The 144,179-nt window shown below is 43.1% G+C and overlaps 1 protein-coding gene across 2 annotated transcripts; it reads right to left on the bottom strand.

Annotated features, from left to right (window-relative positions):
* Positions 1 to 27,755: 27,755 nt before the first annotated feature.
* STAC (SH3 and cysteine rich domain) lies at positions 27,756 to 115,017 on the bottom strand. Of its 2 annotated transcripts, XM_063116192.1 has the most exons (11): positions 114,772 to 115,017; positions 77,004 to 77,280; positions 59,119 to 59,219; positions 56,628 to 56,709; positions 54,772 to 54,887; positions 48,527 to 48,608; positions 44,363 to 44,433; positions 42,624 to 42,712; positions 39,022 to 39,073; positions 36,871 to 37,005; positions 27,756 to 28,839 (listed from the first exon to the last, which is right to left on the bottom strand). In XM_063116192.1, the coding sequence occupies exons 1-11, from the start codon at positions 114,886 to 114,888 to the stop codon at positions 28,741 to 28,743; spliced, it is 1,221 nt and encodes a 406-aa protein (XP_062972262.1). In that variant the 5' UTR covers positions 114,889 to 115,017; the 3' UTR covers positions 27,756 to 28,740. The 2 variants fall into 2 exon arrangements, with proteins under 2 accessions (XP_062972262.1, XP_062972271.1); XM_063116201.1 differs by lacking the exon at positions 36,871 to 37,005.
* Positions 115,018 to 144,179: the final 29,162 nt, after the last annotated feature.

The following is a 144,179-nucleotide window of genomic DNA, read 5'->3' on the forward strand; positions in this document are numbered from 1 at the left end:
AGGCAAGAGAGATGGTACCAGTCCTGACATGCTCCCTCGCACAGAACCATGGTGTCCCTCTTGGGTTTCTTGCACTGATCACCCATTAAGCACAAAGACCAAGATGAAGTGTAATACTGTTGTATTGCTGAAGACAAGAACTGGATTGTAGAGAATGCTCCTTTTGGTGATTTTCTAGAAACAGGACTATTGAATTGCTGTCCACCTATTAATGTGCGTATGGTGAGTTTGGTTGACTTACCTCATTGGGAAGCTGCCGTTACGGCCGTTTTTGCGCAATACGCGTTTTTGCCCGGAACGGGTATCTGAACGTGGTTTTGAGGCAACTTTTGGAGCTTTCTATATTTGTCCCACCTTGTCATGTGCATCTGGTGAGTTTGGTTGACTTACCTCATTGGGAAGCTGCCGTTACGGCCGTTTTTGCGCAATACGCGTTTTTGCCCGGAACGGGTATCTGAATGTGGTTTCGGGGCAACTTTTGGACCTTTCTATATTTGTCCCACCTTGTCATGTGCATCTGGTGAGTTTGGTTGACTTTCCTCATTGGGAAGCTGCCGTTACGGCCCATTTTGCGCAATACGCGTTTTTGCCCGGAACGGGTATCTGAACGTGGTTTTGGGGCACCTTTTGGAGCTTTCTATATTTGTCTCACCTTGTCATGTGCATCTGGTGAGTTTGGTTGACTTACCTCATTGGGAAGCTGCCGTTACGGCCGTTTTTGCGCAATACGCGTTTTTGCCCGGAACGGGTATCTGAATGTGGTTTCGGGGCAACTTTTGGAGCTTTCTATATTTGTCCCACCTTGTCATGTGCATCTGGTGAGTTTGGTTGACTTTCCTCATTGGGAAGCTGCCGTTACGGCCCATTTTGCGCAATACGCGTTTTTGCCCGGAACGGGTATCTGAACGTGGTTTCGGGGCAACTTTTGGAGCTTTCTATATTTGCCCCACCTTGTCAAGTGCGTCTGGTGAGTTTGGTTCACTTACCTCATTGGGAAGCTGCCGTTACGGCCGTTTTTGTGCAATACGCGTTTTTGCCCGGAACAGGTATCTGAAAGTGGTTTTGAGGCAACTTTTGGAGTTTTCTTTATTTGTCCCACCTTGTCATGTGCATCTGGTGAGTTTGGCTCACTTATCTCATTGGGAAGCTGCCGTTACGGCCGTTTTTGCGCAATACGCGTTTTTGCCCGGAACGGGTATCTGAATGTGGTTTCGGGGCAACTTTTGGAGCTTTCTATATTTGTCCCACCTAGTTATGTGCATCTGGTGAGTTTGGTTGACTTACCTCATTGGGAAGCTGCCGTTACGGCCGTTTTTGCGCAATACGCGTTTTTGCCCGGAACGGGTATCTGAATGTGGTTTCGGGGCAACTTTTGGAGCTTTCTATATTTGTCCCACCTTGTCATGTGCATCTGGTGAGTTTGGTTGACTTTCCTCATTGGGAAGCTGCCGTTACGGCCCATTTTGCGCAATACGCGTTTTTGCCCGGAACGGGTATCTGAACGTGGTTTTGGGGCACCTTTTGGAGCTTTCTATATTTGTCTCACCTTGTCATGTGCATCTGGTGAGTTTGGTTCACTTACCTCATTGGGAAGCTGCCGTTACGGCCCGTTTTGCGCAATACGCGTTTTTGCCCGGAACGGGTATCTGAACGTGGTTTCGGGGCAACTTTTGGAGCTTTCTATATTTGCCCCACCTAGTTATGTGAATCTGGTGAGTTTGGTTCACTTACTTCAGTGGGAAGCTGCCGTTACGGCCCATTTTGCGCAATACGCGTTTTTGCCCGGAACGGGTATCTGAACGTGGTTTCGGGGCAACTTTTGGAGCTTTCTATATTTGCCCCACCTTGTCAAGTGCATCTGGTGAGTTTGGTTGACTTTCCTCATTGGGAAGCTGCCGTTACGGCCCATTTTGCGCAATACGCGTTTTTGCCCGGAACGGGTTTCTGAACGTGGTTTTGGGGCACCTTTTGGAGCTTTCTATATTTGTCTCACCTTGTCATGTGCATCTGGTGAGTTTGGTTCACTTACCTCATTGGGAAGCTGCCGTTACGGCCCATTTTGCGCAATACGCGTTTTTGCCCGGAACGGGTATCTGAACGTGGTTTCGGGGCAACTTTTGGAGCTTTCTATATTTGCCCCACCTTGTCAAGTGCATCTGGTGAGTTTGGTTGACTTTCCTCATTGGGAAGCTGCCGTTACGGCCCATTTTGCGCAATACGCGTTTTTGCCCGGAACGGGTATCTGAACGTGGTTTTGGGGCACCTTTTGGAGCTTTCTATATTTGTCTCACCTTGTCATGTGCATCTGGTGAGTTTGGTTGACTTACCTCATTGGGAAGCTGCCGTTACGGCCGTTTTTGCGCAATACGCGTTTTTGCCCGGAACGGGTATCTGAATGTGGTTTCGGGGCAACTTTTGGAGCTTTCTATATTTGTCCCACCTTGTCATGTGCATCTGGTGAGTTTGGTTGACTTTCCTCATTGGGAAGCTGCCGTTACGGCCCATTTTGCGCAATACGCGTTTTTGCCCGGAACGGGTATCTGAACGTGGTTTCGGGGCAACTTTTGGAGCTTTCTATATTTGCCCCACCTTGTCAAGTGCGTCTGGTGAGTTTGGTTCACTTACCTCATTGGGAAGCTGCCGTTACGGCCGTTTTTGTGCAATACGCGTTTTTGCCCGGAACAGGTATCTGAAAGTGGTTTTGAGGCAACTTTTGGAGTTTTCTTTATTTGTCCCACCTTGTCATGTGCATCTGGTGAGTTTGGCTCACTTATCTCATTGGGAAGCTGCCGTTACGGCCGTTTTTGCGCAATACGCGTTTTTGCCCGGAACGGGTATCTGAATGTGGTTTCGGGGCAACTTTTGGAGCTTTCTATATTTGTCCCACCTAGTTATGTGCATCTGGTGAGTTTGGTTGACTTACCTCATTGGGAAGCTGCCGTTACGGCCGTTTTTGCGCAATACGCGTTTTTGCCCGGAACGGGTATCTGAATGTGGTTTCGGGGCAACTTTTGGAGCTTTCTATATTTGTCCCACCTTGTCATGTGCATCTGGTGAGTTTGGTTGACTTTCCTCATTGGGAAGCTGCCGTTACGGCCCATTTTGCGCAATACGCGTTTTTGCCCGGAACGGGTATCTGAACGTGGTTTTGGGGCACCTTTTGGAGCTTTCTATATTTGTCTCACCTTGTCATGTGCATCTGGTGAGTTTGGTTCACTTACCTCATTGGGAAGCTGCCGTTACGGCCCGTTTTGCGCAATACGCGTTTTTGCCCGGAACGGGTATCTGAACGTGGTTTCGGGGCAACTTTTGGAGCTTTCTATATTTGCCCCACCTAGTTATGTGAATCTGGTGAGTTTGGTTCACTTACTTCAGTGGGAAGCTGCCGTTACGGCCCATTTTGCGCAATACACGTTTTTGCCCGGAACGGGTATCTGAACGTGGTTTCGGGGCAACTTTTGGAGCTTTCTATATTTGCCCCACCTTGTCAAGTGCATCTGGTGAGTTTGGTTGACTTTCCTCATTGGGAAGCTGCCGTTACGGCCCATTTTGCGCAATACGCGTTTTTGCCCGGAACGGGTTTCTGAACGTGGTTTTGGGGCACCTTTTGGAGCTTTCTATATTTGTCTCACCTTGTCATGTGCATCTGGTGAGTTTGGTTCACTTACCTCATTGGGAAGCTGCCGTTACGGCCCATTTTGCGCAATACGCGTTTTTGCCCGGAACGGGTATCTGAACGTGGTTTCGGGGCAACTTTTGGAGCTTTCTATATTTGCCCCACCTTGTCAAGTGCATCTGGTGAGTTTGGTTCACTTACCTCATTGGGAAGCTGCCGTTACGGCCCATTTTGCGCAATACGCGTTTTTGCCCGGAACGGGTATCTGAACGTGGTTTCGGGGCAACTTTTGGAGCTTTCTATATTTGCCCCACCTTGTCAAGTGCATCTGGTGAGTTTGGTTCACTTACCTCATTGGGAAGCTGCCGTTACGGCCCATTTTGCGCAATACACTTTTTTGCCCGGAACGGGTATCTGAACGTGGTTTTGGGGCAACTTTTGGAGCTTTCTATATTTGTCCCACCTAGTTATGTGCATCTGGTGAGTTTGGTTGACTTTCCTCATTGGGAAGCTGCCGTTACGGCCCGTTTTGCGCAATATGCGTTTTTGCCCGGAACGGGTATCTGAACGTGGTTTCGGGGCAACTTTTGTGTCTTATTGCGTCCCTGCCATGGAGGTATGCATGACTGGTGAGTTTGGTTGATATCGCTTGTTCAGTAGTGGCCGTTCCGGCCATCCCATTCTGTTCCGGACGTCGTTTTGGGAGTTTTGGGGTTAATAGTGATATAATATTGGTATGGTTTTAGTCCTAAAATATTGTTCTCAAGTGTTGCTAACACATGCCACTGTTTTTGGTATGGTTTTTTAATATAATGGGGCTGTTCCGGCCTGTTCCGTTCCGTTCCGGCTTTTACACCGTCCCGCTTTTTGAAGTGGTCGATTAAACCAGACGTGGCTTTCAGGTTGAGTGACTGGCTTTGAACTTTGCGAGACATTCGCTTGTCGCACCACGCTATTTTAGCGACATCCAATTTTCTTTTCTCCGTGGTCTTTGCTTTTCTAGACCTTTTGCGCAACACAAGTCATTAAGAGAGCCAGCCTCATATTTTTTCCATGAGACTTGAATGCTAATGCAGCTCTGAAAGGGGTGCTAATTGATGGCTTCTTTGGGGACCTGGTGAAAATTAGAAAAGAGAACAAGAGGCCATGTCCTTTTTAGTCTGATACACCTGATTTGCTATGAGAGGCTCTTGTCACGCCTGTGTGGTTACCATGAGTGTGAACCATGATACCTGGAAGATCATGTTGCAAGCAAACCTATCCCTTTAGAACAGATGGGCACTGCACTGTGAGCATGCTGACAGATGAAAATTCACTCTCTACACACACAAAGAAAGCTTGCACTCTAGGTGACCTTACCTCTTTACAGGATGAAGTCTGGAATCCAATATGCTGCAGTAGAAGTTGCCAGGATTCTTAAGCATTCAGTGATGTGGCTGATGAAAAGAGCATTGTGTGCTTTAGAGACCTTAAGTTACAAAGCACAATGTCACCTGCTCAGAAATTGAGGTTCTGTTCTGTTTGTAGAGCACTCTTAGAAGGAAAAGTAGTATCCAAGCCAAGGGATATTTCCCCCCATGATGGACTTATGCTCACTCCTAGAAGTCAAGGGTTGATAAGGTTTTGGGCTGTCAGTGTTGTGAGGTGGACAGCAGGGGAACCGAGCATGTGTGCATGCACGCACATGTGATGTTGGGATACATCACATGTGCATGCCTTCCCCAACCTGGCACCTTCTAAATATGTTGGACTATAAATCCCAGCATCCCCCAGTCAGCCATGGAAGGCTGAGATATTATGATAGCATCCCTGAAATTAGAGCCATCTTGATGTGCTATTACTCAGACTATGGGAAAGGATCCTTGGGTGGGAGATAATGAGAGATTTGATGTAGTGGACGGGATGGCTTTGGTTTTAAATTCCTGCTCATCATAAAGCTTACTTTGGCAAGCTACTATACCTCAAACTAACCTACTTCAAAGGCTAAAATGCTGCTCTGATCTCCTTGAAGGAAAGTGTAGTGAACACGGTAAGACAGTTGGAGTATGACTGTTGTTGCATTATGGAAATTAGAGTCCAATCCTATGCATGTTTTGTCAGAAAAAAAAGTCCTACAACTCCCAGCATGCCCCTGATAGCATGGCTGGCTAGATGGATGTTGGGAGTTGTAGGACTTTTTTCGGCCTAAAGATGCATGGGATTGTAGTCTTAGTGAATTTAGACCCAACTTTGGACATTACATAGCTGTTGCAATTTGGAAAGGACGTATCTGAGATGCTTTCTGCTGATTTGAACCAGTGGTCTTTCTTCTAGCCAAGGGGTGCTTATACTACCTTTAAGCTGTTCTCTAGGGTCTTTCTCAAGTTTTGCTACATGCCATTCTCCAATTCAAAGTATCATGGATTTAATCTGGAACTGCATATGTGCAAAGCTTGTGGTCTGTTAATGAGCTGCCATGTGCCAGATAAATTAAACCAAATAGTTAATGAAACTGTTTTTCTTTTGAAAGGTAGTTTCATTTTTTTTTTTTAAAAAAAGATTCTTAAGTGTTGTTGTATTGAGCATTACTATTCAAGTTCGTTGTACTTTAAGAACATAAGAAGAGCCCCGCTGGATCAGATCAAGGGTCCATCTAGTCCAGGAGTCTTTTCGCATAGTGGCCAGCATATGACTGCAACAGCATCCTCTGCCCATGTTCCCCAGCAACTGGTGTACATAGGCATACTGCCTTTTATAATGGAAGTAGCAGGACTACTGGCCATTGACAACCTTCTCTTCCATGAATTTGTCCAATCCCCCTTTGTTGTTGGCCAGTAGCAAAGTCCATAGTGCTGCATGAAGAAGTCCTTCTTTTTATCGATGACCCCGATTTCTAGTGTTATGAGAGAGGGACAAAAATGTCTCTTTGTCCACATTCTCTACACTGTGTGTATTTTCTTTACCATACACCTGCTACTTGGGGAAGGTCTTTTAAAGGCTTACAAACACAACTTCTTCTGCACTCTAGTGTACCTGTCCTGCAATCAAAAGAATGAAGAAAAGACGAAGGAAAAAGGTAAGGGCTGTTAAATAGGTTGGAGCTAGGTCCGAATATGCCTTTGTGACTGAGATGTTTACTGTGGATTCAGTCACATAGTCCCCCTCCTTTTTTTTTTTAAAAAAAAGGTCCAACTTGAGTTTTAACTGCAGAATGGCCTTCACTTGCTGAAAGTCATAATACTTCTCTAACTCAAAAATATATATTGTTCCTCAGCTTTCTAAGAATTTTTCAGACTAGTAGCAGCCTTCAAGAATAGAATTGACTTCATTTAGAAAAGCGAAAACTCCAATTCTGCTAGCATCTGTCTTTTTAAAGTGCCAATAGAAAACATTTCCGCTCTTGGTTCCTGGATAATAAAATGGTTTGCTATTGGTTTTGCATTGAAATACATTTAGAAAATCAGTAAGTAGAGAGTTACTTCTAACAAGAGATTCCTTGAGAGTCTGCAGGGATTCATTTTTTCTTTCTTTCTTCAATAACAATGCAATCTGGAGAGAAAAAATGTCTCAGATTTGGCTATTCTTGTATCTTTTGTATGATAGTAACCGGAGGGATTGGATCCACATTAAGTTAGTGGCACTTCACTCCCATTGAAATCGATGGCACTTACACTGTGACTAACTGGTTCCACAGGTTCCAATGGGACTGACGTTCAACTGGCTCAGTCTGCATCTAACCCACTAAACACAAGGCTATGAATTATCTGAGGTGAAATTAGCTTTGACATAGACCTGGGAATCTTCACACATTTTTCATGTCCCGCTCAATAACTTCAGTTTGACCTTGTAGAGCTAAGCTTCATAGCTGAAACAGGGTCTTCCCTGAGCAACTCATGGAAACCTAAAGACGTGGAGTAATCCAGCCTCCCACAATCTGGCACCTTCCAATGGCATTGGACTACAATGGCCATCATCCCCAAACACTATGTCCATTGGTCATGTCTTCCGGGGATGATTGGAATTGCAGTCCAACACTTTTCTCAGGCATTTACCAGCATATTTACCAGAGGTGGTATCTAAAAGTAAATTTTTAATAATAATAATAATAATTCTCAAGGGCATCAGGTTTGGGAAGGCTGTAGTAGTATGTCTTTACTTAATGTTACAATACAGTATGGAGGTGGTCTATTCATTCTCAGATGACTTTTGAACTCCAGAGGGGTAGCTTTGCTAGATTAGTGCATCAAAACCAACAGCATCATGTGGCACCTTAAAGGATAAGACTTTTATTCTGACATAAGCTTTCATGGGTCAGAGTGTCTACTTTGACTGGTGCAAGTTGGTCAGCTAAACTGTAGGTTAGGGGTGGGCAATGTGTGGTCCTCCAGATGCGTTGAACTTCTATGCTCCTCATTGGCTATGCTGGCTAGGTCTTATGGGTCTTGTGGGCCAAAATATACGAAGGGCTGCAAGTTGCCCACCCCTGTGATAAGTTTAGAGAGGAGGATGAAAAGGAGATAATAATCATTTTACAAGGTAAGGACAAAGGTAAAGCAATATAAGAAGTAGTTGTAAGTGTGTCACAGTATTACATAGAGCTAGGGATGTCTGTCCTTTGAAAATCCAGCCCTTTTTGAGCTTTTCCCCAAATCTGGTAACTTTTACCATCTCTCTCTCTCTCTCTCTCTCTCTCTCTCTCTCTCTCTCTCTCTCTCTCTCTCTCTCTCTCTCATATCAATAGAAAGTTGCTCAAATTGTAGCCACAACTTGTGCAAATTAGGGCTGGTATCTGTGCGAATTAAACAAATTACAGCTAGATTGGGTTCAAATTATGCAAATTGCACCTGCAATTTGCACAACTTTCTATCCCCAAGAAAATAACAACCTCAACAACTTGGAAAATCTGCAAGCTGGCCTGAACCGATGTAGATCTCGTGGGGAAGCGAGCCAAAGTCCGGGGGTGGGGGGCTGAGCTGCTGAAAGCTCAGTGAACTCCACCCCCTGGACGCATTCCTCTGACATCCCCATGTGGAGTACACACAAATACAGCATTTATATTACAGGTATAACAACTTTGAAAGAACCTCTGAAGGGTTACTTTTAAAACTGGCTGCAACAACAGGTCGTGTGCCTTAAGCACTAAGTCTAACAGAGCAATCAGCAGCTAGCAGGACTGTAATTAGCTTAATGTCCCCTGAATGTCTGATCCCTAATCACAGCAACCCTGCTTGTTATTGGCCTTTCCGGGTTTGGACTGAGCCAAGTCATGCAGAAACAGCATTACTTAATTTTCAAGTGGAAACGCGACACAGACTTTGCTGTAACGCCTCTGCTTCTCCGGAGATTGATGCCGTGCAGCAGCCTAGGGCTGCATGCTCCGGTGAGCAGAAGTCGGATAATTTTGCAGTAAATGTCTTGTGCCAAATATTGAACTTTGATTAGAAGGTGAGATTGATTCAGAATGGCTGACTGCGATAAGGTGGTAAGGAAAGTGTAACTGAGTATCTCATGCTCTTTGGCTGGGAGTTACTTCTCAGACTGGTTTGTCAGTTTCCCTTCTGTGTTGTAAACACTGAATGGGGCTGGATTCACTAATTTGGAAACCAACTGCCTAATGCTTGACAATCTCAACCAAAAATGTACTAAAAAGCAGAACTTATAATTGAATCACGCCAAAATGCCTTTGAGCAGATGCTTGTTGAGGTTTTGGATGGAAAGTATTATACCTGTTGTAGGCCTTAAATCTGCACATCTGAATATCAAAGGTCAAATCAATACTTCCCCTGAGAACAGGGGGTTTGCTGGAGGTGGAGGAATCTGTCCATTTCTGCTTCTCTTGACTTCTCACTTTTCTGATCTTAAGCTGGTTTCATCCTGTTTCTGCATTAGTTCACAATTTTTAGCACACATAAAATTCATCAGTCTTTTTGTGCACAGAGGCTTTCTAGAATTGCTTAGCAGCTCAGAGCACCTATAAGGGTATTCTACCCTTTTGCTGAGAAAGGGTTAGAGAGTCACACTAGTTAAGCTGGGCTCTGTCCAGGGTACTGCAGTTTCTTGAACTAGCTCTGATACAGAAAGGCTTCTAAACTTGGTGTGGATGGCTGACAAATAGTCTCAGTTGGTTTTCCAGAAAGGTATGTAGACACTAGCATTGTTATCAAGAGAACTACCCTTTTATTCTCCGTCAAAGCACCGCAAAGCTTCCAGGTTGTCATTTTCAGTCATGGTGGGGTTTGCTCAAAATACACTCTGATAAATTGCATTGCATCACAGAATGGATTTATGTCATGCCCCCTCTGGAGGAATCCTCTTGGGAGGATGGCATGGAGATACAACCCCCCAAAGCAAATATCACAGAGAAGCAGTCTGTGTCACAGGTCCCTGATGCAGATCAGGGATCCCCGGGCCTTTAAGGGAGATGGCAGTCAGCTCTTCTCCTCATGGTATGGGTAGTTGCCTCTCTGCATTGGAGATGCCTGGTCACTTAGTTTTAGGGAGTGGAAGTGTCTACAATAGTGCAGCTCGGTCATTTTAGACCCTGTGGTCTTGCAGTGGGGAGCTTTAGATGCCCATGCCCAACCTGCTGTCCACTTCCTGGCAATCGACTATGCAGGCAGGGGCTGCCGGGGGTTGAAGTCCAAAACATCTAAAGAATACCAGGTTGAGGAAGGCTGCTCTAGGTTAGTTGACACTAACAGAAAACCAATGTGATGTTGTGGTTATGATATTGGCACAGGATTGGAGAGATCCAGCTTCAAATGCCTATTCAGCCATGACCCTCCTTGGGTTTCCTTGTGTCACTATCTCTCATTCTAGCCTACCTCATGGGGTTGTTGTTGTGAGGGTAAAATAGGAGTAGGGAATTGTGTGTGCCACTTGAATAACAGTGGGATATAAAATAAATTAATAACATTTGTGAGGTAACTTTGTCAGACAGTAGTGCACATGCTGGTAACTTTGAGGCTTGACTTCTGCAATGCGCTCTATATAGGGCTACCTTTGTGCCTAGTCTGGAAACTTCAACTAGTGCAAAATATGGCAGCCAGGTTGGTCACTGGTACATCTACGGGTGACCATATTACACCAACTTTAAAATCACTACATTGGCTGCCAATTAGTTTCCAGGCAAAGTATAAAGTGTTGGTTATTACCTTTAAAGCCCTACATGGTTTGGGTCCAGGTTACCTGTGGGATCGCCTTCTCTCATACAATCTACTCTGCACACTCAGGTCCTCTTGGAAGAATTTACTTCGGCCAGTAAAAAGTAGATTAACAACTGTTACCCAGAGGACCTTCTCTTCTGCCACTCCCAGACTGTAGAATGGCCTGCCAGGAGAGATCCGCCAACTCAATAGTCTTTCTGAATATAAAAAACAATAAAGACTGATCTCTTCCGACAGGCCTACCCAGTCGAATTTTAAGACGTCTGGCTATAATTTTAATAATGCATTAGTTTTATATGTTTTAATCATTTTTATGTATTTTATAATATTTTTCTATTCTATGTTGTTCCCTATCTCGATCCAGAGGGAGAGGCGGGTAAGAAATATTTATTATTATTATTATTATTATTATTATTATTATTATTATTATTAATCAGAACTCTGCTTCTTTTGAAAAATATTTATTATTGTCTGCTGTTCAGTGCTCTGCAATCTTTTGGATATGGAGCGGTATACAAACATTGCAAATAGAAAAAATAAAAAATATAAGCATTGCCCTGCTGAACACTTGAGGACAACAAGGAACCTGGGTTCATGAACAGAAGCCTCTTGACTCTCCTTTCACTCCATTTTATTATCCCTTTTCTCCTTTTACCTGGCAAGGAAATGACTTGCCTCAATTTTCTCCTTATCAGCCAAGATCTGTTACCCATCACTTGCTCCTTGGTTTTCAAAAAGGAGCCTGACATTGTCTTATTCGTTTCAGTTAATTGCTATGCTTTGATGATCCTTTTTTTAAATCCTTGGCAACTCTAATCTGCTGCCTTGATAGGTGATTAATGACTTTCCATTCCCTTGACCACCGTGACAGACAGGGAAAGTAATAAGTTGCCCCAACACATATTTTTTTTCATCTAACCTTCCATATCCCTCAATCATTCCAGGAAGAAAAGAAAGAGTAATGAATGTTTCTGTGTCATTCAAGAGAATTCAGGGGTGTTGTTACCACATGTTAATTAAATGAAATATTTAAATGAAAATGAACAACTGAAAAGACTTTATCCCCCCCCCTTCAACATCAGCTAGAGAGAAAAATAGATTTCCATAATGAATGGTTAAACAAGTCTTTGTGTGTGCGCACACGTGTGTGTGTGTGTGTGTGTGAAATTATAGCATAGTTTGTCAAATTCTGGCTGACTGCTTTACTACAACCATCACAACTGATAATTGCATAGATTCCGAGAAGCTCAGCACCAGACAAGTTTCTAGTGCCTCTGGTTGCAAGGATAAGTTTGAAGATACATTGTTCAAATGTCAATGAACAAGACACAAAGAGAGGAGATTATGAGCATTTCACAGAGATAGTTACTTGTCCACAGGCAGGCAGGATAGGTGTGCAATGGTTAGAGCTAAAAATCTATTAATTCCACTAATGTTAATGAATGGATTAGGACCAGGGAGTCCTGGGTTCAAATCTCCAGTCGATCATGAAGCTTACTGGGTGACCTTGAGCTGGTCATTCTCTCTCTTTTTCTCTCAGCCCAACCAACCTCACAAGGTTGTTGTGAGATTACATAGGGGCAGAGCTGAACAAATATCCGCACATGGTCCTTTGAACTCCTTGTAGGAAAAGGTGGAATATAAAATTAACACGTTTTGGGGCACCTGCTCTCAAAACTTAATTCATTGTGAAGTTCCGCCAGCCATGAACAGAATCTCAACATCCCTTTTTTTTTTTTTTTTTAATTTTTATTCATTTTCAACACTATATAAACATAGATAAACATTTCCAAAATATAACTGAAACTAACACAATAAGAAAAAAAAATACATCAAATATCTGCTGCATACATATTGAATAATTGTTGAGTACAAATATCAAAAACTATTACATATGCCTTATCACTCTACAACATCTTCATTCTTAACATAAATGTGCACCCCCCACCTCGGGATCATTCTTGAGTCCAAAATCTAATCATTTCTTCTGCTGGTGGTTTCCCACTTCCCTTAGTAAACACGAACACTAGGAACTGTTTCCAGATTCCTTCGAACTCATTTATTTTAGTTACGCCTTTTCTCCACTTAATATTACATGTCAGTTTATCATTAATGGCTATGTCCCATACTACTTTATACCATTCCTCAATAGAATATTCCCCTTGGATCTTCCAGTTCCTAGCTATCATCAATCGTGCTGCAACCAACAAACTCGATATCAGCTCTATAGTTCCTTTTCCACACTTTATATCTTCAAATAGTGACAGCAATGCTATTTTTGGTGTTTGTTCTATTTTCATTCCCACTATTTCTTCAATTTCTGAAAACACCATCTTCCATAATCTTTGTACATATTTGCATTGCCACCACATATGTAAATACGTTCCTTTTTCCCCACATCCTCTCCAACAATTTGCTGAATGTTGATCACTTATCTTATTCAATCTAACCGGGGTTAGGTACCACCTCCATAAAATTTTAAAATAATTCTCCTTTATTCTTACTGATAAACTTCTCAACACTCTTTGTTTCCATAGTCCCTCCCAGCTCTGTCGCCCTATTTGTATCTTCAAATCTGATTCCCAAATCATTTTCTCTGTATTCTCTCTAAACTCCTTTTCTAACAATATTTTATATATTTCACTCATTAATCCTTTTGAAACTATACTACTTCCTTTTCCTTTCTCCTTACTTACTACTAATTCTTCAAACCTCGTCATCTTTCTGCACATTCTATTATCTTTAATCCACTTTTTATTCCATTGCTCTAATTGACCATATTCTAGCCAAGATAGCTTCTTCTCCTTTAACAAATTTTCCATATCTTCTCTTGTTTTAATATCTCTTACCCAATCCTTTAATTTTATTTTATTTTTCTCTTTTAATATTTTACATAATCTACCCTTTAGATCCTCTGGGAAATTCTTTAACATTATTATCGGTGCTAAGGGAGAGTTGCTCGGAAGCAGCTTCCCTTTAAATTTACTCCAAATTTCCCATTGAGTCCTCAGGAGTGGATTATCTATACTTCCAACCCACTTTCTTCCTCCATCTTTAAAAAAAACATTCTCCAGATTCATCTCTACCTTACTTATAATTTTTTCTTCCATCCAATATAAATCTCCTACTCCCATAATTGCTTCTACAACATGTCTTAATCTATTTGCTACGTAGTATAATTTTATGTTTGGGAGACCCATTCCCCCCTTTTTTTGGCTTAGGTACCAATTATTTTTATTCACTCTTGCTCTCTTTTCTCCATTACAATATTTATTAATAATATTTTGCCAACTTTTTATCTCGGTTTCTGATATTTTTATAGGTAACATCCTAAATACAAAATTAATTTTAGCTAATATCTTCATTTTTATCAAAGCTATTCTCCCAAACCAAGATAAATTTAATCTTTTATATTTTTCCAATTTCTCTAGTACCTCCTTCTTTAACCTCGTTAAATTTTCCCTTTCTAAATTCTCTAGATTTTTTGTAATTTTAATTCCCAAATATTTAATCTCGTTCTTAACTTTCAATTCCATTCCCTTAACTTCCCAATCCTTTTCTTCCCTCTTAGTATAGTTAAACAACATCATCTCTGATTTAGACCAATTTATTTTTAACCCTGTAATTTCCTCAAATTCCCTCAACTGATATTTAATTCTTTCTAATTTTCTTAATGGATTCTTAATGGTCAATAAAGTATCATCCGCAAACATGTTTAGCTTTATTTCCCTTACCTCTCCAATTCCTTCTAATTCTTTATCCTCCCTTAGTGCCTTCGCCAAAACTTCCATAACCATTACAAAAAGGACCGGCGAGAGCGGACATCCTTGTCTTGTTCCTCTGGCTAGTCGTATCTTTTCAGTAAGTCCGTCATTTACCACCACTACCGCCGTATTTTGGGAATATAGCTGTTCTATTACATTTTTAAATTTATTTCCAAATCCCAATTTATCTATAATACTCTTTAGTGCCTGCCAGCTCACACAATCAAAAGCTTTAAAAATATCTAATGCCATAATACCTGCCTTAATATTTGCTTTTTTTATTACATTTATTACATTTAAAACTCTACCCACTAAATTATGCATATGTCTTCCTACCACAAACCCACATTGATCTGCTCCTATATATTCTGCCAAGAATTTATTTAATCGTTTGGCCATAATAGATGTAAAAATTTTAGCATCTTGATTTATTAAAGAAATAGGTCTATAAGAATCGGGATTAGTCAAATCTTTATCTGGTTTTGGGATCAGAATTATCACTGAATGTTCCCATGATTCAGGTATCTTCTCTCCTGATAATATCCTATTATAAAGTTCCATTAATTTTGGAACTAGACAATCTTTGAAGACCTTATAATATTCTGGACCCAAACCATCTGCTCCTGGTGATTTACCCACTTTTAACTTATCAATAACCTCTTCAACTTCTCTTTGAGTTATTACTGACTCCATTAACTCCTTATATTCTGATTTTATTTCCTTCTTTATAAACCTTCCAATATACTCCTCCACCTTTTCTTGTTGAATTTCTTTACCCTTGTACAATTCCTGATAAAATTCCTGAAAAATTTTTATTTTAGCTTTCATTGCATGACAATAATTCCCTCGGCTATCTTTCAACGTTTCTATCCCATTCCTCCCTTTTTCTTTTTGTGTGAGCTTGGCAAGCAACCTCGAGTTCTTATCACTATTTTCAAAATATTCCCTTTTCATATACATTAAATTCTTTTGAATCTCTTCTATATTTAAATTTTCTAATTGTTTCTTCTTAGCTTGTATTTCCACTAATTTATATTTATCTTTACTTCGCCAATATCTTTCCTCCAAGTTTTTAATTTCTATCTCTAACTTTTCCTGTTCTGCACGTTGTTGTCTTTTTAAACTACATGTTTCTCTAATACAGATTCCTCTTGCTACAGCCTTCATGGTGTCCCAAATGACTGACCCAGCTGTTCCTCCTTTTTCATTAATTTCCCATGACTCCGACAGTTCCTTCCGAATTTTATCTACTATTTTATTGTATTTCAATATCTTTGTGTTCAACTTCCATCTATATGCCTCTTTATAATCTTTCTTAACTGTAAATTCTAAACTTAACAAGGCATGATCAGTTACTTTTATTACCCCCATTTCCATTTTACAAATCCTCGTTGCAAAGTCTTTTGAAACAAATATATGATCTATCCTGGAGTATGTATGATGAACTGGGGAAAAATATGAGAATCCAGGCCTATTCCCGTTAAGTAAGCGCCACGAATCTAAATAATCATTTTCTTTTATTAATTTATTCAATATAGTCATATTGTTTCTCTTTTCAACATTAGTGGGATTTGACCTGTCTCTTTTATTATCCATAACCATATTAAAATCCCCCGCTAATATAACATACCCCTCCTTAAATTCTTCTATTTCTTTAAACAACTTTATAAAAAACTCTCTATGCCTCTCATTTGGGGCATAAACATTAATCAAAGTATAGACCTTTCCCTCAATTTTACCTTTTAACATAAGATATCTACCCTTATCATCCTTTTTTACCTCTTCTAATGTAAACCCACTTTTTTTTGAAATCAAAGTGGCCACTCCATTTTTTTTTGATGTCCCTAATGACTTTTCATAATAGGCTAGCCACTTTAATTTTATCATATTCGAATTCTCGGAGCCTTGGTGTGTCTCTTGGATCATTATAATATCTGATCCCTCTTTATTAAGCATTTGTTCTATTCTCTTCCTTTTCACGACTGCCCCTAAACCTTTAACATTGAGTGTTGATACCTTTATCTTTTTATCCATAATCACCCTTTTGAAATCTCTTCCGATCCCTTGTGCTCAGCAGTTCAAACTTGCTTACATAAAAACACAAACTTCATACATAAAACCCCCACCCTCCTACCCCAATCCCTCCTCCCCTACCTTCCCCCCCTCCCCACCCCCCCACTCTAATCCCCCCCCCATATCCCCGTGAGTCTAGTACTCCAGCCATCTACTTTAAAGGGGGAGGGGGGAGGCAGTGCTGTGCCTGGCCGGCAGGTTTCTATATTAGCATTTTTATTTGCAATTATCTCCAAACATAATTAACAATTCTCTTACTCTCCAGATGTCCCAGCCTCATTCCCTCCCCCACCCACTCCAGCCCCATCTGCTTCCCCATCCAGACCCAGCCTCTTCAGCAAATCTTTACCTTGATCCAATGAGGTTACTCTGTGTTCCCTCCTCCCATATGTAAATCTTAAAAAAAACCGGGTAACCCCATGCATAAGGAATTTCATTCTTCATTAATGTTTCCATTATTAGTTTAAGACTACTTCTCCAATTTAATGTACGTTGAGAAAGATCATTGTAAATTTACACTGGTTTGCCTTTATATTATATCTGATTCTTAAATCTCAATTCTTTCATAATTTGCTCTTTTTTATAATAATTACCAAATTTCACCAAAATGTCTCTTGCCCCTTTGTGGTTTTGCCCCCCCACACGATGGACTCGATCCGGATCCAATCCGTCTATTGATATATCGGCATCAGCTCCTTGAACCAGTTCACGATGATTTCTCTAAGATCTTCTCCCTGCGACTCCTTTAGCTGCTTTATTCAAAAAGTAGATCTACTAGATTAATCTTCCGAGGCAATCGATCACAGTACCCATTCTTTAAATTGTATATTAGTTGATTTCTCAAAAGCCTCTTATTCCTTCTGGTCCAAGTCCGCTTTAGCCTCTATCTTTTTGATCTTATCCGAATTTTCCACCTTTTTTATCCGCTAAATACACAATTAATGTCTAAATTCACTCATATGCTGATCCATTTTTTTAAAATATAACAATGTTATTTTCAGCTATAATGGGCCTGATCTCCATCAACGAGGGAGGGTTACTACCACTTTCTCCTCCTTCAGTCATATTTTTTCTTTATTTGGTATTGTATCCAAAGGGACTGGGTCTTTATCTTCCTCCTCTTGCTCAACTCCAGGGGCTGTCCTTTCCAGGAGGGAGAGGCATGCCAAATTATGATTTGAAAGTTCCTTTTTTTTTTTTTATAATTTGAAGGTTTCTTATTTTTTTTTCTTCTTTTTTTCTTTTTTCTTTTTTTTTTCTTTTTCTTTTTTTGTATATTAAGCTTTGCCCAACTTTTGATCTTTCTTTTAATGTTAGGCATGGGACTCTTCTGGGTAGGGCATAAATCTTAGAGTGTAACTCGCTTCCTTAGCAACTTATGCTGGCTTCTCTGTTATATATCAAACACTTCTTCTTTCTTCATGAGGGGGGGGAATATCCAGTTCACAACAGCATTCACTAGAGGGGATCAGTTTAATCATTCGCAGCCTCTCAGCTTCCCACATCTCCCTCACCGAATGCCGAATGCAGCTTCTTCCACCTTCTCTCCCCCCCTTCTCACCACGCCAATAAATCCAATCAACAACTTCCACCTTACAAAGCCAGCATTTCAATCTTTCCCATGTGAGATAAGAATGAAAGGTTATAACACAAATCAATGTCCAGCAAGCATAAATTCCTTCTTTTTAAACTGCGTCAGTGTTACTTTCGGTTTCGATAGTGTTGCCGTTTATACAGACATTGTATTAAATATCAATCATCTCACCTCCCTTCTTCAAATCTCTCAGCTTTTCCAGCTCCTGTGACTTTTATAATCATTTTCTGTCGTTTGCTCAAAGATTTATGCCCATTAGAAGAGAGATAATTGCTTTTTCCGGCAAACGCCGCTTAGAGCCTCAGAAGAAACCCGCCATTGCTCAGGCGGCCAGCTCCGCCCCCCAATCTCAACATCCCTGATTGTAAACTGAACTCTGTAGTATTTTATTGGCTGCCAGCCGTGGAAGTGCATCAGCTGTTAGGCAGATGTTATGCCCTGTTTCACTGGTGCCTCATGCTCAAAATCAGTCCAGTGCATTAGCGATGTTAATGGATTTTTAGTAGTGATGAGGTTTATTGCCCCTGGCCATTCATCTGGAGCACTCTCCCTGAGCTACATGGCTCTGCAAAGAGCAGGGAAAAGGCCCATTGTAATTATGATCTTCCTCTTTACAAATGGAATGTGATGGATTTACATGCCCTTTCTCCATCTCCTCCTCCTCCTCTCCCTTGAGGCAAAAATCAGGATTCGCCACTCTTTTCCCCGTCTAGTTGAGTAATGGTCTGTCAGGCTTTATTGCTCACACTTGACTACAAATTGACACATCACTTTGCCTTTTATGTGTCCCAGGCTGCCTCGTACATTTTCCACCACAATTGGAGGCCCAGCCATTCATCACAGATGCTCATATCTGTTTGATCGGGGAAATGCCAAGCTTCCTTCCTTGTAACATCCTCCAAGCTTCGAGGTCTATTAATTAAATTTGCACCCTGCCGACTACACATGGAGCCTGTTGGCTCTCCTGCTCAGTGTGAAGTTTGAATATTGCCCAGGTAGCTGGAGAATATACACCAGTAGTTTACAGCCTTTAAAACCTAGAGATGGGATCTTGAGGTATTGTTAGTACAAGAATTCGGATGTGAATGCAACTCTTAGCTGGCTCTAAGTGTGAGGCAGCCACCTCAGGCAATTTATTTTTGGGTATCATGGAAGGGAAGCAAATGGTTGGTTATTTACTTTATTATTCTTGTATTTTTACTGTCAGGGAGGTGAACAGACATTTGTGGGATTTTTCTGGACTGGCCCAAGACATTTTGCTACCCAAGGGAAAGGACAAGCGATCCTCCCACATTACACATAGAGAAGGCTGACTGACAGTTGAAACTTAGTTCAACACTGTACCTGTGGGCAGCAAGCTAGTTAAACACACGCCAAAACCCTAAACAAACAGTGGCCATTATTATTAACTGAACAACCAAAATTTTCTCTTTCCCTCATGAACCAAGTCATAGGGAAATGGCTCTCCTGAGTGAACAGTAATGTTGGTTTTAGTAGGATTTCCCCCTTATACCCCCTTGGCTCTGTCTTGGCACACTCATGTAACATGAGTGGAAAACACTGTTGCTATTCATCTTAGGGCAAAAAGCTTTTTGACTGTGCAGAGGGCCAGAACAAGAATTTTGTTTGGCTCAGGCTGAACAGTAAATGTGTCCCTGCCTCTGACTCCTCTCCAAGGTGCATAGTTCCCAAGGCTGGTGAAGTTGTTTTGACACCTGGGGTATAAAATATTAACACCAATTTTAAAATCACTTCACTGGCTGCCAATTAATTTCCAGGTGAAATACAAAGTGTTGGTTATCACCTTTAAAGCCCTACATGGTTTGGGTCCAGGTTACCTGCAGGATCGCCTTTCCCCATACAATCTGCCCCTGCACACTCAGGTCCTCTGGGAAGAATTTACTCCAGTTAGCCAAAACTAGGCTGACAACTGTTACCCAGGGGGCCTTTTCTTCTGTCACCCCCAGACTGCGGAATGGCCTGCCGGAGGAGATTCGTCAACTTAACACTCTTTCTGAGTTTAAGATAGCTATAAAGACTAATCTCTCCCAGCAAGCCTAACCAGATGGATTTCAAACCTAAGAATTTTCAGATGCCCGGATTGTTATTTTAATATTGTATTGGTTTTATATGTACTTTTAGTTAGTTTTATGCATTTGATTTATATTGTATTGTTGAATTGATGTTGTTCCCCACCTCAATCCAAAGGGAGAGGTGGGTAAGAACTACTACTATTATTATTATTATTATTATTATTATTATTATTATTATTATTATTATTACTTTATTTATTTATTTATTTATTTATGTATGTATGTATTTATTTCCCTCAAACACCTCTCCCTGACAGCAAAAAATACATAAAAAACTAATAATAACAAATTAAATAACAATTTGCCTCCTTTTCATGACTCCCCAAATAAGCTGCCTCACCACAGCTAATGGTAGGGCCAGCTGTAGAAAGGGGTTGAGGTGCAGAGGGGACAGCCTTGATATTCTCAAAGTTGGGCTAGATGGAGAGCCATGGGGGAATATATTATATACCTTCTAAGTGCCTATCCTATACAAGTGGGCACTAGTAGCAAAAGATTATGTTCCTTGACTCCCACTATGTCAGTCTTCCAGAAGCTTCAATGCAACCTATTGCCGCTATTGAAGCTTGAGTTTTGAACTTTTTTGAGTTTCAAAATTTTCTGTACCTCTAGATTGCTCAAGCTTCAATTTAAAAGAAAAATGAGCAAAATCAGTCTGGTAGATCTTGAGTAATAAGCCTAACATGATTGTATTCTTATATAAGATACCAGGTGTATGCAAACTGATGGCTTCCAGATGTTTCGGAGTATTTATTTATTTATTTTATTTTATTTTATTTTATTTATATACCGCCTCATAGCTGAAGCTCTCTACAAATCCAATAATCATCAGCAAACATGGTTCATGGTTAGGGATTCTGGGGGTTGTAGTCTGGACGGCATCAGGTTGCTTACCCCTATGACATGCTAATACAGAACTCATTCTCTGAGTGAGCCAAAATGGCACCACCCAGGCATAAGGTAGGATGATGTCAGCAGGCTTGGGAAAACTTGCTGAAGTGAAGTACAGAAAAATCTTTAGGGAAAACAAACTTAAGGAGCGGAATTTCCAAAATAGCCCAAAATAGACTGAGGTTGCCCATTAGTCGCAGAACATTGGCTGATTGTTTGAGAGGGAACATTCCCTGGAAACTGGGGTGCTGGAACAGCAGGAATAGGGTAACCCAGGAAAGGATATGGCTGGCATCCTGAATAGCAACACTCTACCATGCAACCTTTTGTTGTAGGTCCCTGCTGCCCCATAACTTCTCCAGATTTTGCTTGATGCACATGACCTTCAGTAGTGCCCCAGAAAGCCTTTTCTTTAATCATCATCATCATCATCATCATCATCATCATCATCATCATCATCATCATCATCATCTCCCCATTGCTCTGGGCATTTTATGTTTACCCAAGCTGCCTTGAAAGATCATTAGTAAGAACATTCTAGGAATCTTACAATTGAGTGAGGACATTCCAATGGCACACAAAACTCCATCAGCCTGGGGGAGGAAATACATAGAGGTATTCTGTGCCTTGTGACCTAGATAGGCATTCACAATAGGGATAGCCCTTGGAAGCCAGTTGGTGGCAAATGGGGACTCTTTCTACTGCCACGAGCAATTAAATACACAAAACTACGACATGGGAAGGTTTAGATTTGGCTTTCTTGAGTGGATACAAACACCAACATGGATTTGGCTTCATTGAATCCTTTTTATCTCTGTTCCTACTGGTTTGCTTTCAGCTTTTAGTCCTATTTTGTAGAAAGGCCCCCGGGGTAAGGGTCTTTTCAGTTTGTCTTGCTCTTCTTTTTCCGTTCCAGAACTTTAAAGTGCCGGTGCATTGCTATCCATCAATGTTACATTATTAAGAGAATAGCTGACATTCACAAGTGATGCACTTTCCATTGGGCAGTGCGTGATGCCCCTGCCCCACAAAATCAGCAGAAACCAGTTGGTACATTTAAGACATGCTATCCTTCCAATACTAAGGACACAATCCTATGCATACGTAGATGGGAAAAGTCCTGCAAATCCCAGCATTCCCAAGACACCATGAGGGATTTTGGGGCTATGGTTCAGCATACTGGATAGCTCCTTTCAAGTTCTGGCTGGTTCTGACTGAAAACCCAAATGGATTCATGGCCCTACCAAAAATGGAACCGCCAGCCTTCACTGTACTTGAGCAAAATCTGCTCAGACGCATGCTTTAACAGCTACTACTTATCAATGCTTTAAATGGCTTGAAGCTAACATCTTACTGGGTGATTTTTTTTTGCACTTTTTTGCTAAAAGAACATTCCACTCAGGAAAATGATTATTTGCCGAGTTGTTTTTTTAAAAAAAATATATTAAATACTTTGATGTATTTTAAAAGTTTATGATTGTAAACATCATTAATGTTAAATGTGCTATCTGGTTTGTGCTAACAATATTTTAGTACTGGGGTAGCATGAACATATGAAAGGGACTTTCATTTAAAGAATCCTACAAATGGGATTGTTTTCTAAAGTTTCACAGTTTCCTCCTTTTGTGGGCCATATAAATTAAGCATATGATATTTCTAAAATACCTGAATAGTCATAATAGCCCCAAAAGAATTTGTCCCTTACTTGTACAAATAGAGTGAATGAGCCAGTGTGGTGCAGCGGCTAGAGTGTTGGACTGGGACTCAGGAGATCCGGGTTCTAGTCCCCACTCGGCCATGGAAACCCACTGGGTGACTTTGGGCCAGTCACAGACTCTCAGCCCAACCTACCTCACAGGGTTGTTTTGTGAGGATAAAATGGAGAGGAGGAGGGTTATGTATGCTGCCATGGGTTCCTTGGAGGAAGAAAGGTGGGAGAAGAAGAAGAAGAAGTCATACTTCATGATTTATTGAGGTGTACAGAATTATGCATTTTGTGGAGAATATGGATAGGGAGACATTTTTTGCCCTCTCTCATAATATTAGAATCTGGGGTCATCCCATGAAGCTGATTGGTGGGAAATTCAGGACAGATAAAAGGAAGTACTTCTTCATGTAGCACATAGTTAAGCTATGGAATTTGTTACTACAAGATGTAGTGATGTCAAGTTTGGATATTGTTAAAAGGGGAGTAAACAAATTCCTGGAGGAGAAGGATATCAATGACTACTAGTCTTGATGGCTATTTGGTACCTCTAGTATAAGAGGCAGTGTGCCTATGTACACCAGTTCTTGGAGACCATGAATGGGAAGGTGTTATTGCACTTATGCCTTGCTTATCGATTTCTCATGGGCAGCTGGTTAGCCACCCTGTGAACAGAATGTTGGACTAGATGGACCCTTGGTCTGATGCAGTATGGCATGTTCTTATTTTTACTTGTTTGTATTTTCCTATGTCGGGGAAGGCCTACAGACCAATGTGGCCCACCAGGACAGCCTACCTGGCCTATGGGGCCTCAGGTGAGGTCCTTTCCACTCCCTGAAACCCTGGTCCTGAGGGCCAGTGGTGAGGGGAATCCCTGCTGTCATCTCCAACCAGCAAGATCCCCTGGGTTCTGCTCCCTGTCCCAACTGGGATTGTGTTATGGCCACAATCCAACTCCATGTTGAACATACTCATACCCATTGGGTTGAGAATACATTAGGTCCAATTCATATAGTACCTTTATTTTGAAGTTGCCACAGTGAAGCAAGGTGGCATCATGGGCCAGCATCCTCAGGCACCTGCCCTGTCTCCTGTCAATAGGCTAAGTTGCCCTCTCTGAATGGCTGGTGATTGCTCCTCCTCCTGGCAACCGCCAGCTCTTTCTTGGTGGGCTGCCACCTATCTCTATTTGAATGAGGAGGTTCTGCCTACTGCGTATGGCCACCCTAGGGCATGTTGCCTATGTCCCACCAAACCTAGAACTGGCCCTGTAGAAAAACTACTCTTGCTTTGCATGGGTAATGTATGGATATCATGTGGGTGTTTTCAATGCTAGTGCTGCTTTTCCATCAAGAGTGAAGATGCTGATTTAGGAAATACACCATGAAGTGGCCTTTGGATTATGTCAGTAAATATCATCAATTATGTCAGTAAATATCATTAATGTTCTTGTCTAAATTGTCTAAATTGTATGTTGGGTAATTCTTTGTAGTGGCTTTTATCTCAAATGCAGGGCTATTTGAGATCTCAGGGCCAATATAACTGAAGCAACTGAGCTTAAACATGTTATGAGTTAATGCCGAGTCTTGAATGTTTGTTGTGCATTTTCATGGCGTAAAACCCATTGGGAGCAAAAATGGGATTTTTTGCTCTGGAAGTGAAACAGCTACTGTATCTTCTTTGGAGATGGCTGCAGCTGCACTCTTCAGGATACGACCTGCCTGTCAGGAAGGCACGGGCAATGAAGAGAGCAAGATGCATGTTCTTCAACTCTCTTTCCAATGACTGCATGTTCTTTATTAAAGAGAATATTAAATTAGATGTGACCATCTAAGCTCCTAAAATTAAATTTCCCTGTGAGCTAGTGTCTGATAAAAGCGGGTCCATCCAAAGTTAATCAGTTTGTTAGTGCTTTATCCATTTGGAGCTGCACACATCAGAGCAGGTGGGGAAAAAGAGCTTTCTGAGGAACACTAATTTACCATGTTACAAAGGACCAATTTGTGCATAATGGCAGTCTATGTGCAATTGACTTGGGAGCACATGGGGTGTGTGGACTTTTTGCATCCCCATTTTCTTGTGGAGTTGCGAGTTCAGTGGAATGCATGGGGCTGCTGTTGGGTTTGTAACTAGATCTGTGTGCAAATGGTCTCTCTCTCAGTTCTCTACCCTATTTGTAGGCAGAGCAATTGGAGGGAGCCTTTCAATCAAATTTTTCCAGAGAAGGAAGAAATTCTCCACCAGTTTTTTAGGGGTAGGGCTCACATTAGCAGTGCCAGAAGCACTGCTATTCTTCTGCTTCAACAAGTGCGTTGGCAGCATGGGCGCCATTTTATTGTTTTAATATTCTATTGATTTTTAAAAAAATGTGTGCCACCATCCTGGAATCCATTTTTGGATGAAAGTATAGCTTAGAAAAACTGAAAATATATAATTTTTCTCTCTTTTATGTATTTTATATTTACTGTTGTTCCCTGCCTCGATCAGGATGGAGAGGTGGGTAAGAAATAAATTTATTATTATTATTATTATTATTCCGCAATGCCCTCTGTCTTGCATCGTTCTGGGGCATTGTGGGAAAAGTGATGACTGCCACCCCTCACCCCCCAACATTGGTAAGTATTCGGAGAAAATTCTGTGAAGAGGCCATCTCTTTCTGGGGTGGGGTGAGAAAGAAACAGCTCAGAAACTTTCTCAGAAAAAAAATATGTTTTCTGTAGTATTGGTTGCATAAAAAGGTACATCCAAAGAAGAGTTTTCACACAGCCGCCACAATTTTCGTAATGGCACCAAAAACTGCAATGCTATAGGAGACTTAGTGGAAGCCACGTGCACAGCTGCTTCTCCAAAAGTGCTGACCGGTTGTGGGGCTGAGGGCTCCTCCAGATTTATGAATATCTTTCCAAGCATTTTTATCCTGTTTTTCTGTCTGTGGATAAGCAGACAACACAATGGGGACTGCTATGATGTGTGTGTGAACAGGCTCTAAAGCCACCATAATTTAACAGGAGAAATAAAGATGTTGATTCAGGCATATTAAACATGAGGGCCAATACAAAGATCTGAATCGACATCAAAAGGCGGCAATGGAAAAGATAAAAGCGTTAGTCTATAGCAGCGACATGAATTGACTCATAAGTGTATGATGTAATTAAGTTAGGGAGTCTTTTAAAAATCACTTTATTGTTTATTGCTTAGTATCAAAAGAAATGAGACATTGATTAAAGGCCATTGTGAATTGAAATTAATATTCATCTTTATCCTATGAGGCAGGACTGAAAGAGAAATTGAAATAACAGAAGCAACTGAAGGAGACAAGAATCACAGTATGTTGCATTCAAGTAAACAGTAGCACGTATGGATGGATGGATCTAGTCTTTGTGGAACAAAAGACAGTAACCATAGTACTGATTTTGATTTTTCAACAGGCATTTCAGGATTCCCCACCTCAGATCAGTGAATGTCAAATAAAGTGATGACATAAAGCAGGCTGGTTTGATAATATCTCTGCTGTTCTCCCTCTTTTATCATAAAGACTGGTTGTTTTCCAACTCTAAATTGTCTGGATTCCCTTTGCAAAATGAGCTGAATTAGAAAATTGCTTTTTTAAAATGCTTTTATATTGAAAAAAGGCCATATAATAAAAGATTTCTAGCATTCCCACTGTATTAAGATATGAAATTTTTATCATTTTTCCTGGGGAGGCTTTATTTATAAGCACAGGAGTTAGAAAACTGATGGAATGGTTGTCAGCAGTATTCAGTTCCACTCCAGATAAGGAGAAGCAAAGTCCTTCAAGCTAACCAGGTCTACATGTAACCCCCCATATAGCCCCCATAGCTTGGATGCAGCATGCATGCATTCAGCATTTTCATGTCAGCAAATGTCATTGCAGGTTCGGGATGCAGATTCAAACCCCAAAGTGTATGCTAGATTACAGCAGCCCTTTGCGAAGTACAAAGTGTGGACTTGAACTTCCCAACTGCACCATCTCTGGTGGCAAATGTACAGTGGTACTCAGCCAGCCACAGATTGGAGTGCAAGGCAAGTGGTGAAGATTAAAGAGCTGTACTTGGCAGTATGCTATCTGCTAAGAGCTCTCAGCTCAAAGTTTCTCAAACTAGTAAATAGAGCAAAACTGTTGCATTTTCATTCTATGGTTTGCCAAAGAGCTGCAGTGCTCTAAGAGCCATGCTTGGTTTTCTATTGCACTAGTACATGTGGGGAGAAGGTCTATATGTTCATAGAAAAGGGGCATGGTTCACTTTGCTCCCCTTTCCCTGAAACTCCCAGCACCCTCTCTTCCTTCCTGTAATGTTATATTCTTCCTTATAGTAATATCTGTGTTTTAATCATGCTTGCAAAGTTTGTAAAAAAATAAAATAACTGCTGGTTTAACTGATTAATAAAAAAGGGGACTTACAGCTCTTTAAAATATCGAACATCTGGTGACAAAAGGATTCCTTGTAGGTATTTATGTCTTTGAATGGTGGTATTCCCAATGAGCTTTTTTAGGCCAATGGATTCTGAATGGCTTCAAGAGTGATCCACTGTTCCCTTTAGATAGAAAGAAGAAACAAGAGGCCGATCCTGAAGTCTGACTGGAATCAGGAGCTTGTTGCTTGGCTTGGGTGTCAAAACAGAATTTGAAAGAAATTCTGGCTGTATAGCTGTAGTTTCTATCAGTGGTCAAAATCCAAACTACGTAAGATTGCTGAACTCACTAGGCTTTAGCAAGCCTGACTCTGTGTTGGATTGGGGCCAGTACATGCTTCCTGGTGAATCACCTAAACTTTGCTCTCATGAACGTTGCTGCATTTGTTCACAAATATGCTAGCTCAATCTGTTTTTCTTCCAGTCAATGTTTTTTTTTTTTTAATCAACAAGAATCTCCTCTGTTTTAAACTGCGAAATGGAATTGGTTACCCATATAAACAGGTTCATGCTATATACATATGTATAAAATATGATCAAACAATATAAGAAAAATAGAAAATTTCTTTAGCATGTCTGCAACTCAGCTCCATGCTTCTAGCATTTTTCTTCTTTTGGTAAGGATCAGGTAGCTACTTCTGACTAGGCCTACACTGGAGAAACCGCGCTTGTTAATTAGCTGTTTTAACAGTGTTTACATCCAACGTGCACTGAAATCTTTGCTTGTATACAAGGAATCCAAAGGACATACAAGCTCACCACAGAAACATATACCGAAAATCACAGAGAAATTAGTCCAGGCTACAGTACCTTTCTCAAATGGATGTCTGCACGATTCACCCGAACTGCTTTGTTACAAATCTTTAAAAGTCCGAACCAAACATTACGCTGATTTCCTAATACCATGGACAACATTTTAGGACCAGACTCACACTATATATTTCAAGCATCAAACCATAGTAGCACAAGGAAAAAAGTCTGAACCCTTGCCCATTCAATCACACTTCGAAAAAGAAAAAAGTCCCAAACAATTTTCTTAAGACACATGAACAGAGTGCACATCTCATCTTTTTAGATTACTTGTCTGCTTCCATCAGGATAACGCTTAGCAGCCTTACTCAGAAAAATCAGCCAATTTAACTTTTCACCTGCCTTTTTAAAAAACAAACAACCAATCCACCCTTCTCCTAACACGCTTCCCACCCTTGTCAGGCTCCTTTCCTGATAGTACAGTTTGTTGTCGATCAACCATCTCTCGTTGCTCACGAGCAGCTTTGACGCCCGATATCAATGGATCATAGTGGCTGTCTCATGATTTCCCTGGTCGTCTGCAAGACAGCGTTGTTTGGGTTAACACAGTGCAAGATGACGCAGACGGGCCTGGCTGGCAAAGCTTCGCTACTGCAGTGGACGAGCAGGCAAAAATCAGATGTTTTCTAGGACATCAGTGGGGACAAAGCCCCTTTTCTTCCCACTGTATACTTTGATAAAGCCGTCGTGTTCCTTCTCTGAAGTCATACAGATCTGAATGCAAAGAATGGAGAGAAAAGTTTTAAATTTTACATACTCAAGAATCACTTTTATGGTAGAACCCCAATAGTAGTTGGGAGAGGCTTCTAGCAAGTAAATAAGGATGACCACTGAACTTCACAGCCCTCCTTTTTTTGTAGCCTGCGAAGATGAACCCCACTTTCCTTGATGCTTTAGTTGGGGGAAGCTACGAAGGCAGACAATATGGACATCCTTCCCTATCCTCCAGCATCAGTGTGGTAAGGGATGGAGTTGGCCAGTGGTCTAGCCAACAGATATGCTTCTTATCTTCCAGCTTGTAACATAGTACCAGAAGACAAGGTGTGTGTGGCTCAGAGGCCTAGGTAACTGGGTGACTCCCTATCTTTCAGTGCTATCCTGCAAACCACTAGAGCACAACACAAACTCAATGATGCATATGAACAGCTGAGAACCAGACCACTGTGGCTGTGAGGTTCACGAACAGCCACAGAAGAAATCAACTCAAGGTATATGGGGTGGTGGTAGTTGGGGGGGAAATCATGTCCCACAACCTCCTCTCAGTATGCCCAATTTTTTTCTGCGCACCTCAGTCTTAGCCGTAAATCTTCTAAATAGCTTAAAATGGAAGCTATTTTAAGAGCATTTTACTTTTTCTTGTTGATGTGCCAGTATAATCTTTCATTGATATCAGTGGTGCACTTCTCTTATATAGTCTCCACAGAAATTAAAATTGGTTGAGTAAACGTTCATCATTCGATTTGTCTGAGGTGTTCACTGGAACCTTCTTGGTGGGCTGGGCCCATTAATAACTTTCAGATTCAGGATGTCAACATCAGGGACAGTATCCAATGGTACTCCTACACAGCGTAGACCCACTGAAATGAATGGACCTAATCTGGGTAGGGACACTGCCCAGGTCTGATACCTTGTGAATTTGCCTTATATTGTTCTCCTATGACTCCAAACATCATGAGTGAACAATGTGGTCAGTTCTGGGACCCTAATCAGATAAACCCAATTTGTGTGACGAGGGACAGGGGTAAATGAAAATAAATGAAAGCTGAGATTCTCAGTACACTTCATACCAAAATCTGCAATTGTGCCTATGGATGGCATAAGTGGGAGAACAACCAAGACCCTGTTTCTTCATATATATGTAATGCTTTTGTGAGAGAGAAACTCATGTGCGCTTATGCTTTTCGACTCTGTCTCACAGTATTACTTTATTGACAACTTGTGCTATGTGCATGAAGGACAGAAAACGGCCTGAGAGGCGGCCGCTATCAAGTGCTTGCAGCTTGCTATATCAAACTGGACTCGGCTTACAAATAACAGTAGCTGCTTGGTGTGGTTGATTCATGCAAAAAAGATTTTGTGTAGGTGACAGGGGCTGGAAAGCAACCTCCTGTCCTCATTAATGACCCAGGATTAAAGAAATCAATAACTAGCACCGACTAGAGTTCAAGTGTCCAGAAATGGTTTAGAAGACGGTATAGTTCATAGGCTATTTTTGAACTAGTCTGTTGGTCTTGACAGACAGGAAACACCATCTAATATTAGCCACTTTTTTCTTGCTCCCCCCCCCCTTTTTAGTCTAAAAATAAAATTGTTTGGGTCCTGCCTGTTCCTTGAACTTTGGAATGTCTTCAGACCTGTTGTCCGTTTTTCTCAGAACTTCTGTTCATTGCTTCTCTCTTCAGGCTCCTCTGCACAATTTGTGACCCACTACACCAAAATGCCACTAGCCAACCATGCATGGCAGCCCAGCAGGGCGTTAATAAACATCCCCTTCTTTCTACCAGCTTGGGGGTGCAAAAATAATGGTGTTGTTAGGCACCTCCCAGGCCACAATACATGGCTGGAGGAGGAGGAAATTCAGCTTGGTGGCTCATACATTGTTCAGGTATGCCTTTAAGAGAAAGTTCAGAGAAGTTATTAGCAGATGACCAGTTAAGTTGCAAAATTATTCCTAGATCTACACCAAGCAGGATATAGCACTATGAAAGTGGTATGAAAGCAGTATATAAAAGGCAGGAGCCACACTACCGCTTTATAGCGGTATTGAAGTGCACTGACAACTGTTGGGGCCCATTGAGACATATCATATACTGCTTTCATAGTGCAATATCCTGCTTGGCGTAGATCTGGCCCTTGTCTCCATGAAAAATGAATGTCGTACAAAGGTTATCCAATATCCCCTTCTAAAGAGGCAGCTGGTATTTAAATACTGTGCCTTATTCTAAGAGCTTCATAGCTCCACCATACTTTCAATGCAAGAGGTAAGAGTCACATTCATAACCCCACCCATTTTTGACTCTGCTTCCACCCACTGCTGGAATGCAGACCCCGACAGGTTTTGACTGTGGACCTCAACAGGAGAACTGTTCATCACCCCCTGGGATAAACCAACTAATAATTAAATCCTATGCATGGTTACCTCAGAAGGGTAAGTCCCATTAAAATCATACAACTTACGTCTGAGTAAATACAGGATTGGGCTGTATGCGGTATATCCACCTGGTGTCATAACGTGGGCCACACACCAGAAAATTCTTTGCTATGTCTTAGTTCAGCCATGAACCTAATAGATGGCCTAGAGCAGGCCACTATTTCTCATCCTCAAGCTTCCTCTGGAATATGGGGGCTAATAATCAAGGCACACCTTATAGGATTATTGTAAATGCTAGCATATGTGAAGAACTTTGAACACTCCAAAGCACTATACAACCTGTTTTGCTGTGGTGATTAAAAATTTAAATCAGTCTGAAACTAGTTGATGCAGCATCCTCAAGTCTTGGTATGGCACCCTCCTACAGAATCATGGGAATTGTAGTTCTGAATCTCTAGGGGTGCTGAAAATTCTTTGTTAGAGATTCCTTGCCTCCCCATTAAAAGTCTCAAGTTTTCAGTCACCATTAAACAAGAACTACATCAGCTTAATCCTAGAGTGAGACTATCGCTTTTAAGAGTGTCGAAGGTGCTGTGGCAGAGGCATCATGGCCCAGTGTGAACACACACTCATTTCTTTTGTGCAGCTGTTATCTCTGGGTTTCAGAGACACATATATTTTAAAAGGAAGTGGACAGTGATATGACATGGGCAGCAGCGCACATGGCGTGTGCTCTAGCTCCACTGTTGCCTCCGGCAAACAGATTTTGCTGGTGTTTGTAATGCTTCGATTCTCAGACAAACCAGAGGTGACAATGTGACAAAAAAGACAGGTGTATGTACACCATCGGCAAAGCCACTGTTGTCATACCGCTTTCAACTTTAAAACACTATTGTTGTTTCCAGCCTTTGAAAACCTGTGTAAAGTTTCTGAACCGTCATGACAATAGGATGAGTGCCCTCAGCATGGGTAATGGTGATGATAGCATGGGACTTTAGCATTCCACCTGCAGGCAAATTTGTAAATTGGGCACTTGAATTCAACCCCTGGCAGGATTTGCTTCTTCTACACAGCTCCCTCTCATCACATAAGGCGGGGGACGGGACGGGACGGGACGGGACACACACACATCTTAATAGGGCTACTGCTGGCCTGAAACCTCTTCCGATTTACAAAGGCTTCCGTGCCTGGTTTCTTAGAAGCAATTTTTTAAGCTAGAGCTGGGTGAGCAGTCCTAGCCTTGAGGGAGCTTCCTATTCCATTTTTTAAAAAATCTGACCTGAATTTATCACCACGCACAGTGATTTTTAGCCATTACTGCACATTGATAACCTCAACAACATGACTGCATAAACGGAGCTGAGCTAGGTGGATCAATGATCTGGCCCTGTATGTGGCAGCTTCCTACTTTCTCTTCTTCCCACCATAGTGGCAGAGGGCTTCTCTTTTCCCTCCTCTGTGCTAGGGTGACCATATGGAAAGGAGGACAGGGCTCCTGTATCCTTAACAGTTGCACAGAAAAGGGAATTTCAGCAGGTGCAATTTGCATACATGCAGCACCTGGTGAAATCCCCTCTTCATCCCAACAGTTAAAGGTGCAGGAGCTATACTAGAATGACCAGATACAAAAGAGGGCAGGGCTCCTGCAGCTTTAACTGTTGTGATGAAGAGGGAATTTCACCAGGTGCTGCATAACAAATGACACCTGCTGAAATTCCCTTTTCTGTGCAACTGTTAAAGATACAGGAGCCCTGTCCTCCTTTTCATATGGTCAGCCTAGTTGACCAATAGATCCAATAATAATAGCATGATCCAATAGCATTCTTTTGACTTAACTGTATTTTTGTGTTGATGTATTAAAAATATGTCAATTACTTTCACTTGGTGTGTCAGAGAAGCAATGACTCTGAATTTATCTGAAACTGTGTGTGAATGGGCTTGCATCATTTCCCCAAGCCATTTTTTCACAAAGGCTCAGAAAAATCCTCCCTACCCCAGTCCTCAATATAACAGGCAGGAGCCACACCACTGCTTTATAGCAGTATTGAAGTGCACTGACAAGTGTTGGGGCCCATGACACATACCATATACCACTTCATAGTGGAATATTCTGCTTGGTGTAGATGAGCCCTTGGAGAAGTCTTCCAAGGCGTTAACTGCCTAGGCAGGCTTTTAAGAGCTCTTGGAGGTTCATTCCTGAGCTTGGCTTGGGTGAATGTTGCTAGCAGCCTGAATTTTTACTTGGTGCAGGAAAATGAGGCAACTAGGTAAGTATTTATTTATTTATTACATTTCTATACCGCCCAATAGCTGGAGCTCTCTGGGCGGTTCACAAAAGTTTACAAACCTGCAGGTATCTGGTAACCAGGGGTTAGGTCACAGTTGTTGTTTTTAATGTACAGTGTGCACATGACATGTGTGTGTGCGCGTGTGCGTGTATATACACTCACACACGTCCATCTATCTTCTGTCCTCTTTTAAGTATGGAATAATACACATATGACTACATAAAAGTGGAATGCCAAGGAGCAGGACGGACTTTCTCCAAGCCAATCAAGTTTTCTCTGCACCACTTTCTGGATCTTCCTGGTTCTGCTGCCCAGCGGTTTCTTTCTCCTTTCATCCCTCGTGCATAATATACTCAGCATTACGCCACAGGGATTCAACCCCAGAATTGGCCCCTATGGTGGCTGCAATGTTTGTGAAGATTAGAGAGCCATTTATTTGGAACCACCTTTTCAAGGAGAGCTTTGTACAATTGCTCCCTTGGTCCCTCCTAAAGAAGATGGCAAAACATGCTCTTTTCCACTCCTCCCAGGTCCCAGCTTTGTTACAAGGGCTTATATCAATGTGAAAGTAGAAGGGCAAGAAAGCCATATAAATACAAATTGCCTCACTGTCTGGGCAAAGTGACCCGGCATGCCTACGGGCACTTAAAACATCGCTGCCTGTCTGAATAATGTTATGCGTTGCTGCTGTTGATATAATGCTGTGCATAAAAACTTCCTCATTTCCTGCGACAAACACTTTACGGTTTGTATTCACGTCTTGCTGTGCACATGTAACTCCTGTTAATCAGCTGACGAGTTTGTGTAAGAACTAGCAGGATATATTCCTGTTTGAGATATCCAGCACCATTTCAAGGCACCAAGGAGTCAACCTCAGGCTTAGTGACTGAAACCTTTAAGAGAGTGTTTCTTTCCAGTAGAAAGTTTGGCCCACTGTTTTTTTTTTTTTAAAGATATCCGTATCAAAGAAAGACAGCACAGCTTCATACTGTGAATTTAAATGTGCACCAATGTGGATTTGTCAGTTTCAAGGTGCTGCAAGTATGTGTACCTTGAAACTGCATGTATGTGGTGACTGATGCAGGCAAAGATCTGTATTATATTGTATTTAATGTTGTTCCCCGCCTTGATCCAGAGGGAGAGGCAGGTAAGAAATAATAATAATAATATTAATTTCAACAGTTAAAGCTGCAGGAGACCTGCGCTCTTGACCAGATACAAAAGAGGGCTGGACTCCTGCAGCTTTAACCGTTGTGACACCTGCTGAAGTTCCCCTTTTTATGCAACTGTTAAAGATACAGGACCCCATGCTCCTTTTCATATGGTCACACTAATAAACCAGGAGTGGGCAACTGTGGGGTGTCCAGGGGCCATTTTTACCTCTCCTCATCCCCAGGCCACAGTCTGCTGGGGTGCCGTGCTGGAGGGGGGGATTGACGGTTTGCCACCACAATTCAGCAGCAAACCACAACAGAGGGCTTAAATGGTCAAATTTATCTTGTTTTGTAGCGAGATTTGACCCTCCTAGTGCTTCATAGGGGCTACGGAATGCTAAGAGGATCAAATTTTGCTTCTGAACAAGCTAAATGCAACTCTTTTAGTGCTCTGTAGTGCTGAAACCCTCCTTTCTTGTTTATTTAAAAGAAGGCTTTTTGGGGCACAAACAAATTCAGTGGCGAAGCAGGGGCCTCACCTGGTGCGGGGGCAGTGGGCTTTGCATGTGGCCCATTTGTCGCCCATTCCTGGTGTAACAATACTAAGCTAGATGGACCAACCATCTGTCCTGAGAGCTTCCTATTCCATTTTTAAAAAAATCTGACCTGAATTTATCACCATGCACAGTGATTTTTAGCCATTACTGCACATTGATAACCTCAACAGCATGACTGCATAAACGGAGCTGAGCTAGGTGGATCAATGATCTGACCCTGTATGTGGCAGCTTCCTACTTTCTCTTCTTCCCACCATAGTGGCAGAGGGCTTCTCTTTTCCCTCCTCTGTGCTAGGGTGACCATACGGAAAGGAGGACAGGGCTCTTGTATCCTTAACAGTTGCACAGAAAAGGGAATTTCAGCAGGTGCAATTTGCATGCATGCAGCACCTGGTGAAAACCCCTCTTCATCCCAACAGTTAAAGGTGCAGGAGCTATACTAGAATGATCAGATACAAAAGAGGGCAGGGCTCCTGCAGCTTTAACTGTTGTGATGAAGAGGGAATTTCACCAGGTGCTGCATAACTACAAATGACACCTGCTGAAATTCCCTTTTCTGTGCAACTGTTAAAGATCCAGGAGCCCTGTCCTCCTTTTCATATGGTCAGCCTGGTTGACCAATAGATCCAATAATAATAGCATGATCCAATAGCATTCTTTTGACTTAACTGTCTTTTTGTGTTGATGTATTAAAAAAATATGTCAATTACTTTCACTTGCTGTGTCAGAGAAGCAATGAAGGAAGTGGCAGAATGGACTCCAGCCTTCTTAGGGTTAACTGCCTGTCATCAGCTGGATTTCCATGGTCTGGTAGGAAACAAACCAGAACCAAAACCAGGCCCTTGTAATTAGTCATGGTGATCATTTTCATGTCAGTTATGCCTCAATCTAAGCCCATTCCTCTGCCTAATCACTCGATTACACAAAACTGTCCATAGTAGAAACTATTGTGCCTGAGATTATAATGAAACTCCCTCTGTGGTGCTTGATCTGTGACGGCCACTTCACAAATGATCCCTTCAAGCTGCCAACATCAAGGGAGGAACATGTCTGTGTGAACTTGCCCATTTATTCCACATATAAGAACACAAGAACAGCCTTAGATAATACATATCAAATCCAGCATTCTGTTCGTAGAGTGGCCAAGCTGATTCCAACAGGAAGTCCACTAGCACCTTCCCCAGTAACTGGTATACAAAGGCCTACTGCCTCTGATACTGGAGGTAAAGTATAGCCATCATGACTAACAGTCATTGAGGGTGCAATCCTATGCATGTTTAGAGAGAAAGAAGTCCTACAGCTCCTAGCATTCCTCAGCCAGCCACGATGGCTGGGGAATGCTGCGAGTTGTAGGGTTTTTTTCTCTCTAAACATGCATAGGGGATTGCACCCTGATAGCCTTATTGGCCGTGAATTTGTCTAACCCCCTTTTAAAGCCATTCAAGTTGTTGTTCACCACTACATCTTTGGGCAGCAAATTCCATAATTTAGCTAGGCACTGTGTGAAGAAGTATCTTCCATGTATGTGTGCCTTGAATCTCAAATCCTAGTACAGTTTTTTTGGAAGCTTGTGCCATGGGAACTAACTGCATAAGAAAAGCGGAGGCATGCCCTTAAAGTTGTAATGCCCAGGAAGTAATTCCAAGTTTACTCACTTGGTTCTCTTTCAGGGTTATCTGGCCCTGTTCCTTGCATCCAATAAACGTTCTGATACACCTGAAAACGTTTTCATCTTGTAATCTTTGAACAAAATTAGCAGGAAAAAAGCCAACCCGGTCTTCTATTTTTCCCTGCAAAGAGGACATGATGACAGAACAGTGACTTTAACATTAAGGACACAAATTTTGCTTTTCTATTTATTACATTTCTATCCTGTCATTCCTGCAAAGTGCTCAAGGTGGTGTACACAGTTTCCCCTCCCCCTATTTTATCCTTGCAACAACTCCGTGAGGTACCTAGAGTGACTGATCCAAAGTCATCCATTGAGCTTCAGGGCCGAGTGGGGATTTGAAACTGAATCACTTCAGTTTTAGGCTCTATTTCAGGGCCTGTGGGCATATTTCAAAATTTGAGCTATTGCTGTGGGCACTACTATTAAATGCTTAATCAGTGGACCATCGCTTTGGCATCTACCTGTTGCTTCTAAGGATCTGGTGTTGTATCAAATTCAGCAAAAATGTTTGATTCGTGTCTATTCAACACTGCAGGGGCTCTTTAAAAAAGGATTACTTAATTTGGCTAATTGCTGGCAGTGCAATACAGTTACTGCTTCTTTTAAACATATGTTTTGTCAATGTTTTTTTGGTGGGAGGAGGTTATTACACAGATAAATTTTGTACTGGAACAGTCTTTAATATTCATTGATGAACACCCTCTTGTAAATTGTTTACCTTCTTCATGGAAATTAACAAATGGTCAGCGTAAATGGATTCTCTGTGTGTTTTTTGACAGCTAAAAGACTGATATTATAGCACTGGAAGGATAAACACTCACCTCCTATAATGCAATGGAGTGACAGCCCTACAAAGCTTTCAATATTTGAATGGGTGGCACACAGATACCACCTACCAACACATACATATTTGGCTATTTGATCTGCTTTTGTGGTAGCCTATACAGAACGACTACCCTGTTTCCCCGAAAATAAGACAGTGTCTTATATTAATTTTTGCTCCCAAAGATGCGCTAGGTCTTATTTTCAGGGGATGTCTTATTTTTCCATGAAGAAGAATACGGTACACATTTATTGTTGAACAAAAAAAAAGGTCTTATTTTCGGAGGGATGCCTTATATTACAGCGAGAGGCAAAACTGGAAGTAGGTCTTATTTTCGGGGGATGTCTTACTTTCGGTGAAACAGGGTAGAAAAATGTATGCATTTCATAGGTATTCATAGCTATATATACAAATCCATGTACATATATTTTTTAAAAAATGGCAATACATAATTTTTTAAAAGGTGTGTTGGGGACCCCTGCTCTAGCTACCCTCACATTACTGTACTTATAAATGTATCCACCACTTGATGGCACTTTCCCGTGCTGCCCTGACGTGGCATCCTATCCTGAGCAGGGGTGTGGTAATGTAAGGGAGATGGGGCAGTTTCAAAAGTCTCTTAAACACCTCCTGAAGACACACCTTTTTACGCAGGCTTTCCCTGGTCTTTAAAGTAGCTGGCTGTATATTTCCTTTTAAACTTTTTAATGTTTTGAATTGATACTTGTTGTATTTTATGATTTTTAATTGTGCCCTGCCCAGAGAGCTTCAGCTGATGGGCAGTATAAAAATGTTATAAATAAATAGATAAATAAATAAAACAAAGTCTTCAGGAAGTGGTGCAAGGTGCTGCTGGCAATCCGCCCTGCCCCTAAATCCTCACGTTGTCTTCCGTCACACCCTGGGCCTTGCAAGGGCTTTCTTAGGCCCTTTTTACACCTAATGATTATCCCAGGCAAATGGAGGGGTCATCCCTGCCTGCTCCCGGGATCCCCTGTGTGTCATTTGCATGCACAGGGATGATCCCGGGACGATCCCTGGAAAAAAGGCAGGTGTAGTAACGGCCTTAGAATACCAGTGAAGTACTGTTGTAGAGCAGCTACCCAAATAATCAACTATGGCTTTACACCAGAGCCAAGAGCACAGCTCTCAAGCCTATGAACTGCTGCTCCAATGCAGTGAAGCATAGGGTCAGGCTGCAAATGAGTTTGCACTAATCCATCCACACCTAAGAAGTGTATACTATACTGTTCTCCACGCCCCCCCCCCCCAGCCCGGCCTTTTCTTTCTATGTTAATTAAATTATTATACCTTCCACCAGTCTTCATTCGAATCTTCCAGAAGTGTGATTCTATCTCCTGGCCTATAATGAGAAAACAGAAAGATCAGGAAGGTTGAGTTTAAATGTGCCTGCTCATGCGCAATGGTACCAGTGAATTTCACAATTTCTTCAGGCCACTGAAATGCCTTGTAGTGATACAAGGTTATTTGTTATGTTAGCCACTGCAGATTTCGCAGTGGACCAACTTTTCCTAAGTTGTATGGATTCTATGGACTGGTGTTGTAGGTTTTTACTTTCAGGAATTTTACACAAATTTCGTCATAGAAAAATACTTAATTTTTTTTTTTAAAAAAAACTGGCTAAAAATGTGTATTTTCTCCACTGGCTAAAGTGTAAAACTGAGCATTTAGGGGGGTATTTGCATATTTGGGGGGCAGATTTGTGAATTTTCACAAGTGTGAATTTGCACAAATTCAGGAAATTGGGAAAAATCAGATTCTGTCAGTGAGAGGACCCAACGAAAGGCAACTGACAACCCATGAAATGCAGACAGAACGGATTTCACAAAATCCGTACATCTGCAGTCATGACTAACTGAAGCCCCATTGCTTTCAATGGGACTTACTCGTGGCTAACTTGACTGGGATCATTGCTTCTTTTGCTGTTCTCATTAGGTTTTGTGAATGTATTTTCTCTATTTTTTGTGGTTGTTTCAGATGGTGTCCACATATCTATACGCAAAACCTTTAACTGGTTGCTAAAAAGAACTTCATGTAACATCTCAGAAGGAGGATGTTATAAAGTCAAAGTTGCTCATTTTGGATAAAAAAAAGAGGTATTTCATTTATTACATTTCTATACTACCCAATAGCTGAAGCTCTCTGAGTGATTCACAACAATTGGCAGTAATATACATAAAATTACCCTGGACTGATGGAAGTGGACTTTTCCATCCCTTCCTCCTCCATGCCAGCTCCTCCACCCTTAGCCTCCTGAAAGGGTTACACAGAGGGTCAGGGAGCCCTGCTGAATGGAGTGAGCTGTGGTGCTTTGGTGCAGGGTGTGTATCTCACAAAATTGAAGGAGTGGAGCCTTTCGGTCAATGGGAACCAGAATGTGGATCCAACCCTCTGTGTCCTTTTAAAAATGTCCTTCATTTATGTCTGGTTTTCTAGCCTTGCTCCTGACACAAAGTAATCACTATCAGTTGCCAGGTAAACAAGATGGCCAGAAAGTTCTGTCATTTATGTCCCACATAAACTGTTTATAGTCGGGGAAGGGTGCAGCTGGAAACTGGGAATTTTTAAAAAAAAGATTGCAGAGGGATGACAGGAGAATGTTAATGTCAGCTTCACACGTACATATTATGCTGATGAGTACAAAGGATCCTGATTTAGTCATACTTAAATCATGACTAACTTAAGTCCTTGATTACAGTGCTTCTACTCTTGTATGACTAAATCTGGACATAAAACTTGTATATCTATCATATGGGTGTCATTGGTACTGTTTTGACGCTGGCAGAAAAAAAAAAGAGGTGAATAATTGCCAAAATAGATGATACTGGCAGCAAGGTGAGGAAGTCCTCCATTAATGGAAACTGCAGGTCGGATCCAGATTTAGTCATATTTAAATTAGACCCAATGAAATCAATGGACCTTAAGTTAGTCATAATTAACTTCAGTTCCATTGATTTCCATGGGTCTCTTCTAAATATGACTAAATCTGGATCCAACCTTCTATCAATAACCAGGTGTTTGAAGCTCTACATTAGGGGTGGGAAGCTGCACCCCTCCAGATGCTGCTGTACTACAAGTCCCATCATACCCAACCACAGGTCATGTTAGCTGGGGCTGATGGGACTTGGAATCCACAGGTTCCCCCACCCTACTCTAAGTACAAGAGGTTCATGTGATCACGCCCCATTCAAGGAATCACCTTTAGTCCATTTCCTGCCACTTGCCCCTCATGACCAGCTAAGAGTAGGCTGACCATATGGAAAGGAGGAGAGAGCTCCTGTATCCTTAACAGTTTGATTGAAAAGGGAATTTCAGCAGGTGTCATTTGTATGCATGCAGCGCCTGGTGAAATTCCCTCTCCCTCACCACAGTTAAAGCTGCAGGAGCCCTGCCGTCTTGACCAGATACAAAAGAGGGCAGGGCACCTGCAGCTTTAACGGTTGTGATGAAGAGGGAATTCCATATATACAAATGACACCTGCGGAAATTCCCTTTTCTATGAACCTGTTAAAGATACAAGAGCCCTGTCCTCCTTTCCATATGGTCACTCTAGCTAAGAGTGAAGGTCATAGCTCTGACATGGGGTCGGTTTTATGGGGGGAGGCACTAAGGAAGGCCAGGAGGAAGCATGTATATGGTTACTAGGCAATGACAAGGTCTGTTTTTCTTCCAAGCCATATTTTCCTTCTCCAGCTGGTCAGGAGGTGGCAGCTGCAATGGCAGGGAGGCGATTAAGTGGCAGGACAAGGTGGGTGGTGGCAACTGTGGCTCAGCAGTGTGATGTTGCGTAGTTGCCAGGGTGTTTCACCAGCTGGTTCTAGCTCTGTAGAGGACTTTATCTAGCTCTGGGCCAGAGGATGCCTCTCGGGCAAACACATGTGACCAACAGCCAGGCGGCTCTTTGGGAGTGGGAAATGGTGATTGCCGAATGGGGGAGACGAATGCGGGAGAGGGAAAACAAATGGGCGAAACCTTGCTAGAGGAAATGCTGGGGGATTTGAAATGGGGAACGAGTGGGTGGGGAAGGGTTTAAGCACCCTTGTGCCTGCTGCTGCCTTTCTTATCACAACCATCTCCTAAAAGGCTTGTCCTAGTTTTGCTGTTGTTTAAGGGGCGGATGGGCTACAGATATGTAGGGTGACCATATGAAAAGGAGGGCAGGGCTCCTGTATCTTTAACAGTTGCAACGAAAAGGGAATTTCAGCAGATGTCATTTGTATGCACGCAGCACCTGGCGAAATTTCCTCTTCATCACAACAGTTAAAGCTGTAGGAGCTATACTAGAGTGACCAGATTTAAAAGAGGGCAGGGCACCTGCAGCTTTAACTGTTGTGATGAAGAGGGAATTTCACCAGGTTATCCATATATACAAATTACACCTGCTGACATTCCCTTTTAAATACAACTGTTAAAGATACAGGAGACCTGTTCTCCTTTTCATATGGTCACCTTACTGATATGCTTCTGTAAATAATGTGCAGTTTGGCCTTTTGTGCATGCAACCACTTCACAAAAGTGGTTCTCTTTGCCCTACTCATATAATTTTCATTTAATTTGGAAAGAGAAAGTGGGTGCCTGAGAGATCGAGATAGTTTATTCTGGATTCCCACAGAACTTTATGGGTTTTTTTTTAATACAACTTTTATTTTTATCTTAACCCTGACCAATCTATTCATGTCACAGAATACTGTGTTGTCCCCCAAGCTCTATTCTTACATTCTGTGAATTGTTTGACCAGTTTTGATGTGGTGGATCCTCTGCAGTTACAGAGAGGTAGAACCAATGCTATCCAGCCCTTGCTGGATGTGTATGAACCTATACGTGACGGACAGATCAGAGCTGTGCTATTCCCAACTCCTACAAATCACATATTCAAATATACAAAAAAATACCTCATTTCCAAATCTTCATTCTCTTGTGGTACAAATTTGTACAAGGCAACATAGGTATTCATCTGTACTGCGTCTTTATTAAGAGTTCCCTTCAGAATGGAGGGGGAAAAAGAAGAGGAGATATCAGCAGCTGTTTTGTTAAAGCTGTGCTGACTAGAACAGAGATGTAGGCTAGGGGAAGGCAATCTGGGACCCTACAGATGTGTTTGAGTCCATCTTGCATAATTGATAACTATTAGCCATACTGACTGGGGTTTCTAGGAATTGTAATCCAAAACATCTGGAGGGCCCCAGGTTGCCTACCTCTGAGTAGACAAATTTAAACACACGCACTCTGAAAACGATGTGCCGTTTTGAAATAGGATATGAATTCTTTGGTTTGTAGAGCAACCAAAAGTTCAAACAATAGCCATGTTTGAACTGAATATGCAGTAGCGTTTGCCCTGTTGAAATCAGCCCCTGGATGCAGAAATAGGGTGACCATATGAAAAGGAGGACAGGGCTCCTGTATCTTTAACAGTAATGTAGAAAAGGGAATTTCAGCAGCTGTCAATCGAAGAGGGTGAAATTCACTCTTCATCACAACAGTTAAAGCTGCAGAAGCCCTGCTTTCTTTTGTATCTGGCCACTCTACTACAGCTAGTGTAGTTTTAACTGTTGTGATGAGGAGGGAATTTCACCTTCTTTAATTGACACCTGCTGAAATTCCTTTTTCTACATTACTGTTAAAGATACAGGAGCCCTGCAGAAAGCCATTGGTAAAATGTATTAATTGATGGTGTCTGGATTGGTTTTGAAACAAAGTTCATGAGTCATCAGCTTGTGGGATTAAGGAAGTGCCACCATACTATAGAGTGACCTTCCCCAACCTGGCACCCTCCAGATTAGTTGAACTACATTTTCCATCATCCCCAACCAGTATGGACAATGTAGTACAACATATCCGGAGGGCACCAGGTTGGGGAAAGCTGCTCTAGAATTCATTGAACCACTTTATTATGGACATAAATAAAGTGTTATGCCCAAGCATCCACTGTTGAATGGGAGCTGTTTCCTCAATCTCAGGCTGCCCAGTGGTTTGGATGAATGAAGGAAAAGCATAAATGGGGCCAACAGCTTGAGTTTTTCCCACCTGATCTCTGCCAGCAATGGAGAAGGGTAGCAATCAGGTATGAAAGACCCACTTGGGCTTATCAAGCTGTCATCACCAAAGTAGAAGGTTTATGCCTTCTACTGTATACTCCATACGCATAGGAATCCTTTTCAAATGCACTCAGTTCCTTTCTAGCTGGAGCCATTTGAATTTTAAAAATGCCTTTGCCAATGTAGAAGAGCTCCATCAGTGTCACATCTTCCTGAAGGTCTCATTTATCAGACTGCATTTCCCATGTCCATCCAGTCCACAGATCAGGATAAACTTTTTGCTGTACATTTTGCACTTGAGATAATGTGTGCTTGAGTAAAAAAAATGCACATGTGCCACATCCATTATGAAGAGCACCTAACAAGCATATAGCGTCGGCCACCCCCGCATCTGTGTATTTGAAAGGGAAAAGCTGCCTGTGGAACACGCACCCAGATAAATTTACACGGTCCACGTGCATTTGCCAATGTATAGCAGAGTACAAAATGTCTCTGAAGAAGCACCCTTTATTGGTATACTGTCATGGAAAATCAACTCTGTTCAAAGGAATGTGAAACGTAATCGAACATTTGTTATAGTTACATTAAAAAGTCACCTGTAGGACTGAGTTTATTTTCTTCGGTTCATCTCCAAAGTCTGCGGTACCATTTACCGAGTATGTAAACACTATAACCAAAGAGAAAAGAGATATTACGATCAAGAATCCATCTGCCCAAACAAGCCAGTTTTGTGTATTTCTTTATCCTTATTCCATTATTTTCTCACTTTCATTTTGCCTTTCTTTCTTCGGAGAGATTTTGTAACTTTTGCTCATATTGAGCAATGCCTTCTGTGGATGAAATAGCCAAATTATCTATTGTTCACCACTGCAAGACTTTAAGGGACAATAGGTTGAGGACTATGAGGACTGATCTTATTACTGCTATCTTTCTCATAGCTGACCTACAAAATAATAATAATAAAAATAGTCTTTTTCTTTTTCAATTTTGATCAGGAAATATGTATTCCTGTAGTGAAAAATAGCACCGAATCACTCAATATGAAGGCACCTGCATTTACACCATGGATAGGGAACCTTCAGCGCACAGGCCTGATAAGGCCCACAGGGATCCCTCATTTGACCTATAAGCTTCTTCTCCTGGCTCTGGCCCCTTTCCTATGGAGGAAAAAACTCTTATCTCCTATTAGCAGCTGATCAGAGACATGTGCTTTCCCCCTGCTTAACACTGAAAAGAGTTCCCTGGTCAGGCCAGGGGAAGAAGCTGCTGATTCAGCCTTGCTTCCTTCTAAGCCTTGACCTGCTTCCTTCTGAGTAGACATGTAGAGGATTCTCTTGCATACTTGTGAGTAGACATGATGTTCATGCTTACTTCTGAGGATACACACCTCCTATTGGTAACAATGGATTTTGGGAGGCTGGTTGGGTTTTTTTCTTGCTCTGCCCACTTTGCCTTTGGCCCTGTCCCCTAATGGAATGTGCCCCCAGAGAGCTTCTCTGAAACTGAAGCTAGCCCTTGGGCTCAGAAAGGTTCATCACCCCTGGTTTACAAGTATAAGGTCCCAGCCTTTGTGTCTCCAATTGAAGGGTTCTAAGTAAAAGGGCTGGGAAATCTGCTGAGACCTTGGAGAGATGCTATCAATCAGAGCAGACAATTCTGAGTTTCACATGTCTGTGGAAACACAGCTTCTTTTTGGCCATTAAGTTTTGACGCTTCCCCAAGTAATATTCAGATTGGAAACCCAGCGGGACAAATATAGAACGTTTAAAAAGGAAATGATGCTCACATGTAAAAGACCCTTGAAAGATACATGAACTCATTTTAATAAACTCTTTGATTCACTACAGCATTGCTCTAGTTTTGCACTAATGAGATGGCATTCCCCCACATTGCTGGAAAGACAAGAAATCAGCTTTTGTAGGCTAACTTTTTCCTATATTGAATACTAATTTTCATGCTGGAAAAATCATTGGATGAGATGAAGTGTGACGAGAGTCCTGTCCTGATGTTTGGAATGTACGTGGCAGGAGGCAAGCAGGAATATGGAGGCACCTCCCAGCCCGGGACAGGGCTGGTGCCGCCTGGCCACAGCTGCCTGGCCACACCCGCCGCAGCCGCCATGGCATGCACATCCTTCCCTGTAATTTGTGCATTTGTTTCACATTTGCTTATACATGTGTAGAAACCAATGCATGTAGGTCCAATCTGTACAGTAGACGAAAATGAGAAATCCAATGGATGAAACATTTAGGGGAGAGTCCGTAGCTCAGTGGTAGAGCAGATAGACAGATAGACTTTATTACGATCATAGATCGGTGGTAGAATAGATGCTTCACATGCATGAGGTCCCAGGTTTAGTCCTCGGGTGGGAGGGTGGGTGAGAGAGAATCCTGCCTGAAACCCTGGAGAGCTGCTGCCAGTCAGTGCTGACCATACTGGACTAGATTGACCTGTGGTCCGATTCAGTATAAGGCGACTTCCTATGTTCCTATGTAACCATGCAGTAGGAGTGATTGGCTGATGCAATCCAGATCTCCCACGACATGGATATTCCAAACATCACCATAACCCTATGAGACATGATACATAACTACCATATAGCATACACTGAATCAGACTTTTGGCCTTAAACTGTTTTCATTTCCAGTTGCCTACATGTCGCAACCCTTCAGGATCTCTGGGAGCATGACAAAGGCTTTGCATTATCGTGGTTTGTGTGGACAGCATGGGTGATTTTCTAAAACTGCCAAGAGGAACGTTTTGGAGTAGCTCCTATATAATTTACGTGCTGAGCCCGACAGGAAAACAGTAAAGAAATCGAATGCTGATCAAAGGAATGATTAATGTCGTGCTGATGTTTGTTGGGGCATACGCACACAACTCTGACAAGACTTTTGTCATACAATGGGAAGTCATGCGCAAACAACTGTTCTTTTATAAATACAGAATAGGTCAATGACAAAGAGGGAACCAAAAAACATGTAATGGGGATTATAACGATTTGTTGTCTGTAAAGATGAAACCCTTAGTGAATGAAGTCTATGTTCTGTGGAATAGATTAATATAGGCCTTAGCTAGACCGGGTGAAATCCTGGGGCGAACCCCGGGATCGTCCCTGTGCGTCCATATGACGCACAGGGGATCCCGGGTTCAGGGAGAGATGATCCCTCCCTTGCCCCAGGATCTCGCCTTCCACTTTGGGCCCGCTTTTTCCGCGGTCCCGGGCTGGGCCCGAAACTGCAGAACGTGTGGCCCATTGCTGTGGCTTGACCCAGCTCCATGCAATTACTCGCGCAGAGCCGGGAGCAGCGCTCCCCAGGAGCACTACGCCCATCGGGGGTAGGGTGGAGGGAGCGGGGAAATTAAGTTAAAATTTAAAAAAACCCTTACCTTTGCACACAACCATTTGTGCACTCTGTCTTTAAAAAATAAAAACAATGGTGGGCACGACGCCTCTCCTCCTGAGGTCGTCGCTCCTTGTGTGTAAACGAAGGAGGGATCTGGCGTTAATCACAACGCGAGATCTTCCCTCCTCCGTCGTGGGATAGAAGGTAGGTCTAGCTGAGGCCATAGATAAACAATAGAAGATATTTAGGGTTGGATCCAGATTTATGCTGGATCATCAATTGTGCTGGTGGAAGTGACTTCCTGGCTTCCTCTTTCCCACAGCAGCCCCCTAAAAATGCTACACAGAGGATTGGTTTGCACATCACAATAAGCTACCCTGAAAATAACCTACAGTGGTTGGTTCACTAATGAGGACATTTGTGCTCATTAACGGAGTAGAGGGGTTTTGGTGGAATGTTTTTCACCTTTGGGGAGATTTACACAAACTTTATGGGTTTTCCCACCTTCAGGGAGATTTGCGCAAATTTAACTTTCTTTTTAATCTTCTGGGGAGATTCACACAAATCTCCCTGAAAACTTTTTTTTTTTTTTTTAAAAAGTTAAATTTGAGCAAATCTTCCTGAAGGTGGGGAAAAAATAAACAAATGTTAAATTTGAGCAAGTCTCCCTGAAGGTGAAAAAAAAGGTGTCGCTGTCTAGGGAGGCAATGAAATGAAGGAGTAAATTGACTGGTGATATTTCAAGATGTAATAGAGAAGAGATATTGTTAGCAAGATGGCGAGGAGCGGCTGGCAGGTTTGTTCACTGCTCTAGCCAGGGAGCTTGCTCACCATTTTAAACAACCCATGCTGAAGCGACTCTGCTGGGTTCAGATGAAGGGGGGGGGTGTCCCTAAAAATCAGGCAAAGGGACCTTCCATGATCAGAGCCCTTCTTGCAGAAAGCAGATTCTGGATCCATCCCGTAGGGATTTAAGAAACAAACACGGAAGATAGCTGGGAGTGGACAACCATCCCCTTAAGACTTATTTGCAAGGGCTGTGAAGGCATCCAAAATCTGGCTTATATGACCATTTGGGAACCGGTAACATTTATTACTCATTTCATGAATACCATATTTTTTCGATTCTAAGACACACTTTTCCCCCCATATAAACATCTCTAAAAATGGGGTGCGTCTTAGAATCGCGGGTGTGATTATTATTCTTAGAGTCAAAGCTTTTTTTCTGTTGGTGGTACTGAAATTAGTGTGCGTCTTACAATCGATGGCGTCTTACAATCGAAGAAATACGGCAATATCTGGACCTGTGTACAGGGAATGACGCCTCATTGTCAGGAGATGTCAAAATAACAGGTGATGTGAAAAGCAGCCCATAGGTTTAAAGACTATTGAAAATCTTAGCCTTATACTCACCGCTATTGCTGCGTCTCCTGTTTATGTCAAGCACGCACCCCAGACTGTCACCTTCCTCGGGAACTTCTGCCAAATCTGATGTCTGTGAGAAGGGAGGAGAAGGGGATGAGAGTGAAAGTGAGCAATGAGGTGACATAAACACACCAGAGATTTAAGCACATGGAGACAGCTCGGTGGTGGGTGCGGTGCGGGCCAGGAGGAAGAGTCAATGCTGATGGGAACATGTTATCCAGAGTTCAGATACTTGATGGGAGGGCAGCAGGACATCTGAAAAGAATTGCAGACCGGTGTAATGAAGGGCTTCTTATTTCCACAAGAGAGGAAAACAGAGTTGAGGGGAAAAGGATCACTACTTTCTAGAGCTTATATACTAAAGAGGTTGGGTTATAATGTATAATTCCAGGCACTACCAGCAAGGAGCAGTTTGTAAATTGTTCTGCTACAAATAAAATGTCTGTCATTATGGCAGGAGGAATGCACGAAGGAAGACCTTGCAAAGCTCCCCGAAGACTACAATTATGCCTCTGTACTTACTGCAATTGTGTCTGTTATGTGCTGTGCTTTACTTTCCCCACATTCCCTTACATAGCTTCAAACGTGGGGCACAACCTGCACCCTATGGAGTGATGGAGACCGCAGTTACTAGGAAGGGAAACCCTGCCTTTCATCAGACAGAAGAGCATAAGGGCGGAGCTTCCTTTGCTAATGCTACTGCAAGTGCTAGCTAGGGAAACCCTGTAACCTTCTCTCCATGTCAGCGATCCTGCGGTAGAATCACTGGGATGGGGGGCAAGGTTAAAGCTCCATGCCCCCCCACCCCCAGCACTGCCCCCCCAACACCCCAGTGATCTTGTTGCAGGATTGATGGGATGTAGTATTAGTATTGGATATGTGTGTGTGTGTGTGTGTGTGTGTGCACATGTGTGTGGCCCCCGAGCCCCCTGCCATTACTTAATATGGTCTTTGGGGCTCAAAAACATCCATTCCTGGCTTAAAGTAAAATGGTGCATTCGTGAAGGGTGTACTCCAGGGATTAAATCTGCCCCTGGTGGTTGCAGATCCTGACTCTGGATCCAGTGTTAGTCATGCTTAGACTACACCCATTGACATCGATGGGACATCTGTCAGTCCTGACTAACTTAAGTCCCATTGGTTTCAATGGGTCCACTCAAAGTATGACTAAATCTAGATCCAACCCATTGAGAATTAAGTCCATCTCTCCACCTGCATAACTCCATCCCTCCCCAGTCTAGGTTCGGTTTCATGGTCTCACTAGAGCTTGACAGGCCCTTGGGAAGTGGCCAGTGCCTGCTGATTTGTAAGCAAGCCCCAATGTGTCAGACTGAACCCACCGGACTTAGTACTGATATTTGCTGGCTGCAGCCAGCGGGGCAACCAGGCTAGTGCTATTGGGAAAGGTTAGCATACCATTGTGAGCCTTACCGTAGAGGTCTAAAATAACAGGGTTTGGTGAAAGCCAGTGCGGTATATCCGTTAGAGTGTAAGACTAGGGAGATCCAGGTTCAAATCCCTGCTCAGCCATGGAGCTCTCTGGGTGACCTTGGGACAGTCACTCTCTCTTAGCCTAACCTACCTCACAGGTTTGTTGTAAGGATAACGTGGGGGAGGGGGAGAATCCTGTCTGAAGCTTGAGCTCCTTGGAGGTTAAGCAGAATATACATGTAATAAATACATTAAAAGGCACCTCTAAACCTGAGGTTTAGATTGTGGGCCTTCACCATCCCTTACAGCAGTCTACTCACCCCTGTTCCCTGTTGCTGAAATTCATGGCAGAAGCAGCAAAAACTTTGCTGGTTTGCTTCCGAAAACATGTTCACCACTCACTTTGGAGGTAAAACAGCATCCCCCGACCCCCTGGTGCCCCCGTTGAGTGTGCCCTGCATTGAGGGGAATGTGTGTATCTGTCCGGAGTGTGTGAAAAAGGTCCCCAGACTCCTCACAGTTGCTCACCCCTTGCCTTCAACACTCGTGAATCCCTGAAACCCAATATTCTAGTCAATTGAACGTGTATTCTTCCACAGTATTTGTGGTCTTAAGTACTGCATGCTTCTGCGTAATCTGCTGCCTGACAGCCTGATTTGCCAAGGAGTAAATCCCATGACATATTGGCATTCAATACTTACGCCCACTCCCCATCTGATCAAAATTTTAAGGCAAGCTGACAATATGCTCATGTTTTGTACGCTTGAGTAATCATTTATTATTTAACAAACTCCTTTACCAATCTGACAAGAAATAATTACATTTGTGGAAGCTCTGGTCCCAAACAGAAGGATCTCAACATTTCAACAAAGTTTCAGAAAGACAACACTGATAAGGGGTGATGGTTTGTAAGAGGCCATATCTGTAGGGGCATGCAAGCTTTTGGATGGCACAGAACTCTTCTTCATGCCAATGAGTTCTTTGGAACATCAGCAATGATAGCAGCCAGAGACCCCCTGCAGAACAACAGCTGCCAGAAGGGAGGGACAAGTCCAACCCCCTTACTCCTAACAAAACTGTAAACTGGCCTCTACCCAGGTGGTAAGAATTGAGTCCCCCAGAGAGACCACCTAGGCTTCTAGTCCAATACTTGCTAGTCAGTCCACAGCAGCGTCAGCAGGCAGAGGCTCTTCCGAAATGTGAACCTTAGTGTACACTTGCAGTGGTGTAATGGAACCAGTGGGCTGTCTATATGCTCTGTATACGCCCTGGTGGCTAGGCAGTGGTGCTGCGTAGTTCATACAACGCAGCTGCCAACTTGCACCCACCTCAGACTTCCCCCCAAAATGGCGCACTGACTTACCGCAATGTTTTGCTTTACTCTAAGGTCACTGTCTCCACGGCTCTACCTGTCGGTGGTGACCTCACTTCACATTGAGGCTTGGGGTGTTGGGGGGGCGGGGAATCGAGGCCCATGTTAAGTCGAGGGGATGCATGGGAAGGCCAGAAAGGGGGCAGGCTCAATGCGCTGAATGGCCGCCAGCGCTGCCCAGAAAGCCTGCTCTTTCTCCTGCTGTGAGGATTGCCCGCTCCCTCCCCACAGTTGCGATGCTGCATTGTTTTGAAGGAACGAGCGACAAAGTAATACCGTCAAGAAACCCACTCTGGGAACAAAATATTGTTCCTTATAGTAATGCAGTACTTGGGGGTGATTTGGTCTTGAATGGGCTATCAAGACCCATTAGATTTTAAAATGGCCTGCTGCTGGTGGAGATGGAAACTGCTAGAACTGGTTTGTTGATATGGATCAAGGCAGCAGCCTACATTTTGGGACGCTCCTGTGGGGGCTGTTGGGATGACAAAATTTACCACTACACTGCTGCACTTGGGTTGCACTTGAAGGAACATGGTGGTCAGGAGATTCCCTGTCAGTCATAGATGTTATGTTATTCTGCCACTTCTCTTCCATATTTTTATACCTTCTAGTCAAAGCAGATAGAAAAGTATGAACACAGAGCTAAAAACAACCACATTATCTTTGCCTAATATAACTTGTTCTGAAAGCTACCCTCATTTGGACAACCGTAGGGAATTTGAAGGAAGCCCAGTATAGGAAGCAGGACAGACCCCCTGTACCCAGAGGGCCGGGTCATGAAAGCCAGCCTGAAAATGAACTGCAGTGGATTGGTTGTTCGTTCACTAACCCATGTTATTCCCAACATACAAGCAGGTGCTCTGTGCCTTGCTGTGGCCTGTTTCCCCCTTAGTCCTCCAGCCCATACCCTGTATAAATCCCATGGTCCTTTGCATCACAAAGCCTCTCATATCTTCATCCCTGCAGAGGGGGTTTTCCAGCTTCCTGGCCTATTCTGATCACTGCCCCTTTTCAGCACCATTTGCTAAAAATAGAATAATAATAACAATAACCCCCCACAACCCACTTCTGCAGTAAGTATGCCTGCCCGCCCCAATAGCTCCACCCCATTCAGCCGCTGCATACTCTAAAAGCTGTCAAGTGAACCACCAAAGTGGAATAGGTAATTTAAAAGAAAACCCACAAGGCGAATGTACTACTGTTGACTGTACATAGCAGCCAGGTGAATCTGCGCACTTGCGAAGGACCAGGGGAAATAATAATATTTTAAAAAATTACAACCTCATTGTGTACTTCCAAAGCACCAACAAAAGAAGAAGTGGTGAACACATTCTGGGCATTCCCAAGTGCCATTTCAGTATCAGTGGAGGGGTGAACATCAGGTGGCACTAGTGAGATTGCGAGGAGTGGCCGGGCCTTGCCATGCCATTCTGTGGCCCGTGCTGATAAGCCACTGACAAGAAGCCACTGACACATCACGACAAGCCAGCCTGAGAACAAGCCACTCTCAACAGCCCAACAATAAGCCATGGGTTCTCAGGGTGGCTTGTGCATGGTTAACAAACAGCGCTGAATTGTCCGCGCCTGGTTCAGATGTCCCAATAAGCCACATGACACATACAAGGCTCACAACCTACCATGGCTTATCATGTTGTGCAAACCCAGTTAGAAGCAAATTCGGGTAATTATTGGACAGTACAGTAGAGCTTCCAGTCTGACAAGGGCCCTGCTGTATAGCATCTGTAGTCTGGTGGTTAATCCAGTTTTGCTATTGCTACCACACTGATGTACTAAAGAGAACACAGACCAGCTCTTGACCACCACTACTTCCCCACTAGAGAATACGTTTGTGCGTATGTGTGTTATACCAAAGTTTCAAGAGCTAAAAACAGGTACAGTAATGACTGATGGGGTGGGGGTTATGTTTGAGTGATCCTTTCAGCCCTTCTGGCAAATGACTACCGGAAAAGCCATTTTCTTTGCATGACACCAGCGTTGTCTACAGCATCATAACTCTATTTGTTTCATATTTAGAAGTGCTGGTTATCATTCATAGTCCTATCTGTGTGGCACATATAGTGAATCCATTTTGCAGTAGCCAGCATTTCAAGTGTTTTGCAACTGTTGCTTTGCACCGTAATTATCAAAAATAGTTCTGGCCCTGTTTTTCTGATCGAATATCAGTATTCTAAATCAAACTCGTAAAACAGGATTCCCATCTGTTCCATTTCTGTTGCTCTCTCTTACAGTCATTTAAAAGACTGTCTTTTTTGTTTTGCTTGTGATGCCAGCCAGATCCTACTGTGGATGGAATAGAATTTGCTTTAAAGCCCTACAATTTCGGGCATTCTGATGATAGTGTTGCTCCACCAACTCCACCATCCTTAGCTAGCCAAAGGCCCAGCGCTTTCTCAAATGATTCTCTTCATTATCACTAGCTGCCTCTTATGTATGGGCAGCTGCAAAAGCCTCAGTGCCTTTGATGTATCTGTTCATATCAACCCCTCCTTACCCTTGTCTTGTCCATTCTCCCTCTCTCGCTGTTAGCGACCACCTTTGCCTCTCCCTTCCTTCTGTTGCCCATCTTTTTCAGTAGGGGTGTGCACGGACCCCCCGCTCCGCCCCGCGGGCCGATCCGAAAATTTCAGATTGGCCCGCTCCGCGCTGCTCCGCCCATACTCCGCTCCTCTTCGCCGCGGAGCTCCGGCTCCGAATCAGAGCTCCGCAGTGGAGGGGAGTGGTGCCAGGTAAGGCCGGGAGAGGAGGGTGGGGGGGTTTACCGGGCCCTGCCGCCGTCGCCGCCCGTGCGGCGATGGCGGCAGAGCCCAGTAAGGGAACAAGGGGGAGGGGGGCCTTACCTGCCTCCATCCGCAGTCCGTCGGCTTCTTCAATTGAGCGGCCTAGACTTCCTGGTTGAACCGTGGGATCAATTGAAGAAGCCGAGGGACTGCGGACGGAGGCAGGTAAGGGGGAGGAGGGGGGGTTTACCGGGCCCTGCCGCTGTCGCCGCATGGGCGACAGCGACAGCGGCAGGGCCCGGTAAACCCCACTTACCTTTCCGGCGGAGCTCCGGATCGAGGCGAAGGATCTGCCTTCACCTCGATCCTCTTCGTCACGCTCCGCTGGCCCCCTAATCCTCTTCGCCTCCGCCTTAAGGGGAGGCAAAGCACCCCGCTCCGCTTCTAATTCGCCGGTCCGATTAGAAGCGGAGCACATCCCTATTTTTCAGTATTTGAAAACTGTAATGTAGATTGTAAGGTACTTGTGGCAGGGAGCTGTCTGGTGTGTGTAGCTTATGCTATTCTATAAGCCCCACATATCTTGACGACCCTCTACCACCACCACATCAGACAGGGTGACTATGAATGGAAATGCTCAGATCATATTAAAAGAGAAAATAAATAAATAAATGAAATAGCATAATTACTGAATTCCTCTTTGGTGAACCTGAGCTACTCCCGGTGCTGCCTTTCTTGTTTTTCTGGGCCAAGGAAGTCCCAAAGCGCAGTGTTTCGTAGACAGGGTCGACCTTATTGCCACATGCTGCAAAAGAAGTGAAACACAAATAAGAAGGGACAAAAGCTAAGTCATGGTCAGCCCTCTCCTTTCTCACAGAAAAACATGAACGATCATTTCCAGATACAAATCAGCTTGTCATCTTGTGCTGAGTGAGGACCCAAACAGAGATTCAGCAGAGGGCTTGGTCTGGGAACAAGGTCTCTGCTGAACACTAAAAAGACAGATGATGTGGTATAGTAGTTTAAGGGTGTTAGTCTTGGACCAGGGAGATCCACCTTCAAATTGCAACTCAGCCAAAGAGCTCACAGGATGACCCACAGTTTCCAGACATGTTCAGTAACCACTTTTACCTTTGCCAAGATGTGGGTAACCTGTATTTTGCAACACATCTTGGATTTTCAGTTCATTCAAGGATGGCTCAAGAGATTTTGATGGCTGTGGTGGAAAAATCTAACTCCTGCCTCCTCCTCCTCCTAACCAACAGGGGCCACCATTCACCAGGAAGTTCTCCTGTGGAAGCCTCACTGAAACGAATGGGAGCTGTATAAGAGCTCTTGTGCAGTTCCCATTAATTTCAACGTGATGTGCAAAGGAAGAAAAAGAGAGTTATGTCCCATGGGTCAGTTCAGTCTCCCACTCTGAATGTCACCCCAAATTTTGTCACCTGGGGTGACCACTTCACCTAGCTTGGTGGTATGTCATCACTACATTCCCCTGAAATGATCACCTTAGTGCTTCTTGCTCAAGATCTTGATTAAGGGTGCAATCCTACCTGGATGTCCATCAGCCTCCAAACTTAGCTAGACGGGTTAAAAAAAAAAACGATTGGAGAAGGGGGATACAGGTTATGATGGGCATTCTATGCAGAGTGAGAAAAGCACAGGGGTGATCTTCACCTCCATGCTTCTTCCGTACTGCATTTTTGCTAGACAGGCATTTTTACCCGTCTAGCTAAGGTACTGTGGAGGGAGAGGGAAGGAGGCTGGGGAGGGCTAGGGATAACCTGTATCTCCCTTCTCCAATTGTCTCCCCTCCCTGTCCAAAGAACCACCCCCTTTCCCTCCTCCCCAAGTACCTTTTTGTGACTGCAGAGAGGTAGCCACCATGGTTCTCTCTGCGCCAGCTGTGACGGGGAGGAGGAGGGGTGCTCAGATTCTTTGGTCCGAGGTCAGAGCACTGTCGCCAACCTCAGATCCAGGAATTGAACTATCCTCCCCACCACTCAATAGACGCTGTCTAAGGGCTTGTTAGTAAGGACTGATGAAGCTGTCAGTTTTATTTTCTCTCACATTCCAATTTTTTTAAATCTCAAATTCATTCTTTCCCAAATACGAAGTACTTGTCAAATTTTGATAAATTCTTATTGAAAATGAACTGAAACTAAGTTTTTATCCCTCTTCACCAGCCAAATTCAATATGTACAGCTATACTCAACAGGAAAAGGACCAAGATGTACTCGCCTGCCATAAGACTGTTAAAGGCGAGGAGCCTCTCAGGAAAAAAAGGCGGCAATTCTAATTAAGCACTGACATGGCTGAGTACATAGGGATTAAGACCCTGGACTTTTAAGTGCCCCGGGCCCGGATGGACAAATCTGTCGGTTTCAGTTTCTCCCACCACTGGTATTTTTAAATCTCAAGTTATTTTTGTCCCTCATATGGATAACTTTCTGAAATTTGTTAAATTGGCCAAGCTGAACTGAAACAAAGTTCTCACTGCCACTTTCAGAATGGAAAAACAAAACAAGACGCCATCCCAACATACCGATAGGCATCACTTCTTTGATGCAGCCAAACTGCTCATGAATGAGTAGTGGAGAGCTGTAGTAACGGCGAAAACCTTTGGGCTAAAGACAATGAGTAAAAGAAAGAGAGGGGGAGAAAGAGAGAAAATGAGCATGTGGCACGCAGGTCACAAACATCACTGGTGCAGCGACATGGAACGTCCATTTTATCAGGGGTGGGGAATCTCAGGCCTGGGGGGCTAAATCTGGCCCTCCAGATTTCCCCAAATGACCACGCCCCTTCCCTGAACACTGATCAGTTGCAGTTCTAAAAGGCTGAACTGTCTCCCCTAAGGCTTAGGCCAGATCTACACCAAACAGGATATAACATGATGAAAGTCGTATGAAAGCAGTATATAAGAGGCAGGAGCCACACTACTGCTTTATAGCGGTATTGAAGTGCACTGACAACTGTTGGGGCCCATTGACACATACCATATACCGCTTTCATAGTGCTATATACTGCTTAGTGTAGATCTGGCCTTAGTTACTGGCAGTAAGAGCTTTAAAGTAAAATATCTTGGTATTTTTGGCCCTGCCCCTTTTGCCTTTGCCTCCCCCACAAAAAATGCAGCCACCAAGAGCTTCTCCAAAACTGAATTCAGTCCTCAAGCTGAAAGAGCCTCCCCTGCCTTATGTTCTCAGCTCTTTCTTGAGCAAAGCTGGAACTGAACAGAGTAAGTGTCGTGCTGTTGCTGGATTCATGTTGGAACCAGATCATAAGGATATATATTACAATTTTTGGGAGAAGCATGTTTCATTTTTGACTGAAAATATCTTAAAAGCTTCCCTTCCTGCTAGGGCTGTTCTTTTTTGTTGCTTCTATTCCCAGTTGTGCCAATAAAAAAAATATTTGAAACACATAAATACAAAGCAACCAATAAAATAAAGGGGGGAAAACTGGACAGAATGAGAAGATTTAAAAAGCTGATGTCATAAAAAACACTTTGCTTGATGTCTAAAACTATAAGGAAAATGAATGTCGACTAACAAGGTACTAACTATGCAAAGCGGATTCCTTGTACCAGCTGTAGGCGCTTCATCTCTGCGCCTGCTTCAAGAGATGGGAGTTAGCATTAAACATTCTAATGGCAAGTACCTTAGCTAGATGGGTAAAAATGCCTGTCTTGCAAAAATGCAGAGCGGAAGAAGCATGAAGGTGAAGATCACCTCTGCGCTTTTCCCACTCTGCATAGAATGCCCACCAGCCTCTGATGAGCATTCTATGCAGAGTGAGAAAAGCACAGGGGTGATTTTCACCTCCATGCTTCTTCTGCTCTGCATTTTTGCTAGACAGGCATTTTTACCCATCTAGCTAAGGTACTGTGGAGGGAGAGGGAAGGAGGCTGGGGAAAGCTAGGGATAACCTGTATCCCCCTTCTCCAATCGTCTCTCCTCCCTGTCCACAGAACCACCCCCATCAGGCCAGTCCTTGAGAGGATGGGGGGTGGGGGGACACATGCTGGAGGTTTGGCAGGCTGTGGTCTGCAGTCAAAGACCTCCCAGTTTCCTTTTTCAATTAAATAAGAAAGTTAGGAAAAGGACACCCCACCCTATTTTCAGCAACAGAAATGGTTTATTTATTTATTAATTAATTACATTTCTATACCGCCCAATAGCCGGAGCTCTCGAAATGAAATGGTTGCATTTCAAGTGTTTCAAGGATCTAATCATATAGAAAAAGGGCAACTGTAATGCAACCATTTGAAAATCCAAATGGTACCACGCACAATGAAGCAATGTGAGAGAGTTCTGACCCCTGAACTTCACTAGAGTGGGGCTTCAAAACCGTAGACTGTGTGGTTATTCTGCCATGATTCAAAACCAAGAGAGGAAACCTCTTTCTTTTCAGCCTTGAACAACTAGCTCCAAATCAGGGGTAGCCTTTGGTCAAGATGCCCTCAGTGGGCCCCGTTCTCTGAGTGAGCCTCCTCCTCCTCCAAGCCGCAGTCCATGTGCTTTCCCTTTTCCTCTGGGCCTCATCTGCACAACTGCCCAGAGGAAGACCAGAAGGCGAATGGAGGACGCGCTGCTACATCTTCTAGTCTTATTGCTGCTTGAGTGCGCAGAAAGGGCAGGTGAACAGGAAGTGACACAACCAGGACAAGAAGCAGCGGCCAGGAGCCTCCAGGGTCAGCAGTGCCCACACACCCCTGCAGAAATGTGGGCCCTGGCAGGTGCCCAACAGTGCTGACCCCTGACACCAGCCCTCTTCTAGCACTGTGTGAAAAGCAAGCGTGTGAAAAGCTGCGCTTAGAAGAGCCTGGGCTTCTTAAAGTGGCACAATCTGGTGTGGTTCTTATACTTGCACCTAGAATCATTTTTCCTCCTCTAGCTTACTAAAATGCCTTTGCTTTGTAAGGGCATTGCTTCAACTCGGCTGAAAAACAAAGAGGGCTGACTGGAGAGGGCTGCTGGATCCTATCCCATGCTCAGCCTGGTTTGCAGCTCTCCAGTTATATATTGGCTTACCAGTTTGCCCATGCAGCGTTGCTGTCCAATGCTCTCAGCGCATTTGTGGTGAATGCTCAGCTTACACGCCTTGCAGCGCAGTCCATGTTTAGCATTTGTTCCTGTCAGAGACACAGAAATAATTTAATTAAGGAACATCAATAGTTTCCATGCACTCACCAAGTGACGTGGCCTAAAAGCTCAATGGGGTTTCAACTTTCTCGTTCGGCACAAATCTGCAGCCGTATTGCAACTGGGCGGAATCCATTTCACCATTTTTCGGGTTTCTCCCAATTAGGTGGTGAACTTTCACACCTCACTTAATTTTCTAAAAGAAACTGCTGCAACTTAGTTGGATGAAAGGTCAGTTCATCTGCAAAGCAGAAGTGCATCGCAAATTACAGGACAAAGTACAACCCTGTGCCTTAATGAAATGGTTCTCAATAACTGTAACTATGGTTTGCTTTGTAATTTGCTTCATCACTTATTCTAGATTTTACAAATCTATCTAATTATCTATCTATCTATCTCATTACAAACAATCCAATTTTCTTCCCCTTTATTCTTGAATCCTGAAAAACCTTGTCACAGATGTCATTCAATAATGTTAAGAGCAAAAGTAATTGGGTATCATACTTTTACTCCGTTAATAATATCTGCATCCAGCAGGGTTGGAATTGGTAGCAACATTTTTAAAAGATAAAGATATAACCTGAAATATACCAAGGGTACCTCTATACACTAGGTCATCTGGTAATGACACAATTGGGTAAGCGTACACTCCTCTATACACTAGGTCATCTGGTAATGACACAATTGGGTAAGCGTACACTCCTCTATACACTAGGTCATTGGACACCACCAGAAGTGCAGATGTGCCACTTCTGCCAAAAACACCCACCCACAGAAATGCCTTCATGAGCTGCAGAAAGGCTCTGCCAATCAAGATGGTCTGCCAGCAACATTCCGCCTGTAGGACCCTTAAAATGGTGTGGAATTGTAGGTGGGGTATGGGTAGCAGAAGGGAGGCGCACACCTACATGGAATCCTAACCCCCTCATTTCATAGGCTTGCCCACAAACCATGGAAATCTATGCCAAGGCAGGTTCTAGTGTACGCAATTGCCATCTCGTTGACTCCAATGGAAGGGAAAGATAAAATGAGGATTGCTTTCCAACCCTTCTCAACAGAGGTGGGGATGCTTTCGATGCAATGGATGTTCTGTGGACATAATTATGGCGCCCCCGGCAAATGTTGGAAATGTGACCACAGGATTGCTCTGTAAATTAACCGAGCAATCACTTGCATATCTACTTGGAAGCAAGCCCAATTGAGTTTGATTGGTCTTACTCCCAGCCAAGCATATATACAATTTCAGCCCTGATCCAGAGAAATATAAAACAAGAAAGTTTATTTATTTATTACATTTTTATACCGCCCAATAGCCGAAGCTCTCTGGGCGGTTCACAAAAATTAAAACCATGAAAAGTATAATGTAAAACAACCAACAGCCTAAAAAATATAAATACAAAATACAATATAAAAAGCACAACCAGGATAAAACCACATAGCAGAAATTGATATAGATTAAAATACGGAATTAAAACAGCAAAGTTTAAATTTAAGTTAAATTAGGTGTTAAAATACTGAGAAAATAAAAAAGGTCTTCAGCTGGTGACGGAAGGAATGCAGTGTAGGCGCCAGGCGAACCTTTGCAGCAGCAGAAGCCCAGCAACGGAAAGGAAAAAAGAGTGTGTGAACACTGTAAGTTATTGATTCTGTAAATGCCATGCCCTACATACCTTGAGCTATCACTCTTCCTCAGGGGCAACTGTTATTTGAACCAGCACCGTAGCAAAATATTTCAGTTTCTCCAAATCTTTACATCTCTTGGCTGAATAAGTGGGAACAGGAAGCACCAATGGACAATCTAATGCATTTCCAATCACTGCATAGTGCAGATGCAACGCCACAGGCTCATCTGATGAAGAAGCGATATGATAGCCATTTTCAAGCACTTGAAGGGCTGTCATGTAAATGATGGAGCAAACTGGTTTGCTGTTGCTCCAGCAGATAGGAGCCAAACCAACAAGTTCAAATGACAAGAAAGGGATTTGACTCAACATTAGAAGGACGTCCTGATGGTGAATAAGCTGTTTGACAGGGGATCAGACTGCCTCGGAGGGTGGTGGATTCTCTTTTGTCAAAGGCATTTAAGTGGAGGCTGTATGGCCATCGATCAGGGATGCTATAGCCACGGATTCCTGCTTTGATAAGGGATAGATTACCTTTGAAGTCCCATCCAATTTGAAGATCCTGGGATCCATCAAAGGCACATCCTCATACTGTATCTGGGACCACAGCACAGGGTGGTTTCCTGCGTATTACCCATAAGGGTGTAACACCCTAGTGTGTGTGACTGATTCTTGTAGTTGGTGTCCTTAAGAAAGCTTGAAATGCATAGGAAAATAGGAAGCTGCCATGTTTCGGGTCAAACTATTTGTTTATCTGGTTCAGTGTTGCCTCCTCGGATAGGCGGTGACAGGCATCACTTGCTACCCAATCTGGAAGCCTTCTGCATGCAAAACCTGTGTTCTGCCACTGAGATATGGTCTCCCCCAACACAAGGATTTCATAAAATAACATACAGCAAACAGCAGCTTCTTCTTCTCTTTTCTTGATTCAGAAACAGTCATGTATAAGAAGGTGTTGCACTGACTGGTAATGTGCAGAAAACAATCCTGTGCTGTGGCCCCAGATAGTGGGGTTATTCACACAACACGCTAACCCACGCCATGGGTAGTTTGTTAAATTATGGGTTTTTGTGTTGTCTGAATGCAGCCAGGTTGGTTTGTTTACCATGCAGTGTGGCTTATTTTCTCAAACAAGCCACCTGGAGAGCCCATAGTTTGTAGTTGGGGTGGTTAAGAGCTCACCCTGCGGGAAACGTGTTGCATTCAGACAGCATGCTAACCTATGGTTCAACAAACTGAGTGTGGGTTAGTGTGTTGTGTAAGCAGCCCCAGTGTATGTGTATAAGTGTGAAGTTTCTCCTGCATTATGCAGATGGTCTGATCCGCCAGGGCTCTCCTTATGTATCCTGTTCCCACTCATTTACACCAGCATTGTCATGTCAAGACAGAAATTCACCAGATGATGCCATCCAATTTTATCAATATGCTAAAAGCTTCACCAGTGGAATTCCTTCCTGATAAACTCAGCTGCCCCAGCAATAAGCATGTGGCAACCTTACTACACACACACGTACATATATACAGACACAACCTCTCGTAATAAAACAGAATTTTGCAATTGAAATATCTCAGCTTAACCCCCGTTCCCTAAAGGAGAGAACACTATTTTGACTCTTTTAGCACCTGCTTCGACGTCTGTGCTGAGCTCTTAACATCATGCAAACCACCCTTTGAAAACACCCTCCTTCCTCCCACATTCCAAATGTCCAGGCATGAGAAGAGTGCATTATAGCTCAGCGCAGCCAGCTGTTGATTTCATCATGTGGCAGAGCAATGTTATACAACACAAGGAGAGATTACTTAAGGGGAGGCGGGAGATTAATTACAAAATAAAAACATTTTTTAATTGTTAGGTGGCTTTGGGCCAAATGGCACATTATTCTTAATGCTTAGCATGCAGCTACGTCTCTGATTTTTCTTAATTACATGTGTGCACGGGGTGTTGTTGTTGTTGTTGTTGTTGACAACACCCCATGCATGGAGGTTTAAGTTTATCTCTTCCCTCTTCAGCTATGATTTGTACAAAAATCACCTCCACCACCCCCGCAAGTTCCAGCATTCATCCATTTATTATATTAATACATGGCATGGCTTGGAGCCTTAGAATAAAAGCTCCCATTGGCACTAATGGGAGCTTTCTATGGGTTGGTGGTGTCATTTGGATAATCCCTCCCCCTCACACGTGCCTGTAATTTAGGAAAAAAGCATAGGTAACTGCATAGTATGCACTAAGCAAATGCATTTTTTGACCCTTAGATTATGCTTACCTTTGTTCTCAGGCCTAGTTCTTAGAACCCCTGGGAGAAATGGTACAGCTATGTCTAGACTGTGGCTGTGTCTTATTATTGGTGAGGGAATCCCATTGTTGAATGTTCTTCCATACAACGCCAAATTCCCTGCATCAAAAACCCTAGTGTATTAAGGAGGAAAGGTCCTAGCCTAGTCGTCTTCCTGACCTGCTAATTTGCTAAGTGCGGGTTTGCCCCGCCCTCCCAATACGGAATCATTCCATCACAGGATCCTCAAGCTTGTAATTTGCAGTAGTATAATTTGGAAACAGCTTTACCACCTCATGTGCTATATATGTCCAATCTAAATGGACGTACTGGACGTAAGAAAACAAATCCTTGATTTCTGATCATCATTCTCTAAACCAAACTAATATTGTTAATAAGGAAGTGCAAATTGGCAGAACGCAAATTCCATCTTAAACCCGATTCCAACTCATTAGGAGAACATTTAATTTGTCTAACAGAGAACATAACAAGAGCCCTGCTGGATCAGACCAAGGGTCCATCTAGTCCAGAACTCTGTTCCTACAGTGGCCAACCAGCTGTCAACCAGGGACCCACAAGCAGGACAAGGCGCAACAGCACTCCCCCACCGGTGTTCCACAGCAACTGGTGTATATAGGCTTAATGCCTTTGATACTGGAGTTTGTGTTGCTTATTAAGGAGCTACATTTCTGAATGGCCACTGGGGAGGGGGGATACCATATTGTCGCCTGAGGGTTGCACCCCAGTTCTCACCTTGCTTTTAACTGGCGAGTCATGAGAGTTAAAGACTCTAGAAAGAACGATAGTCTCAATTGTCACATGCACACATAAAAATGACAGCATTCGGACATACCACTAAGCTATGGTATGGTGTCGTATGACTGAGCCTTAGGACCATCAGCCCCTCTCCCCTCCTTCCGTGCAGCTGTGAGGAAGGGATTCAAAGTTTTTGCTGCCATTTTTAACTAACTACAGTTTTGCATTATGTGCAAATCCATATAAAGTGTGGTTAGTCTTTAAATATGGTTTACTGAAACATGCCAACTTCAAGTTCTATGATTTTGGTTCCGACATAATAATACACCGTAATTAAGTGAAAGTGGAAGCAAAAGCTTCTGATCTCCACCCCGTGAGAGGGCACAAGCTCAGGCTAAACGACAGTTTAATATTACATCTGAACCATAGTTTAATATTACATCTGAACCAGGCCAATCTGTCATTCACATTCTTTGGAAATTGTATGTTCTCCTTGAATATATACTGCCCAAGTGTGTGAGAGGGCTTTTTCATATTCTTTATTCTTCAATTTATATATTACAATTACAAGTAAGCAAGCATGTAAGGAAAGAAATAAAAAGAACCATACAAATAAACCAATGAAAATATAATTAATTTAAAATACATTTTAAAGAATATCCTATTTGCTCCTCCTGCAGCAATGCCATGCTACTTTGTAAGCCTTTCATTTAGGGTTTGTTTTGTTTTGTATTAAAACAATGATCTTTTAAAAAGAAGATTCTTACAGGGGTATGTGATTCTCTTTCTCTTGCACAGGAAATTGCATCTAAGCAGATTAAAACAAAAGAGAACAGCAGGACTGTTTCCTCCCTTCAGTAAGGCTGCCTATGACTTGTCTCCCCTGGAGTAAGGCATCTTACCTTCACGTATCATGTACAAAATATTGGACAATTAAAATTTAAATTTACAAGAGCATCCCAACACTCTTGCAATCGTACAGGCAGGTCCGAAATCTCTCTTGAAGACACACTGGCCCTGTTGAGAAGACACCTTAAACCAGGGCTTTAACCATGGTGAATAAGGCCTTTAAAGCTGTGGTTTAAAGTGTCTTCTGAACAGGGCCACTGTTTTTGCCTTGAGTAAGTGAGGAAGAGGACTGGACATCAAACTACTTTCTTCTTGTGGCACTGGCAAGCAGGGCTCTTATATATTGTGAAGGTAAAAGCCTTGGCCTTTTCCAGTCAACTACTTCTCTCGCTTCTAAATAAAGGGACAGGTGGTTTGCAGCCTACTGTGTAGCACTTTCAGTGGAAGTCCCCCTAAATCAAACTTAAAGCACAGCTGAGAGGGCCAGTGCAGCGACTCAAGCAAGCAATGCCCTTAATCAGCCTGAAGTAGAAGTCATATCAATTCAACAGTCTGTAGGATCACATTAGACCTAGAAGTAAAATTACACAGTGTGGCGGTAATTCAGGTGGCTCAATTGCTACTCTGGCTTCCTCTAGAGAGGTAGAGCAAATGATTGCTTTCGTGTGTGTGTGTGTGTGTTTCCTTTGGTCCCAATAATATCCAAGTATTAACTTAGGTTGATCAGGATCATTTCATATTCAGTATGTACCTTAAATAATATGCCTGATGCACAGATAAATAGGAAACAGTCATTTTACCCCTAGTCATAAGAGAGACAGGCTGCCTTTCAGAGTTCAAAACCTGCCACACTTTAGTGCAGTTTCACTGAGGAAAAGCAGAGCACCAAAGGAAAACGCTATATATAGTTTCATTCCTCGCTGGTGTTCTGAGTAAAGTCAAATATGACATTCTGTGAGTACCGTTGAATATGGTTTAGTACATTGCTGCTAGGTAGCATTTAGGGAGTGCAAGGCCCCAGTTCAACACTTAATGACAGCCCTGATGACAGGCTTCCAGGACATCATGCCCACCAGATGTGTTGGACTACAACTCCCATGATCCCCTGAAGGCTGGGGGAAGGTGGCTTTAGGCAAGCCATGATTCAGTCAGCATCAGAACCTCTTCTGCTATCTGGGAATGATAATACAATCAGCATATCATAAGAAAAGGAGAGCCATGCTGGATCAGACCAGGGGCCCATCTCATCCAGCATTCTGTTCACACAGTGACCAACCAGCTGCCTGTGGGAAGCCCACAAGTACAAAGTGGCACCAACGCTGCTATCTTTCCGGCGCCAGGTTAAGACTTTCCTCTTTGCCCAGGCATATGGCGGCACATCTTAATCACCCACATATTAGTTTTTGAATGGTTTTTAATGCTTTATGTGTGTATGTTCTGTGTTTTAGAATTTTAAATTTTGTATACTCATTTTTATCTTCATTTTAGAATTTCTGTAAACCACCCAGAGAGTCCTGGCTATGGGGGCGGTATATATAGCAAAAGAAGTGAGGTGCGGGGCTACTAGGAAGAGGGCCTTTTCTGTTGTGGCACCCCAGTTGTGGAATTTGCTTCCCAGAGAGGCCTGCCTGGTGCCTACATTGTGCTCTCTTTGGCATCAGGTGAAGACCTTCTTATTTTCCAGACTTTTTAGTATTTCAGTTACTGTTGTCCTAAATCTGCTACTGTATTTTAAACCTTTGCACTGATGATAGATTTGATTTTGGTTTTTATTTTTTATTTTATAGTCATTTTAAATATTTATACTGTATTTTATCATGTTGTATTTTATGGTTTAAATTATTGTGAACTGCCCAGAGAGCTTCGGCTATTGGGTGGTATAGAAATGTACAAACAAACAAAATAAACAAACAAACAAAAATGGTATATATAAGGATACTGCCTCTGATACTGGAGGTAGTATATAGCCGTCATGGCTAGCAGCCAGTATCTTACAGGGTAGTTTTAAGAATTGATGACATAATGCTTTGAACAGTTGAAATGGGCTATATAAGGCTGACTGCTATGAATTTTGGGATTCTTGTATCTGCAGCTGTTATGTCATAGGTGCTGCTCTCCTTTTTTATAAGAGCAATTTTATTTGGTAGCTGATAACAGTAAAAAACCCCACAATAAAACGTTATTGTTGCTTTTATGCTACATTGTAAGCTGTTGTGAGGGCCCTATACAGTCGCCTGGAAGGGTACAAATTCGAACAAATAAAGCAATGAGAATGTAGTATGAGAGTTTGATTAAAAGGCATCCTTTGTGGTTGCCCATTGCTTTTTGCACTCAATTCAAGGTGCTGGCTCTAACCTAAATGGCTTAGGACCGGGGTATCTAAGACCGGTCTGATTATAAACTTGCCCAGTTATTAAGATTTGCAGGAGACGCCCTATTGAGGGGACCATTGCCCTGTTTGTTGGGCACGCCAGAAAGGCCCTTTTCTTCTCCTGTGTCACTCTCTAACTGCGGAACGCCCTCCCTCAAGAACTATAATTGGCGCTCACTCTCTTGGCTTTTAGAAAGGGTGCGAAAACACATCTTTTTAATTTAGCTTTTTGAACTATGTAGCTTTACTGTTGTTAATGTTATTTTTTTTTAATAGTATTAGGGAGCAATCTTATTGTGATGATTGTAAGCCTCTGAACCTGGAGGTTTCCGGTCATCCAGTGAAGGGCAGGAGGAGTGGCAGAGGCACTGTTCACCTCCCTGTTCTCCCATCCTGCATTTTTGCTAGACAGTTTTTTTTCTGAGATTGAGGGAAGGAGGCTGAGAGGCTTCAGAATAGCTTGCATCCTGGCTTCTTCAGTCTCCTCTCCACGCCCCCTTTTCATCTTCTCCGAGGTCTTTCGTCTTCTCCACACAATTTGAGGGTCCGGGTGGGTGGGTGTCAGAGTACCGATTCCCAGCTCTGAGGTTGAAGCATTGGCCTTAGCTAGACCTACCTGATAGTCCGCGACGGAGGAGGGAAGATCTCATGTTGCGATTAACGCGAGATCCCTCCTCCGTTTACATGAGAGGCGCGACAACCTCAGGAAGAGAGGTGTCGCGCCCGCCATTTTTTAATTTTTAAAGAAGATGGAGCACATGAACGCTTGTGCGCTTAAGGTAGGTCTTCTTTTTTTAATTTAACTTAATTTCCCCACTCCCCTCACCCTACCCCCAAGGGGCGCAGCATTCCTCCCAGCTCTGCAGTATCGGGCTCAGTCCAAGACAGCGGAAAAAGCAGGCCCAAAGGAGAGGGTTCTATCCTGGGGCAAGGGAGGGATGATCCCTCCCTGATCCCGGGGTCCCCTGTGCGTCATGCGGATGCACAGGGACGATCCCGGGGTTCGCCCCGTGATAAAGCCTGGTCTAGCTTTAGGTCTGAGGTCTCCAACCTCAGATTTGGGAAACCAAATTATCCTATGGCTCCACAGACACTGTCTAGGGGGCCATAGGCTCTTTCCCTCAAGGATTTATTGTTTTTAAATTGCTGCACAATGCCTTGATTTGAGCAAATGACATGATATATGCATGTTAATAATAAATAAATAAATAAGCAATAATAAATAATAAAGATAAGAAGACCCATGCTAGATAAAGCCTAACTAGTTCTGCAACATCTTTCTCATAGTGGCCAACCAGATGCTTCCTGGAAGCTGAAAAGCATGGCATGAGGACAATTGCAGCTGTTCTTCCCCATCATACGCCTTTGGACCTAGAGGCAGTATAGAGCTGTTATGACGAGTAATCCCTGATATCCTTATCCAATATCCAACTTCTTTTCAAGCCATCTAAGCCCATGGACATTAGCACAACTTGTGATTGCAAATTCTATAATTAATTTATGCGCCGTGTGATTAACTCAAAGAACAGTGGCTGCTTTACTTCTTCTCAGGGTTCCTTGGATGATGATGATGATGATAATGATAATAATAATAATAGCTGTTGTATGAGAGTACATATGGACTGCTATTGCCTGTCATTGCCCTTGAACTCTATCTGCTAGTGGCTACTTTGCTTGGTAAAAGAAAAAGGTCAGCATATCTACTTGTAGTGTTTGTGAGACCTGTTAGCCAATGTTTTCAGACTCAAAATGGCAAGTGCTGTTCCATGTCCATTACAATGGACACAACAGTTGAAGGCAAATCTTTTGGAATTCAGAGACAGCATGATCCGGATGATGGGTTTGAGATAACTTACTCTGAGCTCAAGATGCTTGCACACAGCGCTGTTTCTGTGCTTTTGTTAATCCAGTGTGGAAGGAAGATACGGAGAGCTCTAAAAGATCAATGTGGCTGTAAGAGAGCTTTTAGAGAAAACTACAAAAACGTACCAGAAATGGAAGGTCTATTATACCACTAAGGCAGTGTGTAAAAAAATAAAAAATAAATAAAAATAGCCCAAGGTGATTGTGTTGCAAAAATCAATACAGCTCATGTTTTTTCATTAAAAACATTTGAGTTAGTTTTAAAAGTGAAACTGGACTCTTTTGATAAGATGTTTGCAGCCATAAGAAAGTTTACAAGTGTGTCAGAAGGAAGAGGAAGTCAAAGTGAGACCTTATAAGAGTAGGGTGACCATATGAAAAGGAGGACAGGGCTCCTGTATCTTTAACAGTTGCATAGAAAAGGGAATTTCAGCAGGTGTCATTTGTATATATGGAGAACCTGGTGAAATTCCCTCTTCATCACAGCAGTTAAAGCTGCAGGAGCTATACTAGAGTGACCAGATTTAAAAGAGGGCAGGGCACCTGCAGCTTTAACTGTGGTGATGAAGAGGAAATTTCACCAGGTTCCCCATATATACAAATGACACCTGCTGAAATTTCCTTTTCAATGCAACTGTTAAAGATACAGGAGCCTTGTCCTCCTTTTCATATGTTCACCCTATATAAAAGTAGCCATGTGTAGGGTGACCATATGAAAAGGAGGACAGGGCTCCTGTATCTCTAACAGTTACATAGAATAGGGAATTTCTGCAAGTGTCATCTGGTGAAATTTCTTCTTCATCATAACAGTTCAAGCTGTAGGAGCTCTGCCCTCTTTTGCATCTGGTCTCTCTAATAGAGCTAGTGTAGCTTTAACTGTCCTCCCAACAATCAAAGCAATTGTACTTAGTATAAAGACTCATAGGCAAGTCAACAATGACACCACACATTTCACTAAATTATAAACGGTAACAACAGACCCAGCATTCCTGCCCATGGTGCTGCCTGCTGCTGCTCACCAACGACAGAGATGCTTTCTGGGGCCTCTGCTCCCTGGCACTGGGGGGGGGGGGGGGAAGCAGGACAGCCACTATGTTTTCTAACCCACAATGCCACAGAATGATGGAACTTCCAGGCCATTGAATTTTGGGAAAACTAAGATGTTGGCTGCAAGAGCAACCTCTGATCCCCTCTAGACAGCACTCCTGCTGAAGGCCCCCTTAGCTCTGGAGCTGGTCCTGTATAATAATACCACGTTGCAAAAAACAAACGTATTAGCAGCATTGCAGCTGGGTGAGGGACTGCTAACATTTTAGAGCAAGACATTTCCCCACTTTCTATTATCATTAATTGCTGTCTAGAATGTGTCTTCTAGGTTCTGGTGGATTCCCCCCCCCCTTTTAAATCCCCAGTGGAAACAGCTGAATCCGTTACTGCATGTAGGAATGCTAGGAGCAAGATTAAAATTAGAACTTATTTCCCAGGGACATGGCTTTTTTTGGAAACAGTTAAAAAAATGAAGCATTAAGTAGTGAGCTTTCTTTTCAGGAGAGTGTTCTTTAAAAAAAAAAAGGGAACTAAAAAAAGTGAATAGTTTCCCACAATAAACTTTATACTGCTTTCCTACAGTTTCAGCAAGACTGAGAACACTTGTTTCAGTTGAAGTCAACTTTCTAGCTTGCTTACAACAGTAGTTGTGCATCTGAAATTGTATGTGTACTTCCATATACTAAAGAAAGCGAGACAGGGCAGGGTTTGAACTGGAGGAGAGCTGTGTATGTGTTTGCTGTCGGCCTCCCTTACCAAGCAGCTGCAAGCAACCTGTGCTCTTGAGAATCATTCTAGTTTGTAATAGTGGTAAATATCTATAGTTAATCTACCATTACCACTCTTGTTCTGGAACTTCAGGTGACCTTCTCAGAAATAACCATGGCCCTTTTTACACCTAAGGGTGTAAAGGGGCGCAGGGGAGACAATCCTGGGATTTCCGTGTTCCGGGATCATTGCCCTGCATCCAGACGGCCGCGCAATGTCCCAGAAGTGAAGATGGACATTGCGCCTGTTGGGGCCACCATTTTTTTTTAAAAAAGAAAAGAACAGGAGCCTGGAGCACACTTGCGCTCCAATGCAAAAGTAAGTGGGGGACGAAAAGCCCTGCTCCCCACCCCACCCCCGATGTCCCCGGACTCCCCATGGCCCAGCTCTTTCCCTCTGCTGACCCCCACTACTCACGGGGAGGAGGGAAGAAGCCAGGGTGGGCACCCACACTGCCTGCTGTCCTCAGGACTAGAATATTAGCAGGGATATTAGCAGTCCCAGAAATCCCGGGAAAATGGAGAGATGGTCCCTGCCTGCTCCCGGGATCCCTTGCGCATCATTTGGACACACAGGGATGATCCCGGGAGAAAAGGCAGGTATAGAAAGGGCCCATGTCAAATTAGAGCATATGCCTTTTTATCCCCTCACATAACACAGGCCCAGTTCAGACGTTTACTAGGCAGCTAAATGGAATGGGTACACTCCCTGTGCATGATAAAGGAGTGGGCACACACCCTTTCTCCACCACAGATAGCATCATGTGCAAGTGTGAGCATTCCAGCTGGACACCCATTCATGCAAACAGCCAATTCACACAATTCCTCCTCTTTATTTTATTTAAAGGAGGAAGGCTAAATGAAAAAGACAAGTTACTTACTTAGCCTTGAAATACAGATTCTCCTTTCACCTCACCTCCCCAAGTAGCTGCTAAACATCTCTGAGATGGTAACATAAAGTTAATGCTCAGTATAGCTTGGAACTGGATGGATTTCTAATAGGGAACCAAATGCTGTCCTTGGATGAGTGGTTGGCTCTTGCATACATCAACTAAAGGCACAGATGTGTGTATGTGAAGGCATAATTTCGCTGAAAGGACAGAGGCGGATCATCATTAATCTTAGACTCAAAGTAGCGAATTTTGCGTCAGTGAAAACATGGACAGCAATAAGCAACATCTGTGATTCCTGCAATCCTACGGCGAGATTCAATGAAGTGTGCTGCAGCCACAGAAAGCGAAACGATAGATTTCCAAGAAGGCTTTCGCCCTTAAGCACTAAGTTATCAAATTGTGGGGCAGCTCCTCCTTCAGGGATGCTAGTCCCTTGCTGGGGAAGACAATAACAGTCCAGTTAATAATAGTCCTGAGACTGATGGCATCTTCCGACCCTTGCTGGAAGACTCATTGTCTCTTGATTCTTCTAAGCCCAGCTCTTGCGGGTATGAATGCTTACCATTCTGCCTCCAAGATATGAGAATCTAGGTTTTCTTTTGACAGCAAATTCCCAAGCTCCTGCGGTGAGGCTTCTCCTTAGCCTCTGGCAAACTTTCCAAAGAGGAAGGGGAACATCTACTCCAACATTCTGTTCCCACAGTGGCCAACCAGATAGCCCAAGGGGAAGCCCACAAGCAGGACCTGAGCGCAGTAGTTCTCCCTCACTGTCACTCCTCAGCAACTAGTATTCAGAGGCATGCTGGCTCTGATCCTGGAGACAGTATATAGCCATCATGACTAGTAGTCATCAATGCCCTCCATGAATATCAAATCCCCTTTTAGTAAAAGGAAGTACTTCTTCACACAGCGCATAATTATACTATGAAATTTGCTACCACAAGACATCGTGATGCCCTCCAATTTGGATGGCTTTAAAAGGGGATCAGAGAAATCCATGAACAATAAAGGTATCAATGGGTACTAGTCATGATGGCTATATGGTATCTCCAGTATCAGAGGTGGTATGGCTATGTACTCCAGTTGCTGGGGGAAATGGGCAAAAGGGTGCTGTTGCACCCATGTTTTATTTGTGGGTTTCCCACAGGCGGCTGGTTGACCACTGTATGAACAGTATGCTGGGCTAGATGGACTCTTGCTCCAATCTAGCACAGCTCTTCTTATATTCCTATGTTCACTGTACCCTTGTTGATCAGTATGGGGGTCAGTGGGGTAGTGGAGCCACGGCTAACACTTTTTTATCAGCAGGAAAGCTGATGTTATCTGGCAACCCACCCACCCCCATGAGCTCAGCTGCAAATCCTCACAGTAGCTTGGGTGGGGGGTCGGGGTGGGAAATGAATTGTCCAAGCAGAAATATATTGTTCCTTATTGTAATGCAAAATATTGGGGGGGGCTGGTTTAGAATAGGAAGTTAAGACCCATTCAAGACCAACATTTGCAAATGATCTGCTCCTCAGAGAGATGAACACTGAAGGAAATGGTTTGTAGCTAATGGTCAACGCAAATGCCTGCATTTTGGGACATCCCTTGGCGGTGTGGCTATGGGTTCTGTCACCTGCACTTCAAAATTAACCACTACACTATGGATGGGGCTGACTATACTTACATAGTCCCGACCTGATCTGAAACAAGGAAGTTCAGGAAGCGTGGTTGCTTTGTTTTGATGACATTTCTCTGCATATGAGAATTAGGAATGGTTCAGGGTAACCAGATTCAAAGTAGGATGTACCTCCTATATCTTTAATTGCTGACTAGAAGACGGAAATGTAGAACTTGCAGAGGTGAACAAATCTATACTTGTTGAAATTCCCACTTCATCTGTCAGGTATGCTTTAGGGTGGATTCCCGCATTGAGCAGGGGGTTGGACTCGATGGCCTTAAAGGCCCCTTCCAACTCTACTATTCTATGATTCTAGCTGCAGGAGTCCCCTGCTCTTTTGCACCTTGCCACTCTGCATTAGAAGTGTCTCATATTGCTCCTCGAATATTAGTACGTACCTGCCTGGACCGTAAGATCACCCTCAGGGGTCCTTCTCCATAAGCCCCTGCCAAAGGAAGTGAAGCAGGTGGCTCCCAGGAGGAGGGCCTTCTTTGCTGTGACACCCCAGCTGTGGAATGAGCTCCCTAAGGAGGTTCGCCCAGCACCTACACTATATTCTTTTAGACACCAGGTGAAGACCTTTTTATTCTCTCAGTACTTTAACAGTCTATAAATTAATTTTAACTTTGCTGTTTTAAATTTGTATCTTAAATTTGTATTTCTGCACTGCTGCTGATTTTATCCTGGTTGTGTTTTATATTGTATTTTATATCATGGTTTTATACTGTTGTTTTATACATGGTTTTAATTTTTGTGAACCGCCCAGGGAGCTTCGGTATTGGGTGGTATAGAAATGCAATAAATAAATAAATAAATAATAATTAATAGTATCCCAATCTATAGATCCTTGCATGCAACAATCAGCTGTTATACATGTGATTATATGCAAGGATGTCCCCCTATGAAACCAATAGTTGATGCAGGGGTCAGGAGAAACGCAGAAGATACCATAAGATTAGATGTAGGCCTAATCTACACCAAGCAGGATATTGCGTTATGGAACCTGTATGAAAGCGGTATATAAAAGGCAGGAGCCACACTACTGCTTTATAGCAGTACTGAAGTGCACTGACAACTGTTGGGGCCCATTGACACAGACCATATACCGCTTTCATACCACTATATCCTGCTTGGTGTGGCTGCTGCCTTTTATATACCGCTTTCATACCACTTTCATAGTGCAATATCCTGCTTGGTGTAGATTAGGCCACAGGGTTCAAGTTCTCAACATTGAGAAATATTTACACTTAAAGACTCTTGCAGGATTGATGAGAAAAATGGTTATGCATCTCTGCTTGTTTTCCAATTTGTATTTTTCAAAATAGAACTAATCTGTATTTCCTAAAACTAAATGAAATTGGAACTGATTACACTGCAAAAACTTAAAATGAATGATCACTCTCCCAGCTAAGTAGTGTCAAGAGAGCATCCATTTAACAGTCTCTCTTTTTGATTTCCCACTCAATCCATTCGTCTTTTGGACAGATTTATGCTCATGCTGAACTTAAATTATTTTGAGTTAATCTTTTTATGGATCCTTGCATTTGACACAGACGATGAGACATAGTATGCAAAAAATGTGTGGAAAACTAAGATTTTTTCCATTTGAGTCACTACAGGAAATGGACTTCAGGAGTGGCAGGAATTTTTAAAAGTTAGATAAAATGTTTTGCTTTGCAGTGTGAAGCACTGGCATGTTGTTTTCTTTAGTGCAGAACTGTACATATATGACTGAAGATACCACAGGCTAGTGGAGAAAAAGGGCAACGAGGGGCTGGAGTTCATCAAAATAATAACCTCGTGTTTTGTTGTGATGTTGGTTTTGCAGTTTTGCTCCAGACTGTCTCTTAAATAGTATCTTCTTGTAGAATCTTGCCTCCTGCTTGCCCATCCCTAATATAATTTAACATGTGCTCTCAAGGGTGAATGGGAAAACATGACTAAACCAAACCAGAAAGAATATTGGACAGGGCAGGCTGGGGCTGTAATGGGTGGGTGGGACTGATCACTTTCCTCCTCTTTCCTTTTCTTAGTAACTCATAAATAAATCACGTCAGAAACAGTTTCATTCAAAGATAGAGAGAGACCCCAATAGACACAAAGATTCTGAGCTTTGGAATCTGTTTTGCATTTCCGAATACCACGATGTTCTGGTTTCTTCTTGATAACATTTATTTTTAATTTAACTGTTCCAAATTCTGAGGGACAGGGAGAAGGAACTGCCTGAGTTACCCAGAGTCTGCTCCATGAAGCAGCAAAGTAGGAATATTATTTCTACTTTCTGGAGTTTTATTATCAAGCAATTTGTAGGACTTAAGGATTCCTGAATCTGTTCAAGGGATCATAATTATAGTTGGAACATGTAGTGCAAGAATACACATACACACACACACACACACACACACACACACACACACATATACTCACTGCGTTGGTCTCTTATTCGGTTAGACCTTAAAGGCATCTGGCAACCCCCCAAGAAAATCCTTAGTTTGATTTGAAACAAACGGTGGGTTTACAATACATGCAACTCTTCATGTGATTAGATGGGTACATGACAATACAGAAAAAGATCAGTGTGAACTGGGTGACACATGGAAGAGTTGTCAACCAGCTCTGTGATTATGGATGGCTACATTTCTTTGCATGGAGAATTTAGAAGCTGGAAGACTATGGCCATTTCTACACCTGCTTTTCCCCCCAGGATTGTCTTGGGATCATCCCTGTGCATCCAGATGACACACAGGGGATCTCGGGAGCAGGCAGGGACGATCCCTCCATTTCCCTGGGATAATCCTTAGGTATAGAAAGGGCCTAAGACCTCTCCTTTAAAAACACACACAGAGCTTGTGCAGAACCCTGAAAGCTCTTACATATTTGGATTGACAAGTACTTATGGAAAAGATTCAGGATGTAAAGTGTTTTGTCTGCGTGAGTGATTGCTAGCACACATGCACAATGGCTTTATTGCCCCCTTCCATTCACCAGAGTTCCTTGTTCCTTGTTCTTCATAGGCTGTTCCCAATGTCCGCTAAGTTTGGGAATGGCTAGTTCGACAGCATCGGGCTGTAGTTGGAAGGGGGCAGGGCTGAATAATGCTCCTACGTGTGTGCAGTGCACTTCCATATGAAGCCTCTAGATCCAGCCTCGTATTTACTCTTATTGAAGTCAACTCACACCATTTTAATTTTTCTCACAGGAATGTCATAAAATCTCCATTGTACCAATTCCAAGTCTAGTATCGTCAGCCCAACACATTTTGCTGGCTGAGGCAAAGGACAAAATGGCACCTCACCCACATTTCATATACAGAATTTGACTGGACAGGAAGTTGAATCTTACTCCAACACTAGAGATGGGACAGTGCCCACCACCACACCTGAGGACAACAGGCTAATTTAGGAGGTATAGAACAGGCTGCATGTCCTCCATCACATAGCCACTGCTTCTTCCTCTCAGCACCTGCTGAGTTGGCTGCCTCACTCTGTCTATAAGTAGGGCCGGCTCTGAGACTGTTTTGCTTAGCAGTTCTGAGTGCACATTTAAAAAGACCAACAAATAACCAGTGCAAATTCCTTTGGGGTAGAACTTTCTCACAGCCCCAGAAAAGGCCACTGTTCTTTAATGTAGATAAACCATGTACAGAAAAAAGCAAGATCATTCTTACCAACAATCATGTGGTTGCAGATATCACAGAAAGTGGGTTTTTTGAAGATGTGTTCCTGGAAAACGTGAGTCTTGCTGCCTTCCTGTTGGTAATGGACTTTGGTTGGCGTGGAGGTCTGACTTCCGGGGTTTGGGGGCTGGCCAGTTCTGGGGTTGATTTCTGATAGCAAGTCAACTTGCAACTTCATGTCACTGTTTGTCCGTTGGAAGAAGTTGTCTGCGCTTTTACTCCGCAAACTTTTGGTCTTGAAAGAAAGTGATCGTTTCAGTTTCTGGAGCTGCAATACAACACAAAATGGTTACAAATGGCGAAGTTCATAGTACATAACCCTGCTGACATTGATGGCAAACAATGACTGTAATTCCAAATGCTGGGATTTTAATTCAGTCTAGACACATCTAGAAATTTCTTCTAAACACTGCATTGCCCTTGGTCAGGATCAGGCAATACATGACCATTGGCCTCATCTGGTATACTGAGATCTTTCCCCCAAAATACAAGCTTGCAGGTGAGTTGTCATGGAGTATCATTGTAGTCTGTAGGAAAGGCCTTAATTGTCCCAGTGATGCCTTATTTTCCCTACTCCTAGAGGATTATCAGACGAGCGTTTTATAGCATGCTCGTTACTGGGAACTCACAGATTATCGCGGGTCCTTTTTACGATGCCATCCGCCTTCCATGCGCCTCCTGCTCTTTCTGGTCATTTTCCCGTTTAAAAAAAAGACCCTGGAAAATCCAATTTTTCCTCCTGCAGCAAAATGTGCTGCGTGCAGGGAAAGCAGCCCCCTAAAAACGCCCACTGAACAGGCCATGTGGTCTTTATTTTCTTCAGCGTGTGAAGGAAGAGGAAGCTGCTTGTCCCTATTGTGGGACAATAGCCTGAGGCAAAGCAAGGGGAGGGAAACGCAATTTCCCCCCTGTCTGAAGAAGCTCCTAATTTAGGCTGCCTATGCTACTATAAAGTGTGTAGTACCAGCTACCTTACAGCCAGCCCCTATGGTAAGCTGGACAGTGGCAACAAAACATATGTTTAAACAGGCCCAGTTCCACTCTTTGGGAGGAGCTTGGGAAAACTGCCCTTGGAGCCACCACCTTACATGCTTGTTGTCAGACATGCTGGCTGCCTGACTGTGATGAAAGTGGGGACTGGGGCAATGTGTGCCCTGTCCCCCTCTCTCTTCCTCCTCCAGGCTCACTCACTGCTGCCTGGGCCTACTGCTGATACAAATGTATTTTCTGAACTCCTGGCCTTAAAGCAGGAAGGCCCTGGAAAGGGAAACCTGGAGAGGAGAGGTTGGCAATGCCGGTGGCAGAGCACAGAGCATCCCGATGGAAAGACAGGCGGAGCATGAAAAGAGTACACAGAAGAGGTCTCCCTCCCCACTTTCTCACTGAAGTGCAGGGAGTTCCACCTCTTTTAGCCTCAGGGCCAAATTTTATTTATTTATTTATTTAAACATTTCTTGGCCACCTTTCAGGGCAGAGGCCTCACAAGGCGGCTTACAACAATAAAATACATAAAACCAGTTAAAATATTAAAAGCAATAAAGACATTATCACAATAAAATAGCAATTAAAAACTGTAAAACTGACAATAAAACCAGCAAGAACAATAGTAGCGGTAACAGTACTCATCATGGGAAGGCCACGGTAAAATAAAATGTTTTTAAGGCCATCTTAAAAGCCTGCAAGGATGGTGCATGGCGGACCTCCAATGGGAGTTTGGGGCCACTGCAGAGAAAGCCCTCTCCTGTGCATACACCCACCTAATTGCTCTCACGGGTGGGCAAATGAGAAGGGCCTCTATTTCTGAGCTTAAAGTGTGGGTGGGCTGATATGGGTGAAGGTGGTCCTTGAAGTAACTAGATCCCAAACAGTTTAGAGCTTTCAAAGAAGCTCTTGGGGGGTCTCATTCCAGTAATGGGCAGGACCAAAGGGGGAAGGGGCAGGCCCAAAATACCAGCTTATTTTAGGTTGAAGCTCTTACTGCTTGTAACTAGGCCTTAGGGGAGGCATTTTAGAATGGAGGGAGGGGACTGCACAAAAGCTGGGAAACCAACAAACTATCGGTGGTCAGAAGAAAGAGGGTGAGGCCAAGAAAAGGCCTGTGGGGAAACCGTGAGGCTGAATTTGGTCCCGTGCTCATGTTATAGGGCAAACGCACAGAGGCAGGAAAGGGTGGCAAACCATCCTGTTGGTGAGGACAGCGGAGCCCAATCTCAGTTGGCCTGAGCTGCACTGATAGCCTCCTTCAAAGCGAAAGTACATACATAAAAATCACCAGGCCCAGGCGGCCTGCCTCCCATTTCTCTCCAGCATAAGCAGGGCTTGCAAGCCCTGCCTAGAGCGGCAGTTTAATACAGAGGCCTTGCTATCCCCAACCCTCGCTGCTTGCCATTGTGAGCAGGCAGGTTTTACTTTTCACACTGGATTAGTTTTTAATTACTCTGAGGCGTTGTTTTCTTGGCTGGTGTGATGTACCATGAAAATTTTCCAAGAACAGGCAGAGACTGTTCTGAGGTAACCAGCAGCTACTGTTTACACAAGATACATCTTATTGTTTATAAAATATATGGTAGCAATTGGAATGGATCGTTTTCATAAACATAAGGGAGTGAGAACATATGCTTTCCTGAAAAAGCTTAGCAGCAATCAGCAATTCTAACATGAGATTTAAAGCAGTTGTCTTGAGTTTCTGCTATGTCACTTTCTCACTTTTGTTGATTTTTAAATATATTTGTAAATTTTATTCCACTTTGTGCTCTCAATTTATTTAATGCTGTGGAGTTGTGTTCCTCTGCTCTGTGGTCCTTTTGACTCTATAGCTCTGTTTTATTTATTATATTTTATTGTAATTGTGATTATTTTATCTTGTTTTTCTTTTTAATCTGGTGCCACCCAGAGAACCTAGAAACAGTATATATATGGAATTTGCCGGTTCAGACATAATGCTAAATTTAGTACTTTGTGAATGTATCTGGGTGAATCTTTGGCTCACACACTCCCCAGTTCCTCTGACATAGTCATAATGAGGAGATAGGAAGGATTTGCTTTTGGGTTTAAACTAACCACAGTTTGTTACTGATGTAATGACAACCCCGGAGTATGAGTTGTCATTGAATCATGGTTTTTTGTTATGTGCAAACCATGCACTATGGTTTAACTATGGATTGTTAACCACAAACAGCCCAGAGTTCACAACTGAATAACGAATCATGGGTTCTCTTCCTGGGTTATTCATGGTTAACAACCCATAGTTAAACCATAGTGCAGGGTTTGCACATAGCAACAACCTTCGATTCAACTACAACCCATACACAATCCATACTCCAGGTTGTCATTACGTGCAAACCAGGCCATTATGTCCAAACCAGGAACTGCAGTTAGTTTAAACTATTGTTTATTGATCTTCATTAAATTGTTTAAATTAACCACATTTTGTCTTTGTTGGATGCAACAACAAATTGCAGTTAGTTTAAACCTGGAAGGGGGATGCTTCTGATGGCCTTCTTGCAGCTGTGCTAGAGGAGAGGAGAAGAGAGGAGAGGAAAGGTGGGAGTGCATAAGCCTAACACTAGCCCAGGCTCATTTATGTAGGGCTAAACTCTGGTTTATCACAGAGATTTACAATCTTTGGTCCCCATATATTATTAGACTACAATTTCCATCAACCTTGACCATCAGTCATGCTGACTGGGAATGATGGGAACTGTAGTCCAACATCTGGGACCCAAGAGTTAGCATTACAACTGATCTGGGCCAATGTGATGGGCACTGAGAAAAGGCAGTAGATTCCTTTTGAATGAGAAGTACAAGAAAGGTTATCCCATTGGTACAGTACACACTTTAATATAAGTCAAAGGTTTAATCCACCGCCCCTCCAGTTGAAAGGGATCAAGTAGTAGAGAGATTGCTGTTTGAAAGCCTGGAGAACTTCAACCGGTCAGTGAACTGTGCTAGATGGCCATTTAGCATGGAATGCTACTAAGACATGGTGATTGAACTGACAAAGATGAAAGCAGCTGTTACAGTCTGTGATACATTTATTGGTCCTGTAGATGTACGGTGGCTAAAGGATTGAACAGGAACTATCTCCTGCAGCTCTTGGATTAACACCAATCTTTTAAATAGGAAAAAAAAGTGTTATTTTTTTCACCCCTCCTCTTGGCTCAGTGATTGCAACAGTCCTCCTGTTGGCTTGTGGATAGGCAGGTTTGACAGATTAATGATAGTGCCTCTGGCCATTCATAATGCTTCCAGTCAGCACTAATAATCTCACAATTGCCTGCAACAAACCTTGCATGACACCTTAAATCTTTATCATTTCACTCAGGCTACTTTTGCAAGAGATAATTTGGCAATTGTATTTGCAAATCTGCACAGTGGTGTCACACAAATCCGCATTTTGCATGTTCTTTTGCTAATGTTTTGGGAGCAGAACCCACTTGGACATTTTCCTTCTGAAACACCCTTTAAATGGGCAGATTTCAGGCTTGTGGGATCTACCTTGGGGTTTGTTTGTTTGTTTAACTAGAATTGCGAGATCCACCAGCTGGAGCATGATGCAAAAGACATACACGTAGAATTAAATAATTCTGAGCCAAGGATTTTGTTCCAAATACTAGAACTCAAGGGAAGTCACATTCCTTCCATGTAAAAATCCACTATTGGTTATACTCCCCACCCCACAATGCCAAGCTTTCTTCATTTCAGAAGTACAATTTTGTTGTTGCCGTTGTTAAACAATTGGGAGTCAAAAATCTTTGCTGATCTACTGCAAATCACCCAGAGATTTATTAGTAGTAGATCCTGATTTACCTTCTGCCCACCCCTGGTTTAAATGAAGGGAACCATTGCAGAAGAACAACAATATAGTGCACAAGAACAAGCCTCTCCCACATCAGAAAACGATAAGAGCATAATCCAATGGGAAGTCCCTTGGACACGTCTCAATGACATGAATGAGAGTTGAATGTTCTTGTGCAGGTCACATTTACTTTAATGGGGTGATTTTCTGGTTGGAATCAACCATTTTGTGTTCTTAGAAATACAGCATCCAGCACTTTCTAGGGCGGGAGAGGCCACACATAGCCAGAAAGAGAACCTGCACCTCTATGGTAAAATGCCATGGCAGATAATAATGGTCACCTTTGAAACCACAGGTGTCACAGGTCCAGGACTTATTTCTACAAAAAGGCTATGTACTGCATCACACATCTAGTTTGAAAACACATTAGCAAAGAAAAGACATCTTAATGTCCTAGGGTGGCCATGTGTCCTCTTTTATGGTCCTTTATTTTGAAGGTGCCCTCTGTTTGAAGGCCTGCCCAGTCCAATTCTGGCTTAAATAGAAAGAGAGAAAAAAACCATCAGAAAGAAGAGCTGGGTTTTGAAGTTGCCCGTCAACAGCATCCGAACAACAGCCTGGTCACACTTTTCCACATTATGGTGAAAATTGCTGTATTTAAATTATAATACGTATTTATAAAATTGCATCTATAGATATAAATTAGCACTTGCAATTTTTGTACAAATAGCTGTCCTCTTTTTTGGTGGTGCATTTCCTCACTTTGTTTGGATGATACATATGCTGCCACTCTATTTGTGGGAGCAGAAGGAATTGGAAATCATATGGATAAATACCAGCAAGCTAGGAACATAAGAGCTGCTCATTTCCTGATTTATTGCAGCAGCTGAAAGGGAATTCTGGGGTTTTTAGGTGAAGATAACTTCAGAACAAGACAATAAACAGTGTCCTCCATCTTGTGTCTCCAATCCTTGGCTCTCCTGCTCAGAGCAATTTGTAGTGAAGAAGCTTCTTCATTGCATACCTCCAGTGGGAGCACTGAGCTCAGTAACTAATCACCTGCCTACTATGGAAATTGTTCTTGCAGAAATCAAGACTCATTATCTCTTCCCCTCCCACAAAACACAGAACTGCTGTTGCACAAGGTGACTGTAATGACATTCATTATTGATTGGCCATCCCTTCCCACCATGCCACATGAGGTTAATTAAATGGTAAACATTATTTTTCTTAGTCTTTGGAATGAGACTAAGCAGTACAACAAAGTTCTTGTTTTTCTAAATAACAACCCCCTTGCTGGCTCAGCGATAGGCCCCGAGAAGCTAAAGTAATACTAGAAATTTAGTTTCAGGCATATCATGATTTGGTAATAATTCCAGAGAAGCCATTTGCCCACTTACATAGAAGGGACAGGTTTTGTCTGTGTATGAAAGGAGGTCCAAAACTATGGATTTAAATCCGAAATAATGTCCACTGGAAGTAAACCCTTCTCATTATTCTTAGGCAATCATGTTAGTCATTGCTTCTTCAGTGACAACGATGCTAAAGCCAGGACAAGAAGCACAAATGTCTCATGCTTCCTGCTCTTCTGTATTTCCGTCTTGCCTGAAATTGAACTTCTGCATCTCCTCCACCTTTGAGATGTAAAAGCTGTCAATGTGGGGAGAGTTTGCTCATGTCCTGAGGGTAGGGTGGCCATGTTCCCTTCTTTACAGATGGCATTCTTCTATTTGAAGTGTTGTCAGAGTCCTCTGTTTGAAGGCATCCTACATTTGAAGGTGTGTCCAGTCCAAGGCTAGATCTACACTACTGCTTTATAGTGGTATTGAAGTGCTCTGATAACTGTTGGGACACAATCCACATTCCATATACCGCTTTCATAGGCCTTAGCTAGAGATCCCTCCTCCGTTTACACGTGAGGTGCGACAACCATTTTTTATTTTTAAAGGAAGAGGAGCGCACGAACGCTCGTGTGCTAAAGGTAGGTGCTTTTTTTAAAAAATAATTTCATTTCCCCGCTCCCTCCACCCTACCCCTGATGCGCAGCTCCCAGCTTGTGCGGAACCGGTTCAAACCGCGGCAACGGGCCATCTGTTCTGCGGTCTCGGGCTCAGCCTGAGATCACAGAAAAAGCAGGCCCAAAGTGGAGGGCTCTATCCCGGGGCAAGGGAGGGATGATCCCTCCCTTATCCCGGGATCCCCTGTGCGTCATGTGGACAGATTTACACCTTGTTAATCACGGGGTTCGCCCCATGATAAAGCCCAGTCTAGCTAAGGCCATAGTGTTATTTCCTGCTTTTAAATCCTCATTCGTAATGATTTGCACAAGGTGTACATCTGGCCTGAATCTAGTTTAAAGATAAAGACTCAAGTCGGGCCTTGAAATTGTCCATCAACAGTTAACATCTGGATAGCAGCTCCAGATTTCTGGTACACAAGTAACGTTTCTCTTCTCCCCAGCCCCAGCTATTCCATGCTTTACAACTGCTTCTGCCTCCCTGATACGTTAGAGCAAACAAAAGAAATAATAATAATAATAATAATAATAATAATAATAATAATCTGTTTGCCAACCCTGATTTTAGAAGGGAAAAATACTCTTGAGTATGTGAGAATTTTGCATTTGAAACTTGCTTTACTTATCTAGAACCATCATTTCCACAGGAATAAAACCGTGTTAGCGTCTGCTGCTAAACACATTTAAATAGAAATGAGCACCACTTTTACTGTAGAAGGAGATAATACATATTTAAAATGAAAATAATAAAATGAGCGTCTGCTACAATGTAACTAGCCACTGGCTATAAAATGTCTTTCAACATTACTGCCAACACATTGCTTACTGTACTTTTGTTTACTCTCCTTTTGAATATAGCCTTTCTTCGTTTTGTAACTTTGTTTTTTTTAATAAGGGATGTTGTGATTTTAATTATGCTTTTAAGTTGTCATAAAGCACAAGATGAGACGAGATACGAATATTTTGAATGAACAAATAAAGGGATAGAATTTGTGTTACAGAAGTGTTGTTGTGTGTGCATTTTTCTTTAAAAAAGCTGCTGTATTTTGATCCTAGAAACCTATGACTTTAAAGCTCAGAATATGTCTGGATAGTTTTTCTTCTGCTTTGTTACCTCTGCGGTGCACATCAGTCACACTTTGAAGTGATTTTCCTCAAGGCAGGGGATGATTCCATTTTAATGATTATTAAAATAAAAATAAAAAGGGGTTCTAATGACACATTCACAAATCCTGAAATGTCAAGCCTAAGAATGCATCAATAGACCCCATGATCAAGCATATTTTTGGCATAATTCTCCCACTGATGTTGCTTCTTCAACAACACAACAGGAAGCAAAGTACCTTATACTTCAGAAAACAAGAACAAGGTCCTGCTTTCAACATTGCTCAGGATTAAATTCAGATAGCAGTGCAGTGTGATTACTAGTCATCGCACCAGCCTGCCATCCAGTTTTCCTGCCTTGACTTTGATTCAGATCCATGACAAAGTGCAGATCCAACGTGGAGGGAGATCACACGCCGCAAAACTAAACAAAGCAAAACACTAGAGGAGACATGGAAGCCAATATACGTGACTGTGCACATGGAGATGCAGGGGGAACTATATACATCTGTGGCTAGATTCTAACAAGATTATATTATTTGACACATTAGAGGGGTATAAAGAAGTGGCATGTCACATGATGGGAGTGGTAAATTATATGTCATGGCCTCATGCTTGGTATGGCTAGACGAGGGGGTTGGAGGGCGACGAACTCGCAATTTTATGACCGTGTGATATCGCGGCTGCCATTTTGGATTTTTATTTTAAAGGAGAAGGAGCGTATGAGCGCTCGACCGAAATGTAAATTTTAAAAAACAACCCCTGGCGTCTACCCCACCCCACCCTTGAGGTGCTCTGTGCCCAGTTCCCAGCTCCTTGCGTTACTCATGAGGAGCCGGGGGGAAACCACAATGATGGGCCACACGTTACATGGTCTCAGCATCATCCCGAGACCGCGGAAAAATTGAAATTAATTGGTAAGGTGATATCCCAGGGAAAGGGAGGAATCATCCCTCCCTGCTCCCGGGATGTCCTGTGTGTCATCTGGACGCACAGGGATGATCCCGGGACAATCCCCAGGATATTGCCCACATCTAGCCATGCCCAAAGTCGAACACTCTCCTAATAGAGTTGCCAAATGCACTCTGTTAGAGCCTTTAGACCAGGAGCAGGGCCGGTTCTACCATAGAGGCCACTCAGGCGGCCGCCTAGAGCGCCAAGCTAAGAGGGGCACTGGGCACAGCGCAGCACTCATGCGCGTTGGCTGTGAGCCAGGCCAACCCGAGGATTTAGCTGGGCCTGGGCAGGCGAGATGGCGTCCTGCGCCCACCCAGCCAAAGCGAAGCCAGGGACGCTGGGGTAGGGGTGGGGCGGATCCACGTGTGGACTTCCGGAACGTGCCTGGAAGCCTGAACGTGGAGCCGCCGCCTCCACCCCAGCATCACTGGCTTCGCTTCGGCTGGGCGGGCATGGGGCGCAATCTCATCAGCATGAGGGGGACATGAGACAGGGGTCAGGGCTCAGTTTGCTCGCTGTCACGAGCGGCTGGGCCTCCAGCACCCCCCCTCCCCAGTGCTGAAGAAGAGGGGGAAGAAGAAGAAGCAAGAAGAAGCAAGCAGCAAGCGCCAGGAGGTAGAGAAGTAGAAAGAGAAGAAGTGAGTAAGGTAAGACTAAGGGGTGTGTGTGTGTGTGTGTGTGTGTGTGTGTGTGTGTGTGTGAGAGAGAGAGAGAGAGAGAGAGAGAATGTATGGGTGCATGAGGTGCATGGGGTCTTTGAATGAATGCATGTGTTCATGCGTGTGTTTGTTTGGAGTGAGTGATGCTAAGTGAGTGTGTGCGCGTGTGTGTGAGTTGGGGGGGGGGATAATTTGGAGGTGATATTCCTATTAAATAATGCATCTTAGACCCATAGACATTCCTTTCCAATTTGTTTGCTATAATTGGCATGACGTATTTCTTGCACTTTAAAATAAATTTAGCAGTTTCAAGTTTTGTGCTTATTTTTTCCAGGAGACATATGTTCTTAAAAATCAAAGTTGGCATTTTTTTGGGAGTGTGTGTGAAAGTAGCACACCTTGCTTAGGGCGCAAAGTAGTCTGGCACCGGCCCTGACCAGGAGTAGAGAATTTGCATCTCTCCAGATGTAGTTGGACTACTACTGCCATCATCACTGACTATTGGCCATGTTGCTTGAGGCTGATAGGAGCTGGAGTCCAACAACATCTAGAGGGCCACAGTTCACCCCGCACCTTGCTTTAGAACATTAGCGAAAGGATCTTTCATCTGCAAAGCTTCTGAGTAATTGGGAGAGTGGTCTTCTATCCTTGCTTCCCCAGTACCCTCCCCTCCCTGTCCACAGAAGTGCCCACTTTCTGTCCTCTCTGAGGTTGCTTTTGTGAGCTCAGAGAGGCAGCTGGGGCGCTTCTCTCTGCACCAGTGTGAGGAGGAGGGTTCTCTCAGCCCTCGGATCTAGGAATCCAAACTATCCAATGCCAGATGCTCCCAGATGCTGTCTAGCCACCATAGAATTGCTCTCCTCAATATGTATTGTTTTGCATTGCTCTAGTTGATACCACTGCAAACCACTCTCAGGGCCTGATCTTCAAAAAAGGCAAGCTGGAAATTAAATAATGATGGTCATGATAAAAATAAGATATCTCTTTTGTGAAAGCTTAGTGGCCGCGCTGTGGATGGATACTTCCCGCCACAGTTGGAAGGTGTCACTTGGAATAAACTAATCAGAATTCTCCCCCCGCCCCCCACCACTACACACACAAATCTTCACTGGAAGCAGTTCATCTTAGGATTTTAAAATGCATGTTGCATCCTGAATATCAAACCATTAGGAAACTAGCTCTTTATAAATTTTTCACCTACTGCACCCTCAAAACATATGTTTAAAGTCAAACCCACATATTTTCTTTATTTTATTTATTCAGATGAAACTGATATGTTTCATGCATTATAAATAATGAGAGGTATTAAGGACATTAGATTCAATCACCCACTCGTTCCTTTTTCCTTCTTTCTCCACAAACATGTCTGAGCTTTGCTTATTGGATTTTTAGACTGGAAAAAAAATAATAAAGAGAGAGAAAGAAACAGCACTGACAAATTACTATAGCCACTGTGAGTTAAATGTCTGCCCTCCTCTACCTGACTGTTTTTCCCCAATAAGCTTTCCCAAGATGGATTCAAATAATTGGAATCTTTCACTGCAGGACCAGAAATCCTTTCCCAGACTTCCGTACCCAACATTTCTTATCTGCAGCCTTAGAATGTGTCAGGTAAACGGCACATTAGTATGGAAACAAAAACATTTCCAGTAGAAAGTAACTTGGCACGCCAAGTTTACCCCAACCCACCTACCCCTTGAAGACACACAGAGGCTCTGTTCTCAGGGCAGGCCCTGGCATTACGCAAAGTGAAGTGAGTGCGTCAGGTGGCAGGCGCCTGAAGGGAGCTGCAACAACCTGCCCTGTTCGTTCTCCTTTGCTGGAGGATAGGATTGTGTATGACACACCACTTCTCCTGCACCCCCTAAACTGACTTGCTGCCCTCTGGTGTGGTGGAGGATGCTAGGGAGTCCAGTCAGTTTCTGAATGGGGGTGAGGGACCTTGTCCTTCACCTCAGACAGCAGAATGTCTTGGGCTGGCCTTGTCTGTTGTGCGCTCAAAGCAACCCTGCCCATAATTACTTCTTTAGCTCCTTCTTTTCAATTTATTTATTTATTACACTTATATACCGCTCTCATAGCCAGGGCTCTCTGGGCGGTTTACAGAAATTCTAAAATTGAGATAAAAACAAGTATACAAAATTTAAAACTCTAAAACACAGAACATACACACATAAAGCATTAAAAACCGTTAAAAAACCTAAACATGTGGGTGATTAAGATGTGCCGCCATATGCTTGGGCAAAGAGGAAAGTCTTAACCTGGCGCTGGAAAGATAGCAGCGTTGGTGCCAGGCGAGCCTCGTCAGGGAGATCATTCCATAGTCTGGGGGCCACCACCGAAAAGGCCCTATGCCTCGTTGCCACACTCCGAGCCTCTCTCAGAGTAGGCACCCGGAGGAGGACCTCAGATGTTGAACATAGTGACCGGGTATATTCACGTCGGGAGAGGCGTTCCGTCAGGTATTGTGGTCCCAAGCGTGTAAGGCTTTATAGGTCAAAACCAGCACCTTGAATTGGGCTCGGAAACATACAGGCAGCCAGTGCAAGTGGACCAGAGGAGGTGTTATATGGTCAAACCTTCTGGTTCCCGAAATCAATCTGGCCGCTGCATTTTGCACGAGCTGCAGCTTCCGAACCGTCTTCAAAGGCAGCCCTACGTAGAGTGCATTGCAGTAATCTAACTTGGAGGTTACCAGAGCATGGACAACTGAAGCCTGGTTATCCCTGTCTAGATAGGACCGTAGCTGGGTCACCAACCGGAGTTTGTAGAAGGCACTCCGTGCCACTGAGGACACCTGAACTTCAAGTGACAATGATGGATCTAAAAGAACCCCCAAGCTACGAACCTGCTCCTTCAGGGTGAGTGCAAACCCATCCAGAACCGGTAGAACACCCCCCATCCTGTCAGCGGAATCACCTACTAACAGCATCTCAGTCTTGTCTGGATTGAGTCTCAGTTTATTAGCCCTCATCCAGTCCATTGTCGCAGCCAGGCACCGGTTCAACACATTCACAGACTCTCCTGCTGAAAATGAAAAGGAGAAATAGAGCTGTGTGTCGTCAGCATACTGATGACAGCACACTCCAAAGCTCCGGATGACCGCACCCAGCGGCATCCAAATGCAAGGAGCATTTCCAAATGAACAAAGGCATGCATAGGCAGAGCTGCTCCCTCCATGCTTGAGCACGCCAACGAATACATGCATCTCTGGATCATAGATGTTTTAGGTCGAAGCTTATTCAAACTGAATCTTAGCCTGCAATCCCAAGCACACGGTATAAGGTGCAAGTTGCATTACGCTCAGAGGAACTTCCTTTTGAGTAAATGGGTCTTGAATTGCACTGTGTGAAAAATATGGACGGACATTGTTATGTACGTAGCCTTAAAGCAACTCACAGGAGCTGCCATGGTAAGCTTTCTACTTTTATTGAACTAGACCTAAGGTTTATCCCAGGATCGTCCCGGGGTCATCCCTGTTTATGTAAATAACAAACAGGATATCCTGGGAGCAGGCAGGGATGACCCCGGGACGATCCCGGGATAAACCTTAGGTCTAGCTAAGGTCTAAGAGTCAAACGGGAAATAGGAAGTAAGATTTAAAGAACAGTACATCACAGAAAGGATCTGAATATCATTTAGTAAAAAAACCAAACTAGATTAGTAATGTTTACTATGAGATCCCTGCTTTAAATCTAAACACTGTAAACAGATTAGTCCGTTGATGGCGGTTATAATGTGCACACAAACTTATCAAGCAATGAATAGATTTAGGAAAACAAGTTAGATGGTGAATGCAAAGAAATGTACAGTACAAAGCCACCACGCTACAAAGAAGGATCAACCACAACTCCCACCCCAGGGCAACCAGCTACTCACAGGAATACATTTTCAAATATTAGTAAAAACAATGAACAAACATTTATAAAACAAAATGCAGTTATTTTATACAACTAAAGTTAGCTGTGCTGAACGCTGACGTCCTATACTGTGGGTGCTGAACCTCTTTCTGGCCAATCTCTTTCAGAGAAGCTCTTGGTGTGTGTGTGTGTGTGTGTGTGTCACACCCCAGTGATGGGTGGGGCCAAATTGCCCAAAATACCAGCAATTCATAAAAATACAACAGCGTTACAGAAATACAACATAACAAAAACCATCTAAAAATTGTAACACAGAAAAATTAAAACGATGTAAACTTCTAAAAGCAATTTAAATAAACAATTTATTCCCTAACAGACCTGATCAAAAAGAGCACACATAGATGCCCCATCATATCCCATTAAAAGCCTGGGAGTAGAGTGTGGTCTTTACTTGGCACTGAAAAGATGCCAGAGTCGGCGCAAGGTGGGCCTCAATGTTCTTGTCTACCAGAGTGCTAGTCCCACCCTTTTAAGCAATATATAACACTGATTCTGGCCCGCTTGCATTGGCTGCCTTTATGTTTCCGAGCTCAATTCAAGGTGCTGGTTTTAACCTATAAAGCCTTACACAGCTTGGGACCACAATTCCTGACAGAACGCCTCTCCCGACATGAACCTACCTGTACACTGCGCTCAACATCTAAGGTCCTCCTCCGAGTGCCTACCCCAAGGGAAGCTCGGAGGATGGCAACAAGGGAGAGGGCATTTTCAGTGGTGGCCCCCCAATTATGGAATTCTCTCCCCAATGAGGCTCGCCTGGCGCCAACATTGTTATCTGTTTGGCACCAGGTCAAAACTTTTCTCTTCTCCCAGACATTTAACAACATATGCTAAGTTTGTTTTTAATGGACCCCAGAACTTTTGTTGTTTAAATGGATACTGTTTTATACTATTGTTTTTATATTTTTGATGTTTTTAAGTTTTGTAGACTTTTTAAAATGTTCACTGTTTTAAACTTTTGTAAACCACCCAGAGAGCTTCGGCTATGGGGCGGTATATAAATTTAATAAATAAATAAATAAACAAATGGCGTCAGAGTCTTGGCTTTAACAAGTGAGAGGAAGAAGGCAAAGCTAGAAGGAAGCAGGAACACCATACTATGGACTGAGGGTATTCTAGACTGGGATTTTCCTCACCAAAATGTAGTTAAATGTACCCATGTTTCATCGAATGGGGAGAGAAAGAGCAGTCCAAGATACTCTTGGATTACTTGACTTGAGTCACGAGAGTCAGTGGGCTCAACTACACCAAGCAGGATATTCCACTACGAAAGCAGTATGAAAGTGGTACATAAAAGGCAGGAGCTACACTACTGCTTTATAGAGGTACTGAAGTGCACTGACAACTGTTGGGGCCCATTGACACATACCATATACCACTTTCATAGTGCTATATCCTGCTTGGTGTGGCTCCTGCCTTTTATATACCACTTTCATACCATTTTCATAGTGGAATATCCTGCTTGGTGTAGATGAGCCCAGTGTCTCACTGTGCTCTGACTAGTTGAAAGATGCCAATGTGGCTCAGAAGGCCACCTCCTCATTTCACGCCATTCATCTGTGTGTCTCATTGCTAATCACTCATGTGACCTAGGTAGGCAGCCCCACCTCGGCATCCCCTTTCTTCTGACACAATCTACTTCCTGCATATGGAAAACATATTGTCAATAAGAAAAGAGAGCAACCCTCTCTAAGAATTCACCACAGCACATACTTGCTCTTTCAAAAACAGTTTCCATGGATCATGAGTAGAACAAGACATTCAAACCTGTAAAACAAGTAGTCCCCATAGTGTTTACTCTGATGTCATGGTGAGTCACTGGGGTAGGATGGCATTCAGTACTTGCCATCATTATGGCTGGCCTTTTGTGATTTTATACACAATAAAATGGATTTTATCTTTATGGTTTAGAAATATACCCTCAGCTTCTACATGCAACATTGCACTGTCTGCTTTGATGACCTCCTCCTCCTCCTCTAGTATTGCCTTTTAGGGCTTGCTGTTGCCGAAATTGTAGAGATTAAGAAAACTGCTTGCAGCAGTGTTCAGCAATGTTGAAAGGTACTGAACATCTGCAGGGTGAGTGAAGTGCCCTCTGACAGTCATCTCCCTTCAATAGCAGGGCCAGGTCAGTGGGTCAAGGACCTACCGTTTAAATTTCCCACAATGCCTGAAAGGGATGCTACATCAGGTAGGGTGACCATATGAAAAGGAGGATAGTGCTGCAGGTGCCCTGGTCACTCTAGTCACTCTGGTCACTCTAGTATAGCTCCTGCACATTAACTGTTGTGATGAAGAGGGAATTTCACCAGGTTCTCCATATATACAAATGACACCTGCTGAAATATCCTTTTCTATGTAACTGTTAAAGATACAGGAGCCCTGTCCTCCTTTTCATATGGCCACCCTAACATCAGGAGCCTGGTGAGAAATGTAAATGGTGTCTCCTTGATGCATTAAATCAACAATTAAAACAAACGGAAAGTATAAGCTTGTTTTATTTTACGTTTGTATGCATATATTTAATTTGTACCCCACCTTTCAGTCAAGAAAAATGACGGCTTACAATCATAAGTAAAACTTGATTAAAAGAATAAAACAACGCATTGAAATACAACAAAAACACAGCAACAACAGAATAAAAGCAGCACCCAACGCAACAGACGTGCTTACATGCCAAAGGCTTTCTTGAATACAGGTGTCTTTTCCTGCCAGCAGAATGCCAATAGAGTGGGAGCGAACCTAGCTTTTCCCTTGGGAGGGAGTTCCACAGCCTGGATGAGGCCACCAATGAAGCCCTCTATCGCTACCAAACATGCCTTTGAAGGCAGCTGTCTTGGCCTCTTCAGAAGCTATTAAGAACCAGGTAGGCTTGTATGGGAGAAGGTGGTGTAACCTGATCCCAATCCATCTAGGGCTTTATAGGTCATAACCAGCACTTTGAATTCTGGCTGGAAACACACCAGTAGGCAGTGAAACTCTTGCAACAAGGGAGTTACATGCTCCCTGTAACTGGCTGTGGTGAACAATCTGGTGGCAGAATTCTGGACTAGCTGAAATATCTGAATGGTTTTCAAAGGTTAAACCACATAAAACATGTTACAGTGGTCCAAACGGGATGTAACTAACCGTGGCTAGATCAGACATCTCTGGGAATAGGTGCAGTTGGCGTACTAGTCTTAGGTGTGCAAACGCAGTCCTGGCTACTGCTGAAATCTGGGCATCCAGGTTCCAGGCCAACTCCAGAAGAACACCTAAACTGTGAGCCTGAGTCTTCAGGGGGAGTATAATCCCATCCAACACGGGTTGAGTCCCTATTCCCTGATCTGCCTTTTGAGTGAGCAGGAGCACCTCTGTCTTGGCTGGTTTAAGCTTTTATGCATAGATCAGGAATCAAACGGGACTGTGGGGCAGTGTCACTGGCCCCATTCCTGAGGTCATGTGACTCCATGATTAGGACATGGATGTTGGGGCTGAGTCTCCGGAGTTGCACAAGCTTAGGAGCTGGACCATTGGCACATGTTGCTTCTTCACGCATGAAGGGGTTAAAACCTTACCAAAATGTAAAATATACCAGGCCGAAACAATCCATTCAATCTTGCTTAATGCTAGCCTCTATCAAGTTTCAAAGGGAAAGATCCTTCTGGTGGATGTGTGCTATTTCAACCTAATCTTCAAAATGTATACTTAAAAAAACCTGGAATCCTCCTGATACATGGAAAAAAATTCTCTTGCATCGAATCCAAATCACGAGAGTAAGTAGAGTTTCCACCCAGTGACTGTTGGTTCTTCCTTTGTAATCTTGTGCAGAATTCAAGCAGCTGACCGTCTAAGCCATCCACCATAACATACACAATCAAAAAACTTGTGGATTGTTATTTACAGCAGAGCTTATGAGCACATCGTCCCATTTGCCTTTTTTGTGCATTATGAAGGAAGAGAGCTGTTACCTTGAGATTAGAGAGGCAGCGTGCTAATTCTCCATGCTGCGGAACATTTGTTTTAAGGAAGAAGACGGCACACGCCGCCTTTCTTTTACAGCCATTTGCTAAAAAAGATACTCAGTACACAAGCCCCTTTATGAGTCACTTTTATTGCTGTCCTAGGTCAGCTCACAGTCTCTCCGTGTTTTTTCACTGATGCAAAATGAAGCAGATGCATCAAGAGAGATAATGATAAGGTTCATGTTTTGCTGTTGTTTGTATTAAAAAAGAAAAGAAAATTTTGTTCTGTTCTAAATTTATTATAAATTGGAACATGATGCAGCCCAAATTGTCACTCCTGCGTTCGGATGCTATGATAGTAAACTCACAGGGTTAATAGTTAACTCACAGTTGATTTTGTGGGTACTACCCACATGGTCAGAGAAAGCAACTGTGAGAGGATTATTAATCCACGGTACGTTGACTAACTCGTCCTCCTCTCAGTCCTCCCACTTGTACCCCATCATCCCTTGCTACTGAAAATAGACTTCTGCAAGCTTGAGTAGAGCAGCAGCCATCACTTTGACTGCTCTTGCCTACCAACTCTATAGCCGACAAAAATAACCAACGGTGCCCTCCACATGACACAATAACCAATAATGGTTTAAATAACCCACTCTGCACATCACTGGTTATTTGTTTGGGTTGTCTCAACAAAATAACCCACCATGGGTTAAAAAATCCCACCAATAACCCACCATGGCTTAAATAACCCATCATGGATTATCATGTCATCCAAACCCAGTCACACTCTTAAATCCCATTGACTGAGAAAGGTATGTGTGTGTGTGTGTGTGTGTGTGTGTGTGTGTGTGTGTGTGTGTGTATATATATATATATATATATATATATATATTCATGTCTACCCCAATAGACCCGGCCTTCCTCAACCTGATGACCTTCAGATTGGATTGCAACTCACCACCATGCTGGCTAGGATTGGTGGGAATTGTAGTCCAACTCCTCTGGAGGACACCAGATTGGGGAAGGTAGCAACAAGTCTTCCAAGAACCTAATTTTGGTTGGATTGCACCTCATGAAGATTTGTATTGATAAGGATGTATCTAAGGTAGCTAAGAGCCAATTGTTTAAAGTCTTTGGGTTGGATCCAGATTTAGTCATGCTTAGAGAAGACTCTTTGAAGCAAGTCATTATGACTAACTTAAGTCCCATTGATTTTAATGGGTCTATTTTGTATCACTGGGTAAGTATAATGCAACCCTTTGCCTTTGCACAGTTAAGTCATTTAAGTCATTTGTTAAATTTTAATTGTTACAGGTGTAGCCAAATATTATGTATATTATGTAAATATTATGTATATTTACTGAGAAGTAAGCCCAGCTAAAGTCTGTGTGACTGACTTCTCAATAACTGTCCAAAGAATTGCAGCCTATAACACTTACTTTCTTCTAAGTAGACACACATGGGATTGTTCCATTGATGGCTCTTTAAGAGAACACAGCCGTAGGTATGTCCCACTTCCCTCCAAGCATTCCTGGAGGAGAAGGCTATCAATGGCTTCTGGTCCTAATGGCTATGTGCTACTTCCAGTATCCAAGGCAGTAAGTCTATATACACCATTTGCTGGGGAACATGGGCTGTTCCACCTGTGTCCTGCTTGTGGGTTCCTGGTCAACAGCTGGTTGGCCACGTGTGAACAGAGTGCTGGACTAGACAGACCCTTGGTCTGATCCAGCATAGCTTTTTAATGTTCTTAACATATGGAAATATACAGAGCAACAGTTCTTTTATTAAGCACTTATACACATTTGTATACTGCTTTCTAATAAAATTATTAATGGAGTTCTATAAAGGGCTTAGTTGCCAAAGGAGGTTTATTTTTAGCGAAATCTCTGTGGTGAGGCTAATATGTGTTCCAGCCCAGAGACATGAGAGGGAGGGAGGGGGAGAGAGAGAGAGAGAGAGGGAGGGAGAGCGTTTTAAAAATAAGACCTAGAACTTGAAATGGATGGAAATTGTGGCAGTGTAAGGACTGGGTGAGGAGTAACTTGTTTACAACATCAGAAGGAAGAACAGGGTTACATTTCTATATAAATGCAATACTTAAATCTTATGTCCCTTGTACTGTGTGCATGACTGGATAACTCATGTGGCCTAGATATCAACAATCTAAGCTAACTGGAGAGAGATACTGGAATTGGTTCTGATATTTAATACAATTTCCTAAGCCATCCTGGAAAATCCTTCATTTATGCATGCTATGGCTGCTTTGCAGAACACCCACTATCAATTCCATATTTGCTGGCATCTTAAAAAACATGTTTTTCTCAAAGATTCCAGTTCTGGACAGGGATCAGGGGCAAATGCCGTAAGTGTTGTCTTACAATAGAGAGGAGAAAAATATACTTCAAGCAATACAGACATACGTTTACAGCACAGCATCATCCTTCCTAGTCTTAACCTGCAAACTTGTAAGCAGAAAGTATAGAATGTTACACTAAGGACACAATCCTATGCATGTTTAGACAGAAAAAAGTCCTGCAATTCCCAGCATTCCCCAGGCGGAATGCTGGGAGTTGTAGGACTTTTTTTTCTGTCTAAACATGCATAGGATTGCACTCTAAAGAAACTGAAATTTCTACAACCAAAAAAGTAAAAACCTACAACGAGAACCTCTCCCATCCCACAAGCTGTTTAGGGAAAATTGCATGATCTGGTTTAACCTTTCCACTTTAATGAGTATCAGTAGCAGCATTTTACGTTTTGGCTTGAACCCAAATTTCTCTTTTACTGTTATTCTTATATCTCCTCTTGTGTATGTGTACATTCTCTTTGGGGGCTGTATTTAGTTCTTTGGGTTCAGTAGACTGGAAAGAAACTTTTAATAGTCACATAATTAGTGTGTGCCATTATCACAAACAATAAATTTGCCCTTTTGCGAATTCTAATTTTAGTGGGATTTCAAGTAGCTGGTACTTTATAATGTCAGGATTTTATTTTTTATTTTTTAAAAAAACCCACCTTCAAGCAAAATGAAGTGTCTCTTGGTGGAGATGAGGAAGAGGTAGAAAAGTGCCTGGCCAATATTATTTTATACCAAATAAATAAAGGAGCAATTAAAGAAAAATCAGCTTTTAGCGAGGAGAAAAATGCCCAGATGATGCTTTAGCCTCTGTTCATTATTTATTACTGATTAAGTAATGGCTTATTAAAACAATAGAAATACTTGCTCTAGAGTCTGCTTTGTTGTTATGAATTTCTAAGGAGAAAAATTAGGCCTCTTTATAACTGTGTTGGACAGTTGAAATGCAACCCTATAGTTGGATTTTTTCTTGCTCATAGGGAGAGAAGAGCATCAGTATATTTTTCTCAAATGTGAGATTCTTTTTAAAAAGAAACAATGAAAGAAAAAGTCTGCTGTGTCCAGCATTCTTTAAAGTCCTAAAAGCACTTAGAAAACATCCCTTTCCTATTAAAAAAAATAGCCATCTGTCTTCTTCATAGGCATGTTGACACTTGACTAGAGATGAACTTGGATGTTTTGCTTCTACAAAGCATCCACCTCCTGTGTCCAAGCCGCTGGATGAAAAATGAACAGAAGGAAGACAAAACAGAAAGGCTGGAAGATAGTCATCAGAGCTTGGATACATGGGTCTCAGAGTATTAAGGCTTGGATCCAGATTTATGCTGTAATCCCATACACCTTGAATTCAATGGGATTTAGTTCTGTGTAGATATGCGTAAGATTGCACTGTTAATGATCTACCTGTGCCATGATATTTGTTATTCAAATATTACCCAAGTAGTTTAGGTCCCAGCCAGAGGGAAATTGCAACGAAGCCACCCTGGCAAAATATGAATTGGGTCTTAGGTATTTGAAGATGTTTGGTACAGTGACCAAACCTATACTCTTTTAAGTCTTAAGCCAGACCACTTTTATTTACAGAGGCAGATACACTGACAAAACAGGCATCAAATCTTTCAGTTAAAATTTCTCAGGCACGTTTGTTCTTTTAAATCAAGACATTGAGATAAGACAGTAAGGGGCATAAGGTCATCCACACAGAAGAGCACGTAGGGGTATTGGAATTTCAGATGGCACTGTGCATTATATTTGATCCAATTCCCTTTTAACCCTGCTGTAGAGTTAAACAAATTCTGCGGAAAGCAGCAAAGTTACATTAGGATAGATTAGAGGAGAACTGAGAAGCACTGAGAATGGCTTAAGAGCTAGAGGAATGGACTTGGGAGAAGCAAGGTCAAATTTTTGTCCAGCCATGAACATTTCGGTGGTCTTGGACAGGCAACTATTTCTCAAACCTAATAGAGATGCAAAATCCACTTTACTGTTAGCCAGAGGCAAAAGACTTACACTTAGGTAACAACCCTAGAGGTTGCACCCTCGCAAGACGTGTATCCAATGCCCTACCAGGCTGAAGCCAGCAGGGCAGGAGGAATGGCGGAGGTGACCTTCGCCCCATCCTTTGCATTTTTCAGTAGACAGGCTTTTTTGCCTGTCTATCGAGGGTGCTGCAGAGGGGAAGGAAGAAGAGGATCAGGACAGCTCATATTGTTGCCTCTCTAGTCTGCTCCCCTCCCTGCCCACTGGAACGCCCCATTTCCCCCCGCTCCTAGGTTAATTTTCTGACCTCGGAGGCCAACTGGCACAGTTCTGTCTGTGACAGCTGCGAGGGGGCGGGGTGCAGATCTGACTACTTCTGAGGTTGGAGCACTGCCTGTGACGTTGGAGGGAGGAATCCCCAGTATCCTATGGTCCCTCAGACAAAGAGAATTCTGAGCCCTGGAATTTATTGTGAGTACCCAAAGCAAACGGAGCTCAAAGTCCTTCCACACTAAAATCCACTCCTGATTACCCCAATCTTTCTTCATTCCAGTAGTACAATTCAGGGCAAAGGTGAGGAAAAAACATTTTGTTGTGGCTATTGCTTGGCAATTGGGAGTCAGAAATCCTTGCTGATCTGCAGCAAATTACCTGGAGATCTACTGGTAGATCCAGATCTACCGTCTGCCCACCTCCAATCTAGAACAGCACCACACTTGTCTCTGCAAATGGCTTTGCCCAGTGTACAATGGTTTTAATAGCTACAAAAACATACATGGTTTTTGAGATTAAGGCAAACTTTTGTTGGAGGATCCTGGCCCAAGGTTTCCCCCCCCCCCAGATGCATGCTCGTAGGCCCATGTAAACATGTGTATTCATTCACATTTCATCTGTCTGCTGTGGAAATAATACTGTGACACTAGCTGACCACATCAAGTGTGTGGAGCTTCTCTTACAGAGAGGTATAATGAGAGCACACCAGCGAAAGAGACATAGACATTAAAAAAGGGCTACATATACAAGATTAACAACAATTTTCAACAGTATGCTGGTCTTTTTGTCATGACCCAAGCCGTGTCTGAGCCTGACAGAAAAAAAAGAACATTTTTTAAAAACTGTATTAGTTTAGCATGTCAACATTAGCCAGTGCTGAGCATTTTCCTCCCGTGAAGTCTGTGCCTAATTGGCATGTACACCAGGTCAGCAGTATTTTGCTTTCCATTCTGAACATTTGACTTTACTCAAACGTGCCTCATTAATAAAGCAGCGTGTGTGTGTCGTGTCTGAATAATGCTTCATTTCCCAATGCCTTTTAAAAGCTTATCTGCATCAAGTAAAAGAGGTCCCCTGAGCTGTCGCTGACACTTCTTTTTAAAGGATTGACTCAGGAATTCAAACCGTGTCTCAAAAGCTCCTGAGGGTGGTGGAACAACTGGATGCAGTACTTAATAAAATAGTGACTTAGAGCTTGTTTACATGACCAGGGATAACAAGGTTGCTTGAAAGATTGCTAATTTGAAGTCATTATCCTGAATCAAACAACCTTGCCTTGGGTTTATTTAGATGCCCAAGGAATTACGGACTATAGGAATGACAATCCTGCCCCAATTACCTCAAGTCATTTTCAAATCACTACACATTTCATGTCAATTCCATCCAGTGCCACGGATCAGGTGAATTGGCCACGTCTGCAGCACTCTTCACATTGTACATTTTTCTGAGGCAAGAGATGTGAGGTTACCAACTCTTGATGAGCCAGGGGAGTGAGTACTTCAACCAGCCTTGTATTTAAGCACTAGCCTGGTAGCCATAGGCGAGAAGAAACACCTTGCAAATGAGTGGCCAGGCTAGCAAAGGAGGGATGAACTGATCTCTCCCTTTTTTTGCCACACCCAGCAATTTTATGGATTTATTGACTGACTGATTGCTCACACAAATGAATTCAAAATAGAAGCATATTAAGCCCTTGCAGCCTTAGGAAGGGAGAAAGAGAGAGAGAGAGAGAGAGAAGCCAGGATGCGATTCTTCAGACAAATTCATAATTTATTTTAACTTAATTTTATAGATGCTGGCCCTTGCACATGAGGGGACTGCATTTGGGCATAATAGCTTTGCACTTAAGAACAGTTTTGCAAAGCATGACACTGTTTACACTATAGATGCCAACAATCTAGGCAGTTTATTTTATGCCTGTTATAGATTAGGATGGGAGCCTCTTTGGCTTGACTTGCAAGTCCAAGCTATCACGTTTCCTCCCAGTTGGTTACGTCTACTTTATATCACTGGAATTGTTCCTGATCTGTTCATATACGCTGAAAAAATCGCCAGTGTTACAACACCTCTTCAGAGTCCCGTCCCCCAAAGAGTAGCTACAATATAACGCACAATTACATATATCAATGGGTCTGGATCACATTGTGATCAGTGTGCGGGATTGTGGCTGTTGGGTTTTGGTCCTAATCATGGAAAGAAATTAAAACAGATTGGAGAAAGAGGATTCTAGGAAACTCTGCTATACCTCTTCCCTGTCTCTTCTAGCTAACCATGACAGAGTTTCAAGTGTATCAAACAATGGTGTGGATTCATCTCCTTTATCACTGGGCATCTGTTCTAGGCACTCCAAACCACTGATCTTTTGGGAAGGGAGAAGCAAGAAGCTGCAATCTGTTCCTTCTTTTAGCTCTCCTGGTCTGGTCTGGCACAAGTCAGCACAACAAAGTTTTTCAGCAAATGTGACCTAGCAGTGGCATTTACTCTTTGGCATTTGGCAAAAGTGTCCAGGCTAGAATCTACCAATCTCAACAGGTCTGCAATTTCCTCCACACCCACTGTGTTCAGATTCAACAGGCAGGTGATGGTCAGACAATTGATCTAGGGGTCTTTTGGTCATGGAAAAATATTCCAGTTATTTGTCTTTTTCTTTTCTTTTTTAGAATAAGAACAGAATGAAATCTAACAAAATGTTTCCATCAACATTCAACTATTTGCCAATATATACAAATTGAACCCAATGCCACTACAATGAAGCTAGGTTTTGCACACTGCTGTATGGGCCAAACTTAAGACCATGTGGAAATCCTAGTATCTAAACTGCGAAGGACCTTGGGGTATTCATAGTCCACTGCAACAGGTTGAGAATCATTGCTACAGATGGGAAATGTTATAACAGCAGATATTATACCTGCAAATTGCATGAGTGCTTTGTTCACCAATGGAGATACTCCTGCCTTTCTCTATGTATCAGAGTTCCTAATATGTGCATGGAAACACCCATAATAAGATTAGAACTGCCTTGCTGGGTCAGACCAAATCTAGTTCAGCATTTTGTTCCAGACTGCCACCAGTCAGATGTCTCTGGGAAACCCATAATCAGGCCATGAAGGTGATAGATTTGCCTTATCATTACTAGAATCCAGCAGTCAGAGGTGACTGCCAAACCTGGAAGCTTCTTTTCAACTACCCTATCTATGAAGCATTGATGGACATGTGCTCCATGAATCTAATACTTTTTAAAACTGATCTAAACTGGTGGTCATCACCATATCAGTTAACAGTGAAATCCATATACTGCAAGTACTCTTTGAAGTATGCAATTAAACATCTAATTTCAGATATACAAATTGTGAAAAGATTCTCTCATATCCTACAGGAGCAAATGGAGGGTATTCAATTGCAAAAAGTACTTGTTTCATTTCAGCTCACAATAATTTTACTACTGTTAAATACAGCGAGACTACAAATATTATTTTATTTAATTACACTGGAACCCTTCTTTCTTCCGAGGAGGTCAGGGCATAGGGAAATCCCATATTATCCTCAAAACAATCCCATGCAATAGGGTAGACAGAGATAGTGACTGACTATCACTCAGCAGGAATTTGAACCCTGGTTTCCCCAATCCAAATCAGCTACACCAAACTGACTCATCATTATTGTCAGCATAAAAAGTATCTACCCTTCAACAAGCAACTGGTATTTTATCCTATTTTGAACATCAGGACAAACAGATTTATAACAAAGTAAGCCAGTAGAATTCACTCACACCATTTCCAATTTGCTGATCTGCTCCTATAATAAAAAAGTTACCTAGAGAAACAAAATTCTAATATACCCAAAGAAAGAGCGAAAAGGCAGACAAATGAAATCACTTTCAGCTAAAACTTCAAACAAAACTGAAAGTTAAAATTAGGCTGTTCATAGACACACACAGCACCTCTTACTTACTTTATGAATGGACATATTTGAAAAATTCACCGTACATATGTAGCATGCCAGTTAGCCAATTTCCCCCTTCTCTCAGTACACCAAATTTTATTTCTTCACAACATGTACTCACCATTTTATTCGGAAGTATGGGAAAAATAAAGTTAGAATAGCTGACGATTTTCAAATTCTTTTTGGGGATTTTAAAGAGTTGCTCTCACATTTCCTTGAAACTGCAGTTTTGTATGTTCAGGAGACTGAAGGGACGAACATTGCCTGTATGCCTGTCCTTTTAAAATATTCAGTAGCCAGTAACCTATCCTTCACCAATAGAAACTCAGAAGGTATTAATTCCATGATGCAGGGGAAATCTCAGTGCAATTCTATCGGCCAAACACACCATGACTTAAAACCAATTAGCTTCAATAGGATTGCAAGTTGGATAATCTAGCTCAGCATTGGGTCCTGATGTTTATATTAGAAACATAATTTAATTAGGATGTATTTACTGTCCCTGAGGTGGTGGCGGGGTTTGTGTCTATGATGCACAGCTATTTGGGGAAATTATTTGAAGGGAAAGCCTACAATGTGTGCTAAAGGGCTTTCCCTCAAACTTTCATTAGATGTTTGTCGAATTGCTAAGTTACAGATGCTTTCTCACTGAAATCCCATTGCCCAGGAATACTGTAGCTCATCCAGTTTAGAAACTCACAGGCTCATGGAGGCAAAAGTATGCTAAGCTAGCAACATTTAAGGAAACCAAACAGACAAGGTTGATCCACCCTATGCAACGGTTCAGAGGGAGGAACTGTACACTGTCATGAGAATTCTTAGAATTTACAGACATCCATTACAAAATTAGATGTTATTCCTTACTAATTGGTAAGTGTTTTTACTCAATATACTAGACAATCATGGTATAAATAGTAGAGTCAGCTGTGGTTCTTTATTGCCAATGGCCCATTGCACACTGAACCTCCTTCACCACAGTAGACATCCTTGACTGTGCACAGTGCACAAGTTTTCAGTGGGAAATCATCCCACATATATGCCACAACTATAGCATGTGCTCTTATTCCAGAGATTTGGAAAGGCATCTGGATGTTTAAATCATTTGTCCTTCTCAACAAAATGCTGCTTTTAACACGTGTAAGGACTCAACCTTACACTCAAGATCTGCCGGCTAAGGGGGCCTCAGGATTCAATCCCATTATGCCAGCAAAGTGCCGGATGTGGCATCACTATGACATCACACCATTATGATAAACTAAATATTCTGCTAATCATGCATAGCAGATTTATTATTATAGCACTTTTATCCCGCCCTTTGGCCATAGAAAGCTATCAAGGCGGCTTACAAAAATAATTCTTAAGACAGTCCCTGTCCACAGGCTTATAATCTAAAAAAACATGACTCAAAAGGAAAGGGGATTGGGAGGGAGGAGGAAAAAAGCAAATTTAGGCACTAGATTCTTAGTTGCCAAGTTCAGAAGGTCATGGACACAGTGGAAGGGATGCCACTTCCTCTGATGGCCTCATCAGCAACAGTTGGTAGCAGGAGGGAGGGCGGCTCTCAGCTGGACCTGGATCCAGGCATGATGGAGAGGTGCCTGGCTGCTGCTTCCTTTCCCTCTAATGGCTTCCTTTCCTCCATGTAAATGTTCACAGCCACAATCTGGAATGGAACCACGGCAATTTGGGAGGGGGGATTTAAGCCCTCCCTTCCATTTTTGCGTCGAAATTTCACCCCACGCTCACCCTGTGGAGAGAGAGACTTAAAAAGAAAAACACACACACACACACACATCTCCACTGGCATCCAATGGAAATATTTTTTGTTATGAACCTCCCTGTGGGTGGGGGAATTTTGGCATGAAAATGAGAGGGAAGAAGCTTAAATCCCCCTTTCCCAAATTGCCACAGTCCTGATCTGAATCAGGGCCACATATGCTTACAGGGAGGCAAGTACGTCAATCAGAGCTACGTGTGATTTAAAGAATTTCTAGCTTGGTCCTTAGCTGGAGGAATACTTGGCTGGCCAAATATACCCTGGTGGAAGAGCTGAAATGGGGCGGAGTTGTGACCACGACATTGTCACACAAGGGAGGAGCACACTTATGCCATATTTTCTATATTCCGGGGGTCCCAATCCAGCTCTCTGGGGTTCCCCCAGATGGACATGCCCCATTTCCCCATAACACTTACCATTTGATATTTTCTTGGCTTTTCTGTGGTCCACCCCGCCCCACTATTATAAAAGGATGAAATACCTCTCCAAGCTTACTTCGGCCTTAGCTAGACCTAAGGATTATCCCAGGCAAATGGAGGAGTTGTCCCTGCCTGCTCCAGGGATTCCTTGTGTGTCATTTGGATGTCATTTAACATTTAATTTAATGTTAAAAAAGACCCAAACGTGCTTCCAGATGAGGATTTTATTGTGCAATTGACTGGCCTCTTATCCATAATTTTATCAGTGTGTTTGTGTGTGTGTGTGTGTGTGTGTGTGTGAGACGGTGCAAGGTATTTCCGAAGATGGAATCTTTCATTTGGAACCCTCCTGTGTTTTGTGATGGCTTCTTCTGTCTCTTTTTCTTAACCACAAAAAATCCATTAAGGAGGGAAAGCCAGAACAGCTGCATGGTGCCTTTTGATGGATAGCGCTAGGAGCTGTCCATCTGGAAGCACCTCAAGAGTCAAATCTGGAAGTCAATGAGCCTTTCCCCTGCCATTTTTTATTTATTTTGCAAACGTTAAAGTTATCGCAACACGTTCTAGTGCATGAATGTTTGCTGTCAGCCCCATGATTTTGCACAAGGAGGTAGGAAGAGGCACATGTTGTGGAAGAAAGACTTGATTTTATGTGATAGGTGATTCATTAAATTTAGAAGCAGGAAACCAAGTTAAAAGCTTGGATCTGTGAATGCAGATAGAAGTTTTCTAAAGATTTTTTGGGGTAGCTTGCCACTGAAGATTTTTAATACTCAACATGAATATGGAGGCATACAGCAGACAGTGTAATCTGATTTCATTTGTGGGGTGGGGGAAGTTTTCTTCCGTTCCCACAGTAAAGTGTTATGGAATTTAATAGGAATGTAACTGCAGGATTCTATAGAAACAAGTCTAAAACTCTGATGCACCGTCCTGAAATTGTAAACACATGGGCCATTCCATCCCAATTAATACAACATCAAGACAAAAATCATTTCTGGGATACCTTGAGTTATCATTTTAAATTAAAGCTTAAGAGGCAGTGGCCATAAAATACAAGTAAAAAGATTTGAATCAGCTCTTATACAGGAAAGCATAAGCTGGTCAATTCCTGCTGAGAGAGAAAAGTAGAGCACTTCTCCAAGTCAGAGTTTAGTCCTCTGTAAGAATATTAGTCAAAAAATAGACTGAACCTAACCCATAGGATTGACCTCCCATTGAAATATTTATTTTAATGGAGCTGGTTCCATCAAAATCTAGCAAAACCAGGTCTGTATATCAGTATTTCCTTTTATCTGGAGATAAAGATCTGGAGATAAATCCTTTTATCTGGAGACAGTAATATGTTCTTGTTGATATTGTATGACTTTCTATATGACTACTATTTTATAGTACATAGAAGAAGAAAAATCAAAGAGGCAAGTCACAAAATCATTAATGGCAGTATTAATAATCTACCCCTCTAAAACAAAAAAGAGTAAGAGGGTATGTGATGATTAAAGAGCAATAACTAAAAATCCAAGACCAAGACCACCATTACTCTTCAGGTAATTACTGAACAAAAATTGCTCAAGTATATTCAAGATATTAAGAACCAGCACGATACAGCTGAATACTACGATGTATATAAGAGGATAGTGAAAGTAGCAGACCATCACCTATAAAAACGGACAGGAAAAATTCAAGATTGTCCTGGCCAGGGGATCAAGCAGTAATGCGCCACCATTATGGCCCAGCATGTCTCTATAACATCAGGTTTTACGGTCCCTCTACCCATGCTATCATATGATAGGTGGTATAAGGATGGTTGTCAGGTACAACTCTTACCTAGGTACTGATATAGCACTGTCTATAGCAAGCACCTCCCTAGCTTCTGTGCCACACAGCTTTGGGCTTTCTAAGTTTTAGGACCAAATTCAGAGACAAGCACCAATGTGTGCCTGGCATATCACATCTACCATATCAGGGAAGAGCAAAAGGGTTTCTTAGAAAGCAAAGGGTTGGATGCTTCTCATGGATGCTTCTACCTGATGTTTAGGGGTTCCCCTGGACCACAACTCATCCCATTCAGCAGGTTCCCCTAACTCTCTCTGTAGAATTTTCAGGGGGCTGGAAGGGTTGCTATGGAGAGGAGAGAGCAGGGAAATCCCCATCAGTCAGCCTAGTTGTATGGGCCTAAATCTGGATCCAGTCAAGAGTAGATCCACACTTTGGCCTGGTTCAGAAGACACTTTAAACCACGGCTTTAACCAAAGCCATGGTTTAAAGTATCTTCTGAACCAGGCCAGTATCAGTGGTGCCTGTCACTGATCGTTCTATTGAACTGTTAGACCAGTTACATCAGACCAGAGTAGGAAGAGTTTTGTGGCCAAGAGTCAGCACTAATACATGTACTGAAGTAGACTTTACGCAGTGCAAAATGCGAACGGGATGTCAGCGTAGTACCAGTAATTTAAAGAAGGATATTCGCATTTGGCTCATAACTTTTGGGAGACTTAAGAATGCAGAATTCCTCCTCACCAAGTACTTGTACATAGGGGTGCTTCCATGACGTTTACACACATCTGACTTAACCATGCACATCGAGAGTATTTTCAAAACAGCATCTGCATAATATATTTTAGCCCGTCTGGAGTGCATCACTTGTAGGTTAAGGAGGCTAGAAAGCAGAAGTTACCTGCTTTTAAACTTGCGGTCAGATTCAAACATAGTCATATGTAGAGTATGGCTAACTTAAGTCCATTGATTTTAAAGGGTCTACTCTAAAATGACTAAGCCGGATCCAACCCCATATGTACAGCCTAGTCTGTGTAGCTTCTTCATTTACTCAGCTGAGAGAAATACAAAAAACAAAGCCCTTTGTTGTGACTGCACGTTACGTCCTGCCTGTCTTTGTGCGATGAGATCACCTGCTCTTTAAAAAGGAGGCAGTTCTCCTCAAAACTCTGCCTAGGACTGAATGACCAGCCTGTTGATCAGTGCAGGCTGCAAGTTTGAAACCAAAACAGGACAGTGGGAAAATTCTTACTTGTATTAATACAATTCAAGGTCCCATCCCCCCACTCAGTTCACCTTGATTTATAACTTGGAATTATTATTATTATTATTATTATTATTATTATTGCTATTATTTACATCCCACCTTTTCCTAATACTGGGACTCAAAGCAGTTTACAAGAATAAACATATACAATTAAAACATATAAATATAAATTTACAGAAGTTAGAATTAAACCTTTCCAATATTAAAAACATTTATTTTTTTAAAGAAGCTAAACACAATTTTAAAAAATCCAATACATTAACACAAGTCCAGAATATTTCCAAAGGCCTGCTGGAACAAAAAAGTTTTTTCCTGCCCCCAAGAGTGTAACAAGGAGAGAATCAAATTACACAGCCATGTAATTTTTCACATGGTAAAAAATTTCTTCAACAGTACCACTTCAGCCTGCAAGTTTGGGATCACACGTGTGAATGAGCCCCCATGGTGGTGTTGGTGTTGGTGTTGAGAAACCCTCCTGGATCTCAGCATGGGAGGGATCAATCTAGGCTTCTCCTTGACATGCTACTTTTCTATGTGCTGGGAGTTTGAATGCCGCAACGTACTAATCTTGCTGGTCATGACACCCACCATCTCGAAAACCCTTCCTTGTGTAATTTGGTAGGCAGAAAATGTGACATCTTTTAAATGCCTCCTGAAAACACACTTGTTCCCCAGGCTTTCCTGGGGCTGTAAGGAAATTATGCTGCTCCATTTAACTGCTCCTCAATTTCTACTGTAATTGGAAGTGTTTTTAATGCTATGTTTTAATGTGGTGTTTTTAATACTGCATTTTAATATTGTGAACAGCTGAGAGATTTTACTATATTCAGTGATATATAAATGCCACAAATAATAAATAATAATAACTCATCTTGCAGCTTTCTACCTGCAGTCAGAAGTGGTTAAGTCATGAAAAGCTTTACCAGATGAATGTCCTAATTGGCTCTCTGTTATGGTGTAGTGGATAGACCGGCCTTCCCCAACCTGGTGCCCTTCTGGGCCACGATTCCCAGCAACCCCAGCCAGCCAGATGTAGTTGAACACATCTTGAGGGCACTCTTTGGGAAAGAGTGTCAGACTAGGACCAGGGAGACCCACATTCAAATCCCCATTCAGCTATGAAACTCACTGGGCCAGTAATTGGCTAGGTCTGCACAACATGATACCCACACTCAAGGTTGAGTATAGGTTGAATGTGGGTTGTCGTTGAACCATGGGTTGTGATTGAAATGTGGGTTATTGTGTTGTCTGAACCCAGCTGCAATAACAAACCACGCTTTGTTAACCACGAACAACCCACAGCTCACAACCCAACAACAAACTATAGATTCTCTTCATGGATAGTTCATGGTTAACCAATCACAGTTTCTTAGCATGGCCGGGTTCAGAAAACATGATAACCTACTGTTCAATGACAACCCACAGTTCAACGACAACCCACACTGAACGCATACTCAAGCCTTGAGTGTGGGCTGTCATATTATCTGCACCCGGTCATTCTGTCTCTGCCCAATTGTGAGGATAACATGTGGAGGGAAAAACACACATGTATGCTGCTTTGAACTCATTAATGAAAAGGCAAGATATAAATGTAAATAATATTATAAATAAGACTGATTTATATTTATTTTTCATTAATACATATTTGGAAGTATATTCTGCCAAAATTGGTATACCAAATAGGCATATCTAGGACTTACATATACATTTATTTCAGTCAGTTGTAGATCAGGTGGTTAGCTTCTTCATGGGAAAGTGGGTCTCCATCTAATAAAACTTACTTCCCTGTTATCTTTTATCGTTGGAATGTTGTGTCTCAGTTCCAGTGAACTCGTCTCCAAATAAGTATGTTTAGGATTATAGCCATAGCCAAGGGAGTCATGTGATAGCTTGTCTAAGTTAATTTGTAAACTTGTCAGGTGATCTGGGTTGACCTGGAGAATGCACATTTGTCATTGTTTTGCTTTCTCCTCAACAGTGAAATCCAGAGACTGGGGCCTTAGCTAAACCTAAGGTTTATCCCGGGGTCATCCCTGCCTGCTCCCAGGATATCCTGTGTGTCATTTACATGAACAGGGACGATCCCAGGATAAACCTTAGGTCTAGCTAAGGCCTCTGTGAGGGGGGCTTGCATGCAGCAATTAAAATCTAGCAAATCTGGTTATAAGTAATGTGAGCAGAATGGCACAGGGGAGGGAGAGGGAAGAGTTATGAAAGCATGACCCACTGCAAATATTTACTGAACAATAATGTCAAAATAACTGCACAAATACAGTCCTCAAAAAGCGATATTACTACAACATACTTCAATCTCCCTACCCAAACCACATTTACTTGGAAATAGGCCCCATTGGAACTTGTTTCTAAAAAATAGAAATTGCCCCATCTGTTCTGGGTTTCCTCACACTCTTTTGTTTTCAAAGCCAGGAGGTAAGGAGAAAGGCGTAAAAGCAGTGGCAGCAGAGTTCAATGAAACAGCGCCATGATGGATGCACAGCTGGAGTCCTTCTCTGGTTTTCAGAACAGGAAGGAGAGAAAGTGGCCTATAGGAGCAGCCACCTTAGTGGTAAGGTGTGTTTCTGCAGCGCAAGTCTCAGATTAAAGGCCAAAGGACAGGTGCGGGATTGCAAAAGCAATCGTCCTAGTGCTGTCTTGATGGGGTGCAGCACCATAAAACCTGCATTAATACTGCCACCACGGAAACACAACTTTTAGCTATAGCCGTTGCCCGTTCCACTGATCACTAGGGGGAAGGGAGCACAGCAGTTGGTGGGTTAACTGCACCTCTCCCCCTACCCCCTGTCAATTATTAATCTTCAAAGCTGGACTATAAAGTCATTTCAGATTAGACAGGAGCAAGTGGGGACTGGCACCAACAGTTTGCAGCATAAAAATAAAACAAAAGATGTCTACGATCTGAAGAGAAACTATTTTGCAGTGTTTGTCTTCTGTTACCTGTAACGGGAGTGGCCCTATTCAAGCCTCTGCCTAGGCCAAACAGGAGGCCTCTAGCATGGTTGTGGACTTACAGAAGGTAAAAAGAACACTATTTTCATTTCCTGTCCTTGGGGTTGGGCACCTGCCAAGGGCCTACCTGCCAGCAGGGGCCTTCGAGCAAAAGTCCCCTGGACTTGCTCCTCTTCTTCACCATGGCAACCTGCTTGTTCACCTGCCTCTCACTCTGGCCCACACAATGGTGGTGGTACAAAGGTGGAGGAGCAGTAGATGTCCCTGCCTACTTGCTCACTGGCTCTACCTGTAAAACAGGCAAGTATTACCTATGATGAGAAAGAGGAGGAGGAGGAGCAGCAGCAGCAATACTAGCAGGTGACAATGGTGGTGAGAAGGTGGTCTCACTTATCAGCACGTATTGCCCAAGGGCCCTCCAAAACCTGGAGCCAGCACTGCCTGTCCTCCTGAAACCTCCCTGCCCCTGGCTTCCAACTTAGATAATGTTAAATGCTTCAGGTTTGGAGTTGGCTGTCATCCTTGAATATTTTTAATTCAAGGAAAATTCATAAGGTTTGCCTTCAATGATATCAGATGTGGACTCTTGCCATGCAAGACTTTCTGAAAGTTACCGTAAGCCGAAGTGGTGAACATTGTTCACCTATGAAATCTTCAGAAGAATCATGGGGGTTCATCAAACGACCATTTTATTGCACACTCGCTACTGCCCACTCAAGGTTTTTCCAGGCGTTATTTAGATGACGATGCCAACCTCCCACTCCTTCTTGCCTTTTTTCCGTCATGAAATGGTCTTACTTTTAGGAAACGGAATGTGCCGCCGTTTCCTGCTGTGTTCAGGAAAAGTGGCGCGATAAAAACAGCCCCTGAATGGGCCACGTGGTCTGTGTTTACTTTCTCTTTCTTCTCCAGGGAGAAAGAGGAAGTATTGTGGAACAGGAGCAGGGGTGGAGAGGTGACGGTAAGGAATCATAATTTTCCACCAGTCTGATGATGCTCATGGTTTCCCACCTGATAACAACTGGTATTTTATTAGTGTGGGGAAAGCCAAGTAACTCTTATTGGTGTATGGAAAGAAAATAGAAAGTGATCATGTAAATGAAAAACTGGACAATTTAGAAATACAAATTTTGTAAATGTGGATATCCAAATGCAAATCCAAAACCTGAGAGAGTTTATTACCTTTCCATTTTTTTGAGTACTGGCATACTTAGTTGGAATTCTGACAAACTTTGCATATCACAAGAAAATGATTAGCACTTTGACTGTCTTCATTAGGATGAAACTCCAAAAGTTCTACACAAATTTGCAAGCAAGCATCACTTGATGTTTAACAACAGCTTTTAAGTTTGGTGTTTCAGTTTAAAGAACTATTGAAAGTAAAATCACCACAACTTGAGAAATTGCACCAAACCCCCGACCCCATCCCCCATATTAAACATTCATAGAAAATTTAAACCTCAGAATATAACACATCGGCACTTACATTTTAAGTTTTAGTGTTCCATTTGTTTTAAATTTTGAGGTGTTAATATCTCCATTTGCAAGTGGAGAATTTAGATGAGCCCCCCCAGCCCAAATAACACAATATCAAAAATGTTTTCAAAATGTATATCATTGCTAATGCTTTTATTATTTATGTGCCTTCTCATCAAAAGATACATTTTAATTAATATCAAACCCTAGGACAAAATGTAATGGTTTTTATATTTTCGGCAACAATCCTGTTATAAATTACAGCTGTCGATTTGCCCCTCCCATAGACTCCTAGAGAATTTATGGATCAATAACTCTAATCAGAATTGTATGCAGCTCTAGCAGACTCTGGCCTCATCCATCAGCCACTGGGTGCCTGTGCCCCCTGTCTCCCAGGAATAACATCATGGCAAGCGGGAAACCAGTCTTACCCCATCCATCGGCTAGAGAAGAGCGAGCTGCTTTTCCCTTCCCTGCCAGAAAGAACACCTAAAAGAACTTTGAAACTAAGAACAAGTGCCTGAGTTTGCCTCTTTTTTCCTCCTTCTCCCACCCAATCCCTTTTCCTTTTATGTCGTGTCTTTTAGATTGTAAGGCTGAGGGCTGGGACTGTCTCATTCTTCATCTTTGTAAGCTGGGTGTCTTTTCTTGCTGAAGAGTGGGGTAAAAATACTGTAAGTAAATAAACTTAAAAGAAGAGCAGCAATGCATGGCCTCTCTTCCAAGTAACTGCCCTGTGATGGCATGGTGGCAACTCTGTTTGTTTACGTGATCTCATTCAAGGCGTGATCTACCACCCTGTTGGCTACCACCTTTGAGGTGCCTGTTAGAATCATATCAACTCCGCTGGGAACTCAAGGTTACTCAAGGCCTGTAAGGCAGCTGCATCCCTTCCACTGTACTAATATTATTCTAGAGCAAGGATGGGGGACATGTGGGCCTCCAGATGTCCGACCACAACTCCTTTTTTGTGAACCGCCCAGAGAGCTCCGGCTATTGGGCGGTATAGAAATGTAATAAATAAATAAATAAATAAATAAATAAACAAACTCCTATCATTGCCTATAATGGCAAAGGTTGATGGGATTTGGAGTCTACCATATACGGAGGGCCACACATTCCTTACACCGTTTTAGAGGAGCATTCCAAATCCTGTTCCATGTGCCACAGTACTGGATAATTGTCAAATGGTACCAATACAGTAAAAGTACTCATTTCAGAGGAAGCTATAAACCATTCCAAAGAGATGCCACAGAATCATGTGGCATCTTATACCACTGTTACTACGATAGCCAGGCTTCTGTTGAACATTGAGGTAATATTTGTCTATGAGGGCTAAAGAAGCCATGTTTCAAGGGCCAGAGTATTAGCAATACTAATAGTTAACAAGTTGCTGAGGTTTCAAGGTACCCTTTACGTCATGCCCTGATTACGCAGAAGCCCATCATTGTTCTTGTAAGCAGTTTTGTTCCACTTACAGATCTCCGCTTGAAGTAATCCACTAAGAAACTTTTCACTGGTTTAAATTGCTTAATTTTGAAGTGTAGGATGTAGAACAGAACCATCCTTCTCATCAGTCAGGTTAGACAAAAAACAGGCCAATACTTTTTTTTAAAAAGGTTGGGGGCATACTGGTTGTCAAAGGATGGTTGCTCTTCCTTTCACATAATGTCCATAGCTAGACTTCAGCTACTGACCTATTTATCAGTTCTATGGCAAAATTCCTGGAAATACTTTTTAAAAACACAACAAGTTTCCTATAATAAATCTGCCACCGTCTATTTAATAGCGATCAACATGTAAACCTAGACCTATTTGGGTGCCAAAGAAAATAATGGCTTTAAATGTCGATTGAGATCTCTCTCCCTTCTTCCAAGGGGAAAAAAAAAACTTTCCCCAGTCAAGAACAATTCCAAACATAGTCAGGTGTCGCCCCAGTTTCCAGAAACTCCTGAGCCACCTACGTGAATGGATAGAGCCCACCTTGTAAACATTTTCCAGGAATCATCCCCGTCAGCCACAATCCGATAAAGGAGGAGGGGTCTGCATCTACCCCGATTTAAAATGGACATGGTCTTTTCATATTATGCACACACAGAGGCACACACAATGGATCCCTACCTTTGATTCCTGGCTGGTGGTAGAGGCAGGAGATGGGGGCTGATCCGGGCTCTCGGTGTCGTTTTCCTTCTCCACACTCTCCAGGCTGACTTCAGTCGCGTTGCTTGGAGGAATCATTTTGCCTCTGCTGGGAAGAGCCGTCAGGGAGAGCTCTGCTTATTTCACGTGTTCCGGCTTCCCCATTCCTTCGAAGCCAAGGAACTCCGTGGGACTCGATTTGCAAGTGTGGGGTTTCCTTTTTAAAAATCCTCCCCCCCTCCTCCTCCTCCCCCCCGCCCCCCAAGTGATCCTGCTGCAAGTTATCGATGGCTCTCCGTCAAAAACACACACACACACACACACACACACACACACACACACACACACACACACAAAAAACCAATCAGGGGCGGAGGGGGGCCCCCCGCCGCTTGGGGGCTTTCGTGGCTCCTTTTTCTTCCCTCATCGGCCGCCGGGAACGTGTAAGGGAGAGCCAGAGAGGGGGGCGGAAGAGTGGCGGCGGCGGCGGCCGCCGGCCCCAGCGATCCGAATGGGAGTGAGCTGAAGCAGAAAGCCTGAGCGTAACACATGGAGCCAAGGCGGCGAGAGGGGAGGTAACGGCTGCGGCGGAGGAGGAGCCGCTGCTCAGCGCCTTGGGCAGGAGCATGTGCCGTTGTAGTAATGGAAGGAAGCAACGCGCCTCCTCCGTCCACACGCGCGCCGCTCCATCCGGACCCCCAGAGCTGGCATCGAGCTTCAGAGACCAAGCCTGCTCCTGCCACCGCCTAAAAACTAGATCTTTCTATAGCCAGTGTGGTGTAGTGGCTAGAGTGTCAGACTGGGAGTCGGGAGATCCGGGTTCTAGTCCCCACTCGGCCATGGAAACCCACTGGGGGACTTTGGGATAGTCGCAGATTCTCAGCCCAGCCAACCTCACAAGGTGGTTGTTGTGAGGATAAAATGTAGAGGAAGAGGATTATGTACACCCCCTTGGGTTCCTTGCAGGAAAAAAGGCGGGATATAAATAAATAAATAAATTCTGGATCACAGAATCGCAATATTCTAGACTGAGAGCTAGTCACCTTTGGTTTTCAGTCCTGGGCAGCCTACCTTTCTGCAGTGTCATATGCATATGCATCCATTGGGTTGTGTATCCAGTGGTGTGCAGTTAGAGGCAGCCAAACTTGATGGGTTCTAAACAGAGCTCTGGGGTGGGGAGACCTGACCACTCAGAAGAAAGCAGAAGCAAACTCACTGTTATTGTTGTGGTCGTTATGGTCAGTGGGGGTTGGTGGCTCTGATTTCGGGGTGGGGGGCAGGCTGTGAATCCATTTTTGGGTTTCAGTCAGAACCAGCCAGAACTTTAAAGGATCTATCCAAGGTGCTGAACCCTAGTCCCAAATGCGTTCATCACCTTGGATAGCTCCTTCAGAGTTCTGGCTGGTTCTGACTGAAACCCAAAAATGGATTCACAACCCCACCGAAATCGGAGCCACCAGCCCCCATTGGTTTTGGCAAGTTTAAAATGCAGAACTGGACATGCTCAATGGGGGTGGGTGGGTGGTTCAGCACCATGGATAGCTCTTTTTAGAGGTGTGGGGAAATGGAATTACAACCCCACTGAAATCAGAGCCAACAGCCTTCACTGGTTCTGATACACATCTCCATTCCTTGGACACTCATCTAAATTGTGGGAACCTGATGCTCTAGCCAACGGCTCCCCAAGATCTTCTTGTTTTCCAGATATAGTGACATGGATGGCATGTGCTGGAGAACATGACACAACGCAAAAAGCACCCTTTGCTTGTCTTGCATTGATATCTGTTTTTCTAAACAGAGGGAAGAAAAGGGAGAAAATGAATAGCACTGTACACACAACTGAATGAGTGTACAATGAATTAGGGCTGTGCAGGGACCCCCCGATCTGTCTCGGAGGCCGATCTGGGGTTCCCGATCCGCTTCAGCCAATGCCAAATCCGACGCAAGCCAGCGTCGGCATCGGCGTCAGACCCAGGTAAGCCCCCTCCCCCTTACCTGCATAAGATGGTGGCGGACGCAGGTAAGTGGGGAAGGGGGAGGAGGCTTACCTGCTGCCTCTGTCACTATCGCCATCTTTCTTCTGGCGGCTTCTGGTGCTGTTGGAAACGAAAGGGAGTAGGCTGCACGATAACTTAAGATCACGCGGCCTACTCCTTTTCATTTCCGGCGATTGCACCAAAAGCTGCCAGAAGAAAGATGGTGGCAGCAACGGAGGCAGCAGGTAAGGATACTGGTGGGGGGCATTGCTGGCCCTGAAGTGCCGAGGCGGCCTGAAGCTTCGGAGCCAATGGGCTTTGGCTTTTTCCCGCCTCGGCCTTCGCCTGAACCGCCTCAGATCCAGTTTGGAAGGGTCCAAACCACTCCGATCCGATCTGCTTCGGATTCGGGGTTCAGATCTGAGGCGGTGCACAGCCCTACAATGAATGCACATGGGGCAGCGGGAATGCAATTGTTGCAGCAAGCAACAATTTGTACAATTTGTATGTGCATGTGTGCCTGGAAACTTCATATATTCGTGGCTGGGCTCTGCATGTACTTATTTATTAATACGTTTATTAATAAAAAAAGTATATCCCACTTTTTTCTCTATTGGAAGGCTCACAAGGCGGCTCACATGGAGCTCCTCCTCTGCATTATATCCTCACAACAACCCTGTGAGGTAGGTTAGGGAGTGTTTCAAAGTCACCCAATGAACTTTATGGATGCATGGGGATTAGAACCTGGATCTCCTGAGTCCCAGTCCAACACTATTTCTGCAGGGTCCTGGCTGTGGTCCAGCCCGCCTCAGCAACTTGTGGTTAGTCATGTGAAGTGTGTGCACAAAATACACACAGAGACAAACATTGATGAGCCAAAACCTACCACAAAGACTGGCCTTCTATTTGTCACATGCCATGATGCACAAATACTCAGGGACACCGTTTTGCTTGGAACAGGATACATAAGTTGCATATAAAAGGGCATCACCAGTTCCTGCTGTGGGCATACTGATGTCAGAATGAACAGGGCCCATTCAAAGGTCAAAGAACGCATCCCTGAGCTGAAAAGAGCAGTATCTACAGGTTGCCACGGTGATCATGCTGGCAGCCAAATGACTTACTGAATTAACTTTCCTGTGTTGTGAAGGCACTGGCACACATTCTTTCTTCTGCTCCTACTCTGTCTCCCTCAGTGGCTCCATTCAGAGGCTTGCCATGGTTTGGAGAATTGAGAATATGCTGAAGGCTGGTGGACACCCCCCCCCCACCTTCTCCAACAGCTGTTTCACCCCCTGTTCCCTTTTTGCTGTAACCAAAGTGTCCTGTGACATTAACAACAGTTAACTGTGACTAGCACTAACCTCTTAAAAACATGATTTGCTAGCTCATGGTTTCAAATCATCATTTGAAGGTTAGCATTAACCATCGTGGTTTGATTGGGGCCTTATGGCAAATGAGACGTGAAGCCAAGGAATAGATGAATTGGCACTCAGCTTATTCTGAAGCATGTTTGGCAGTCAGAAGGGGGACAAGACAAGGAGTGGTTGGCATCTGAGGAAGGAAACTGGCAGAAACAGAGAGAAGAGGAGAACGAGCGTGAATGGATGAATGAGGAAAGGGGTGTATATTTGTGTCTCTCTCTGTGTATTAATGAAAGGATGGGAGTGTGCAGGGTGTGAGAAAGAATGAATAGATTATATACAGTATGAATGTGGTGTGTGTGTGTGTGTGTGTGTGAAAGAGAAGAGGGGTGGCTCTGGCCCCACCCACTTTTATCTCTGGCCCCACCCACTTTCATCTCTGGCCCCACCCACTACTGGCATATGCCTCCTGACAGGTTAACCCCATCCCTGATATATAGAAACCAGATTTGAAAGCACCATTTTGTTCTTTTTCAATGTGTGCCTATAATTTGAAAAGAAGCCATGCCAGGGATACCCAGCCTTTTTGGGTCAATGGGTACATTTGGAATTTTGCTTGAGTTTTATGGGTGCTCTCACAAAATGGCTGCCATCGGGTGAGGCTTGTCCACTCATAAAATGGCTGCCATGCATGGGCATGGCAGGTCACAGAACACTCACTTCCCAGAAGGCAAACCAATGATACCAAAAGGAAAGTAACTTGCCCTAAAACCTATGTAGAAGGCAGAGGTGGGATTTAAGAGGTTTTGTGAGCACATTGGGGCCTATGGGCACCATGTTGGAGACCCCAGAGCTATAGAACAGCATCCTGTCCTATCTCTAGGATCAACCCCTTTACATTCAAAGTAGATCTTCGTACCTATAGAACACAGGCAGGCTTGGATTCTGTTCCAAACCTGACCATTGTTTTTCCCATTGTTTTGCCCAATGTAATTTAATCTACAGCATTCTCATTGTCAATGGAGCTTGTTTGACTGTGTACATTACAAAAAACAACTACACACTAGACTGCAGGATAGCTCATGATTGATAATGAGGCAGAAGGCAGGAAAAAGGCTCAGCATGACATTGAAACTCCTGTTTCAGTTGTCAGATCTGGCAATTAAATAAAATACTTTTCAGAGTAAAGTGGAGCAGAGCTGAAAGGAATCACTACTGGACAATACATATGACACCCAATGGATCTATTAACAGTCAAAATAGGGCTGAAATGCACAACAGCACACTTTGCTTTGTGTCAGCCACTGCAATCATAACATCCCAAAACTGCACTTACTGACCTAAGCAACTGCCCACCACACTTCCCCACCAGCAGCATCTACAGGGTTGGCTTTCTCTGTCATAGATATTTAGAGAAGCAGTGTGATATAGTGGTTACAGAATTGGACTGGGACTCAGGAGATCCAGGTTCTAATCTCCAGTTATGGACTCTCAGCCGAACCTACCTCACAGGGTTGTTGTGAGGATAATATGGTGAGCAGGAGGACTATGTTCACCACCTTGGGTTCCTTGCAAGAGAAAAAAAGGCAGGATATAAATGTAAATATAAATAATAAATAAGGAAATATTTATCAATGTACAAGATGAGCAGCGGGCAGCCGGTGGCACATATGTATCCAAGTAGACAGAACCACTATTTAAAGCATCATCGGTTTCCCCCAAAGCAAGCAACCTTTCAATTCTCTTCCATGACTGAGGCTCCTCCTTGGCTGCCAGCTATAAAAACTTAGGGCTCTTCTACATCTGCAGCCCTTTGGGGAGTGGGGAGGGATGAACATGGAGTTTTCCACTTTCAGGATTGTCCTTCAGGGGCCACACACCAGCGAGTTGTCCCGGAAGTAAAGCGGGGCAGTCCTGGGTGACATTTAAAAAAAAAATAGGAGAAATTTGCACAATTGCATGGGTGCGATCTTGCATGAAGGTGATATAGATGTGTGTGTGTGAACCCAACAAACTTACGTTGGAAGACGGCGAGCACCAAAACCAAAAATGCTCTCCCCCTCAATGCCCATGGACTTCCCCCACGCAGCTCTGTGCCTGTTTCCTGAGCCCCGCTTCTCGTGGGTAAGAGGGAGAACCCCAGGAGGGTCACACTGCCCATGGACAAATGGGACAAAAAGCAGTCCCAGCTTTCCCAGGAGAATTGAGTGCTTGTCCCTGGTTCACCCTGGGATCAGCTGTGCGTCATTTGGACATGCAGGGATGACCTCGTGACCACCCCAGGATAAATGGCAGGTGTAGATTACTAGATTAGGCCTTAGACTTCTTGTCTTCTTTCTGGCTATATTCCAAGTATCAAACAGTTTTTCTTAGGCTCCCAACCAAGTGGATTGGAGGTATCCAGTAGTAGCCATTAGCCACCAGCCATCAATGTCATTTGAGCAATAATCTTTTATCCATCAAGTAGGCTGGTCCATGAAGTCACGAAGAGTCGGAAACGACTGAACGAATAAACAACAAAAATCATTAAGCAATTCTCTAGCTGTTGACTATACAAAAACAAAGGTTAATCTTCTTACTTGACAACCATGATGTATCGATTGGCACAAAAGCAAGGCAGTATAGTGTAATTAAGGCCCCAGGTAGCCAACCAATGGCACGGGGGACACCTGGCTGGAGTGCTTGCTCTGGTGTAAAACCAAGCTGCATTCCTGCCTAGTTCTCCCATGTAGCCTGCTTCTTAGCTTGGTAGGCTAGAAGCAAAGCCGTGCTAAAACGCGAGGGAGAGGGCTGAGGCCTCCTATGCATTCCTTTGCACTAAAGTAGGAATAACGTATTTTTTAGGCTTGATGAACAGCACATATGCTAAATGCCAGAGGCCCCGCAGCATCTCTAAACTTTCAAATACTCAGAGATTTGCAAAATTTGGAGTGAAGTTAGCATAAGGTTACTGCAACTATGCGGAAGACCGAAATGAATGTAGATGATGTACAATGTTATCCTGAGGAAGTTTATTCAGAATTAAGGCTCAGTAGCAAGTCCCCCCCACCAAAAAAAAGATGTTTCTCCCTTCTGGAGACCTTGAAGTTCCCCTGAGGATGCTGATACCTCCTTCTTGTTTCTCAGTAGCCCCAGTTTGGCTACAGAGCTGTCATAACTCAGCACCTGAGTTAGCTATTAATATATGATAATGAATTTTGGAAATGGTGCCAGCACAGCTTGCCCTGGATCCAGCGTTTGCATCCTTCCATCGCTTCATGTTGAATTCTCTTTTCCTTCCTGGTAAGATGCCGATCCTCATCGGCATTGTAACGCTGCACCAGGATCTAATTAAACGAAAGCAATTTCAGCTTTACGTACACAAAGAGAGCAGCAGTCAGTTTCAGGCATTTTTGTTTTGTCTTGTACAAAAAAATAAATAAAAGGCATGTCAATGCATCTTTGTTGGTAATCAAATATTTTAATTAAAAAAATCATTATATTAATATAAAATAAATTTCAATTAATAATATCATAAATTATGGGCAGTATCCAATGTGATACTACCACTAATGTACCTTATGTCATGCTAGCATAAATGACCTTCGGTGCAATGCCAATGGCACTTCCTGGTGTGATGCGTTTTCCAGGGAAACTTGCTGCACCAATAGATGCTATTGGCATTGTGCTAGAGGATGTTTAGGCTAGTGTGATGTAATCATGTTAGCAGTAGTGTTGCACTGGATTATGCCATATATTCACTACTACTACTACTAGTAGTAGCAGTAGTAGTTAAGCTGCAAATACTTTCAACTCCTTGTCAGTTCCATGGAGAGGCAGTAATTGTTCCAAACCAGTGCATGTCCCAAACGATCTTACAAGAGAACCAGTGTGGTGTAGTAGTTAGAGTTTTAGACTGGGACTCGGGAAATCTGGGTTCTAGTCCCCCATTCAGCCATGGCAGCTCATTGTGTGACTTTGGACCAGTCATGACTCTCAGCCTGATCTATCTCACAGGGTCGTTGTTTTGTCTTGTACATTTTATAATGGAGAAGAAGAGGACCATATAAACCATCTTGTGCTCCTTGCAAGAGGAAAAGATAATAATAATAATAAATCCTACCTGCCAGCCAATGCATGTTTCTGTTGTTGTTGTTGTTGTTGTTGTTGTTGTTGAAAAGAGCAGGTGTATGGGCACTGTTGGTGTGTATAGTAATTCAATGTAAAAATATGTATTTTCCAGCAAGATTTCTGTAGTGGGGGTGGAACACCACTCATGCACAGGTTCTCAGAAGATTTGTGTGTGTGCAAGATTTCAAAGATTTCTAAATCAAACAATGCTGTCTTTCCGAATGCCAGAAGTGCAAGCGAGGAAAACTGGCACAACATAAGTGCATTGGCACTGTCCAAGACCGGGCCAAGATAAATCAGAACCTCTAAGTTGGAAGGAAAATGTGGAGAGAAGGAAATTTGAAGGCATCCCGAATTGCAACCTGAAAATGAACCCTATATGCTTTTAAATTAATCTCTGAATTAGGAGATACATAACTAGCTGCTTGTCTGATTCATTTTCCTTCCATTCATCCTTCTTCCCTTTTGGCTGTGCAGCACAACTGGAGTTTTACACATTGCAACCTGTGGGTGTGAGTTCATGTTAACAAAAGGACCGGAGTGAAATCAAACAGGGTTAGTCATCCCTACCTCACCTTTCAATCAGAGGTGAATTTCATGGTAGGTAGGGAAAATCTCCAGATTGCAATTGCTGTTGAAAACTGCTGAAAACTGTATGGCTACTTAAAACCTCAACTATCTTTTAAAAAACTATCACCTCCATTGACCATGATGTCCTGAAGAAACCTGGGATCCTTTTATGATAAGCTGACATTGCAAGACCAATGGAACGATAAGTGAGAAATCAAAGAGAAAATAGAAATTAAAAAATCTTCCTTGGGTAGCTTTTCTTGACTATATGATTAGCTTGATCTCACAGCCCTTGGGAGATAGATAGCTTCATTACACCAGCGTTATACTGTGCAATCACTGCGAATTGCGTGCAAAGGACTCCAAAGTTTTCCATCTTATAATCTGCTTTGACTGTGAAGCACTCCCATGCATCCTGCTTTAATTGTGCTTCTTAGCCAAAAGAACCGACATATTTTACTACCCCTTTAGGAGCGAATATTATATTGTTTTCCGAGCAGCCACTGCGGGCACAGGAGGAGGATTTGAAAAGTTTAAAATACAAATTAAACAAATGCTTACATCTGCATAAGTTTTAATGATAAAGACATCAAAATTGGCACAGTAATAGTTATTAAGGAGCATACCTAATTTGAATCGGTTTGGGTCATACATTGGTTTTTAATTATTTTTTTACATTTCTCCCCCTTAAATCCTTTTCCTGGTATGCAAAGGATCTTAGGAGTGCCATCGCCTGGGGTGTAATGTAGCTAACAACAACAACAACAATGACAGCTTTACGCTATGGGGATAATTTGAGGGAAATGGGTATGTGGGGTGAAGCTCAGAGTGGTTAAAATGGAACATCTTTAATGTCTAAATCACTTCCCCAACTGGTGCCTTCAGATGTATTGGATTACAAGTCATCTGGGGAGCATGGAAGCTATAGTCCAACACATCCAGAGGATGCCAGATTGGGGGAAGCAGGTCTATAAGAAATATGCATCATCCCTGTAAAATACTCCTAAATGCCTTTGCCGATGCTGCTGAAGAGCAATTTTGGCCCATTGACCCATTTGGCAATCTGAGAAACTGTTCTGGGCACCATCACAAAATGACTGCCATGGGAAGTATGACAAAGGACAAGTAACCTGCCCAAAAGACTGAGTAACAGGCAGAGGTGGGTCTGAGCCACAACACATAAGTCCTTTGACCCCACAGTTTCAACACCAATGGAAACCTATTTCATAGCAATCTCAGCAGTCGATAAGAAAATGTGTTAATTAAAAAAAGTGGGAGGTGTAGGGCACCTTGGCAGGCCCCAAGAAAGGTGCCTGGGCATCCACTGGCACCCATGGGTGCCATGTTGCCTACCTATGAATTAATTGCTTTAGTATTGTGAAACCAAGCATTTCTTCTGATGTATGCATTTGTTTAACAGAGAATAAGATTACCTTCCTGGCAATGTCTGTTGGAAGAGGTATGTTTTCAGTATTAGAAATGTATGTCTTACATTTCTTATATTAAAAATGTAGCACATCATGGATGTATGTTAGTGACTAGATCATACCATTTTTGGGACTTAAAAAATAGTAATCGCCAAATTAGTGCTGACACCTGCTGCACTCACTCCATTCTCCCAATTATTCATCTGCCAGCTTTGACTGAATTGTCTGTTGCTTGACGGTTCTCCCAGAAAAGATGACTCAAGGGTTTCACTCTCAAAATGTCTTTCCGCCCTTCTTTATTCGATAATAATGTAACAAGTGGTGGTTTTTTTTTTTAAAAAAAACGTAACTAGGCAGCCTGCTTGAATCAGATAAATGCAATACACTGTTATCCTCACCTTCATTTTTAAATATCTTGGCTTTGCAATGTTACATCACAAGTAGGGAGAGCTCAGGGAAGGGGGAGAATCGTAGCATGTGGAAAAGAACGGCTAGGGGAAGATCTGGATGGGAATCTTCGCATGCCGTTGAAAGCCATGGAGATAGACTGCAACTGGGGGCATCAGATTTGCTCTGTGGCCCTTTAAACGGCAAGTGACATTCTCCTGTGTAGTTTATAAGGTCTTTTGGGGGGAAAGTGAGAGAAATTGGTCTCAGATTATATATTCCTCCTTTAAGGCCTATTGGCCATAAGCCTTTAAATTGAGAAGGGGCGAAGGATCCTGGAGGTGCAGGGGAAGAATTTGGTCCAGAGGCTTCACCTGGAGATCCTATTTCTCTGTTATTTGTATATCCTGTCCTTCCTCCAAGGAGTTCCTGGCAGTGTATGTGGTTCTCTCCTCTCATGTACTCCTCCATGCCATTTTATTATCAGAACAACCCTCTGAGGTTCACACTGAGAGAGAGTGACAGGTCCAAGATTATTACCCAGTGAGATTTATAGTTGAATAGTGATTTGAACCAGTACTAGTTCTACTTTAGCCATGACATTATATATGTACAGAGATAGCCTGGACTCAGATATCCATGTCCAGGTGACCTCCAGTTAGACTACTGAAGTAATTTATTTATTATTACATTTATATCCCACCTTTTTTCATCTTGCAAGGAACCCAAAGTGGCTTACATAGTCCTCCTCCTCACCATTTCATCCTCACAATAACCCTGTGATCAGGCTGAGAGTCAGTGACTAGCCCACAGCCACCTAGAGAGCTTAATGGCTGAGTGGGGACTAGAACTCAGATCTCCTGAGTCCCAGTCCAACACTCTAACAACTACACCACACTAGCTCTCATATGATCATGTTATGTCCTTGCTTGACTAATGGAACTGGCTATTACTTGGTTTCCAGACTCAATTGAAAGTGTTAGTTCTGAACTTTAAGGTTCTTTACAGCTTAGGACTGGGACACCTTAAGGAATACCTGTCATTACGGATTAGCCCTTAGTTCCTTCCAGGCACTGGTGGTGATGGTGGTAATGTATGTATGTATGTATGTATGTAGGTGTTTAAGTAGGAATTTTGTGATTCTCTCTGGGGGCCCTGCCATCTTAAGGGACTCCCCCTTTAATCCTATCTCTTCCCCTTTTGAACCAGTGAGTCTGCATGAGAGAAACCCACTTTACAAGCAAGTGAGGGCTAAGCTAAAAACTGACTGTCACCTGCAAGACCCCACACTTTCTGGTCATTGGTTGATGTCATAGCATTTTCATGACTATTTTAATTGATGAAGGTGAACAGTAAGGCCACAGCTAGACCTAAGGTTTATCCTGGGATCATCCAGGGTTCGCCCCTGCCTGAGCACTGGATCCCCTGTGTGTCACCTAGATGAACAGGTTTGACCCCTGGACAATCCAGGGATAAACCTTAGGTCTAGCTATGGCCTAAGTCATTGTGAGAGAAGTGGGTGGTCAGTTTGGATGGGGGAAATATTTCCCTTGAAGTTTTCCTTGGCAGGGGAGAGAAAAACTCTGCATAGGGCTTTTTATGAGCAAGCTGTAGAGCCTTAGCGAAAGAAAGAGGAAATAGTTAACATATTATATGTAGCCAGCAAACAAGGTTTTGAGGCCTAAAGTGAAATGGCATCGAAAAAGCCAAAGAAAATTATCCTCAAGCCATATCTGGATGTGACTAAAATTAGAACCTGAAACAGGATTTTGAGCACATTCATAATGCAGGGGGCACAGTGAGAGGAATACATATCCGTACATCAGTTTCATAGATACCTTCTGACTTTGCATTTAATTTAAAATGTTTATCCATATAGACACACAAAGTAAGCAAGGCCAGGGCTTCATTAATTTAAAAACAGGGAGGGGGAGAGAGAGAGAGAGAGAGAGAGAGAGAGAGAGAGAGGAAGAAATGAAGAAAAGGCGGGAGGAGAAAGGTGCTAGTATCCAGCTTGCCTTAAAACAAAGTTTCTGAATCAGAAGCACAGGCTTCTAAGGTCTTATATGGAGGGAATGTTATTACTAAATGGTGACAGGAAGAAACTCTGTACATGCTCAGAGGCTTCTTGGAAGAAAGTCCCATTCAACTTGGCAAGATTTGCTTTTGTGTGATCATGCATAGTGCTGGCCTGTGGAGTTCCTTATACTCCAAGGTGCTCAATTCCCCACCATGCATTGCAGTATATAAAGAGTGGACAAGAATGTGCTCCTAGCTGCTTTACGGATCTGAATTTCAACTGCTGTCAACAATTTCTGCTCCACTTGATTAGCTGGAATGACCATTTACACACACACTATAAGACGCAATGTGATTTGCAACGCTTGCTTGCATAAGCATTCCATGGGCTTTGCATAATGTTTAAAAGGCTCATAGCCAGCTCATTGGCATTGGGTTGGACGTGGGCTACCCCATGGGCAGAAGTCTGTCCATGTAACTCTGTCACTGGAGGAGAGGGGCAGGTAGGGTGACCATATGAAAAGGAGGACAGAGCTCCTGTATCTTTAACAGTTGCATAGACAAGGGAATTTCAGCAGGTGTCATTTGTATATATGGAGAACCTGGTGAAACTCCCTCTTCATCACAACAGTTAAAGCTGCAGGCGCCCTGCCCTCTTTTAAATCTGGTCACTCTAGTATAGCTCCTGCAGCTTTAACTGTGGTGATGAAGAGGGAATTTCACCAGGTTCTCCATATATACAAATGACACCTGCTGAAATTCCCTTTTCTATGCAACTGTTAAAGATACAGGAGCCCTGTCCCCCTTTTCATATTTATTTATTTATTTATTTATTTATTTATTTATTTATTTATTTATTTATTTATGTATTTATTACATTTTTATACCGCCCAATAGCCGAAGCTCTGTGGGCAGTTCACAAAAATTGGTCACCTTAGGGGCAGGGGGATTTTGCTGATCCCCCTTTCCCCTGTGCCCCCCTGAAAAGCTCCTCTGGGGGGTTGGGGGAACCTCTGGAACAGTGTGGAAGGTGGCACTAGCAGCTGCAGAGAGAAGGGAGAATTGGCAAAAATCACTCCCCCCACCTTTCTCCAACTGGGAACTTCTGCTAGATTTTGGACTCTTCTGGGAAAGGAGTGTGCCCTACTGATTGCAGAATACAAAGTCTGGATCCAACCCATATAGTTTTATGCCAGCATGGACACCACATTGGCCGTATCATTGGTGTGCAAAAAGGACTTACCCTGGGATATCAGGGACCATGGAAAATCTGACTTCTCCATGGTTCTGGGACCATCCTGTGGAGTGAGGCCATGTGGCTCCTGCTCCCAGATCGTCCTGTCCTTCCTGTGAGTAGTGCGACACTTGAAATGGGCACAGAGCTGCACAGTGGCATCTGTGGCCATCAGGGTTGGGCGTGGGGAGTGGGAGTGGGTTTTGTTTGTTTGTTGTACCTTTAGCAGTGGAGGGCAAGTGCGCTCCTCTCATTGTTTTTTAAAAATGGCAGCTGTGACATCCTTCCGGGATGTCGTGCGACGTCTAAGCACTCAGGGAGGATCACCCTTGTGGCGTAGACATGCCCAGAGATCTACTTCACACGTAACAAGAAGCCACCATGGGTAAATTTCCCCACAGAGTTTCTTGTTGCGGCAGTTACCATTTTGAATATTTGGTGTGTGGTGGGGGTATGCCATAGGTTCTTGTTACGTGCAAACCCAGTGAAGTTGGGTTGTGGGAGTGGTTGATAAGCCACCTGCAACTCTAAAACAGCCCATGGGTTCTGGGTGGCTTTTCATCCACCCCAGCAACAAGAAACTATGGTGCATCCCCACCACACCCCAAATATTCATAATGGCAGCTGCCACTGCAACGAGAAGTCCCACAGGAAAACTTACCAATGGTGTCTTCTTGTTATGTGCGAACTGGGCCAAAGAGTCAGGAGACTCTCCTGAATAGGGTGAACTGTGGTATGTGTGGAATCCCCAAAAATCAGGCAAAGGGATTTATGAGTAGAGCCCTTCCTCTTGGGGAAGGTCTCTTCCTCTTGCATAAGGCAGATTCTGGATCCTAACCATTAAGTATAAGGCGAATTCCTTATGAGATAAGTGGGTACAGGATTAGAGGCTAAGAATCCTTTAACCATTAACGTTTTAGCAATTATTGGCCACAGTGATGTTGAAACTAACATTCAATTACAGTGTTGGGATGCAGCTTAGACAAATCTTTCTTTCTGTCAGTGTGGACATGTTTTGAAAATTGTCTGAACGTAGCACCCTCCAAATGTTATCTGCCACACTTCAGAATTAAGCAAAATATATTTAATTCAGTGAAGAGCTTTAAACGAAATAATACTGCAATATTAATATCAACCGTTAAATAAATAACAATTCTTTCTTCTTCTTCAAAGTAACTCTTCAATATTTAATGTGTTAGACTGAACTCCCAATCATCATTAATCATTATGAGTCAGATATTGCCTGTCCACTCTGTCTCCACCCACCCCATGTTGATGCTGCCTGTATATCACCTGTTTCAAAATAATACTTGAAGCTCGATTTCAGTTGTTGCTAGATCAGCAAAGAAATTATTAGGTTGTGGTGCAAGGGAGAATGGTGTCAAAGCCTCCTGTCAGAGGATGAGTGGAAGGGTCATCGCTCAGTGGTAGAGCCCATATTCTACCAAAGATCCTACGCCAAAGATCCTGGGTTCAATTTCCAGCACTTCCAATATCAAGGATAGGAAAGACCCTCTGCCTGAATCCATGGAGCAGTGAAAGCCAGTGGTTCCGATGTCAGTGGAGTGGTGAATCCACTCCATATTTCAGTAAGAACTCTAAAGGACCTATCCAAGGTACTGAACCCTATCCACAACATAGGGGATAGTTCCTTTAGGGTTCTGACTGAAACCTGGAGCAGATTCACTGCCCCACTGATATTGGAGCCACTGGCCTCTACTGCCACAGAGAACTGTTGCCAATTAAAGTAGCCAATACAGGACAAGATGGACCAATGGTCCTTGCCAGAGAAAGGCAGTTTCATATGTTCTACGACCTCTTTATTTCAGCAGAGGATGAGCCATAGATCAGAGACAGAGTACATGTATTGCATCCAGAAGGTTCCAGGTAGGGGTGTGCACGGACCCCCCACTCCGCTTCACTTTAAGATCCGCCATTTTCGGATCGGCCCGCTCCGCCCCGCCCCCACTCCGCCTGTGCCCACTCCGCTCCGCTCGGAGCTCCGGATCCGGATCGGAGCTCCAGTCCCCACCCATAGGGGGGGTTACTGGGCCCTGCCGCCATCGCCGCCCATGCCGCGACGGCGGCAGAGCCCGGTAAGGGACCAAGGGGGAGGGGGCCTTACCTGCCTCCGTCCGCGGTCTGTCGCCGTCTTCAATTGAGCCCGCGGTTCCACCAGGAAGTCTGAACCACGGGCTCAATTGGAGACGCTGACGGACCGCGGACGGAGGCAGGTAAGGGAGAGGAGGGCGGGGGGCGTTACCGGGCCCTGCTGCCATCGCCGCCCATGCGGCGACGGCGGCAGAGCCCGGTAAGGGACGAAGGGGGAGGGGGCCTTACCTGCCTCCGTCCGCGGTCCGTCGCCGTCTTCAATTGAGCCCGCGGTTCCACCAGGAAGTCTGGGCTGCAAGTGCAGCCCAGACTTCCTGCTGGAACCACGGGCTCAATTGGAGACGCTGACGGACCGCGGACGGAGGCAGGTAAGGGAGAGGAGGGTGGGGGGCGTTACCGGGCCCTGCTGCCGTCGCCGCATGGGCGACAGCGACAGCGGCAGGGCCCGGTAAACCCCACTTACCTTTCCGGCGGAGCTCCGGATCGAGGTGAAGGATCCGCCTTCACCTCGATCCTCTTCGCCACGCTCCGCCGGCCCCCCAATCCTCTTCGCCTCCGCCTTAAGGGCAGGCGAAGCCCCCCGCTCCGCTACTGCTTCTCCGGTTCGATTAGAAGCGGAGCACATCCCTAGTTCCAGGTCCATCTCCTGTTAAAGCAGGGTCCGGGGACCTTTTTCAGCCTGAGGCCTGAATTAAATTTCTGCCCACAGTACAGGACTGAAGGCAAAACACAGTGGGATTGAAGACAAAAGGGGTGGAGTCAAAAATGCAAACACACACACACACACACACACACACCAGCATACTTAAAGCTTTTCCTGTCAGTAACAAAGCATTCGGGGACACATTTCAACTTTTTAGAATGGAAGAAAAAGGGCGTGAACACAAAATGATTAATGGTTTGGGAAAATGGGTGGAGCCAATGGGGAACCCTGGAGGGCCATGTTCGCCCCACCCCTTGGCCTGAGGTCCCCCAACCCTGTGTTAAAGAATTGGGGAGCAGGTGCTAGAAAAGACCTGATGGAGAGCTATTGCCAGTTAGAGGAAGCAATATTGGGCTAGATGTACCCATTGTACATCATCACCAGCTGAAGACCTTTTTCTTCTCTCAGTATTTTAACACTTAATTTTAACTTAAATTTAAATTTTACTGTTCTAACTCTGTATTTTAATCTTATATCAATTTTTGCTGCGTGGTTTTATCCTGGTGGTGCTTTTTATACTGTATTTTATATTTGTGTTTTTAACCTGTTGGTTATTTTATTATGGTTTTAATTTTTGTGAACCGCCCAGAGAGCTTCGGCTATTGGGCGGCATACAAATGTAATAAATAAATAAATAAATAAATAAATAAATAAATAAATAAATTGTCTGGCTGAGTTTAAGGCAGAATTATATATTATAGCAGAGCTACAGAACCTCAGGCCTGGGGGCCAAATCTGGCCCTCTGAGATGCCATGCTGAAAGCTTAGTTACTGGCAATAAGAGCTGTCAGTTGTAATATGCCGGTAGTTGAGATATTTTGGTCCCTCCCTTTTTGTCTCTGACCCCACCCACCACTGGAATGCAGCCCACGAGGGCTTCTCCCAAATGGAATTCAGCCCTCGGGCTGAAAGAGGTTCCCCACCCCCATATTATAGCCTATGGCAGTGGTTCCAATTAGCTAAGTACTGCCGACCCCTTCTTTTTCAAATGCCAAGCCATGGACCCCCTACTTTTGAAAAATTTGTTATCTCTTATGGTAGTTACCTGTGCGAAGCAATTTTTTGGAGAAAATAAGGGGTAGCCCCTAATAAGCAAAGCATTTTATGTATACTAAAAACCAGACCATAAAATTTGTGATATTTGTGATATTACCTCGCAAAAATGACAATGATTTAATTAGGAATATAAAGACGAATTTAATTTTACTAATGTCTAGTTTACAATTGAACAAATTATGACATGTCTAGCAGCTACTAAACCTAAATGTGATGGGAGAAATCATGCCTCTTTTTGTCCTTAACAATCCCTTCCACATCCGGTTCAATATTTCCTACTTTTAATCTCAAATCTGGATCAACATCGAGCCGATTTCTATGCTTGTTCTTCATATAACAAAATGTTGAAAATGTTTGTTCACAAAGATATGTGGAACAAAAGGGAACTAGATGTTTCAAAGCTTTTTCACCTAACTTCTTATAATCAGGAAAAACCATCACCCAGAATTGGTCCAGTCTATATTCTTTGAAAAATGGTTTCAATGAACCATCACAAGTCACGTCAACAAGTGCATCTTGTTCTTCCACAGATAGAGTTGTTAGTTTGTACATCACCACATTCAAAAGGATTCCTTCTCCATGAGTTTTCAGGATTAGGTGCAGGGAAGTAATCTCTGAAGCTAGTCGCAGGTGCTCAGTGATGTTATATTTTACTTCTGGTAGGAATTCATTGTCAGTGGACTCCAGAAATGAATTGTGAGTATGTGAATGGTGCCACGGACCCCCTGGGTGGGTTACGAGGACCCCCTGGGGTCCATGGACCCCCAATTGGGAACTACTGGCCTATGGCATTGTATTGGCACAACCCACCTGACCAGAACACCATGTGAGTGCAATGTAGGCTTAAGATGCTGTTGGTGTGTGGGCCCTTAGCAGATAGGAGCCCAACCACGCCTACCATTGACCAGCGTAGCTGAGGCAGCCGTGTCCAACAGGATCCCCTCCAATCCTGTGTTTCTGTGCTTCTAACTGTACAGCCACATCGTGCAAGAGACAGTGTGAAAACACTAAGAGTAAGAACCTAAATGCTGCTGTCATTGCTGTGAAGAGAAAGCCAACACAAAAGAACGTGTTACTATTTTAAAATTTCTCTGCTAAATCAATTTCACACAGCAATGTCAGCCATCCCTATTCAGCGAGGACAAGTCCTGTTTTGAGCAAACGCTTTGTCATTTTGTCAATTCTTTCCCACACCGGGGTTCCCACACCGAGGCAATGATGGCGAGCTTAAAGCCCACGGCCCCGTTTCACCTCCTTGTGAACCTCCTCGAAACAGTGCCATCCATATTGGAGTAGGAAAACAGCTCGAGTGCTTTGAAGTTAATTAGTCACCTTGGTGATATCTCCACTTGATATTTTACTATATCCGACTGGCATTCGCATGGTGAATCTGTTCCCACAAACACGTCTCCCTCAGAATTAGCCCCTCGAAGTGATTCTGGGGTGTGTGGGTGTGTGTGGCCATTTCTCATAAATGCAACTGACTCATTTTGATTGCAAGAAGAGTTTCAATACCAGCAGCAATTGTACAGCTGCTCCATTGGGAAATCAATGTGTTCATGTCAATGTGTTAATATCGTGACCAGGCTAGTAAGTGAAACTGAACCAGTGACCTCATAAGCTAAAACCTGGAGCCTTCTCTGGCTGACATATAAAGCAATTTATATATTTATTATTTGTGCAGTTATGGTGGCCACTTATATTTCATCAAAATCAATCAATTAATCAAAGGAGACAAATGAAAACAACGGTTTCCATAGAATTTACTTCTGCCAATTTACATAGAGTGATTTCAATCAAGAAAGAATTGTTATAGTTTAAAGAGAAATACAATACATCTCACCAACTGGGAAAGCCTGTGACCAGATGATCTGTGTGGCTGCTCAGTCTGTTATCCAGGTGCTGTCGATGGATAACATCAAGGCCCCTGCTCTCCTTTCTTATAATATCTCCTTGGGCGATATTTATTGATGTCCTGGGGCGAATCCTGGGATTGTCCCTGTGCGTCCACATGACAGACAGGTGATCCTGGGAGCAGGGAGGGATAATCCCTCTCTCTCTCCAGGATATGGCCCTACCCTTTCAGCCCATTTTTTCCATGGTCTCGGGATGATCTTGAGACTCCTGAACGTGTTGGCGGACGTCAAAGTTTGTCCCGGCTCCTCGTGGTTACTCGTGAGGAGCTGGGAACCATGCACGGGGCGCAGAGCTCCTCAGGAGCTCTGTGCCCATTGGGGGTGGGAGGGGGAGCGGGGATATTAATATATATATTTTTAAAATGTACCTTTGAGCGCACGAGCGCTTGTGCACTCCTTCTGTTTCTTTTTTAAAAAAACCCATGGTGGGCCCTCTTCGTCCGAGGCTGTCACGTGCCGCGTGTAAACAGAGGGGGAGATCTCGCGATAAAAATATTGCGAGATCCTCACCCTTCCGTCGCGCTAGACCTGTAGGTCTAGCTGAGGCCTTAGAGTTCTTTATCTTTAAAATGGACTTGGTTCAGATGACATGACCTTCTCCATCCATCAAAACCACCTGCAGGGAAGCCATCATGATTAGGTAGGTGGACTGCAAGGCGACACAGCATGCAGGTGTCTCTGTTGCCTCCCTCAACTGATGTCACTGTCTCTCACTGTCCTGCCACCCAATCCCCCACCGCCTTTCCTCGCAAACACATTCCAAGCCTTAAGTAACCTCCAAACCCCAGCAAGGACCTCCAGCCAAGCCAACTGGCCTAATAGCGTTGCTGACAAATGATTCTCTTTCCCGTTCCGCCAAAGCCAAGCCCACCCACGCCACCTAGATAATGCCAGGGAACCCCCCCCCCAAAACCTATGCTCTCAATTCTCCCATTTCACTGGAGGCCCAACCTTTCAGAACCCTGGCTGGTCCAGTCCATAATAATTCATCATTCATTTAGAGTAAAATCAAAATTAAAAACAAAACAAAACTCTGGCAACTGCTTACTTTTGTGCTTAGGTTAGCTGCCTTTCTTTCAGGTTCAAACCCAGGACACACAGGTGAATATGTTAAATTATATTATCATTGTATGATAGTATGTTTTTAGTATGTTTCTTAGTAAGTTTTAACAATATATACTATGTTTTTAATCAATATTTTATGTATTTTATACTTACTGTTATTCCCCGCCTTGATCAAGATGGAGAGGCAGGTAAGAAATAAATTTATTATCATCATCATGATCATCATCATCGTCATCGTCATTGTCTTTTTACTTGAACAATGAAAATAATTAATTCCCCTTGATTTTATTTTTTATTTTATTTCCAAACCATTGGAAAGTGCTTTTTTTTTCTTCCTGCCCTATTTTAAGAAGCTCCCCTCTGCCAAACCCAGCAGTGTGAATATTTAAGAATTTTAACAAAATTCTTGAGACAAATCTCAGATCTAGAGTGATGATGATGAAGGTAAATAGTAATTGTAATTGTATTTTCTCACCTCGTAAACTGCCTTGGGAGGCTAGCGTGCTCTGAAATGTGGATTTAACATCTTTTAAATAAATAATCGTGTATAAAAGGCTGGAAGCCCCTTACTCCCAGGAAGCATTTGGCCTTGATCACTAAGTGGGGGGTGAATAAAAACCACGAGGCATTTCGGCTTTTCTGTCTGCTTCAAATCTAATGCAAGCTCCCCCCTCCCCCTGCATCATTGCTCGTGAGCGATGGTTTTCCTATTAGATGAAAAATAAGCACTAGTTGCACTGCATTTAAATGAGCTTTATTCTCTAAGTACAGTAGCTTCACGGATCGCTGCAGTGCATTTCAATTCTTACAAGTTCGGAGGCAAGCGGAAACGTTCACTTTTTCCCTAATAGATTGAAATAGGATCAAGCGAGTGAAAGAGGTGGCAGCTTCTCTAAATAATTCAATAATGTATGTTTTGGTAACTAGTAAGGAATGGAAAACAACAGAGTCTTGTGGCACCTTAAAGTCTAACTCTGGGCTACCCAACATGGTGCCCATGGATACCTATATGAACACAAGAAGAGTCTTGCTGGATCACACCAAGGCTCCATCTAGTTCGGCATTCTCTTCACACAGTGGCCAACCAGCTGTTGATCGGAAACCCACAAGCATGACATGAGTGCAACAGCACCATCCCACCCATGTTCCCCATCAACTGGTATATATAGGCATACTGCCTCTTATACTGGAGGGAGCACATAGCCATCAGAACTAGTAGTCATTGATAGCCTTCTCCTCCAGGAATTCATCCCACCTCCCTTGAAAGCCATCCAAATTGATGGCCATCCCTACACCTTGTGGTAGTGAATTCCATAGTTTAACTTTGCACTGTGTGAAGAAGCGCTTCCTTTTATCCAAATCTCCCAACAATCAGGTTCACGGGATGACCCCGGGTTCTAGTAAAATGTCACCCTATTCACGTTCTCCACACCATGCATAATTCTGTGCACCTCTATCATGTCTCCCCTTACCCTTCTCTCTCCCCCCCACAAATCTAAACAATCCCAGCTGTTGTAACCTTCCCTCATAGGGAAATGCTCCAACCACTTGATTATTTTAGTTATCTTTTCTGCACCTTTTTCAGGATTTTTTTTTTAGGTATGGTGACCAGAACTGTACACAGTATTCCAACTGTGGTCACACCATAGATTTGTATAAAGGCAGTTTGAGATTGGTAATTTTATTCTCAGTTCATTTTCTAACTATGCCTAGCATGGAGTTTTCCTCTTTCCCTTCTTTCTTTCTTTCTTTCTTTCTTTCTTTCTTTCTTTCTTTCTTTCTTTCTTTCCTTCCTTCCTTCCTTCCTTCCTTCCTTCCTTCCTTCCTTCCTTCCTTCCCCCCCCCCCCTCTCTCTCTCTTTTTACAGCAGCTGCACATTGGGCTGACATTTTCATCAAGGTGTCCACCACAACCCCAAGATGTCTTTTTTTGGTAGGTCACAGCTAGCTCAGATCCCATCAGGTTATACTTGAAGTTTGGATGTTTTGCCCAAACATGCATCACTTTACACTTGCTTCAATTGAACTGCATTTGCCATGAATGTCCATTCTCCCAGTTTGGAGAAATCCTTTTGGAGTGTCTCACAATCCTTTTTTGTTTTAACCACCCTAATTAATTTGGTGTCGTTGCCAAACTTGCCCACCTCACTGCTCACTCCTAATTCCAGATCATTTATGAACAAGTTGAAATGCATTGGTCCCAATACAGATCCCTGTAGGACCCCACTAAGAGAGGGGTCCGGCTATTGGGCGGTATAGAAATGTAATAAAATAAATAAATAAATAAATACTTCCCTCCATTGAGAGAATTTACCATTTATTCCTACTCTTTGCTTTCTGTTCTTTTGCCAGTTAGTGATCCATAAGAGGATCTCTCCTCTTATTCCATGACTGCTAAATTTGCTCAGGAGTCTCTTCGATGAGGAATTTTTGTCAAAACCCAAAAGGGTTTTGGGTTTTGACAAAGTAAACAATGTCTACTGGATGTCTCCTGTCTACATGTTTATTGACATTCTCAAAGAACTCTAAAAGATTAGTGAGACAGGAATTACCATTGTGGGAGCTGTGTTGATTCTTTTTCAGCAGGGCTTGTCCTAAATTTGTTTTTAATAATGCTTTCAACGAACTTACCTGGAACAGATGTTAAGCTAACCAGCCTTTAATTTCCTGGATCCCTCTTAGAGATGTGAAGGCCTGGAAAAAACCAGGAAAAAATTGGGGAAAAACAGTGTCCCCCCACCCCGGTATTTTTTCCATAGCCTTTTTTGTTTTCCCCATGAAAAATTGAAAAAAATGAAAAAATGAAGAAAAAAATTGATTATGGGAATTAAAAAAAAAAATCACAGTCAAGGACACTTTATTTAGAAGAATCCCTACAAACCTTGTCCGACAGGAGAAACTCTGGTTCTTGGTTTTCTGTCCACTATCTTGAAAGTTCAGAACAAGAGGCAAAAAGAAGATCCATTACAGCCTTCTGTTAGTAGAGATGAACCCTGTACTAGGAGTTCATCTCTTAATATTTCGCCTTCCCTTCAGGGCTGGCCCTATCATTAGGTAGAGTGAGGTAGTTGCCTCAGGCAGCAGATTCTGGCAGGCAGCAATAGGGTCTTGGAGGAGAGAGCTGTGTGCCACACAGCTTGCCCTGTATCTGCTGCCTTCAGATGATGCTGAGCCAATTCCGATGTTGAAGAAAGACTCAATTGTACATGGAATGGAAGGGGGCACCATCTCGTTTTGTGCCTCAGGGAGCAAAATGTCTTGGCACAGTGTTGCTTCTCTTAAATACCTCCTTCAATGTATCAGACTTGGTAAAGGTGTGCCCTGAATCTGATTGGCTTCTGCAACTATCATATTCTGGCCTATCCCTTTCTATCCATGCTTCCTGCCTTTGTCATTTGTTTGTCTCAACATTTCAGTAATCATCTTTAAGCCTCTAGGCCACAACACTGCCTGCCTGTCTCCTTTGTATCTATTTTCTAACTGCTATATCAGCAAATGTTTAGTTCTTGTTCCTTTCTGGTTCCTCTTCTTATAACCTTTCTATGCCATCTTATGCTAGCTTTGGCTTTCTGGTCAGACTTATGCTAGAGCTGTGCTATTAGGCTTTTTGATGGGCCTTTAAACCTATACTAATGGTTGCATGCTTACTGTTTGATTAGTATGCTAGATCAATATGAGGTTAATAGAAAATCTAAATGTGATTAAGTTTCTATACACACATATATTTAAAGTTTCCATTCTCCTTCAAGGTTTAATCGAAATTGTATCCATTTCCCCCCACTTCAGAAGGCAGACAGCCTTTCCATAAGAGGACTGTCCTCTGTAAAAGAGGACACATGGCCACGCCACCATGCTTAAAGTCCTATTGATTTCAGCTGTACTTGCACTTAGGGACTCTTAGAATCATAGACCTAGTTATATAGGTTATGGGCCAAAGAACAGACAAACAGATATGCTACTTAGTGTTTAAGACTCAGCCCTAAACTTCATAGAAACAGACCACATTATTATTATTATTATTATTATTATTATTATTATTATTATTATTATTATTATTTCACATAAAGCACCCCCTGCCCAGAAATATTCCTACACCCATTATGGTTTGTTTAAATCCTTGGTTTCCCTGCTGTTTTGGCTGCTAAGTGAAAAGGTGAATAAATCAGTTGAAAAAGAATTAAAACGATTCAGGGAATTAAGAGGTTTTCCCCCACCCCCCCAGTCTGGTGATAGAAAAGGTAAGGATGACAAAGGCCACAGCTAGACCTAAGGTTTATCCTGGGATCATCCAGGGTTCGCCCCTGCCTAAGCACTGGATCCCCTGTGTGTCATCTAGATGAACAGGTTTGACCCCTGGACGATCCAGGGATAAACCTTAGGTCTAGCTATGGACAAAGTGAAATGTTTGAAACATTTTTAAGGTAGCAGACACTCTGCTAGCATGGCCATGTGTCCTATTTTATAGAGATCAGCTCTCTATTCGAAGGCATCCTGTATTTGAAGAGTTGCCTAGTCCAATTCTTAGATTGTAAGCCTGAGGGCAGGGACTGTCTTTTTTGCTAAGTGTAAGCCGCTCCGAGAGCCTTTTTTGGCTGAGGAGCGGGGTATAAGTATGATAAATAAATAAATAAATAAATAAATAATTCTTGACACGATTCTTGATATAGGCAGTAGAGGCTGGTGGCTCTGAGGTCAGTGGGGCAGTGAATCCACTCTGAGTTTCAGTCAGTACTCTTAAGGACCTATCCAAGCTTGGAGAGCTCCTTTAGAGTTCTGACTGGTTCGGACCAAAACCCAGAGCAGTTTCCCTGCCCCACTGACCTCAGATCCACCAGCTTCCACTGGGTATAGAGTTAAAAAACCAGCAGAGCAGGGGCCATGTTGCTGCTTATCAACAGTAAGCTCCTGGAGAGCAGACTGAGCAGGCAGACACACCTGTCACTCTTCAAAATCTTCCCCATTGGTGAGATATATTGTATTTCTATTCAGGTTACAGTAATTCTTTCTAGATTTGCATCTATACATATCAATTAGCCTGTGCAAATTTTATGTAAATCTTCATTTTTTTGATGGTGTGTGTCCTCTTTTTTGGATATGCATAAGGGGCCACCCTACGCTCCCTTTCACCTCTAGGAAAAATATGTCCGAATGTAAATCATTTTCCATGGAGCAGAAACATTTTCTCCCGTTGTTTTCGATAGAAATTCCATGCAACCCTGCTCCCGCCCCCTATTTATTTCTAAAACAGATGATGCATGTTTCACACAGTCCAGACAATGTTAGTTTGCTACTAGCATGCCTTGTTTCCAGCTTTAGAGAGGACATCCTGATTTCTAAATATGTAGGAAATAAAAAGACATTGCTGCCTCCAATTAAAAGAAGTGTTAAGGGCAATTACGGTAGGAATAGAAATCCCCAGTCTTCCCTTGGAGAGTTGGTTTGAATAAAATGTACTGTAGAACTTAATTAGGACAAAGGCAGATATATGCATTTCCCCTCTGAGTCTCTGAAACAAGCCATCAAGAAGAGGCATTGAAAGCGACATGTTATAGTTCGAAGGTCAGTTCTTGAGATGGGGGCAATGGGGGGGACGACGACAGTGTGCTATGCTACAGAATTATTAGCGCTTTCAAAGACTGCGGACAACACAAGTGTGAGTTTTGCTCCAAGATCCGCCGACCAAATGAGGCACACTGAAATAGGTCATTGAAAGAAGAAGGTGCAGTCGGCTGAGGCCTGGGTGACCTAGAGTTTCTGTACCTTTAGTAGTTGTGCAGCAAAGGGATGTTTCTGGAGGAGAACCTTTCTGTGTCATAATGTGGCAGGAGGTGAGAACAGCTGGGAAAAGGCTCTGTCAAAATGTCGTCTTCTTCTACACTGTTTAATGGTAGAGGAGTTCTGATCTGTAATGCAGCCAGTCAGGGTAGGGACTTTGAGGCAGGATTCCAGCACCCCACTTGTGAGAAGGAGCAAAAAGACTCCTAAGTGCACAAGGGCTAATTTACCGTATTTCCATTACCATTTAAAGAGAGGGAGAGGCCATTTAGCTGAGAGTCTAAGGGCACCATCCTATGCATGTTTAGGGAGGAAAAAAGTCCTACAACTCCCAGTATTCCACAGCCATGGAATGCTGGGAGTTGCAGGACTTTTTCTCCCTGTCGAGGGAGATGCATAGGATTGCACCCTAACTGTGTAACGTGGAGGGGGGCGGGATTTGCAGGTGCCAATTTCTCCCCACCAGCAGCCAGATTCTGCCCTCCACTCTTGCGCTGCCAAATTCGACGCTGAACTTTGGCAGCATGATGGGCAGCATAAGGAAAACAATGGGTGGTATGCTGTTGAAATTTGGCAGCACGGCAGTGGTAAAAAGGGGCCCAATTTAGCTTTGTTTTGAAGTGAAATGGGCCCTCTTTTTTTGCCGTCGCACCATGGCAACCACCAATTTGTTTTGCTGCTGTTGCTGCCATGGCAAGTTCAGCAGCAGGGGGCAGTGGGGGCCGTACAGAAGGATGTGTGCATGCAGCCTGCTGGCCTCATGCTGCCCTCCCCAACATAAATGAATGCATCAGGTTAATCTAACAGTAGGTGAATTCAAATACTCTGGATGGGACCTGGGTATAACTTGCTGCTCAGGACCAGTGTGCCTGGAGGGTTGTCAGGGCTGGCCCTATCATTGGGCACTGTGAATCAACTACCTCAGGGCAGCAGGGGCAGCCTCTGTTTCCTCCTCTTAGAGGGCAGAGCTGAATATACCACACAAACTATACTAGGGACCCCTCACCTAGCCTGCTGCCTCAGATGTGGCAGATGTGATGCCATTGCCAGTGTTGAAGTACGGTCCAATTTCAGTCCAGGAAGCTTCTGTACATGGAATGGGGAAGGGGCACCATCCATCTTGCCCTTTGCCTCAGGCAGCAAAATATCTTGGGTCAGTCCTGAGTATTGTAGGGAATGGGATGTGAGAGTTGAGAAGTGAGTTGAGAAGTGAGTGATGATACACCACAAAGGTCCCAATGAAATGGAACATAAACATGTATCACTTGGGCTGGCTCCTAGGGCCAGCCCGACTATTAGGTACTGAGTCATGACTGCCTCTGGCAGTTCATTTAGATTGTCGTGAAAGGGCAGCAAAGTGTTACTTAATGTTTGTTTGTTTTTACTGTGGGTGGAGAGCATTTTTGAGATTTTCTGCTTCATGTGCCAAAATAACTTGACTGATTTGCGTATTATGCACCTTCTGAGGTGCTGGCGGGAGCAGGGGGTGGGATATTTTCTATACATCAGGTTGAAAAATGCCTTGCATTGGCCCTGATTTGTATCTGTGGCTCATGAGCCTATATTCTGTAGCCTGACAGTTCTAGCAGTATTCAGAGGTGTGTGAGCACCTCCATTACATCTGCTGGTGGACTGGCTTGCTGGATTTGGGCAAGAAAGTCTAAATACTGGTTTTAGATCCCTTGGGAATGTAGCTGAGCATAAACCGGTAGAACTATCTGTTATGCTTCCACACTGATTAGCATGTATGCCTTGAATTCTCACGGCTATTAACTTGGCGACTGGACCAGGGTAATTCTGCTATTCCCATCACCGGAACTATTTCCTTGCATAGCTAGTTGCTCATACAACTGTAGCCATTCTTGACCTTGGCGATGTCTTGGAGCAATGAACTCCACAAATTAAAGTAACGTCACTGTAGAAACAGCCACCTTTATCAGCTTGGAACGTATTGCTTTTCCTTTTCAACAGAAAGATAATACCGCTTTCTATTGATTTTTGGTCAGATTAATTTTGTTGTGTGGGATGTTCTGCTTGTTTTGTTTTTTGTGTGTTTTTTTGTTGTTGTTCTTGTTTTGAAAATTGAGATAAGGCCAGCAGACCATAATCTAGGGATGGATGGATGTGTCTACAGTTAATTAGTCACAATATTGATTTTCCTGTGTTTTGTTTGTTTGTTAACACTTATCTGGTGGATGTAGACTTGTCATTAGCTTGGTATCAAAAAAACGATCTTAGAGGGAGCGACAGCGAGCAAGAGAGAGCAAGGGAAAAGATATGCACTGGGAGAGGAAGAGAGACAGACTTGGCATTTCAGGAAAAGAACTGGATGATAACTTGACTTTGACATTACTAAATAAAGTTAGTTCATTGGGAAAGGTTTATCTGTCCATTTCATCCCTAAGGTATGAACATTGATAAAAGCAGTCCACATAAATTATAACAGAGCCTTGCCCTGTTACAGACGCATTCATATTACATAGGGAGCTCTTTTAATGAGTGTGTAATTTATAGCTGGCTGCCATGCATAATTTATACACGAAAGCTATTTTTACACTCTTGTGCTGGAAATGTACCTGTAAAATCCAGGACGAAAGTAAGCTTTTCTTTTATTATAGAAAGCACCATTTCGGAGTTGCAGATATTGCTGTGGGTGCCTGAGGGTGTAAGAGTGTGCTTCCTGCCTGAGCATTTGGAAACCTTCGGAATAGCTTCCCTGCTCTGGCCATATGAAAGTGCCATGGGCTGCTCCTAGAAAGGGCATCCACAAAATCTCCCCTTATTCCCCTGCCCTGCAATACACATTCAGAAACAGTGCTGGCTCCAGGATTTTGAGGGGCCATTGGGTAGGGTGACCTGGTGAAATTCCCTCTTCATCTTAAAGCTGCAGGAGCTATACTAGAGTGACCAGGAAGGAATCTACACGTCGTTGTGAGGGCGCTTACATGCTTCCGCCGAGCTCTCCGACCTGGGTGGCTCTTAGCCCGGCAGCAGGAGGCCGACGGGGAGGCGGCGGCAAGGACGCGGCCGGTTCCCCAGCCGCCTCCTCCTCTGCCTCTTCCTCTATCTCTTCTTTCTCGGTCTACACAGTCGTTGTGGGGGCGCACTGGGGGCGCATGTAAGCGCCCTCACAACGACGTGTAGATTCCCTCTAGATTTAAAAGAGGGCAGGGCACCTGCAGCTTTAACTGTTGTGATGAAGAGGGAATTTCACCAGGTTCTCCATATATACAAATGACACCTGCTGAAATTCCCTTTTCAATACAACTGTTGCGCAAATAAAGTTGCGCAAATCAAACATGAGTGCATGTCCAGCACTTTGTGAACATTTTCAACGGGCCTGTGCTCACACTCGGTTTTGGGGCTTCAAACAGAGTGTGATTGCATGTTTTGCAAACCAATGGAAGTACCACAAGACTGTGGTAGTTTCCATGGTAGTGCTCTTGTGTGGTTTGGACATGCTCTTGCACAAGCCTGATTGAAATGAGCAGGGGTTGTTCAAGACCAGGGAAAATTCTACCTGGAATCCAGAGTAAAATTCATGGGAGCAGGGCGAGAGCATTACACTGGATCCGACTGTGCTCTTGTGCAAATCCCCTTGAAAGAAATGGACACTGCACAAAGCAACGTCTTCAGTAGATTGTGCCCTGCTCTTTCGCAGCTATCATTCCTTCTAA

This window comes from Elgaria multicarinata, chromosome 1 (assembly GCF_023053635.1).
Source record: "Elgaria multicarinata webbii isolate HBS135686 ecotype San Diego chromosome 1, rElgMul1.1.pri, whole genome shotgun sequence".
In the NCBI taxonomy this organism is placed as follows: domain Eukaryota; kingdom Metazoa; phylum Chordata; class Lepidosauria; order Squamata; family Anguidae; genus Elgaria; species Elgaria multicarinata.

What these genes read in the sequence shown, in the direction of transcription:
- STAC (XM_063116192.1), bottom strand. Translation starts at nt 114,888, where the DNA reads ATGATTCCTCCAAGCAACGCGACTGAAGTCAGCCTGGAGAGTGTGGAG. An exon ending in CAGGAGACGCAGCAATAGCG is followed by an intron (nt 44,434 to 48,526) that starts GTGAGTATAAGG and finishes CTTTGGTTATAG; the next exon opens with TGTTTACATACTCGGTAAAT. An exon ending in TAACCCTGAAAGAGAACCAA is followed by an intron (nt 28,840 to 36,870) that starts GTGAGTAAACTT and finishes CTTTGCATTCAG; the next exon opens with ATCTGTATGACTTCAGAGAA.